The following is a 108721-nucleotide window of genomic DNA, read 5'->3' on the forward strand; positions in this document are numbered from 1 at the left end:
GCACACATTTTCACGTAAAGGAAAATTCTGAATATGAATTTCACAAAGCCTGATAGCATTCAGACTCTGTATATATCTGTAAGTGTGTTAACATTTCAGAGCAGCATATTGACAGTGCAGACAAAACTCCCTGTAAAATCTATCACATCGGGGTCCTTCAACTACCTGGGATTTAGTAATGCCCTAAAGTTCACAACAGTTACTTCAAAATGCACACACAAAGAAATCCTGTAGCAAACCCCTGATATCCAGGACTAAACCCAGCATTCATCAATAACTTGTGCATGACATTAAAAAGCCTACACGCTACAAAACCCATCTATATCCCACAAATTTGAGGACAACCTTCTGAAAACTCAAAACTGGGCTCAAAAACTTGTCAAATACCATGTGTTCCAAATCCCCTTTGGAGTTAGACTGATAAATCAAAGCCTGTGAGCTCTCACCCTGCAGTTCAGCAGGCTCCTTCGGACAAGGCCAGGCTCACCCCTCGCACAGCAGGAGCTGAACAGACCCACAGGAAGGATCCTCAAAGTTTAGAAAGAAATTAGTACGAAAGCCCACTCAACTTGAAGTAACCACTGGAGCGGAGAATGATTACTCAAGGCAAATGAACTCTCATATGAGTACTGGGGAAATTAAAATAATAGTGCTGGGGGAGTTGGGGTAAGTCTTAAATAATTATTAGAAATTTCCAAATATGCTGTATATATATTACTTAAGTTCTTGCAAGTTTTTATCTAGACTAAAAGTCTAATCTAAACGTTGTGTTCAGCCATGTCCAAGGACAGAATCTTTTGTTTAATCTTATACATAATGTTATAGTTAGCTTTGTCACTGGAATTTTTTCTTTAGAGGATATATAATATTAAGAATAAAAAGAAACACTACAGAAGCAATTTAGGTATAAAAAGAAAAATCATTAAAAAGCTTTTTTTTAAAAAAATTAAAATGCCTCAAAAGCAGTAATATATCTGCAGAAGAGAATTTTATCACCAAGCTAAAAAGACAATCCTGATTTTATTGGAAATGTCATGCAGTTTTTATGTACTGAGAGCTGACTTCAAAGAAGCCCTTGTCAGTGGAACAAACACACATTACTCCTCTGTGAAAACCTACAAGAACACAGATGGCAGTGAGACCATGATCTTAATTGATTTAAGGGTCAAGTTTATATCTTTAAAGATGCATTTTAGAACAGCAAAAAGCAAATCCTTCATGCAACCTTTAAGCATGCAATACTATACTTGGGTTTAGAGCATTTCTGATTAGCAGGTATTTATACCCAAAGGAGATGCACAGGAAAAAGGGAGCACACACAACACAGTATCATAAACGAGGAAAAGTTGATTGTAATTTGTTTCCTGGCACAAGAGTTATAATAAAGGATCAAGATGAGAAAAAACTATGTAGAGTTGTTCTCAAAAGAAACATGACCCATTTATCTCTGAAACAAAGAGACAATCTTTTTGAGAAGATTTGGGGCAAAATCTGTTGAGAAGACATCAAAATATTATGTTATCCCTAGGAATGTCATTATTGCAATTATACAGATGGGGTTTTAATGTACATGTTGATATGAGTGAAGTATTTTCACTGTTTAAAAACAAATAAAAACAACTACAACAGGGTGTCATTTGTACCCAGTCATTTTTCAAAGGCCAGAGTTACACCAATCACAGGCTTTTCCTCACTGGGTTTGTTCCTTGGCTCTTGCTACATATACTTTGATTAGAGAGTTTTTAATTACACTTTAGCCTGTTAGCACCATGGGGCCAATAAAACTAAGAGAAATAGAACTAAATTCTTTTCATTCAACACAACTGGTAACTAAACACCAATTAATTACACCCACACAAGCCTAATGAAGATAATGGGGTTGCAGAGAGTTCAGGGATGGTATGAAGTGGCTTGTGGTATCCTAACCTTAATCAGTTAACTACTTTGCAATAGGGAGGATCACAGGATAAGCCACCCTCTTTCTACATGCTTACAAATTACTATTACTGTTAATGGAAATTACATGGCCATACAGATAATTCATGTAACATTCACTTCATCAGGAAACAAAAATGATAAATACTCGAGGGGACTCCCTACTAGTATTTCCAACAGTTTATTGAAAACAAAAGTGCTGGGTTAATAAATGAGTATCATTCTGCTTTGTCTCATTGCTTCACTTAAGGAAAACCTGATGGATGTTTTCTTTTCCAGGGAGGGGGCATCCACAGTGTCTCTAGGAAAGTTGTGCCAAAGCCTCACAGTAAAGAATTTCTTCCTAATATTTAATCCGTATCTGTTTCAGTTGAAGGCAATTGCCCTTTCTTCTATTGCGACATACCCTTGTAAAAAGTCTCTTTCCATCATTCTTGTAGGGGGCCCTTTTAAGTACTGGCAGGGCTCTAAAATTCCCCTGGAGTCTTCTCTTCTCTAGGCTAAACAAAGCCAACACTCTCAGCCTGTCTTCAAAGCAGAGGTTCTCCAACCCTCTGTGGATCTCAGTTGCTCTCCTCTGAAGTCATTCTAACCGGACCACATCCTCCTTATGCTGGGGCCCCAGACAGGGATGTAGTGCTCCAGGTGGGATCTCAAACAATGGACTAGAGGGCCACAATCAGCTCCCTTGACCTGCTGCTCCTCACTTGGAAGGATCCCAAGAAAAAGAAGAAGAAGAAGAAGGAATAAGAATAATAAGATGAATTTAAAAAAAAAAAAAAAAAAAGTGTCCAACATCACAGGAGGGTTTAATTTGGGAAGGACCTCAAAGATCATCTAGTTCCAACAGATCCTCTTCTGCTCTCTTTCTCTCTCTCTGAGAACCCTTTATTATTTCTTTCTATCTCTCATACATTTCTAGTTAAATAAAACCCATGTTAAACAAAATCTATTATCTTATCATCATATGGTCTCATTTGCACCTTCATTCGGGCAGAGGCAGCTCTCCCTAATCCGATCATAACATGTTCTCTATCCAACCTGTGTTTGTCCTTGGGATTGACCCAACCCAGGTGCAGGACCCTGCACTTGCCTTTTGGAACTTCATGAGGCTGATACAGGTTCCACTACTCTAGCATGTCCAGGTCCATCTGGAGCATGTCCCTTCCCTCCAGCACATTGACTGCACCAGTCAGCTCAGGGTCATTGGCAAACTTGCTGAGGGTGCCTCAGTCCCACTGTCAATGTCACCCACAGAGATGGGTGACAGCGCCAGTCCCAGCACTGACCCCTGAGGATGCCTCACGTCACTGCTCTCCCCTTGGACATGGAGCCATTGACCACAAACCTTTCTGTCTGATCATCCAGCCAATTCCTTATCTACCAAGTGGTCCATGCATCAAATCATCTCTCCAGTTTAGAGAAAAGGATGTTGTGCTGGAAATGTCAAATGCTTTGCACAAGCAGAGGCAGATTTTTGCTGTAGGACACGAAAGAAAGACGAAAGGCTCCAAGTAATTTTCAGAAGGTAAAGAGTATAGAAGGCTTTATTGTCTAATTCTTACCACCTTTTATAAGGTGTTCCAATACAGACTTAACATGAGTGGTGACTAGGAACTATACCTCTAATCCTATTGGTGAGACTAGAGAAACAGCAAAACACCACCTGCAGAAGGATTATTTTGGGAAAGATAGTTGTTTTGCCAAAATTGTTTTGAGAAGAAGTCTTCTTGAGAACTTTCCCTTGGGATACAGTTAGCACTGCTAGCAGGCTAAAATACCTTCAGACATAGAAATGTCAGGCCCACAGCAGATGGCATCAGTTACTCTTCCCTCATGTACCAACAGTGTTACCACTTTGTTCTCTTGACTTTTCCTTTTGTGACTTGGGTGGTTTAGCTGCAGCACTTGCCAGTGAACGGAGGCACAACAGTCATTGAGTATATCAGCCTTCCTCATAATCCTAGGTAATCAGTTCTCCCACTTCCTTCCAGAGAAGTCTGACATTTCCCACAGTCTCCCTTTTATCTCCAACATGTTCCTTCATGATGCATTTTGTTCAGAGCCTGTGAAAGGGCAGAAGTTGGGAAACTGATATAGAGGCACTAAAACATATCAGAAGGCACAGCTCTCACATTGGGTGGTATTACCCAGCATATGATTATGCTCAGAGACCACCACACCAGCACCATTTACCTCCAGGAGCCTGTTCTTCCAGGAATATTTAATTAAACTGGAGCTTGCTGGGGCAAGCCTGTGCATGTGACAAATATCTGGCACTTGCTGCCACCCAGGTCTCTGACTGCACAAGCCCCTCCTGAAGCAGTTATGTGCCCAAAGGAGCAGCCACCCACCACATCAACTCCTCCTGAAGTAAGGAAATCTAACGAGGCATTCTCAACCCACTCTCCTCAAGGAACAGGTAGTGTCAGTTCAGAAACTTTTTCAGAGGAAACAGCTTTTTTAAAAAAAGGGTTTAAATCTCTGGAGAGGTACCATAGTATTTCTAAAGGATGTGAAAGGAAAAGAAAATGATTCCTTAGGGATTTTTCCTCATTATCACCCCACCTGGAGAATCGAGCACACAATGAGCAAAGGTCCACACATATTGATTTTAGAGCTGGGGAAGTGTGCAGCTAACAGCTTTTAAGTATCTCCATTTTCAGTTACTTCAACAAAATTACCAGTGAACAGTGTAAGAAAGTGAAAGTTTTTCTAGGAAATTGCGGTCTAAAAATGATCATTTAGGTCGCGAAATGTTTCTTTTCATTGAAAAGTGGAGGGCTTTCAAACGTAGGAGTTACTGTGGGCGTTTTGCAGCGTCGTCTTCACCAGACTCTTCCCAAACCACAGCCCGTCCCTCTTTCAGGACCATAATCTTACACAGTTTTGTTGCTTGGGGACTTTTAAAATCCAGGAGCGCTTGGTCGGTGCTGACTTGGAAGGCCACGAGCGGGCTCTGAGGGAAGCGCGGCACTGAGGAACCAAACCAAACCAAACCAAACCGAACCAAGCCGGGTGTGAAAAACGCCATTCACTTGTTTTTGAAATTCTAAAAGTTTAATAGTAAATAAGATGGTTATAAAAATAGAATTAGGGTAAAAAACCTGAACAATTAGAGTTAGGACAATACGAGACAATAAAAAACAAAGTTACAGACGTCTGGGTGCCTCCCCGAGCAAAAAGCTCCGAAAAAGAACCCCTGCTAACAAAGGACCATCTCTTAAAAGCAATAGCCTGTTGAATATTCATATATTTCATACATGATGCATAAACTCTATTCAAACAAAGAACCGTCTCTGGTTAGTATCACTTTTTTTTCCTTTAATCTCTGTGGCATTCTCAAGGCTGAGAGAGGCAGGAGGAGTTGGTCTCTTCTGATAAGGAAGTAGGAAATTCTTTTTTTTCTCCGAAAGGTTTACATTTTCCTGCGGTTGGCACACAAAACCTACACTTTAACTACAAAACTATATTTACTATACTATCAAAACATTAATACAACACTAACAATTAATACAACATAATACATATAGTAAATATCTTGCGTAGAGCCATATAATATGCATTTTTCACACCGGGCCAGACCGAACCACCTCCGCTCCCAGCCGGGGCTGTTCCCGGGCGGGCCTGAGGGAGCAGAGCCCCGGGACCGTGGGGCCCGGGCGGAGCACCCCGAGGTGCCGCTGTCCCGCGCTGGGGCTGGCGGGCAGCCGAGGAAGGGGCGGGCTCTCCCTGCCGCCTTGCCCGGCAGCGGCCCCGCGATGGAGGCGGCCGGGCGGCTGGGGAGGCTGCGGCGGGAGGCGGCCGAGTATTACCGGGGGCACCGGGTGCCGGAGCGGATGGAGGAGGCGCTGAACGCCCTGTTCCCGCTGCGCCCCGAGGATCTCTACGGGGAGCTGGTAGCGCGGGGCGGGGAAGCAGCCGGGAGGGCCCGGAGAGGCCTCTTCGGGCCCCGTGTCCCCGGAGATACCGTGTGGGTGCCCGCCGTGCCCGTGCCCCTCCCGGCCCTTGCCCTCAGCAGAGGGGTGCAGCGAGGAGGTCGGCGTCTCTGTGGTGACAGTTCAGCGGTTTGCCTCCTGGCCCGGGCAAGGATTTGCGATAGTTTTGTGTTTGTGGCCGGTGTCCACAGCAGCCGGGCTTCTTGTCCTCTGCTGGTTGCTTGTCTCGACACAAAGCAAAGCAGTGCACAGATGGACTGCTGTTTGTCCCTAACAAAACTGCTGCCCAGCAGTGATGACTGCCGGGCCGGCGGCGACAAGAGCCTGGGTGCTGCTCACACTGCAGCTGCTCATGAAAGGCAAATGGGCCCCACTGGAAGGGTCAAGAATCAGACCGATTTTATCTGTTCCCACTTGGGAAAATATTGTTGACAGTAGTCATAATGAATCCTCAATTAGTGGCCATACTGGAATTGCCAATACTCGAATAGTGAGCAGCTCTCGAAAACAAAAAAACACAAACCCAACCAACCAACCAACCAAACAAACAAACAAAAAACAAAAAACCAAACAAACAAAAAAACACACAAAAAAAAGATTTCTAGTATGGGCTTTGATGGGAGAGTGGCTGTGGAATTGAAACATTTCATTCCATCTTAGTTCACTGTTTCCCATCTCCCAAGTGTTTTGCCATCATTAGTGGAAGGGACTGGAACTGGTAAAACCTTTCCTTGCTTTGCTTGGTAGTTGGCATGTTCCTCTTCTTTGTAGCCCTAAGTGTTTCGTAGTTTTCCCATTTGGTAAGCTGTGGTTTTGGTGACTCTCCAATACTTGATTAAATAATGAAACTAGTAAGGAATATGTAGAATCCTCAGGTAAAAATGTAATCCTTTTTTTAAACCCACATTAGTGTTTATTAACTAAGAACAGAGACCAAAATGTGTTGAATTATGATAATTCATGAAGCCCATTAAAGACCTGTTGGAAGAAGAATGAAGACTCTGCCTACCAGAACTCATGGTTTCCACCTTTCTCACAGGGGTCAAAGCTTGCTGGAACATATAAATCATAGAATGGTAGAATATTCTGAGTTAGAAGAGACCCATAATGGATTTTTTCAGTGGTGAATTTGATTGTAAGATATTTCATGGAGTAAAAGCCTCGTTGCCTGGAAATTGACTTTTAATTAAGTTCTTTCTCTTTTATTTAAGGCTAACTACCTTTCTAAATTTTCAAGAGCACCAGTAATATGCAAATTAGTTGGAAGAAAAGTTCTTGATGGAGTTGGTCAGCCAACATTAGAAGTGGAAATATACTGTACAGTTAAAAACTACGAGAAGGTATGAGCTGCTTGTTCTTGTTTTATTTATTTTACTAGGACAATATCTGGGGAGGTAACTATTCTCCCATCCCAAGGAACATTTTATTTTCTATCTTTATTACAAGATATAAATCCCCGTGACTCAGCAGTTGAATGTTGTAACTTGGAAAAAAAAGGTATTGTGAAAAGTTAGACAGTGGCAGCAGCTATGAAAACTTTTCTAGGAATTAGACAATATTTTGTGAGTGGGATCTGATAGTGTATGTTTGTATAATTTTCTGTCTTAATGATCATGTAGGTTTTTCTTACACCCCATACCAACCTTATATGTTCATTTTCATTTCACCTTTTTCTTTAATTTTCAGATCTTTATGTTTCTCTTTGTGTGACACTTTCAGAAAAATACAGTACAGGTGAAAGACAGTAGAGATAGAGGCACTTCTTTCATGCTGAGCTAATTGGTTGATGTGGGTGACAGTAAAGTCAAACATACCCATTTAGCACCTGCAATGCAGAATTGATGGCTCATCTCTTCCCCAACCTGAAACATTCAAATTGCATCTTTGCAATTCTAGTTATTGTGGAGTAATTATTTCTACTTTCAGTAAGACTCTGCTTCACTTAATTCTTGAATTGCATCTAACCTCACAGATATTCACAGGATGTAAAGTTAATACTCTAGTGCAGGCAACTGTGGGAAGTTTGTAAATTATGTATTCCTCAAGTGAATTTTCTTCATATCATTTGTTCTTCATCAGTACAGAAAGGTTGGAATGATCTAAGCAAGACAAAAGTATCTGATCATGAGGGATGGCATTAAACATGAATGCTTATGAATCATGGTACAACAGGCTGCCAACAGCTGCAATAAAAGGTGTCCTAATGACTGTACGGTCCTTAAAATAACTCCATTCTATTCTGATAGCATAATATATGTATAAGGCAGATCTGTCAGAGGGGATTTGCCTGTGTAGTTATAATTTTAGGTCAAAAAACTTGAATGATGTCTGCAATTGCCAAAGTATAAGAGCCTAAAAAGAAGGTGCTGGATGAGAAAAGACAGGTGGAGCAAATAGATTTGGAGATATGTACCTGTAGATTTGGTAAGGACATACTTCTTAGTCTGTCAAATGACATTTCCAAGTTAGAAATTAAATAGTGTTTTAAACTGTTTACATTGTTTTGGTTTGGTTTTTGTTTGTTTTGTTTGTTTGTTTGTTTGTTTTCAGAGGATTTGTTCCACTGTAATGGCTTTTCATTCCCAAATACCTGAAAATGCTTTACCTGAAATAATTGAAGCTCTTGAGAAAGAAAGAAATGACTCTGTTCATACTGCTGTGAAATGGGTGAATGAATCACTGAACACAATGTTAAGGGACTTGGAGCCTACTGACCAGTGTCAAGCTGATAAGATGCTTGGGTAGGTCTTGCATATTATGAAAATTATTGCATTTGAATATTTGAAATAGTTACCATTAATTTATATTGTAACAAAATATGTAGAATATGCAAGGTTTTCTACATTTTGAAAATATTTTTAGGATATAATGTTGTCTCAGACCAATTTCACTACATTATTGCCTGCTTTTCATAATTATGAAACAAAAAGCATGCTCTTTTGGGTTGCAACTCTGCAGGCTGTGGCAAACAGACCTAATTGCCTTCCATGTGGACTACATTTGGGGAAACCTGGATAAAGTGAATAAGGACTCAGTTGGAAAGTGAGTCTAAATATGATTTTAATGCATTTTTTTATACTACTTTATATCTCCCACATACTCAGTTTGCCTGAATTGGCTTTCTGTGACCCGTGGGTGAAGATTTCAGTTCATGCATGTAATTGAAATTCAGCCACCTCTCTGAGTCTGCAGCCACACAATAACCAGTGTACAACTCACCTACTGTCTTAACCTAGGCCAGGCTGATGGATGTCATGAAGTCCTGACGGGACCTGTTACTACCCATGCAAAGGAAATAAATCCTTCATGCTCACACTGTCTGCTCAGAGCTGACTTTCAAACCATAGCAATTTACAAAGCGTGTGCTGAGGTTTGGGATGCTTGCTAGTGGTGCTTTTTGTTCAACCAGTGCTGCAGATGACTACCAAAAAAAAAAGATATTATAAATTTGTGGACTTCTCCAGCTTCACACAGCTTCTATGGCAGAGGCTCAAATACAAGCACTTAATCTATCTCCTAGCATGTTCTTTAGCCTGCATCCCGTCTGTCTAACAATATTTTGACCCGGTAATTTTTATGCCTCTTCCCTCAGTGAATACTTTGCAAACAAGGTAGAAGAAAAAAAGGGAATCGAAAAGCAAGAAGGAGGAGGGAAAGAGGAAGAAGAAGCAGCAAAAGTCATTCCTGCCCGTGCTCCGTGCCCTCCAGCCCCAACATCTAAGCCAAAAAAGGGGGGAAAAGGTTTTACTTTATTTAATTTTTATATTTTCTGCAATACAGATAATAATGATAAAGGTCCTAAAATATACCCTGTCTCATGTTCAGAGGGTTTGGTTACTCTCTCCTGACCTTTTTGATCATAGCAGCTTCTGCAGCAAAATGAAGGAGGGGAAAATACAGTTTCCTCATCATTCACATCCATTGGTTGAACAGAGTTTCTGCCTTTGTTTTACATGTGGTTTAGACAGGAGGTTATTATTCTTCAGTGAGGAATAAGAATGGAGGAGGATGCAAATGAAGAATAAAAATGAAAATGATAAGGAAAGAAAAGGAAATCACAGAACTGAGTGGTGAAAAGGAAATAGCATTAAGATAGAAGCTGAAAATAATTGAAAGAGGAAGGAAAGTTTCCTTCTAACAGTGAGAAAAGGAGGAAATACAGAGAAAATCAGAAGAGAAAGAAAGAAGAGGGTGAGATGGGAGTGAAGGGTAGTATAGGGTAAAAGGAAGTAAGCAAACGTATTACCAGACAAAGAAGGAAAAAATGGTGAGAGACTAGAAAAACAAGGTCAGGATACATGGCCAAAACGGAAGAACCCAAAGGAAAAAACCACCATGCATTGTTTCCATCTATACATTAAACTCAGACAAAAACTATGAGAAGGTATGAGCTGCTTCTTCTTGCTTTATTTATTTTACTAGGACAATAGTTGTTGTCTCAGTTGTTGTCATTTGTTGAAAGGGCAGAAAATTTTGGCAAATTATTATTTCTTAATAGTTTAGTTACAACTATCATATACTGTGATAGTTGCTTCATATGTTGGATGTGTGCACAGTAAATTCACCTTTGACCTGAAATTTAACTTCTGCAGTTGTCAGGTCCATCCAGATATCATTGTGGTTTATTTGATATGTTAGTCAAGCTTCTGCTGATACATCTTTTATGTGTTTTCACTAATTGTGACATTGACTGCAATATTATTGTTAGTCTCAGTGCCTGACTCTTTGCAGCCAATACCAAACAATCCCCAGTGGTTCTTGGGAATCAGATCATGTTCGTGTTCGTGTGAGCACTATAGGCAATGAATATGGTAGTGGGAACTGCTTGGTTTAAGGCATCTTGGACAAAGCTATTGTAAATTCTTATGGAAATTTAATAATGTAATGTAATATTTAAAAGACCTATTTCTCTTTGGGAATTCCAATTGTAATAGGCCCGATTTTTTTTCACTGTCATTATTAGAAGAAATCAAGTATTTGTTCTCCCGATCAGGTTATAATGTAATCTTCCATTTTTTAATGCAAAATCTGAGCATTTAAGAAGCACAATAAAGAAGACTGAAAACATGCTTTTGAAAGGAACCTGAAAAATTATATACTGTTATTGGATTCAAACACAGATAAATAAAAATACATATTTCAGTAGCTGAAAGATCTCCAAAAGAAACAGACTTCAAATGCATTTGAAACCAGAGTGAGGACAAATACTCTGCTTACATGTAAGGTCATTCCGTATAAAACAGCTGACAGAATTAAGTTTTTTAAAAGCAAATTACTGGTTTTTCGTACATTGAGTACACACTGAAATGACAATACTGTATTTACTCACATAACTCCCATCCACAAGCATATATTTAGAACCAAGAAAATATTTAGCTCCCACTTTCTGTGTTGTAGGAAGGAAGGTGGCAGTGGAAGTGAAACCCATCCCACCTGCAGAACCTGCTGTACCCGTGCTGTGTGGCAGCCTGGCCATCGGGGGAACGTCGCTTGCCATAGCAAAGGCCGGGGCCGCCGTCCGCCGTGTCCCGTTGTACTTACATGCTGCACTGCTGAAACACAATCAGGTACCCGTGGCTTTTCTCATTTCCTTTTGTTTGTCCCAATTACAGTTATTGCAGCCAGTTGTGACAGTGTTACTAAATTTGACTCATAGAATACACCCTTAACACCATTGCCTGTGTTCGCCGTTTTTGAACCCTGTACCATGACTAAAATATATCAGAAATTATTCTGATTTTTACATTTTTATTTTCACCTGGAACCCCCAATTGCAGGAGATGCCTAAAGAAATGACTCTACCACTCCCAATGGTTACTCTGTTGAACTGTGAAAAAAATTCATCTGCAAAACTGAAGTTAGTCAAAGAAGTTATGCTTATACCACCAGTTGAGTTATCATCCAAACAGGTACTGTTTCCTTTTTTTAATAAATGTATTCTACATCATACTAACAACTTATGTTCATAAGTATATAGGTCTTTTCAATATAGTCCTTACAAACTATATTTTTATTTTTTTGTTAGCTTAGAAGGCCAAAGTTTTAACAAATGTTAGGCATAATTCTAACACTAATAACATTAAATTAAGTAAAAAGATGGTTTAAAAGAAGAACCATGAAGACTTAAGATAAAATGGATTTTTGTATAGAGGAAAGAATCAGTGCGTTGAAGAAGATGTCAAGGAATTGTGTTACACAATAATAGATTTTGCATTGGTAGATTATAAATATTACCAGTTGTTTGATATAGCATACAAAACAACAAAACCCATAACAAATTCACAGGAAAGCATAAAATACTTGGGAAAAGTTGCTTTAAAATGAATTTGTGACACTAGAAGGGAATACAAAGAGCAAGAAGGATGGGTGAGACAGATGGGATCAGCCCTTCTCTTTTTGTTTAGCCATGTGTTGCATTAAAGAATGTATCTGCACAAGATGCCTCCATTAGGGCTGTGATTTCTACTTTGTGTGCTGGTGACCTGAACAAATAGCTGAGCTCGAGTCTCTTTCTTTTTGCTTTTCCTTTAACTTTTCTGGATTGTCCCCCAGAGCTGTTAACAAGGTCGCTAATTCTGCCCCATTCAAAGCCAGGATGCCTCCCAGGGCCCATGGGAGAGGAGGAAGTTGTTTGCTGCGGTGCAGAACACGGATCTGTTTGCAGTGTTGTTGCCAGCTGTGACTGACTTCTGCCCCCTTCAGTATTCCTCTACTGGCACAGTTTGAGAAAATCTGAAATGTCCTTTACCAAGTTCGCACTCAACATTCGCTAGCTCAGCTGAAAAGGAAAAAGAGCTTTGCATTAAAAGCAATGAATTCATTTAATTGGAGTGTTACCCAATGTTTTAAATCAAGACAGGTTTTTTGTTTGTGTGGGGTTTTTTTGGTTTGTTTGTTGGTTTGTTTGTTTGTTTTTGGTTTTGTTTTTCCTACTTCTTGGAAGTATTCTGAAGGTAAATGCACTCTGTCTTGTCAGAGTTTAGGAAGTCTTAGGCAGAGTTGCAGTTGGGAACAGGGATTATCACCTTCCCTCTTCTCAGATATAAATGCAGTCCCAGATATTTTTTTACTTGTTAAATATCTGAAGGGCTACTTTTAGGGAGGAAACTGCTTTCCTTGACATCCCATAATCGAATATTCCTGCGCTCATTCCACTGGTACTAACCCTTTATCGTTGGACACTTGACTGCATTTTGTGGATGGAGTGATTGTGCTAAGGAGTCTGTAATGGTATGAGCTTTTTTGAAGACTTTATTTTAAAATTTGCATTTAGAATAAGTGTTGTCTCTCTTCTGATTTAAGCTGCTAAAATGAATTAATACGACTTTCTTTTCAAGATTACTGTTGTTTAATTTCAGGGCATAGAAAGAATTCTGGATATTCAGAAAGAAGTGACGAGACTGTTGGAGTCTCCAGGCAAAATGGTACAATAGAAAATGTGTTCTTACATTGATATGTACTTAATTTGATCTTTTTACTGCCATTGTCCTTTTAAACATCCACGTGGAACACTTAGCCTGTTACAGGCTCGTGACACAGAATAGAGGATGTGTTTCTCTGACAGATGAATAAAACATTGGCCATTTGGTGTTACTAAATTAGAAAATTTAGAACAAAACATTGTTCTAAGCGTAAGGCTTTCTGTTTACCTGAAGAAATATACTGGGAGTGAATGATATATGATAAATATTCTGACCTTGCTACACCTGTCACACACAACCTGTTTTATTGCAGGCACTATTACTGTAGCAGTAAATCGGCCTCAGTGTGTGCATGTGCTTTTTGGAAAGCAATGTTGTTGTGTTTCTCCAAGTACAGAGTCTAGATTCTCTTTCTGAGATCCCTTATATTTTTGATGGGCTGGGTGAGAATGTCTTGGAAAAGAAATGATGGTGGGACAGATGTCCAAGTAGAAATAAATATTTTAAATGAGTAATCAGCACAAAATAAAAATATTAAACTATTAAACTATTGCATAGAGCTATTCCCTAAATGAAATATTTACAATCTCTTTTGACCAAAATTCAGTCAATCCTTTTCTCTTTTCTCTCTTTTCTCTCTTTTCTCTCTTTTCTCTCTTTTCTCTCTTTTCTCTCTTTTCTCTCTTTTCTCTCTTTTCTCTTTTCTCTCTTTCCTCTTTTCTCTCTTTTTCTTTTTCTTTTTCTGTTTATTTTTTTTTTTATTTTTCTTTTTATTTTTCTTTTTATTTTTATTTTTCTTTTTCTTTTTCTTTTTCTTTTTCTTTTTCTTTTTCTTTTTCTTTTTCTTTCTTTTTCTTTTTCTTTTTCTCTGTCATCTTTGTATTTTTCCATGGAATTGATTTTTATCTGCTTTCACTCCCAACAGCCTGGTACACAAACAGAAAGTAAGAAAGGAAAAGCACTAAAAGCTCTGGTAAGAAAAGAGATTTTAACTCTAAGCTTTCAACAAGGTATTAACAGCAGCAGGGAACTTAAAATGTTCTTATGAAAGGAAGCATCAATCTACATTGCCATTTTGGAAAGGTCAAGGCAAGACTTAAATATTCCAAATGCTCATATTTTACATAATAATTTAGATTCTTCTGACTATACCTTCCTTTCCTGGGGGACAGTAGAGGAAATAGGGGGAAATTCCTGGGATTTGGTAATTTTTCTCATATAGAAATCCCAGTAATTTATCCAAAGGAGCATTTTGCAGGCCTGTAGCAGCAGCAGAGAAGTTTTGATCTTGTAGACCATAAAACTGTTACCTGTAAGACTTGTGGATTGTGCTGTTCCCTAACCCTGGGAGCATAACTCCCCTCTTTATCCTGCTGCATTCAATGCCCAGGTCCAGTCTGAGGTTATAGATAATGGCAGATACAAACCAGTAGCTAAAGGGCAACATTCACAACATTGCACAGGACATTATTTTATATGGCTCAAATGATCTTTTTATCCCTTCAAAACCAGTAGTTTGTCAATAAGTTTTCCAAATAGTGGGATGGAAATGCCATGCAAGTTTTTGCTCTTCATTCTGAGATGATTTAAGTATCATGAGAATCGTTACTGTTGTGAAGTATAAAAAACAAAGGATGAACAAAAGCTTTCCTATGTTATTGTTGCTTAAACAACAAAAAACTTATCATCATTAAGATGCTGGCCAATGTTTTCCTGGTGGGTATTTTCCATATTAGTACCACAATATGTACTGCAATCATAAGGGAGAATATTTCTGTAAAAGATATACACAAGGAAACAGTGCATTAGGTTCTCTGGGAAAAAAATCCATTTATTTCAGTAGGAGGAAACTAAAGGAGACAGTAGTGAAACTGAATTTAAAACTGATAAAAGCACCATGTTAGTTTGAACTTTTTTGTGAGGGAAAGAAAGGAGAAATGACAAAGTAGGCAGTGAGGAAGAACTTATTTAGGTTAAGGGAGTAAAAAAAACTGGATAAAGAAAAAGATTTTTTATACAGATAAATTGCTTTTAGTAGAATGTAAGAAGGCACAGCATATGGACATCTTGTAAACCACATGAAACTGCAGATTTAACCCCTGTCTGAAGTGCAGGAACACTGCAGCATTTTTTTTTTACTGTCTGTTGCTGCATCTTTATAATGCAAAATTCCCAGACTTTATAGTTAAAAGTCAGTGTTTGGAAAACCTACAGAAAAACTGACAGCAGAAAGAAATAGGTGAACTATTTGCTCAGTACAACTCTGCTTGAGGCTGATGTCCAGCAGTACTGTCCCTGAAGCACACAGCTGCATGCAGCTGGGCTGGTGGTGTTTCCCCTCTATGAAATTTGACTTCTAGAAAGTCTTGGGAGATTCTTGAGGTTTCTTGAACACTCTCCAGAGTCAATATCAATGTTGTAGTTGAGGATTAATGAGCAAAAGCTATTTAAAAGTGGAGGGTATGTTTTTGTGGCAAAGGGTTGGTCCATAGCAGCAGAGCATTTATGGCAACCCAGTGGTTGTTAAAAGTGCCTTTAAAATGATTTTTTAAACCAGTGCTACCCATACAAGACTGAATTCTGTGTGACTAGACATATTTCCAAGGACTATTGCTCTCTACTCATTAGCACTTGATAATTCCTCTTTCCTTGAGAATTGTCCTTAAAGCTGCCAAGGAGATTTCTGAGAACAAATTTATAATATGTTGACCAAATGAAGACTGAAATGACAATGAAAAAAACCCCAGTAAATGTGTATAATATATATGTGTGTAAATAAAATGATTATTTTTGTTTTGCTTTCAGCCACCAGCCTTAAAAGGAATGTCGTGCTTAGGCTGCCTGACAACAGGATATGATAGTCTAGAACAACTGCTACTCCTAATGCAAACAGCTTGCAACAATATAGGTCTGGAGCTAGGAACAGACATGTACTTAGCAATAAATTGTGCTGCTCATGAATTAATGAATTATGTAAGTTATTTTTCAATTTTGATTTTCTTGGGTTTTAAAATAGATGTTAACATTATTTATTATTATGTTGCAAACTCACCTACAAGCTCCTAACTCCATTTTTTTAGGTAGCACTCAAGAAAACAGAAAGAATTATTTCTGCATTTATAAATTCTGGCTGAATCTGCTTGTTTTTCCATTATATTGAGCTACATCTCTTGTTTTCCTCAAACTATCCTAACACTCGCATGTATTTTTACTATGGTGTGTTTACATACACATTAGTGCCCATCTCATTGTGCATCAACATTAACTTTTTAATTTCAGTTTTTTAATGTTTTTATTTGACAAAATCTGTTTATCTCCCGAAAAAGTCTTACTGTTCTTGCCCCTTATTCCAAGATCAATCAGGTTTTTCTCTAAGCAGAAAAAGCAACTTCCAATTCGATTTAGCATGTCGTGAGCTTTTGTGTGTTTGGTTGTTCTGTACTGCCAAAGCTTCCATTATCAATATCTTTTGTGAAAGCAGTTGCTCTCCTGGCTGTGATATCTGTGTCCTATAGCAGAATGTGCAAAATCTAAACCAGCTTTCTGTTATTCAACTGTCAAATCCACTAAAGCAGTGGATATCCTGGCACATTTTCACAGTGTGCCCTTAAAAAAAAAAAAATCACCTTTTTTTTTTTTTTTTTTTTTTTAAGAGAAAAAAGATTTTTTCATACGAGATTCAATTAAAATGTCAAATATTGCTAACTCTATGTTATGGTTGTGTCAAACTGGCAGCATTGCTTAGAAAGTGCTGAAATAGATCTCTCTTCCTTTGGCAGTGGCATTGTTCAGAGACTTTGGCATGAGCCCACTGGAACCCACGGTGTCATTTTAGGCAGAGTTTTCTGTCACAAGGTGCTAACAACTCAGACGCAGAGTGATGCAGATGAGTGAATGCCTCCTGATTGAATCCCTCTGCTTTAACAGAGATGTGTACACTCTGCTTTTCAGGGTCCTGCTTTCCTTATCTTTTATGCTTTTTACTTTATTTTCTAGGATAAAGAAAAATATGAAATACTCACTGGAACATTCAAAAGTCCCGATGAAATGGTTGCCATGTATGTGGAAATGATTTGTAATTTTCCTTTTATTATTGCATTAATAGATCCCTTAAGAAAAGAGGTAAGATACCGCAGTGCAGTCCTTTAAAAACTGATGGTACTTTTCAGTGGCAAATCACTGACCCTTTTCTCATTTTTACAAAACTTGTAAAATACAAAGCTCCAGATTTTTGAGGTTTTAGGCACAAAAATATCACTAAAATACGCATCTAACAATTTCTTTGAATATATTTTATTGACAATGTGCAAAATTTTCAGTACTTTTGAGATAATTTCTGATGGAAAATCTTGGCATGAACAGAATATTGTCAGTACGCATACCTTAAAGAATTACAAGAATTTGCCTTTTTGCCTGATTCTACTTGCTGAACCACTGTTATTTTGATTACATTTTCCTCTTTATGTACACTATTCAAATTACAAAGTGAAATTGTATAATTCAAGTGCATTACAGAAATTGACGTGTAACACAATATTTTATTATATTAAGCTGGAGAAGCAAACATTTGAACATTGTTGTATATTCAGCCAAAAAATCACCAGAATATATTATTGCTGCAGTTCTTTGTGATGGATATTTATAACCAAAGTCCTGTCACTGGCAGCATTTTCCAAGGGGGAGTAAGACAGCCAGTATTTACCTCTGTGATCAAAGTTAGAGGAGTTAATTAGTGTGGCAAAACAACTACAACAATAAAGCACAATAATATTAAGCATGTTATCAAGCTATAGATGGATAAAAGAGATTGCATTTATATATAAGGTTAAATTTCCATGTGTTAAAAAAAAGAATAAAAAACCCTTAATTGCTGCAGAATGTACAATTGTAGGGTGAGATTCTGCTGTTGCACAACTTCATAAAAATTTGCTCTTGGTGTCAAATTTCATTTTATCTTCTTAAGTATAGATACAGGGAGTTAATTTTCATGAACAAAACACAAAGACTGTGATTGAAGGGAGAAGCAAAATGATGTTGGCTCTGTGAATCTGCCCAGTGCCTGAATGATTAATTCTAAAACCGATGAACTGCAAAATCCATCTGATTTTGTCCTTAACTGAAACTTTAAAACTTCATTTTTTGAATAACTGTGTTTAGTATTACCTCACTCTGGTTAACCTTGCCTCCCTGTGTTGTTTCAGTCTGACACTCTGAATTACCACGTTCCAAAACACCAGGGTATTCCCCACTCCTGCCAGGGCTGCAAACCTCCTGGAGAATTCTTAGGAAGGAAAATATTTTCAAGATGAGAATCAGCAGGAAAATTACAGCAGACAGTGAAGGGCAGTTGGGAACTGAGTACAGAGTTAAGGGAAAGGCCTCTCCTCCTCCTCCTCCTCCTCCTCCTCCTCCTCCTCCTCCTCCTCCTCCTTCTCCTCCTCCTCCTCCTCCTCCTCCTCCTCCTCCCAAATCTCCAAGGTTTACCCATGCCACATCTTTGCCCCTAATAATTAGATCCTTGAGGATTAGTTCTGGTACCAATTCAATAATTCATTGCCAGACATCAGAACAGTTCGGTGCTTAAATTTAAACATTCGTTCAGGTGTCAAAAACTTCATTTTGTCTTAAGCACAGGCTTGAAATCCACACAGGAATGGCCGCTGATGTTGATTGCAAGTAGCTAAGTACAAAAAACTGATCCACAGACCAAGAATAACCACTGGCAGAATTATGAAGTAGAGACTTTTTTAATGTGAGAACTTTGCATTCCGTGGACACAAAGCAAGCAAATTAATTCGTGGATTTCTTCTTTCGAATTCTTTACATATCCTTGTCCTTTATTTAGCCTGGACCATGTACCATGTGGACAATGCACTAAAATAAAGAAACAAAGACCCTGAAAAATGGAGCTTTGCTAGAAAAGAGAGCATTGTATTCTGCTGTTCTCTATGGGTCTTGCCATTGTGTCTATGTCTCCTGTTCATTATTTTATGTTCAAACAACTATGACACTTGAAATATTAACACAAAAAATAGTCCTTTGAATAATCGATAAAAAATTATTTTATGCTCCATCAAAATGAGATAAATTTCAGGAGGGAAATCAAAACAGCAGACCCCTACACTTAATTTAAATATTTTAACTATATTTTGTGCAAATAGTATTGATTAATTTCAGATTAAAATTTATGTTTTCTAGCAAAATCTTAAAACCCAAGGAAAATCCAAGTGGTATGTTTTTCTTAGGCAGTCAGATTTAAAAGGCAGTATAAAATATAGTATGTTTATATGAAGGGCATATTTAGGATTAAACCTGAATTATTATTTAATTTTTACCTCCTCAGTTAGAGTTTTCATTCAGCTTAGTTTTCTAAACTCCAGTTATTTGCTCAATTTGTTAATGCAGGACAGAGAACAGTGGAGCAGCATCTGTTGTGCCCTTGGTTCCAAATGCTACCTGATTGCTGAAGATGCTGCCACGCAGATTTCCAAACTCAAAACTGACCAAAACATAAACATAGCAATGTGCAGTGGTGTTGTCCTAAAATACATTAACCAAACCAAGGTGTCAGACCTCATAGAACTTACTGGAATTCTGGATGGTGAGTAGAGGGGGGGAGAGGCTGAAACCAAACCTTACAAGCCACACCTGTAAATAGTACATGTTTTTATTTAATTATTGACACTTCTAATTTATAAAGCACTTGTCAGAAGAAACTGAAATCCAAGTTTTGAATCACAAATCCCTGTCAAGGGGCTTAAAACAGCAGTCAAGGCTTCAGCTATTGTCAATACAACATGAATGTTTTGAATGTGGGTGCCCTTTGACACTGCAGCTAAGTGTCATGCAGTTAGATATCAGAATTAAAGAAAATAAAAGAGATGTGATCAATTCATCTCAATTTTGAATAATTTTAGCATTGATAATTTAAAAATTCAGACACGTACACACTGTTTAAAATTGCATTTAGATAGGTTATTGACTACATTTTATTGAGCCTTTGTGGTAAGTATTAAGAACCTGTGCAGCTTCATATGTAAGATTTCTCTATCACATTTTCTTTATTCATTTTTATACCCAAGGAATAGATGGACAAATTTAATATAGCTTAGTTCTTTTCTTGTTCCTTAAAAACACCCAGAATCACTGTATCAAAGTGAGTAAATAGCAACTAAAAGATTTCATTCAGTCAGAGTGGTAAATTCTTTTTTGAAAAGAAGAAAAATCATTACTGTAGTGAGGAACACATTTAAAATAAATAGCACAGCCTGATCAGACAGATCAGTGAGAGGCAGAGACCAGGATAGGGTTGAGATGTTCCCTTATCCATCTGAAAATAAAATGTAGCAAACTCATACCTTTACGTATTTATCAGGCAGGGTTTACTCCTGTTTGTATTTAAGCTTGGATAGCCCAAGGGTAAAAAAAAAAAAAAAAAAAAAAAAAGAATGAGAAGTCCAAACAATTTCTGTGTCAAATATATAAAATATACTCTAATGAAGGTGTTCCCTCCCGTTATATATAGGTCAAAGACATATTACCATATTAGGAAGTCCAGATGGAGAATCTTCAGATGAGAGCCTTGTGGATCTGGTAAGTATTGAAAGCTGTTCAATTGCAGAATTGCAAAAATACTGCTTTTAACATGTACTGTTTTTTAAGGAGAAAGCCTTTTTGTGCTTGAGAAAGAAACAACATTTTACAAAATGGGCTTTTCTAGAGGTTGTTTTGTTGTTTTTTTTTTTTTCCTACAGAGAGTGGTTATTCCTTTGAATTTAAAGAGAGCACACAGGAAATTTGCCAAAGCAGGGAGTATATTTGAAAGTGTGTATGATCCATTTGCTTGCATTAGTTTCTAAAAAACTGTGTTACTTAAAACATTCCTGCGTAGTAACAACATTTTCAGCAAATATTCTTAACGCTACTATATTTAATCTTTTGCAAATAAAAATTTCCTTTCATACGCCAGCGAAAATTACTGTTTGCATCCGGCAAATCTTTCGCTGGGAGGTTTTCATTTCCCCGTTTTTCTCTGCAGAGAGACGAGGGCGTTGAATCGCACTTGGGATGCGGTGTTTAATTTTTGGGCATGACTCCGCCGGCCCAAGGGGGCGGTTTTACCACGGGCCCTCTCTCGTTGCAGGCTGTGGGCCTGGGTGCCAGGTTCCTCAAGTTGGGAGGTCTGTCCCGCGGAGAAAGGGTGTCCAAATACAACCGGCTGCTGGCTATAGAGGAGGAACTGGCCGCGAATGGAGCGCTGCGTACGAGCTTCTTTCTTACTTTGTTTTCAGCCTGCCGTGAATACGGGCACAAAGATTGGAGGGAGAATGATTGAAACTGCGCCCCAGGAGGGAAGCGGAATCAAAAGGCTATAAATAAGGGCTGACAAAAAAAACCTAGGATAGCACTTGCCACAATGTATATTGTTGTCCTAATGGATTATCTGTTTACTGAATGTTAAAATAGACCCCTTCTTGAGGAGCAGCCTACATTAAGCTTTTTTCCCCCAGAATTAATTGGTTGTAGTCTTGAAGCCCATGGTGCAAAAGGAACGAAACAAAAAACCATGTATATAATGTGTCGAAAAGCTGCCAAAATGGAATTTTAGGCGAAATACCCCACCTCCCTTGAGGCCTGAAACATATATTGCTAGGAAAACTTCATTTCACAGCCCTCTTTTGTATGTTACATTTCCAGCAAAATGTGTTCGGAAAGCTACAATTGCGTGGGTAAGCCTTAAAAAAAACCCCAAGAAAACCCCAAGTTGATGATGCACATTCAGCCTTAGCCACTTGTATGCATCTGCCTGCCTGTTTCAGGATCGGCATCTTCTTTTTACACCGTACCAAGGCACTGTTAAATGCTTAACAGTTCATTAGAGCCACTTGCTCAGGTATCAATCAAGCCAGAATAAAGACATGTCTGAAGGCGAGGCAGAGAGACAAGGAGAGAAAGAAAGGAAGGAAGGAAGGGGTTAGCAGGAATTGTATTATGCCTATGAAAAGGAAACACAAAGCAGAATTAAGTCATTTTATCCTCTTGTTAGTAATAATTTCCAATATTCTACGCATAGGGTAGCAGCACTTGACATGCACAGTATAGAACAAAGTTTTTAGTTGAATTTTTTTTTAATTGAAAATATTTTGAGCTTTTTGAAATTTCCCCCTTGCTCATAAATAACTATTGTAAAAAAACAGAAACGTAGAAATTTGTTGTTGTTGTTGTTGTTAATAGTTTCACAGAAGGCACTTTTCAAAAATAAGACAGATAATTACAGAACTATGAATTTTAACTGCCTCAGCAGTATTAATATATTCCCTCCTCAAACAGTATAGTCTAAACAAAGGCTCTCGAGTCTGACAAATATTTAGACCTATATCTGATGAGATGAAACGGCAACAGTCCCCGACACCGTTAATCATTTGGCAGGAATGGGATCCAGTGCCTGAATCAACAGCAGGGCAATGGTGACAGCAGGTCTGAGCTGCATACCAAGCTCTTCATTTGGCTGGGCAGGAGCCGGGAACACCCAGGAGAGCCCATGCCGAGGGCACCGAGTGGCTCCTGGCTGCGAGGTGACACCGGGCCATGGGCAGTGCCCCGAGCGCCCGAGGAGCTGTGCCGGGCCCGGGCTCTCCTCTCCCGTGGGCAGCTCCAAGCAGCCCCGCTGGTCCTGCTCCACCACCACGGCTCCTCCTGCTCCAGCTGGGCTCCTGGAGTGACACCGGCCTGAGAGCTGAGACACTCGGCTGGGGTGGGCATCGTGTGTGGGGCAAAGCAGGGAGCTGGTGCTGAGGGCAGCAGGGAGAGAGGCACAGAGCTGGGAGAAACCAGAGAGTGGCTGATCCCCAGCTCTGTGATCCCCAGCTATTGATATTGTTGATCCCCAGCTACAGGATCAACACTGTGACAGGGGCTTCCGTGGGGTAGGGATGAGGCAGAGTCAGCTGGTGGAACTCCAGCAAGAGCAGCAGTGCAGGAGGAAAAAATAAGGCAGCAAGGTGAGATGATGAGTGAAGAAAGGAATGCAATAAATATCCCGGCTCAGGCTGTCGTGCACCATGTCCTGATCCTGTAATCCAAGTGTTCCTTCCTTTCTATGGAAGGACCAGATTTCTAAAGGTGCTCCAAGTCTTGTAAGCATCATGCGGCATTTCCAAAACATCTGCGTGCACCAGAGAACACTACAACAAACCCCATTAACAGCAAACATGAGCTGCTTTTTTTCCCTTCTATTTCAGGTGAAGCAAAACTTGAATTCGTTGATTTTGCTGAAGAATCACAGCCAGAACAACTTCCTGAGGTGCTCCCTGCCCCGGAGCAGGATTAGCTGCCTCCACAGCTCTCGGCCAGCCCTGCAAATTCACAGCCTGCCTGCGTAGCTCCCAGAGAACAGCACACTAACCTAGGCTGTCAACATTAACTTTGGGATAAATTCCTAAGAAAAAACATTTTACTAAGAAACTCATATATTAACTATTCCTAAATCCATTTATTTTCAAGCAGTTCAGCCAAATATCACCAAGAGATTTCAAATACTGGCTTCTCTTTCCCAGGGACCATGGCCTTCAGCTGAAACCAAATTAACTGAGCAGTGACTGTAGTCTGAAAATACCACGAAATTCTGTGATGTATTTACAAATTGACAGAACAAATACTGCTGTGTTAAGTCCAAAACTAAATGTTTGTTTTGAGAAAATCAGTCTCCCTCCATACAAAGAGCAAGCTGTTGACAAACAGTAAAAAAAAAGCCCAAACACAAACAGATCACCACATTTTACAAAAAAAGAAAGGCCTTGACTGTTCGGCTGCTCCATCCCCCCACATCCCCTCAATGCTGCCCGGAGATCCAGCCTGCAAAGGAGATTTTGCTCCAGTTGTAGCCCTCAAGACAAGTGCATCAGTGCAAATCCCAAATGTTGGGCAGAGAGCTGTGACTGGTGTCAGTAGGAAGCCTGCTCCAGTCAGCAGCAGCGAGTAACAAGTCAATTCCACAAGGTCTGGGAAACTTGTCAGGAGTCTTTTTAATAAGCAACAATGAAAAGTTAAAGAAATAATTTATGTTCGAGGTAACAAAACATTTAAGTAAAAGAAACGCTTCTTAAAAAACTTCTGGGTTTTGTCTAATTTGAAAATCTGAACATATAATACAGCAGCAATAATCTGAGGAAAAAAATACATATATGAAATTTTGCATTTTAAGTTCAGTGTAACAGACAACTAAGTGAAAAATTAACAGCCAGAACCAACTGCCCCCAAGAAATGAAAATACCATGAGAGACAAATTTCCGCAAGTTTATGAACTGTATGTAATTCAGTAATTAGATCAAGTCCAAGATTTTCGTAGCAAACATGCAAAAACCACCAAAATAGATGTGAAACCACCACACTCATTACTATCATTTTATTTTTAGGAAAAGCACCAGACAGTTGCATGCAGAGCCAAACCAACAAACTCGGAACATTCATCCTTCAATACTATCACTGTTTCAAATAATTAAATAAAAAAGAATCCAAGTGCATTCAAGTACGTGCCCACCCAATTTCAGTTACACCAATCTTTAGGTAAATCCCTGATTCCATTTGTTCATTATAAAAGAATAAGATACTGTGTTGAATTTAAAGAGACTATAATGGAATGTGAATTGGCAGTGGAGCAAATCAATGATGTTCCTATCTCACCGTTGTCATAGGAAATAAGGGCTGAGGGAAACTGGGATTTGTGTTATCAAATACAGACACCTGAAGTGTCACCTAATAAAGAAATTAATGCCACCAGTGTGTGCCAGGTTCAAAGCAAGGGCTCATTTGTTAGCACTGTGAGCTTTCAGCTGGGAGTTCTCAGAATGTTGATGATTCCAATAACTTGCAGTCCTAGAATGAATCCCAAAGGCAGCCCATACCCACCGGAGCCTAAGGCAAGTTATTTTTGTGCAGCAGTGAAAACAGACTCCGGCTGCAGCAGTTCCAAAAGCTGCTGTGTAACACTGAAACAAAACCCAGGAGCAAATCCTCCTTTGCAAAGCTTTCAACCCAAGTGAGAGCACCAGTCCCAGCCCACAAAGCCCTGACTCTGGCTATCACTGCCCAAAGTCTCGGTACCACAGTGAGATGCTGCACTGCCTCTGCATTTCAGTCTCTGTCCCCTGACAATGTGAGACAAAAGGATTGTGCTTGTGCTTTTCACTTCCTCCCTGTGTGGGGACAGCAGGCAGGGGACCAACAAGGTTTTGGTTTAAGTGGATATCAAAACAGTTTTAGAGAAATATGTCTGAACACATTTTTATTAATAGTTAGTAACACCCTCGCATACTGAAGCTGATGAGGGTGTAACCACTTACAGGGTCTAACCCAAACCTGTCCGGCTCAAGAGGGATGCAAGGGGCTTCTGGCAAGCTTTGGAACAGACCTTTAACAAGGCATCTTCTCAATAAAAGAAGAGCTAAAAAAAGCCTCTTCAAATCCATTTTTAAAGGTAACTAACACTATCTAAGAAATTAATAACCATACCCGCAAAATTAAAATGGGAAAGGGATTTTGAGTGACACACAGTTATTTAAACACTTCGGTGCATGTAACAAAAACTGCATACGAAAGACCATTTCAATCTGTATTGTTTCTGTCTGGAGTACAGACCGTGGCCCCTAGTAACACACCTAAGCAATTCACATGTCCAGATAATGATTCCCAAAAGGTACAGCCTTGCAGAGTAACAATTAACAGCTAGAACTATCTGTTTCTTTTATTTTCCCAACGTTAGTTTCTTTATGCAGTGGCTTGCTTGTTTCCTCTTTCACTTTGTTCTGGTTCAGGGCGTTTTCAGACATTTGATCCCCACTGGTGGACACAGGATCTAAAACTACCACAGATTCTGTCTGTTTCTCGCTGCTAGAAGCTTTTCTTGTCAATTCTGTGTGACTAGTTGATCTAGAGAAAAAAAGAATAAATACATAAATACAAATGACAATTTGACATATTCAGAACAGCATAAAAACACAGAAAAGCATTTCTGTTAGTAGCACTTATGACCAAGACAGGTCTGCTAAGCTAATAAATAGATTTATGGATTTAACAGCTGTTACGTACAGATAGCAGTGCACAAAATGCAACAGTCACATTCCCCCTCCTGGATGATTTGCTAAGCCAAGCATGGAAGATGAAAAATGAACTCACAAGGCACTGAAAAACAGCTTCTCCACACCTCTAGCCCAGAGCCACCTGCTCGGGGGCTGCACTGCCTGACTGAGGCACAGCACAACCAGGAGTTCCCTTGGCTGCTGCTGGTCTCACTGGGAGCAAGCGCTAATCATTTCTGGAAATTCACCTCCTGCCTTTGCTGAACTCTCAAGGGCATTTGACCCACGCTCCATGCTGCAGAAATGGGGTTACACCACCATTGTTTGCAGTGCAGGGATTCGTGTGGATAAAAAGCCTCCGAGTGAGGAGGAAGGAAAGGTCAGAGACACCCGGGTTGTCAAAGCTGGCATCAGCCTCTGAATACTAAAAGCACTTGTCTGTATTCAGAAGCTTTGTAGTGGCATTGAAAACATGCAGGCAAATCCTCAGATTAGCTGGACTGCACCAGCAGAGAACATGGCAAACACTGGGAATGCTCGGCGTGAACAAGTGGCAGATTGGGGTGTTCCCACTGCCAGCTTAATCCTGCTGAGTGGGTAGATAGAGAGCCTAAGAGCACCACAGGCTTGTGCCTCCTGCACCCTGCATTCCAGAGCCTGAGCCTTCCAGAGCCTGAGCCTACAGAGCCTGAGCCTTCCAGAGCCTGAGCCTTCCAGAGCCTGTGACCCCAGAACCTGAGCCTTCCAGAGCCTGAGCCTTCCAGAGCCTGAGCCTACAGAGCCTGTGACCCCAGAACCTGAGCCTTCCAGGGCCTGAGCCTACAGAGCCTGTGCCTTCCAGAGCCTGTGACCCCAGAGCCTGAGCCCCCAGAACCTGAATCCTTCCAGAGCCTGATCCTTCCAGAGCCTGTCAGCCCAGTGCCTGTGGGCTCAGAGCCGGGCAGGCTCAGGGATGGCAGCCACATTGTACTGACCCATCCTCAGGCAGGGCTTTGCATACCACTATGGATGCACAGTCCACACCCACAGAGCCCAGACTGGGCAGGTGCTGAAATCCCTCTAGCTGGAAGGTCCTACATGCACTGTAGCCTTGTCCTTCCCCACCCCCACACATCCTTTTCCTTTTTTTTTCTCTAAATGTTCATGCTTATTTATAAGGAACAGTCTTCCACACTGGTAAAGTAACACCCTTGAGAGGAAAAGGTAGAGTCAAATGGAGGCCAGAGGAAGAAATTCAGCTACGGGATCCATCTGCCATGAACTGCCCTTTATTGTGACAGTCTTTGTCCTAAAGAAAAGAAGAAAGAGGTAACCCCACTCAACAATGAGAACACTGGGCGGGGACTGCACCAGCTCCCACCTGATGGGGAGAGAATAAACGAACAGGTTAAAAACAAAAAGATAATCACAGAAACAAAAGTGGCTGCACTTTCCATTTCAGAAAGAATTCACTCAGCTTGCTGCTGCAGCGCTGGATAGAGCAAATGAAATTCCACGTTCAAGCTTTAATTACAAGAATTGTCTCTAACATTAGAATTTTGGTATAAGTTAATTAATGCAGAAATTGGCGCTAATAGATACAGTTTCAGACTCATTTGATTATCATCAGAAGCTAGTGATTTCAAAAGGAAAATAATGCTTATTTTATGCAAAAGTTGTCAATCATTCCAGAGAAATACAAGATGGGGTATTCTGAATGTTACAGCAAATTAAACTTTTTAAAGCAGTGCAACTAGAAGAGGGTTATTTTAAAAAGTGCTACTTTTGAAAAGCTGATTGCCCAACACTATAAAGATGGTCAAAGCCATAAATGCCAAGTTCATTTTTATTTCACTTTGGAGGTAACTATCTTTCAAATCCCAACAGCTGGACTATTTAATAACAATCTGGTGAATCAAAGTATAATTCTTCACTGGGCTCACAGTGGGGAGTCTGCATTAGTGTATGGCAGCATTCCAGCAACTGATGCACAGCCAAACGCACTGAAGTCTGTTTCATTTATAACAAAAATGGATAAAATGGCAATCATATTTACCACCTTCAAAGGACAGAAAAATGAAAGATGTCGATATAAAGTAGTTTAATGGAGAAAACCGGTGATTAAATCAGTGTTTGCAGCATAAAAATAAGAATTACTATCCGACTTTGTTGTACCAGTATTGCCTTCTTCAAATCCTTCACACTGGTGCAGCACCAGCCTGACAATGCTGCTGTTACAGCTGAGGCATTGTTAAAAATTATTAACCCTATTTATCACTTATTCACAGCTTACTTTCAACAGTTTGTCAAGAGCAGAATGTTTCAGTGTGAAGAACAAACGTAATTTTGGTGCTCCTTTTCAAAAAAACAGTGTCTACTCATACAAATATAGCTGGGAAAAGCAATGAGTAAAGATAGTTTGCCACAGTTCTGAAAAACTCAATTTTGTCCAGCCAAGGTATTTGCATTTAATTCTATGCAAAGCTCTTCCCTCACTGAGATTGTTAATGCTGTTATCAATGTTCTTGTTATTTCTCCAACTGTATATTTAAACCAGAAATTGAGACCCTAGTTCTATTGTACTCATTCACACACAGTTGTTCAAAAGTCTGCATGCATTTCTTTTATGATGAAACACATCAAATCTGCACTGTGAAATATGGATTGAGATGATAAATGCATTTGAGATTAACTCTTTGGGATATGCAATGTTCCATGCTTCGTTACGTAAGAGTATCAGAAGCAATCTCTTCTGTTTATATAGTTACAGAATCTACAGAAGGTGTAAATACTAAAGGGTTACTAAAGTCTGTGAAGTAGCACTGCTGTGACCTTTGCATAAAATTTACAGTAGGAGTACAAAAGGACAAACTAAGGATCAGGTTGTCAACTGAGACTTGGATTTTCTTTGTTTCCTCTGGCAATATTAGAACCTTGGCATTATTTAACCTGGGTCGGTGTTCTATTCACGAAATCATTGTAAAATCATTGTGATATGTATTCATTAGAAAACAGAATTTTATGTCAGCATTCATTGAGAATAGAAGTAAAAACTGTAGATGTGTCTATTCTTTCAGAATTGTTTACAAGGTAGGAGAATAAACCAGAGAAGACCACAGGCTAATACTGGGCAACAGTAAAAATACACCAAATTCCAAGGTTTGAAAGTCTGAGATGAACAAAGAATTCCACCACAGTACTACGAGCATCTGTCCAACAGTGATTACAGGGAATATAAACAGGGACACTGGTGAATAAGCCCTCTGTCCCCTACTGATAGTACCAGTGCTACCTGCAACACCAGACATCTGTGAAGGAAGTGCAGGAAACCTTCTCCGTTTCAGAAGCCCCTGCTAAACCCAGCTGAGTACAAAGGTGGTCAGCACAGCAGCCCACAGAACAGAACTGCAGACAATCTTTAGCATGGCGATTGTTCCCATTTTCAGGTGCTTCTTCTGAAAAAGCTCAAAAAGGTCAGAAAATTTACTTAAATGAAGGATCTTGGAGAGCTTCTGCCTGCACTGAGAGGGCACACAAAGAGTACAAGCTAAGAAAAATGTCTCAGTAGCTTTTAAAAGTTAAAACTGAGGAGACCTCCAACTTCCAGAACATCCCATTGTTGTCTTCATCTCTTGTTTAAACTAAATTGCCCATGTTCAAGCTGCAGTGGAAAACCTTTGCAGCTCATTCCAGCTGAGGCTGAGCTGCTCCCTGCAGAGCTGGTAGTTGATTTGGGGTACTAAGATTACAGCGGGGAGAGGGAGGACAAATCCTTTAATTGTACAAAATCATCAGATTAAGACTAACCCTCTCTGTAGTGCACTCTGTCAGCAGAGAACTCTGCAACCCAGGAACACAATGTTTACCAAGTGCTGAAAAAAACCTCACCAAACAACCAAAAACCTGGCGGCAGAGCCAGACACACCTCTCCCTTCTGTGCCTACACACTGCAGGGGGTCACGGGAACTTTCTTTGCTCCCAAGGAAAATAAATTGTCACCTTTCTTACAGTTGTCCCTGAATTACACTCATGCTGGGTTAAACACTGGGGAAGAGATGTGCAGAGGAAGTTACCTGCACACTGAGGTAAGGCCTCAGTTTCTCTACAGGACACACATTCCTGATGTCTCCCCCCTGAGCACCACCTCAGCAAAATTTCACATATTTCAAACCATCTCCTTAACTGCTTCAGACACAAGAACCTCTTGCACTGATGGAACACCTCACCCAGGGGTTCTAAACTCAGGTTTTCTATAGCAAGTTATACATTTTATACATTAAAACTGAGATGAAGAAAAAAGAATAAAGCCTGCCCTGTAAGAGGGATAGCCTGGCAATTATGAGACATGCAGTCACCCCCAGTGACGTGAAAGGTTTGCTCAGCTGCTGCAAACGGGTTAAGAAGTCACACCTTGGTTAGATTTCAAGGAATTGCAAATGATGAGGGAGCTGCATCCTTTAACCTCAGGCGGGAGAAAGGAGAAGAGGATTTCTCATGCAGGGTATGCAGTCAGTCCAGGAGAGATGTTTGTGCAGTCAGCTCCCTTAGGGAATGGAGTGGTGCACCAGGAGCAGTGGCGGGGGAAGCAGCCCCAGCTGCAGCGCACAAGGGTCAGGGTGATTCCCTGAACCAGCTCCCTTGTGGCCCCCCAGGACACCCAAAAAGCCTGGACCACAGGCCCTGGTTTAGCTTCACTCACACAATGGATCCAGGATGCACTAAGGGCACCCCAGAACACAAATCAAAGCAGAGCAAACACAGACAATACTGAGATTTGCTTCAGAAGTGCTCTGCTGATCAAACGAAGCTGCTTCCAGGGAAGCCCAGAGAACTGCCTAACTGCAGAGCTGAGTTGTCAGACCTGCTGGCCAGATGAACTCCCCTCTGCTGCCTGCTTCCAAGGAGCCCTGTTTCCAACAGCGCTTTCACACCTCCGAGTCTGGAGGCTGCCTCTACCAACCTCTGCTGCAAACAGGACCCAGGAGAGAAAAGAAAAGCAATTGCTCTGTAAGGTGGTGTGGGGCCTGCAGGTTATCCCTGCTCCTCCTGCCAGCCTGGCCACACAAGAGAAGGAGAGCCCCAGCACCTTCTCTCTCGCTGGAAATGCATCCCTAAGGATGAGTGTTCCCAGTTAAGCAGGTTTACACCAGTGACTGCATGCACGGAAGCCCTGCAGCACTAAGGACTCTGGCCCACCACATTTGTTTTAATGCTTTAAACAGATAAATTAACGTGAAATGTGTCTTTCAGGATGTCACTGAATAGGCAAGCTGAGAAATAAATTGAGCTCCACATATGCTTTTATAACACGTAACAACTGTGACTGTCAACACAAGATCCTTTTCACTGTCAATTCACCACGCATTCTGCGAGACCTTGGGGCCTGCAATTATTTCATTTCCTTTCTTGTAAATGCAATTTCCACTTAGTTCAGTGGAATAAAAGTACACAAAAGGTGGCAGGAGTTGCTTGTATTTTCTGGTTTGTTCAAAATCGTAGAAATCCACAAACTACAAACACAGTTTTCAGGAACAACCTCACCTTTCTGTCAGGGTAGGCGTTCAAGAAAATGCAGTGGCATTATTCATGTCAAAACAACTGTTGAAAATATCTTCATCTCTCGGATTAAATTAAAATGAAGATCATTTTTCTTCTAAGGATACTCAAATGAAATAAAAGGGGAAAATACATATGGTTGAAAATGGCATTCTGCTTTTAATTCTCTGTGGGAATTAAATACAACAGTAGAGCACAAAAGGAAATTGGGCTTTTTATCCACTCAAATGATGAAAGTACCTTCATGAGAGTGAAGTATCAGTTCATAAAAATAGATGCAAACTGAATATTCAGCTCATTTGTCATGACTTCCTCCTCTGAACAAAGCAATGGAGATTTGCTAGAATTGGTACTGGTGGTATTTTCTAATTGACAGAACAGGAAATCAGAAGTTTAATTAGCCATAACTACAATATTTTTCCAATCTGATCTGTCTCATCTCTTTCCTTTTCTTGAAATGACAAACAACCTGGCAAGGCAACCAAAGGGAGTGCACAGCCTAATTCCAAAAGGAGCCTGGTATTGTTGGAGAACAAACCAATCCTCCAGGAACCTGAAATAAATATTGCTGAAGTAGGTTTAATAACTCTGATGCTGGTTTCAGGTGTTCAGTTTGCTGTGATGAAAGATTCTGCTGCCCATCTGTGTAAATGCAGAGCTATTTTTTTTTTTTTTTTTAACTTGAGATTTCAAGGTAATTCAAAATCTTTACCAACAAATTTTTAAGAATAAGAGTCAGGACTTATTTTGGTTCAACAGAAACTGCCCTGCACACCAGCATGTAGACAGAGATGACTCACATGATTGTAATTTTTAAAGTACTTGCCAGAACTACTTTTAATCAAGAGTTAACAATATAACTACCATCCCTCTTCAGGTTACGGAAAAAACCCTCAGCCTTATTATTCTTCAAATCTCTCGAGGATTTTTTTTTTTTTTGACAGGGAAGATGGGACTTTTTTTTGAAGAATGTTCACAGGTTTTAGAGGGAAAGAACTTTATTACAGAGAGTTTAATTTCTCATTTCACATGAGACTGCAAATTATTTGGGGAGTCAACGGTAAACAGCTGCAGACCGTACATTTACCTTGTTAACCAAAACTGGCATTAAATCACTTTCCAAACACACCAGCTAAACACACCTTGTACTACAATATATCTAGAAATCCAAATTCTACTTACTGTAATGTAGGCTTGGAGCCTGTAGCACCCTTATGCTGGCTGGGGACAGGACCTGAGTTGGGTACTTTGGAAGTGAATTCTGTCTCCACATCTTTCTTGTTCACTGCTGCCTGTGGGGCACTGGCTCCCGAACCCAGCACGGGCAGAGACTTTGATTCTGATGTGGCCAACATTCCAGTGGGACCTAAAATCCAAAGAAAGTTTAGTTTTTGTTATCCAGATTGGTCTAGAAACAACACGAAAGCAGAGCAGAACTCAAGCTAACTGCAGAAATCAAAATGGAATTTTAATGAACAGCATCCAGGGCAAGAGAATATCAAAATACTGCATTTGCAGCTTCTGCTCTCCCCACCAAGATTTTCCTTTCTTGTAGCACAGGCAGCACTTGCTGTGTTGATCCTCCTGCATTCTGGGGTGGTGGTAAATCCTGCTGCCCACATGGCCCTACACAGGCACAGCTCTGGTGCTCTCCCAGCCTTGATTGCACAAAAACTGTTCTCAACAGTAATGAGGAGTCAGTGAATTGTCTGCAAAGTCCAAGATAAAACTCTACAGCGACATTCAAACCAGCCACTCCTGCATCAGCTATGGCACGGACTTACACTTGCACAAACTGTGTTTGCAGCCAAGCAGAACATCAACAGTTTCTTACAGATAATGACAGTAAAGCACAGTGTAAAAACTACAGACCTCTGGTCTGCACAGGAGGTTAATTCAAATCACCAGCCATAAACCTCATTTCTCTGGCTAGCATTATTTTCAGGAGTTTTTTCACAGAAGGTTGAAGCAGTAACTCCAGCAATAACATCTGAGCTCCAGGCTGGAAAGAGGAAATGACACACAGTCATTTTCTGACTGTGTGTGCAGAAAATTCTGACAGAAGCATCCCTTGGTAAAAATGGGATGAAAAGCAACAGGTGAGACAGGGAAGGGAGACACTGGAGAAGGTGAAGTTCTCCACAATGGCTGCAATGGCAGTGGTCTGAAAGAGAATGCAAAGCCTCAAGAGTCACTTAATGCAGGGGGATGAAGAGGACTCCTGTGAAATCCAGCACTTACTGCCACTGTCCTGGTCAGTGGTCACTTTCCGGCGTCGCAGGACTCGTTCCAGCTCTGTTTCACCACTGTCTGTCTCAAGGGACTTCAAGCTTCGGGAACTGGTGGATTTATTGAGTGTTTCCTACAGCAAGAAAAAGGCAGGAGAAACTCTCTGAGGACAGATTATGCCTTGCCAAGCAGCTCATGTGCACCAGTTCAGAATCTTTTACGCTGCAGCTCTGAGCTGCATTGCTGAGCTCTTCCATCGGCACAACAGAAGCATCTGGGATCTGCTCAGCATCCCACCCTTACTGGGACTAATGATATAGGGATAAACCACACCTACTACACACTAGGGAGTTGATATCAGGCTTAAGAGAGAAGCCCTGGCCCTGCCACTAATGAACAAATTCTGATATTTGCGGGAAACTGCCAACTTTCTCCATCTTAACGTCTGAAGGATCTTAAGAAACTTTTACTGCTCCAGTGGGTTTTATATTTTAGCATGGTCCTGTGTTGCTGCATCCTGGTGTATACTTGTATCTGCAGAAGTCAGAATTTATCAGCTACAACTGCAGCACATTATATCCTGTAATATAGCTGATCTGCCATAAACCTGACCCCCTGTCTATATAACTCAAGGCTGCTCTTTCACACAGAGTTAGATCTCAAGCTGAACACACAGAACAGAAATAAATGCTGTTACTGCCTTATGCCTAGGCTAGCATGTGGTATCAGCGAAGCTGCAAGTCCAGGAGCACTTCTCTTAAAGTGGGAGGAAGAGAGGCTTTAAGCAAAGCCTGAAACCTCACAAACTCACCTACAGGAATTTAAACACATATTTAGTGCATACTGCACACATTTCCCAACTCACAACGATCAGTTGCTGGATCAGAACCTACTTGATTGTAAAATTTGCCCCAAATGTTTATAATGCAACTAGAAATTTGGTACCCATATACTATTTCATTCTCCCTCCGAGCCTTCTAAAACATGTCAGACTCATATAGCACTTTTCCAGACCATAAATAATGTTCTACTGACATCTTTTGTTTATATGTACATAACTTTTGAGCAGAAATAGCAAAGGACAAAAGGAAATAGCAAGTTGCAAGAGCTGTGCTATTTTCAGGAGCCCTGCAAAGAAGCTCTTAATTCTTCACTCCTGCCTAGAAGTTAAAAAATTTTCTTTCAAAACTATCTGAAATTTAACTGAGCAGGTTATTCATTAGTAGTATGCTCCAGACCTGTACAAATATGTATGTACAAAAGCAACTTAAAAAACGGAGTCACTTAAACTCTGGAATTTGCACAACATAAATGTGTTTTGTTTGTAACAATTGTATGGAGGCCTACACAAAATGCATAATTAGCATAGTAGCAACAAATGTTTACTCCATCACATTCCACCCCTATGTTTGTTGTCTGACTGTGCATAATCACTGCTCTCAAGAACAGACTGGAGTTGCATTTTATACAGTTTGCCTTGCACTGCAAATACCCTGGAAGGCTCAAAAGCAACGAGCCCGACACAGAAGTGCAGTGCCTGCAGGTTCCTCTCTGCTCCCTCTGAAGTGCACAGTCAAGTCTCATCCACTGATGCCAGTGACACAGTGCTGCAGAAATAGAACAGCTATTAGAGAACGAAGGGACCCTGGGCAGGACAGCTCTGCCCAACCCTCACTGGTCCAAACAGCACACCACATCCCACTGTTTCCTGTAATTACGGAATTCTGCTTAAAGCACAGTCTCAGTGCTGAGTTTTATTCCTTTCCTATTTACTGCCGCATTTAATTATGTGTCCTTCTAATGAGGGCTCAGCATCAGGGTCTGGTGACTCTCTAGACCATTCCTTCCCTTCTTCCCCTGCTTTCACATGCCTGGAGAAGAGCAATTTTTAACACATCACTGGTGCCCCACTGGTGATTTTAAATCTCAGCAGAGGCTGTGGCTACACTCTGCTGTACCGTCTTGCATCCCCCAAAACACCAGTGAACTGTTTTTGTAAGGGCTGTTTATTCCCAGAGAATGATTAGCTTCACCTTTTGTAGAGTGGAAGTGAAGCATTTTGCTTCAATACCGGCAGAATTTCACCTGACACGCCAAAGTGGCACTTCAAAAGCTTCAGGGTTACAGAAGTCAGGGAGCAAGAACTACAGCTCCTTCTGACTGATACAATTTTAGCTCTTGTGCAAAAGAAACCAGTTAAAAACAAGCAATGCAACACTTGAGTAGAAGACACAACAGGAGCAAACTGAGCACACTGCTCTCACCTGGACCAAACATGCCTAATGTTTTTATTTTGTGATAAGGGGTTATGTGGACACCTGTTCAGAATCCATTTTTTCTACATATAAATGCAGACAGACCAGAGCTATTGCTTTATTTAAACTTCACCTATGCTAACAAGAAATCTGGTGCCACAGGAAAGACACCAGTTGATGAGGACAACTCTACATCTACTCTATGTGCAGTCCAGGGGCTTTACTTTGGACTAGATAGAGATACCCAGCTGCCTCTCCATTCCTAAGCATCCCCACTGTGAGTATTTGGAAAGTTTCCAAGGAATCTACTGCAAACACAGACCATAAAATCCCCTCTAGTGGCAGGAGCACACAAACCCAGAGCAGAGTGCCAAAACAAATTCTCCTAGCAAGACCAAAATCCTTAAGTCAAAGTAAAAGATGGAACTGGGGAATTTGCTCCCAAACTGCTCTATGGCTTCAAAATAAAATGCAGAAGTTTCACAGTTTGCACAGAAGGCCCTGTCAGCTCAATGGGAAGAAAATGAAATATAATATGAAAGCTCCCTTACCAGAATCCCTTTTAGTTCTTTCATTGCACTTTCAGAGGGCTTTGGTGTTTCTGGCTGTAAACAAACACAACAAATGTTAAAAGGCACACGAAATGGGCCAGGACAGACTCTGCACCTGCAGACAGACCTCACACAGGGGCTGCCATGCCCACTCCTCTGTCCCCTCCTCCCGTGGGCACAGGGCTAACATTCCATCTATTTCCTTATTCAGATGAAGAGAAGAGCCTCAGCTCTCAGCATTGTGAATCACAGACTATACAGAGACATTTTGCCTTTGTGAAGGAGGTAAGCAATGTTCTACACCAGCCACATTCAGGTATTAGGTGTAAGTGTTGCATAAAAGAAAAAAAAAGTGCAAATGCAGTCTACTTGTTGATCATCCCCTTTAACCCCTTCAGGTATTCTCCGTGTGCTTTTTGTTTCTTAGCAGCTGTTTGCTTACAAGCTTCTTTTCTGTGTCAAAGAAACTGGCCTTTATTTACTTACTGCTGCCTTCATTTTCTTTGTTCTTCAGGTATATGCTGCTCTAATTCATTTTATCCAAAATCAAGCTAAGTAAACGAGGTGAGGAAAATGTATTCTTCTGAATATTTAACAGAAAAGGTTATTTTCAGTGTAAATTACTGCACTTAGCTAAAATTATTGGTCTGCTGCTTATTCCAAACCTTTGTTTTAGGCCTGCTTGACTGGTTGACCGGTCTCAGATGAACTCCCTTTTTAATCCTGTCCATCATTTCTTCCACAGCTTGCCTCTTCAGATCTGTGACTTCTTCACCTGCTAAAAAAGCCAAAGAGCAGATCACATTTCAGACAGGAACTGCAGAGAAATGGTACAAAGCACAAACCATGTTCTCATTCTGGATACAGGGATCTTTGCTATCAGCTCTGCTGCCCCAAGCTCCTCCAGGATAAAATGCCAATCTACGCTGAGGATCCTGACTTTGTAAATGCCCAACTGCAGAAGTTTGGACAGGAGCAGGGCCCACAACCTGAAAAAAGCAAAGCTCCTGAAGAGTTTGGGAACTGCAAAAGCTCAGTGCTCTAAGCTGAAGCACCAGGGATTGAAAGGACACAGCTCTGCTTCCACTGTGGCTCAGCAGAAATTTCCACAGCTCCACTGACACAAGAGATGCTGACAATGCCCGATGCCAGTGACTCGCAGCCATGGCTCCCAAGGACCTGGCTGGAACAACACACCAACACCTCAGCCCAAACTAAACCCTCCCCTTCAATAAACGCTGCTTCAAGATAGAGGGAAAAACTGAAATGCCATGAAAGGAAATAGCTGCTTTTTCAAGAGATTTGATGTCAGGACTGCAAAATATTCAGATGACATGGGAAGCTCTGTGATGAACCTAAACAATGCCTGTTAACTTACCAGCATTCTGGATAACAAAAGAAAACACCCTTAACATACCCGAAAGGGGAGGGCGGGGGAAGAGCACTTAAAGCAAATACTTTGAGAAACAGGGTTGATCCCATTCAAAGCTGCAACCTTGTACCTTATGTAACAGGAATTTTAAAAAGACTTCTGCTCTCTCACTTGTCAGGGTACTATTGATGATTCATAGAAATGTGGTTTCTGTATTCTAAGCCGATTTAATGTCAGGCTTTAATTTCACAAACAGGCTGTTTCAAATATAAAAGCTTAATTGGTGGTATGGGAGAGAAACCACTCATTCTAAGTCCTTTAAAAAGGGTCAAAACAAGCCTCAAGTTTGATATAATAACTAGATCAAGAAAGAACATTCTCCCTTTTTTATTTTTATTTTAAGAACAGCTCAACTATTAAGAGGAAAAGCAGTTTATATGTAATTGAAGAAAGGTCAGAACTGTGAGTTTACTAATAAATAATGAAAGAATGGGGAGTAGAGAACTTGGAGTGAATTTCATAGTATTTCCTGCAATCACTGTTTGCGACAGTCTCAACAAAAAGGTGTAATCAAAACATCTAGGATGCTTCAAGGTAAGGAACCCTGACAAATCAAGGCACCATAACTGGACTTCTACTGAAAGACAAGATTGACTCTTAATCAGAGATCTTGGTACAAGGTCATCTCTCTAACTATTCTACCCAGACCAACAACCTTGTTCCTCTCAGACTGGTAACCAGTTCCCAGAAATTCCCCCAGGGACCTGCCCAAGTCACTCCATCCCTCAGCTCCTCACCTGAAAATGGGAGGAGTAATACTTTCTTTCCCCCACTTCCTGCCCGTTGGTTCCATGCAACAATCCAGCCTGGCTAACATACCATTAGCCTGCTAACAGCAGGGGGGGTTTTAACAGTTATATCCTATAATTTCAGCCAGGTTCCCCTCTTTGTTTAAGTGGCAGCAAATGAATTAAGCAATTCACTACAAACAAACTCCTGCTGTTTCAGGAGGAAGAGGGAAACAGCAAGAAAACCCTTGGTTATTTAACTGGCAATGCCTGTCTAACTAGCTCTGACTCTTCAGGAACTCACAGTCATTTGTAAATCTGTACTTAACTCCTGTTCTCAACCTACTAAGTTTCCAGCTTCCATTAACAACAATAAAATGCAATTTCAGCTGTTACTTTGCATGCAGAGCCACCTTAGTGGAAGACTGTTTTGTTTTAGGTTCTCAGTGTTATTAAAGGATTAGAATTACAGTCAACTCTGAGTGGTAATTTCACAAGATATGAATTGAGGGATGAAAACTGAAGTATTTAACAAACAAGCTCAGTGGAGAGGCTCTGGACAGAAGAAATTGCCGTGTGGAAGTTCAGAAATTTCCCTGTATCATGCTGAATACAACCTGCCTCTGTTTAATTAATGCTTGTAGGTTTGGTCTTCTGCCTCCTCCAGGTAACTGTGGAAGCACAAAGCCCTGCACATGCTGCAGCTCAAGCAGGAAGGTTAAAACTTTTCTCCAGTCACAGCAACTGCTAGGTCTTCCCTTGAGGTTTTTCACCTGCAGCCTCAAAGACTGTTCATACTCAAATCCTTTTGGAAAAACTAAATTGAATGCTGATGACCAGTTCAGTTGTGGAGGCAGAGATGGCTATGAGGGCCACACAAATTTACTTGGGATCTTGAGGAAGTTTGCAGTAGAATACAACAGAATATTTCTGTTGGGAAGGCCCTGCAGTGACCATCTGGTCTGACAGCCTGACCACTCCAGGGCTGGCCAAAAGTTAGAGCATGTTCTTAAGGGCCTCAAAAACTTACAAGCTTGGGGCATCAACCATCGCTCTGGGAAGCCTGTTCTAATGTCTGACCATTCTCACCATAAATAAATTCTTCCTTATGTCCAGTCTAAGCATCCCTTGATGCAGTTTTAAACACTCCCACATGTTCTGTCACTGAGCTCAGCACCTCCCTCTCCCTGTCCCTTCCTTAGGAGCTGTAGGCAGCAATAAAGTCACTCCTCAGCCTCCTTTCCTTTGACCCAGACCAGCCCAGAGTGCTCAGCCACCCCTCACAGGAATACCAAAGCTACAGCACCCGAGACACCACCTCCCCTCTCGGTGCACATTTCCTGGGCTGCAATCCCATTTCTGGACTGCAAGGCAGAGGAATGTGCTGGGACACGGACAGCTGTGGTTAATGCTGACAAGCAAAAGCATCTGCACCATCTTTATCCCCAGCTCCTCTCCACGAGCTTGCCCTGCAGCACAGTGGATAACCCACACGGCTTGGGAAGGGATGAGCCGTACCTGACTCCTGCTGAGGCGGTTTCTCCTTCTTGCTCACGTTGGTGTTGGAGTGAGATCTCTTGCGAATCATTGACATGAGAGACCTTGGGGGGAAATGAAACTGCACGTTGTCACTCTGTCCTGGGTCACCCACTGTCAGAATGAGCCTGAACGTGGCACACCACCAGCTTGCTCACACCTGATTATACAGCCACTTACAAAAGACTCATTTAATGGTTCTCGAATGCAGATGCACTGAATTACCCCCCACAATGCCTCCCATCAAAATGCACCAGAGAAATTTATTTCTTTTTAACAGACATTAGGCACAAATCAAAACACTCCGGATTTGAATATTAAAAGCCAGTGTCTCATTGTGACACATGACAAACAGAAGCTGTTCCGGCATAATAAACAGAAAGAAGAGACGTAGATATTGAAGTATTGTTCTCCAGAGGGCACTTAAGTATGGTGATCAGTATCTCCTCACCATTTCCAAGTTTGTAATCTTCTTACAGTGTCAAATAATTATCCCCTCACTATATTCACAACATAGAAGTCCACACCAGCAAATGATTCAAGACTTCAAGAACAAGTACAAGCTCCTGTGCACATCTGATGTGTCAGTGAGATCAGTCACTGCCTACTGAACATTACTCCTTACACAGCAGAGACATCCCTGCCTAAAAGGTCAAAACTCTGTCCTAGAAAAATGCAGCATCCAGTGCCTATGTCCTAAAGCAACTTCTATCCATGTACATGTCACAGTGCATGGGGAAATGGTCTGACTTTGCTACTACAGGGCTTAAAATTAATAGTTTCACCTATTCCAAACAGTAAAGGGCACAAATTTAAACAAAAAATCCCACAACACCCCTACATCATTAATTCATGCTATCCACCAGCGAGAAAGGAGCAAGCAGGCCAAATGAGTTGATGGGCAAAAAAGAAGCAAAAGGTCAAACACAATCTTTCTGAACATGTTTAGTTTCTAAAAATAGTACAAAATGCACGAAGGGATGAATTCTGCCCAATAACTACATCTGTTTAACACAGGACTTAAGAAGACTCCTGGATGTCATTTTTATTACAGAAGGTTGCAAACTGTCATCAAAGTCCATTTATTTTTAAAACCAAGCAGACAACAAGAAGATTATCTGAGATTTTAAAATGAACTAAGCACCCTTTAGTGTTTAGTTAATTCATTTGGGTCTAATGCCTGATATATCAACATAGACTGGTCATCTTCTTTTATAGTTCTTTGCAGAAACCGAGCCAAATTTTGGTAATTTTGCCCAAAACTGCTTGATGACTGTGTGGCTGGGTAGTGATTTTCTTTTTTTTTTTTTTTTTCTTTTCTCCTCTTTAAATTATGAAAGTAATTGTGAGAACTCAATGGGGCCTGCATTTTCATCATCAGTATCTGACATGAAGGGACACACAATAATCTAACATATCCTTTGGTTCAAAGGAGTTTTCTTGGCAATAGAAAGCATTTCACAAGTCTATAATTACAGCTATCAGGTGAATAGAAAAAAAAAAATAATCTCCTAAATTTAGAGGAGACAGGTATCCCTCCTCCTCCAAAGTCGCAGTCTAGACAATTTGTTAGGCTTGGCAAGGCAGACACCGCTCAGAATTGGCCAGGGCGTTAAATCTGGGGGCAGGCGGAGCACGGAGCGTGTCCTGCTGCTCAGGAGCCCCAGACAGGTGCAGAAAGCCTTTTTTCCTTTAAAAACACTCTTCCTGCTTGCATGGCAGCTGAGGTAAGGAATTCTGCTTCTGCAGAGCGGCTCCGCTTGCCCCGGCTGCGAGCACTCACCGTATGGGGTTGGGAGGAGGAGGAGGAGGCAGAGGCGGGGGCGGAGGCGGCGGAGGAGGTGGGGCAGGATTTTCAGACTGCTGGATTCGCTTCTGGAGCTCATCAACTGCACAGGAGCAATGAAACAAACCACCGTGAGTTCTTGGGCTCTCTCATCTTCTCTGAGAACCGACTTCGGTGGTTTAAGGGAAAAAACTCTACTAATTAAGCAAAGAATAAACAAGACTAAACCACACCACTGCCAGAAGTCCATTTTTTGACATTTTCTACCAAGAACAATGCACAGGATTCCCATTAAAACAGCTACCTCTAACCTGAGTTACTACTGAAACTGAAACCCCCCCTCACATAGGATTCTTCAGATAAAATGATGGAGCAGGGAAAACTTGATCCCATTTCTGCAACGGTCTATCTGAGGTTGTATTTGAGAATGAACTAACAAGAGATGAAAGAAATTGACAATTCCAACCTCCAGACTTATCTCTGTCTTGCTGATGGTGTGGGCTTTCCCCATAAAAATGGTCAAAATTGGGTTGTGGCAGAATGGATTTTTTTCTCTCTTGTTTGCATGTCAGACCTAAAATGTGGAAATTACTTTTCTGCACTTGAAATGCTGTCAAATATAATTAACTGAGGAAGGGCAGAAACAGAGGGAAAAAAAAAAGTCTTGAATTTCTTTTAGTTGGGAAAAGTCTTAACAATTGTTCCGTGTACAGTAGGCTATGGCAGAAGTAAGAATATGATTTCCAAAGTGGATATGGTTCTTTGTTTTTGCAATGATGGATTCAAATTAGAATTACAGTATTTTAAACTTCCTTTTACACTTTAAAAGGTTAAAAAAAAAAGTTAAAAATCAACTGAGTGACTTTAAAGTCCAGGTATCATCTTTTGTGTCTTTCACACAGACACTCATTCCCATATATTTATCCATCTGTAAGACTCAGGGCAACCTAACAACAGGATTTTTGCTCCTTACAGAAGTTTTACAAGGTTATCCCTTCACACACCTTTTGGATGCAGTTGTTCTGCAGCTGAAGGCAGCTGCTGTACTTTGTCTAGTGAAGCAAAGGTCTGGATCACAGCTACACAAAAGCTTCTGGAATCTCAAATGCAGCTGTGCACCAACCACCCCCCCACACACTTTATCCCTAAAATGAAAGCTATTACACTATTTTACCTGAATGCTTTAGGTCTCTAGCTTTTTCTTCTGCGTGCTGACACTTCAGCTCCATTTCTTTTTTATCTTCTTCCAAAAGTTCTAGTTGTTGTTTAAGGCGACTAATCTCCTTATGCAGTGACTGATTCTCTAGCTGCTCTTCTAATTCTTTAATCTGCAGTTGGCAAAGAAGAGCATTCATGACAATAAAAGGCATTTTCTGTCCCTCCCACTGGCAAATAACCCACCAGGCACAGTTATGCCTGAAAACATCATGTTATAGTATAGGAGTGAAGCACAAGTCCCAGAAAAAGGAAAATTTTTGAATGAGAGCTGGAAAGATTCTTCTGAGAGATGCCAGAATTTTCTGTTATGACCCCCAACTTGCTTTATCTCTACTTTAAAATGTGTCTTTAGCTCCAAAGTGCTTAAGCTTTACGTTGTTCCCTTTTCTTTTTATAGAGTTTTTATCATATAATTAGAATTTCATTTCAGAACATTTCCTCATTTGAAGCACAAGAACATTGACATTTTTGTTCTCTTACTGCTTCCACTGACAGGCTCATTATTTAAACTCCCTTGTTTCAACTCATGCAGATGCCAGTGGGGGAATTATGGAATATCTGATTCACAGGCAGCATTCAGATGCAGAGTGGCAGTAACTTCACAGCTCCCTAAATACATACATTTTGCCCTACACTTCAAAGTAGCCAAAGATGCAGAGGTTTTCTATGAAATGGCAATTATTATTCCAAAATATTCATTCAGAGCATTTGAGATTGTATAGTCTTAATATTGCTGCACTGATGAAAGGACAGGAATTGTTCACCTATCCCTGGTATTACTCTACTAACAGAGTTTTAGGAACAGGCCTCAGGGCTAAAGCAAAGCTCATTTTCAGGCTTTCCTGGGAAGCAATGGTGATTTCTCCCAGTGAAGAGATTGATCTCATCCAGTTTCAGAGAATACATTTGTTTATATCCTACATCCTCTCACACTCTGCAGATTCACCTTACACTTCCCTGCTCCAGTATGTCTGGCTTCCCCCATCCATTTGTACAGCAAGACCCAGACCTGTGGGTGCACAGCCTACCTCTCACCTCCTGCTCTTTCCTCATTCCCCCAAGACACCTTTTGTATTACTCAATGTCCAAAATATTCTCTTGTCATCTCTTCACCCGACTCACTGCTCGTAGCTGCACTTTACTGGCACCCAGAATAAAACACTTGCCTAAACCAGGGACTTCAGGCTCAGGAGCCTTTGAGTTCTGTACTCATATCTGAACAGTGACACAGAAGAAGGGAATCACAACCTCCTCTGAAATTTAGTTCTTAAACTCGAAGCTCTTACCAGGGGATATGATCTCAAGTAATTCTGAATGTAATTAACACACAGCACTCCTTAAATTCAGGAGGTTTTCACAGACTTTCGGATGAGATGAAAAGAAATTCCTTTTTACCTTTTGCTGGTGTTGAAGCCTCTCTTCCTCTAACGTGTGGGTTAGCTTAGCATTGTCATCCAAAGCCTTCAAAAGCTGTTGATCAGGAGCAGAACTTTGCAGAAGCAACTGGCTCTGCCTTTTCATCTTGTTTTGTTCAATAAACATCTGCCAAAACAAGCCCACCCCCAACAAAAACAACAGTCAGGCAGGCACAGTCTAATGCTAAAACAGCAATTGGAAAGAAAATGAGATATTGACATCATGTTAATGTGGTAGGAATAATGAGGAAGAAGCTGAGAAGGAAGGGGAAAGGAAGGGGAAAGGAAGGGGAAAGGAAGGGGAAAGGAAGGGGAAAGGAAGGGGAAAGGAAGGGGAAAGGAAGGGGAAAGGAAGGGGAAAGGAAGGGGAAAGGAAGGGGAAAGGAAGGGGAAAGGAAGGGGAAAGGAAGGGGAAAGGAAGGGGAAAGGAAGTTTGAGAGCAAAATTCACAAGAGCTAAGCTCACACTGAAAGGAACCAGGTGTTTGCTCAGAACCACCCACTGCTACACCTCCATTACCCACATGTTGGCAGCATTCAGAATGTAAACACATCCCTCAATTCTGTTTCCTGGAGATGGGAACAATCTGAGCCCCATTCTGGGAGCTCTGGAAACACTAAAAGAACTCTAGGTGGAAGATAAAATATCTATGAATTCACAGGCTATCTTCTCAAACACACCTGCAAGCCTTGGCATAAAGCCACTTACTCGAGGGTTAGCTGGATATGTGAATGATGGAAATTCATTTCTTCAGCAAAACGAATTTCAGTCCATGTCTGTGTAATCAGTGTAGGCACTTGCCCTGGGAGAAGGCTTTTAGGACAATTTCAGCCTTTTAGTTCTGATTCTTGTGTTCCTTCCTCTTCCCAAGTTATATTTTTGATGTGGCAAATGCAGGGGGCGGGCAAAAATCAAAATGTCTAGAGACCTGACATTGATAAAAAAATCACACACTCTTCACTTAAGAGGTGCAGAAGTTGTCAGCATATGCAGTTTCCTTAAGAGATCTCTTCCTCCCAGACTGTTTAGGAAGTAGGAAAAAAAAAAGAAAAAAAAAAGATTGCTTCCCAACAAAAAACTTCCTGGTGAATTTATTCTGCACTTTGACATCTCTTTCAGGTGGAGGTTTTCCCCGAGGCAACACAAGCTTCCACTCGACAAACTCAGCTGTGCCTGTTCTTAGAGCAGAAACAGGGACTGGGTCATGCTGGGGTTTCATGTGAGTGTGCACAGGTCAGCAGAGCCACTTCTGGCAGCAGAACAGAGAACAGCCTGAGAATGCAGGTACTCCCTCAGACTGCAAAAACACTGTTGCAGAGCTCAGCAAAAGCAAGGAGATATTTTAAAAGCGTTGGAAATACAAAAGTGCCATGACATCTTTTCAGATTCCCATCCTGTTTACTCACAAACCAGAATTACAGATATTACATACGGTTTCTTCCCCTCTGGTGCCACTGCAATGCTCTGTGATTTCTCTCTTTTAATAGATATTAAGTAGGAGCTGATGCTTGTGGCAAGCATTCTTTGCACAGACACTTCAGCTGAGCCTTCCCAGCAAGCAGCTCCCAGAGCGAGAAAACCACTGACCGTGCTGAACTTTTCCCTCCCCTCGCAGCCTGTCTGACCCTGCATGCCAGGAGGAGTCAACTGATGCAGCCCTAACACCAATAAAACCTGCACTGAACACTCCACTGGGCAGAGCTGGGCCATGGGGGCAGGCAGCAAAGGACTGGAAGCATTTGATGGAGAGGAAATGATGAACGGAGGCGCTGCTGCTGCACTCTGTTATAAAGCAAACAGGAACAAAGCGCTGATGGTGCAAAGTCAAATGTGCACTGGACATCTGCTCTCTGTCCAAATCCTGCCAATCAAACCAGTTTATGCTCATGTTACTTTATACTACTGGCAAATACAATTCAAGGGCAAGAGAATTTCAGAATCAAAGCTACCCACAACAATCCATAAAGGTTTGGCTCTGTATTGCAACTCATTCATTTAACACTTCATGTTCTTAAAAGAAACAGCATTTTTGAACATTGTACTTGAGAAAGGCCTCTAAGACACTGCAAAACTCAGTACTGTCTTGAAGTTTTCTGTGTTCCTGTTAAGTCACTTACAGAAGTTATTTAACCCTGACTGAAAACAACCTCTCTCCAGAAGCCAACTTTAGCAGTTTACCCACTGTGAACTTTCAAAGCAAAGTGAAAACCTGGCTTTATTTATTTATTTATTTATTTTGGAATCTGAAAAATAGTTTAAGGTGATCCATTCAAGTTTCTGTCACAAAATCCAACCAGAGTTGTTCCAGCCTGAGGGAGCAGAAAGCTGCCAAAACCAGAAGAAATCAAGTAGAGCAACTTGATTTCTTCAACTTGAGCAGATACTTCACCAAGTGTAGAAAATTCATATTCACTTTGTTTCATGTTCTTCTGCAACAAAATGATAAAAATCCTTTTCAAGACCTGAACAAAAACCTTTTCATTCAGAAGGTTTCTCATCGAGTCCTGCATTTTCAATTAACTTTATAAATTGCTTTTGTGATATTGCAAATATGTTCCTGCTCACAAATATCAAAGTGTCTTCAACATCACAGAAAGAAATTTGGATTATAAGGTAATGCTGCAATCAGACACGTGGGAACCAAATCTCAGAAGTTACTTACACAATTTCTCTAAGTACCAACATATTCCAAGTGGAAGGGACAAAACCAGACAGGACAGTTGTGTCAAGCAAGCTGGTGGTACTGATTCCAAGTTTTTGAGAGGCTGCACTGTTTGACATAGGACAAAAAAGATTCTTGCAAATTAATTCTAACTTAAAGTTTAAAAAATCAATTCCTGCTTCAGCAGGGCGGAAACCTGACCGTCTGCACAACCCTGAATAGTAATTAAAGTGACTGCTGAAAGGGCAAAACAGCTACTAACAAAATTATTTGGACTAGGTGGAATTTAACCAATTGATGGATTAGTTCCGACTTTGCCACCTGCTAGACAATTATCTGCAGAGCATCCCAATCAACGCTGGGAACACAGGTCGATAGTGCAGGAATCTACTGAAAACCACGCCTGCAGCTGAAGGCAGATCACAAAGAAAAACAATTTGCTTACACCTATCAGTCTGATTTTTAGAATCACCCATTGTTGTGCAGGCCAGCTAGGGATCTTCCTCTCCCCGAGTTTACAAAGAGAAGCTGCAAAGTACAGGAAATCTGGGAGCTGGCCACTTTCCATCAGCAGACTTTTCACAAGAACTGGGGAGGTGGAAAGAAGGGGGTGAAAATAACAGAAGTTTTTCCCTTGACCTCAGTGAGGCCATACCTCATTCTCAGCCCCTTGCTCTAGACCCTTACCCGACAGAGCGTTCACTGCAGCTGTTTTTTGTTTACAGCAGGGCTGAAAAAGGAATTCTTCCTCATTAAAAAAGTTAGAAAGCAATTCCGTTAGTGTCAAATCCCTGGGAACACCAACCCTCGTTCAAGTAAGGTTCAGGATAGAACTGGAGGCTTTCCAACCAACTTTTCTCCCAGGAGCAAAACAATGACAAAGGAAATTCTTTAATGTCCATGTGTGGCTACACTTCCACCTACCATACATCCTTTGGGTGCTTGCTGTGAGCAATAATCCCTTTGTCTTAGTTAAAGTTTGAAGGGAGAAAAATGTCCCAGTACAGCAGGTGTTGCTCTAATAAGGTTATCAATGGCTGCATAAAGTAAAATAAAAATCAGTGGCACACTGTCCATTTTAAATAGAGTAACAAAAGGAAAGTACAAGGCAGAGTCAAACTTGGGAAGTGTCAAACAGAAGAGAAGATCACTCAGTTGTTTTTTCAATGCTCAGCAGCACTGCCCCATCCCTCCTCACAACCTAGTGAGGAATCAGAGAGTGACAGAAGGGTAACCCATTCGCATCTGTCACACTTTACAGGAGCTGATGCCTTCTGCATGATGTACACCCCAAAGCCTTACAGTTTGTGTTCAGACCTCAAATAAGTCCCAAGAGAGGTAGGATCAAGGCATTTGTATCCCCCCAAAAGAACAGGCTGTTTGAAAGATTTTAGGTGATGGGGAGGACAGAGTGATCATGTCTAATTATGACTTACAGGGCACGAAGTGGCTCTAAAGTTAGAATACATTCCAGGTATGGCTGTTGTTCAGTGGCTACTCAGGAAAAAAAATATATAAACTATATATATATAATATACTTTATATATATATAATATAGATATAAAAACTCCTTTCGTGGAGTCAAAGTCTAATCTAGTTGTCTTAGCAGTATGACCATGACAGTGAGTATGTATGAGCAGTGTGACCATGGCAAAGGACATATGCATAGTATGGACAGCCAAGAGTCACTCATAGATGATTCGTAACACCTCTGACCAATAAAGATACAAAGCCAATTGATTTTAGTTACTTGGATAATTGCCAGACAGCTCCTGAATGGACTGTTTCTAAAGAGCTACAAGCTGCAGCATTAGAAGTTTTGTGGCTCCAAAGAAGAGGTCAGAATGGGAGAACTGGAGTAGATGAGTTAAGCCTATTTTCTGCCCATCATTTGATTCTCACCGCAGAGGTACTTGGAGCATGTACTTCTGAGTGTGAGCAGACTGCATTCCCATCAACAATTCCTTAAAAACAGAGCAGTATTTATTTTACCAGCCTGTTCTGTACAAAAGGGTTTCTCAAACTACAGCACTTGTTCTTATGTAGCAAAACTGCACAAAATACAGGGGAAAAAATAATCTCTGTTGTTATTTATTTCTTAATTTCCAGCAGTTTTCTTTTTGTCATGGTAGAAGCATAGCAATACATTCTGTAATGCTCCCAGCCTTAGAGCATTTAGACACCATCTAAGAGATTCAGAAGTAGAACATACACCACACAAAAAAGGAAGAAACATCTTCATTTTTTCCCCCCATAGACTAATTGCCTGAACAAAAAGAGAGGGGAGGGAAAGAGAAAGAGACCAAAGAGTTTCCTAGAGCATACATCTGTTATCATTCCCCAAGCCTCTTCCTGGGAAAAAGCTTGATGAAACACATTAGCATTACATCATGCTTCAAAAGTGCTAACATCCAAGCTCAGGAGAATTCTAGTACTAACTACTTACTTCTCTTTAATTATTAAATCCAGTTCAGTCAGCTGGACTGCAAATTAATTATCTTCAGATACCAGTTGCAGTTGAACTATCCTCAGCAAAGCACAGTGTTGGCACTTGCAAGCACAGAGTTGCCCCTCCAATGCAGGTTCTGCACTCACAGATGTAGTATGTTACCGAGAAAGTCCTCACAAATTAACCCAAAAGGTCACAAATGCATCTGAGGAAGAGGTCTTTGGGAGCTCAAGTCATCAAGATAACCAAGCCCATTGCATGCAACCTCATGAGTAGTGCAGACACCTGCTAGGAGTGACAATGATTTTCTCCAAGTTGACAGCCACGTTTTATTTTTTAATAGGAGTAAGAGTAAGTAAAGTCACATGTGCACTGGCCCAGGTATGGGATGCAGGTATTTTGAGGAAAAACAAGTTAAATACACATTTTGTTGCACAACAGTTACTTAAAAGCACAAACAGCTGGAGGATGGTGTAAGCATTGAGGAGGGAAAGTCAATGAAAAGATGGACAATGCATATTAGAGATTCACTGAATTGTTTTAGTCCATCTAGATCGTAATTCTTTTGAATGCAGCCTTCCAACTTCTTAACTGCAAACTGTTTTACAGGTTACCACAAACACTTGGGAAAACTTTTGTTTCTTTTTCCAGTGGTGCATTTTGAGCAAAAGCCTGCACGAGCCTCAAAAGTGAAAGGAACCCCAACAAACTGCTCAGCAGTTTGACACTTCATTTCTATTTGTCCAAGATACAGAGGGCAAGAAAAAAGTCAGCTCAATGTCACCTTTGAGAGCACACCCCTCCTTCTCCATGAGGTTTCCAGAGCACTTCAGGAGCAGGGATTATCTCTCCACCAGCATACACTAATAATAAACTGTTCACTTGTGGTGGTTTTGGCTGGAAGAGTTGATTTTCTTCATAGTAGCTGGTATGGGGCTGTGTTTTGGATTTGTGCTGAAAACAGCATTGATAATAGGTATTTTTTCATTATTGCTGGGTAGTGGTTGCATGGAGCCAAGCCTTTTTCCGCTCCTCACCCCATCCCACAGTGAGTGTTCCGGGGGGACACAGGCAGGACAGCTGAGCCCAATGCCCACAGGGATAGCCCAGACCTTGTGGCATCATGCTCTGCATGTAAAGCTGCAGGAAGAAGGCAGCAGAGGGGGACACTCAGAGGGATGGTGTTTGTCTTCCCAAGTGGCTGCTACACCTAATGGAGCTCGGCTTTCCTGGAGAAGGCTGAGCATCTGTCTGCCCATGGGAAGCAGTGCATGAATTTCTTGCTTTGCTTTGCTTTTGGCTGCAGCTTTACTTTACTTAAGAAACCGTCTTTATCACAAACCATGAGTTATCTCAGCTTTAAGTTCCAATTTTCTCCCCCATCCTACTGGGGGAAGGTGAGCAAGTGGCTGTGTGGGGCTGAGTTGCCAAGCTGGGCTTAAACCCCAACGTCACTTTACAAAATATTGTTGCAAGGCAGTTTGTTTAATAGATGTATGTTTAATAAACCACTCATGCAAGATTACTTTGTTAAACTCATGAGATTTTTACATTGCTAAGAGTTTCAATTTGCTTCTCACACTGTGTTCTTCCACTTTTGGCTTGCTTTGGCTGCATGTATTGTATTTTGCTCATCTTTGTGGGAGAGTGCTTTTCAGGGTTACCTCTGTATTATTGCAATGGCCTTCAAGATACACTCTGCCTTCCTTTGTTTTCTTATAAACTGCTCCACAAACAGCTGAGAGATCTTAAAGTGTCTCTTAAAACCTGACACTAGAATTCTGGTTAAGCTTGCCAAGACTCCTGTGTTAACAACCCTGTTTTATTCAGGTAGGTACAGATTTTTCCATGCCTCCGCCCCTTACACACTCTATTTATTTAGTTCTTTTATGCAGATTCCTGTACCTTTCACAATGGATTGTGACTCACTTCAAAACCTCTCTCCTTTTCCTTCCCCCTCTCCACACCACGGCTGACAATATTTACTCCGTTTCTTTAGAACCTCTAAAGAGCATGAATTCTAATGTTTGAAGTTGGATCGCTTTTGATTAATTAAATATATATTATGGTGGTGCCAGCAGCATGACTATAATTAAAGCTGTATTGGGTTTGGTTTTTTTTTTTATTTTAATCAAAAGCTCTGATTTTCAAGTGTTCCCTCACTCCTATATATGCCTGCTCCATGTCTCTCCTCTCCCCCATCTGCGCTCGCTTCTGCACACGCGCTCACCTGCCCGTAATCTCTCACACCTGCACTCCCAAACGCTCCTGTTCTGCGGAGAATCCTCCTCACCTGTCAGAAGGGCAGGAGGCCAAGGATATCCCTTTGAAAAGCAGCCCCCAGCAGGGATTTCCCTGGTCCCTCCCAGGGCAGCTGTAATGCAGACAGAAGATGAAGCCATGCCATGGAGAAAGGGAGAGGGTTGAGTCCGAACCACACCATGAAGGCAAGCTGAAGGAACTGCAGCCCCTTGGACAGACAATGTACCCACCACCAAAGAGGGGCAGTAGTTCTGTATTTTACTGAGCTAAAGCACACATGGCTGTTTGAGACATCACAAACACAAGACACTACAATGTGCCGTTTTTCAGCTGCAGTGACAGCCACATTGCTTGGAGCCTTCTTCCTTTCTCCAAGTGCTCCAAACAAATCAAGAACAAAGCACTGAACATGCAGTTCTGCCCTTTACTCAAAGCTCCTCCTTCTCCTGACGCTGCACATCTTATCACAACGAACTACTGGGGCTTTCACAAAATCCAGCAGACATTTTGAGGTTTAAAAGAAACATTTTATAGGGACAAAGAAAACAGGTGGCAAAGGAAAGCAAGCAGAAAATCCCTGAACATCCTTAGCATAATCCAAACACGGCTACTGTAAGCACATCCTGGAAAACTTAGCTCTCCAAGCACAGCTGTGACCTTGTGACACAATCCCTGTGAGAGGAAGCTCACACAGCCTCACTCAAGCAGAAAGCTGCTGTGGAGGCAGTTGTGGGCCAGAGCCTGTCTAATGCCTCAGGTCACTCAGGGGGCACCATCAGTGTGAAACCAGGCCAATGAAAATGGGTTTTTGAAGTAATTTTAAATATTTGTTCCCCAAACATGAATCAGCAATGCCTTTGTTGTCACATCGCCATGTATTTTAAAAACTGTTCCGAAAATCTTTCTGAACAGCACAATACCACAGGAAGACAAGCAGGTACAGAAAGGGAAGAATAATGAAGGCCTGAAATTCACTGTGGTAGTGATTCCATTCTGGATAAGAGAACTTTATGGAATGAAAACCTTCAAGTGAACAGCTACACTGACAGTCTGCACCAACAGGGGCCCATATTCTGGAAGAGGCAACAACTAAATAATGACAAAACCCAAGAAATACTTGTTTGCAAATAATCAGCATTTCTTTGGCATTGTACTTATGTCGCCTGTCAGCTCATGCTCATTAGTCAATTACAAAAAGTACTTTCAATACAATCTTTCAAAATGCGTCCCTCAATTAATGCTGTAGTTTTGCAACACCTTTTTTAGGAGCTCACATATTTTTCAGGAAAAAGCACAGTCCTTCAAATTATATCACTAGAAAGACAGCTAATCCCTCCAGGTTCCAACCACATCTTCCACACTGGGATGTTGTAGCAAACTAAGCCCATGATAAATTTAAAGCCTTGCCTTGAAAAGGGACATAGGTAAGACTGCAGGAGTAGTTCCAAAGTGTTTTATAAATGCTTTTTGAAACAGTAAACTCATTTTCATGGATGTTATACAGATGTTACCGAAGTAGTATCTGGGGCAGGACAAGAGCTGGGAACTGAAATCCAAGTCATCTAGGCTTTTAAGGTTTTGCCCACTTGCAATGTGTTATTTTTTTCCTTGACTACTCACCTCCTGTGCAAATGACTCTGCTTTCTTCCGCAGGTTCTTTTCCAGCTCAAAGTTTTCATGAAGCTCTTCATATTCCTCTACTGCCAGCACAGACACTGTTTATAAGAGTAAAACAAGATCAGAAGGGAAAGTGGAACGGATCAAAAGAAGAAGTACTGTTTGATTTACGCAGAGAAGCTGCTATTCGCTAGTACCATGAATCCTTAACTGACAGCATGACCTAGTTTCACATTTCCATATACAGTTCCATTCTTTGCAATATTTGTCCTAAACCTCACCACATACATGCACAATTACTAATCTTCTGAATAGAGTAATACTCCTCCTCTTCAGACTCAAAATCTCCAGTAACAGGCATCAAGTACCACAGACCACATTTTGCCTCTCTTTGCCCCAAAAGAGCTTTGCTTAATCTATCCAAGATTATTCTTGAGGAATCTGTATTTGTTTACCTGGTTTGGAGATGAGCATAACAGAATTTAAATGTAGGTACAGCAAGTGGTTATTTAGACAGTGGGCTACACATCCCAGGATACCTGACTCTCACAGCGATGCCAACTTAAAAAAGCAAATAAACAAAAACCAACTGCACACACAAAACATACCCAACAAAACCCCACATACTTAGAAAGACTGAAGATAAATTCATCAACTCTGACTGAAATGCACTGAGTGCACAGTTCCAACACAGTGCCACATAAACACAGGAGGTATTGAATACTTGGGTAGCTCGTTTCATGCATTAAAAAAACCCTTCCTTTAATTTAACTCTTCCTTCCAGGAGAACAGGGAAATGTGAAACTAGGGGTTGTTCTTTCGATAATGCTTAGAAAAAAAGAAAAAAATTCAGAAAATGTTCATCTGCCATACTATCCCATCAAAAGCTTCAATCTAGTCTGTTTAATCATTGTTCTGAAGTCTGGTGTTTTAAGGGCCTTCAAGTACTGCCTGCCTTAGATTTAAGAAATGCAGACACATGGAAGGGGTAAGAGATGGACACCTGGAGAAAGCTTACAGGATATGCCCTACTATATCTCAGCCAGACCCATTGTCTTCCACTTCAGGAAAATGGGAAATACACAGTGAGGCTTTTTGCCAAACAATTTTTAACTTCTTAAGGCTTAGTAAGTAACAAGAAAAAAAGGCAGAGTAATCCAAGGCACTAAAAACACTTCCGTCTCATCTAAACTTCTTTAGGACCAACTATTACTCATGTAAAAGCACTCACCTTCATTAAGCAAAAGTTTTCCTTTTCTGAGCCATAACTCTTTCTAGACTTTCCCTGACCTGGTTTTACCTCTCTTCTCTTTCCAGTGAAGGAAAATTTATAATTTTCTTCCATAACTCGGAAATCTTATTTCTCACATTCTGGTACTTCTGACTTTTTCTCATCATCCCCTAAACATAAAACAATTTGCGCCCAAGACTTAAGACATTCAAAATTAGAAGCTGCATTTAGTTGCTTCCAGCTAAAAGGAAGACTGGTGTAATGATTTAGGAATGCAGATTAAGGTTCAAACCCCATCTCTGAAGGACTGTGCCCATGCCCTAGGTTATCACGTGTGCCACACAGGAAAAGGTTTCCCTATTCTCACCTACCACCTGCTATTCACATTGTCACATTTTCCTGGAGTACAGAGTCTGGAACAGTCCATGAGCTGCTGCAGTGCCTGCAGCAGTAAGGTTGAGTGTCAGATCTGAACCACAGGCACTGTTCTGTAACCCACTCTGTGTGCTGAAATAGAAAAACTCTGCAGCTTCTGCAAAGGACATAGCAAACCCTTAGAGAACCTGCTGAGACTACACACCTCTGTTACATTTATCCAACAGTTTCTGTTGCTTATTAACTTCGGTTGTCAAAACAGCCTTTTCTTCTTTCAGTTTATTTACCTAGGAAAGTATAAAGAACACATCAAAAGCAAGAGCATTTTAGTTAATGGCATGAGGCATACAGCACATACATAATGCAAGCAGTATTTTGCTGCCAGTAGCTCTGTTTCCTAGGTTTGGCTTGATGTTGGGGTTTCCAGTGGGATGGAAAGCATTTTTACTCCACCTTACAGATGTTATAACAGATGTCACAGAAGGGTTATGAACTAATCTTCCCATGGCACGTTCCAGTCACAGCTGCAAATATATGATCTTTGGAACCTTTCACGATCAGGTGCCATAGCACCTGGTTGAAAAGTTACTTGACTGTTTGCATTTTAATACAGTCAGGCTCCTGGTTTGTTTTGTTTTTATCCTGGGCTCTGTTTATTGTCCAAGTGCTGTCAGCTGTGTCTTTGTGAATGCAAGTGTTGCATAGGCAGGAAGAGTCACTAAGTCCTGATCTGCATCAGTACATGGCTTATCCAGTTTTCAAGCAGGAATGAAACTCTGCTGGCTAGAAAAGCCAATTTGCTGGTCTAATTATCATGATACAGCACTGCCAATGGCTGAACTTAAGGATATACTCAATGAAGTAGCACCAGTGATTAAACTACGTGTCCTACAAAAGTATTTCTTGCACATCTATGAGTTTAAGGAAATCAAAAAACAGAACCCTGCAGGCTGTAGATAAGTTGTAATAGGGGCATTAAAACAGATCAAAAAGGTAAGGGGAAGTCATGTGCCAGCTACAGGGGCAGACTGGACTGTGACATAGAGGGTCCCTTGCAGGGACATGCCCTACGTGATCCATCACTGGCAGGACTTGAGATTAGACAGTATTCAATTAACTTCACACTGAGCGTTTTTAGCAAAATAAGCTACAAAAGTACCGACTCCACGCTAACATGATCTCGCCTTCCATGGTACAATACATACTTCTTCAATTACTTCTGCAAGTTTGCACCTCAGGTTTTCCAGTTCAATGGCCAAGGTCTTCTTTTCCTCATGAACAGATACGATTTGATCTCGCAGCTCTAGAGTTTGAGCAAGGAAATGAAGAATATATCTTATTCGAAAAACAACAACAAAGGAAATGTCATTGCAATGCAAGCACAGCTGAGTATGAAACACCTGAACTACAGATCAAGCATCAGATGTAATCAAGGAACATGCTCAATAATTTATGAGCTTTGCATAAGTGTCAAGTAACAGATCTATAACTGGGCCACAGTTTCAGATTTACTCTGTTGAGGTAAGCTCCTTGTTCAGTCCTGCTGCCTTTATTTGCATTTTGAATGATTCATTTCCTGCTATAACAGGGCAAATCCTGCCTCCACAGAGGGTCCTCAGTCCTGCTCTTGAGACTGTCACATCACAGACACTCTGGTATGGAGGCAGCAGAAAGCAATTTTTAAGAAGCATCCTTTAAAACAAATTAAAGCACTTCAATTCTTTTTGGATTGTGAGTTCATATCACAAGGGAAATAAACAAAACAACAGGCAGTTAATACTTGGGAGGTTTTCACAGAAGAAATTGTCCTGAACAGCTGCCAATTTATAGTCTTTGTAACATTATGTGAACAGAGTCAGAATATAACCTTTACTGATGGAAGAGCTAATGCTTGTAATTTTCCCCTCAGAATTTTTGTTCCTCAATTATTAAAATATGAAATAAATTAAATTCACAATGGAATAAAACATTTGATTATAATCACTTCTTAACAGGAGATCAGTTTGCATACATAATGTATCAAGGTTTAGGTTAACATAAAATCACCACAAAAATCAAAATTTATTGATATATATTAGCTTTCAGTAAGTGCTCTCATTCCCCACCTGCTTCCAGTATTTCACAGCACTGCTGTTCATTGAACACCAGCCACAAGTTGAGAAAATTGTGGCTAATCAATCGCAGATGATGAGGACATGCTGGATGTCATTCTGTTTGGTCTCACGTCTTGAAAATGTTCATTCTACACCAGCATCCCCCCTCCCAGTTCTGGAGCCTCAGATTTATTATCCTCTAAATTAAAAGTATACAATTTCTAAAGTAAATAAGAAGACCTGTTCTCCCAGAAGATTCTTGATACACATTGTCCATTTTACAGATTTGTGCTCTCTAGAGAAATTAATGGGGGGAAAGTCTCACTTACGGGATTTGGATTAATTCTGGTTTCACAATACATATATCAATCTCACTATGCAGAGAAGAAAGCATATCCACATACCACAGAGAGCCTCAGGTTTTACTGCCTTATTTGTGTATCCTTACAGAAAAGTGGTGGGAGGGAAGAAATCATTCCAAGAAACAGCCAATACTTTCTTGAATGGTGAGAAGGCTAAAGGACTTAGAAGATCCCCAAAATACCACTTAACATGCTTTTATGAATTGTTCATCAAGACAGAAAGCAGATACATCAAAACCTTTCTTCAATATTTCTCTAATTTGACCCTGCCACCCTCCCAACAATGCTCCCATCTGATCTGCAGTCTTGTTTCCCATTCAGATGGGTTGCATGATGTGCATCACACCATTTTCTGCCTTTTCCAACATCTAGAGGATGGAAAACTGCTTATAGAAGGGTACTATGACACTTTATTTCTTTGGGGGGATTGTTTCACAGGCATTTTTACAACACACATCATTTGTCCCCAGTGATACTTCATACCACTTCATTGCAGCTCCTGCATTCAGGAAGACAATTAACAAGGTCATACTGAAAGTTCAAAAAAGTTGTACTTTAGCATCATTTGCTGATCCAAGTTACAATAAAAAAAAAAAAAGTGAAAGGCTTTTTTTAAAGAAGCTGAACAATTAATCTCTCTTGTCACAAAATCCAGAATGTGGGCATTCCCCATTTTTGGATACTGTGACACAACAATACAGAAAATCATGATGACTTCATCACAGGGATGAGAAATAAGGCTGATTTTGGACAATGGAAATGTTAACTGCTTTTGAAAAAAGAACCAGAAATTTCGGGGGGGGGGGGCGCGGGGGAGGGAAAAAGAAGCACAGATTTGTCTTCTCAATGTATTTCCATGTTCTCCAGCTTTGCTGTCTTACCCAGTACAACAGTTCCTCTTCAGGCTGCTTGTTTGGTAATAGATCTGCAACATGAATGAAGTTTCTGCATACAAAGGTACAGAATGGAAACAGAAATGGAGAGTTCTGCCTGACAAGCTCTGAAATAATGACACTGCAGTTGAAGGTAACCTTGTCATTCTGCTTAACTTTTATTTTGTTAACGGGTTTTAGGAAGTGTTTCTTTTACTGATTCAGTAGCATTGAACTCTCTTAGCTGGGTAGATCTCATTTTCCTATTGCATTTAACTTCCCCTGCAGGTTGTATATCCCCCACCATTTATGTTACATGCCACCATCTCACCACGTTCTCAGTCATTCCTGGGAATCCTCTGATTCTCACCACTCCCAGAGGCAGGACTTGGAACAAGACGATTCTCTGCTGCAAACCAGCACACTACTGTTCTTCAGACAACTTCTGCCTTGCGTGGTGATGTAGGATCAGCAACAATGCTCACCTTTTATTTGCTGCTGACAGTGCACAGAACTGCATGATCCAGAGGTAGCTTCTGTGTCTGTGGATGATTCATCCTCATCAATGTTAATCTCTTCAGTGATAATTTCTGGGCCCAGTTTGGCCATGCAAAGCATACTAATTCTTTTCAAGGTTTTATTTTCTTTGTTCAGCTGAAAGGTGAGAAGTACAAACAGTAAGAAGCTAGTTGATCTGTCTTTAAGCTGCTGGGCCAGAAAAAAAAAGTTGACTGTTTTTTTGTCCTTTATCATTAAAAGATAAAAAAAAGAAGACAAAAGTAACATTAGATTAAGTTCCATTCAACATTAGAATGGTCTGATAATGGGGTGTTTGTCCATTTCTTCCTCTGAAAGCCTTGAATTCAACATGATGCTTTATCCAGGCCCTTTTTTTATGTTTAATAAATACTGCGTAGGTTTAAATTAATCAACTATCAAGCTGACTTAATGCTACACATGCTTTGTGAGAGCTGCTTCAGCTCCTCATCTTCAAATATGTACCAGGAGTCCCAATTGAATGACCTGAAGAAGAGTTTGTGCCCCTGAAAGCTCATCTGGCTTTCCAAGTTGGATCAATTGGTCAAATAAAAATTCTTACCTTATCCTATGCCCTATTTTGCTTATAAATTACTACCATATTCCTAGTCACAACTCAAAGAATCATCTCAAAATTCTTTTGAGTTATTACTGCAGTCAATATACATAAGATGAGAGCCATCTCATGAACCAACTCTTTATGAATCAGACCAAGTCAGAAACCACGTTAGGCTGGATGCTTAAACACATGACTGGTTGGCTTCTACAAGGCATCTCTGTGTTGATCAAGAAAAACTGAACAGGAGTCACTGCCAATGTTGAATTCTCATCATTTCTTTCACTGTCCTGCATCCAGACACCCCACAGCAGCAGTTCTCTGCAGGTGCAGCACAGGCCCAGGTGTGTTCAGGTAAATGTCAGGCTGACTGCCCACCCACCAGCCAAGTATTCCCTGTGCTCAGGTTTAAGAATGGGATTCGATTTTCTGCTAATGACACACCACATGCCAAAGTCAACACAGACTTCAGAAGTCCAACATGTATCTTCAAAGAAAACATACACAGGTTCATCTGACCCTGAATTTTTACCTAAACAATCATCTCTGAACCCCCTTATCCTTAGCTCTTCAACTATGGGAGATGTATTCAAGGATTTCTTATCTCATTCCCAAAGAATGAAAGTGAGGAAGTGGGGAGAGTGGTGTGAGGAGCCATGGTGCAGTCAGCTCACAAACAGCCCCACGGAGCAAAGCGAGTCTTTGAACTGCCCTTGTACGTGCATTACAGGGAAAGTGCTGAGAAGAAGACAAGTTGCATAAATGTGTTCATTTTCTTACTTATATGCTGATTGTCTATCTTATGAATTCTAATATAGTGTCATTATGCAAACAATTAAGTAAATACCTCCAGAAAGTACATTGCTAATGCATCTAAATTAAAGTGATTTCTTGCTGGTGTGATTTTTACCGTATCTAAGGATGTACTTTGGGCAGGGAATGGGGAGGGAGGGAAAAAAAAGAAAGAGGAAAAAAAAAAAAAAAAGGCAGTCAGCATTGCTAATGAAATTTGGTTCAAAATTGCTGTAATCCATTTTCTGATGAAGTGGCTCAGATGCATTTTACACAACCAAAAATATATAAGAGAGATAAAAACATTCTTTAATAATAATGCACTTCTGATGAGATGGAATATAGAAAATTACACACTTGCTAAATTCATCAGACTAGACGCAATCAACAGAGCAGTGGAGGTCACCTTTCCCCTGCCCTTGCTTTGCTTTCATAAACAATCACCTGAAATGTAATGCAGTGGTTGACTTTTTCCATTTGATTTAGACACTGAAATGCTCATTATTGTTTTCACACAGAGGAGTTCTAAGACTTATTTTCCATTTAACCTAAATGCATATGAAAACCAAAGATCAGGATGCTGGTCCATGAAAATAGAAACTACATTAAAATGGGGATTTTTTTTTTTTCTTTAAAGGCAGGAATGATATTTTGCATCTCACATCTGGCTATTAGTTTTTTGCCACTTCCAAACTATTTCACAGCTCCACAAGATTATACAGAAACATATAAGGGTCATGCATACAGTCCCAAGTTTTAAATAAATACATAGATAAACAGGTGAATAAACAGATCAGAAAAAATAGCATCACCATAATTCTTCTCACCTTAGAAGCCAAAGCCTCAGCACTTTCACGGCATGTCTTCTCAATTTCAAGATGGTTCTGAATACAGTTCACTTCCTCAATAACCATGTGAGAAACTAAGGGAAGAATTCAAAAATTAGTCAGTATTTTCCTGAGATTGACACATGCCTCCCATGATCAGAAATAGCCTATCTTCTGCTAACTTTCCTTGTAAGCATTTCAAACACAGGGAAGTACATACTTAGATAGTCTCCATAGATAGGAACTGTTCTGAGCATTGAATATTTGGGCTGTTCCTTTAAGCAATTCTCTCAAAACATGTTTGCAGCATTAGAAGGGCAACTGTAGAAATGAGCATAAACTTATGGAAGCAGCCTTGACCATTCTCATTCATCATCTTTATTTCACTAACACTTGAGGAATCACAACGGCACTTTTAGGATAATCTCTTAAGATTGCCATCATGACATTTTCAGAAGACTGGAACCTCTGTATTTTCAAACAGCAAGTTTAACTCAGATGTATTACAAAGCTTCTTTTCACTTTTCCTGTCTGTTTCTTATTTGAAGTCTCTCTGTGCCTGAGCAGACCCTAAAATGAGCCTCGTGGTCTCACATACCTTCACTTTTCACAACACAGATTCCAACACACTCCCAAAATCTTCCCTGAGACCAGGGCCAAGACAGGGCTGCACCTGGAATGCACAGCTGTGCATTTGATGCCACAGCTGGATGAGCAAGAGACGCATCTGTCCTCTGCACTTAGAGAACCCCTATTACAACTGTGGGTACACATCATGCTGTCAAAGACAGGCAAAGGAGCGACCAAAAAGTTCTGGAACAAATCTTGTGTTGTAACAGATGTGAATCAGAAAGAATTTAAAAGTACAGATACATTTTGGCTTGCAATTCCACTCAGCTTCCAGCAGTACACATGTACTTTAGAAGTGTTCAAAGTCTAAGAGACAGGTATAAGGTTGCACAGGAGAGCGAAGCAGAAAACGCAAGAATAGCTCTCCATTTCTCAGGCTCATTGATGCAATTCCCCCTTGGCTCCTGGCACCCTCATCCAATCTTTAACAGCAGCCTGGACCCTAATTCTGCAAGTCATGCACGGCACAGATTCCTTCCCAGCCCAGTGCCAGGATTTCAGTGCACAGAAAGGAACTAGAGGCTGAACAACACTTTGGAGCAGTAACAAGGCTGGAAAATACAGTGTAAATACAGAGGATTTTTTTTTTTTTTCTAGTACTTCCTTTCCTTTTCATCAAGATAAGCTTTTAAACCTAGAGATTTTATACCACTGGGGAGAAAATCCCCCTTGCCCTCTTCCAAGAGTTCTGAGCCCTCTGATATACAGAGGACATCTTAATGACTACCAAACAGGACTTCAGGATAGGAAAAAGAAGGCCATTAACAAATGTTTTTCATGCAGCTTTATACTTAATATCAACTGAAGTTTTCATTATTAAAGTTTGTTGTTACCAGAGGAAACTAGCAACACATTGGTTTGCTGAGTAGCTGCATGAAAGATGGAAAATCTAAAAAAAGAAAAGGCAGGGCAGTGTACTGGTAACTCTTGGTCTAAAAACTATATTTACATGAAGTCTTCTACCAGCGGAGCAACCAGACCTCATTCTTTGATTGTCTTTTTATTTCCATTTCTCCTGACTACAGAGAAATTATCTGCTCCAAATGTGCTGTACCAGCTGCTACATTTAATTTGAGAGAGGAAAAGTTTCAGGTAGTAGATCTCCCCATCTCTTCTGGTTTCACTCTACTGAGCCCTGGGAGCTTTGAGCAGTGAGATGTTTTGGGCTGGATGAGGGAGCAGTGGAGATACAGAGCTGCTCCCGTTTCACAGACAGGAATCTAAGGGGCTCAAGCAAGGCTAAAGTTAGGAAACAAGGATCGGGCTCTCATGGCAGAACTAGGGATTACTCTTGGTTCATTTAAACTTAATTAACCTGCAATTACGATTAACTCAGGGGAAAAAAGTCTTTCCAAATTAAATACAAAAAATATATTATTTCCTAAGTCTGTCCAAAGTTCTTATTATGTTAATATTAATATTCATAAAGAAGCACTAAGTGGCCTGAAACATCTCTAACCTTGACAGTTTTTTTTCAGGGGTAATAATAATCCGCAGCAAATGCAGGCCAACCAAAAACCACTTAACTAATTAGTAGTTGCAGTCACCGAGAAAACATGAATCAACACTGTTATTACAAGTGGCACATTTGAGTGGCATCTAATTATGACTTGATGAGCACGATACTTGCATTATCAACATTACTACTGCATCCCATCAGGGACTAAAAGCCGCTGATGGCATTGACTGCGAGAAACTCCCCCTCAATGGTACTGCAGCACCCAACAATCTCCTTGGCAGGGGCACCCTCACTAAATGACATGTTAAGCGTAATTACTGGTAGACATTGTAAATAAACAGGATTGGAAGTGAAAATTGTACCAAGTGCATAAGACACAATCTGACACATTGGAAGTGGCAGCCTTAATTGAGAGTTTCTTTGACTGCTCAAGATCATTTCAACTGCATTTCTCGGAGGACAGTGATTATAACTGTGGAGACAGACGGCATAATGGTATCAGCACTGCTGACAGAGCAGTGAATTAAATTGTATCTGCTGTTGTGTGAAAGCCTTGATGAGAGGTACAGATCCTTAGTGGTCTTATCATTATAACACAATGGTCATGTTGTCATCAACCTTGCTGGCTCCAATTGAAAAGAAATGATTGTGTGTTGAAGCTTTCCCCCCCACCACCACCTTCTATCTCTTGTGCTCAATAGAACCAATTTTCAGAGAGCTATGAAATCACGCAATAGGGCCTAAAATGCAGCTGCTTGGCATACAAACGGGGCCCCATTAAACTGGAATCACACACAATATGTGTTTATGCCAGGAGAACAAATAGAAGCTGAGTACAGGCCAAGTTTATTCACAGACACAAAGCCAATGTAGCTCTTCATCAATATAATTGCCTTTTATATTGTCGTTTAAATAATGGGCTCTATTATTGCTTTAAAATCCTAATATTCCTGGCATTTTATCACTATGTTTACAAGGTATGTCCTTTAAAAACGTGAAAGGAAGATAAAAGAAACCTATAAAATCTTACAACATCAAATATTACCTCAAATTTTGAGCCTTAACTACTTGACATTTTCTGCCACACTCAAGTATTCCTCATATCATAACAAAAACAAAACAGGCAGCCGTTTTTCCAGAGGAATTATACTTCTTAGAGAACGTTCTTGCTTCACAGAACAGCTACCTAAGATCATTCAAGGCAGTAGACAATTCCTGTTGATTCTTCAGATTATTTTCCATAATTGTATCACATGAACTATTATAAAACAGAAGTGAGCAAATTCCTCTATTAACACAGTTGCACAAAAGTACAGACCATGTGATTTCCTTCTCCTGCATTAACTTCATCCACATTTCTGATGCTTCACCGTGCAGTTCACTGTGCTGGCACAAACCAGACATAACAGACCACAATCCCATTGTAATTGTCTCTTCCAAGGAGCTATTCCACTAGGATACTTCCACTCCCATTAGATGTGCTTTGTTGCTTCCAGACACCATACGGTTTCAACAGAACCATTACCATAAAAGTGTAAAACTGAATACTGACGTTCTCACAGCCCAGACGAGATAGTACTTCCTCTAAAAATTACCACATGAGAACAGCTCATCCTAAAAACCTTTCCTGGTGTGTCTATGCTTAAAGTAGTTATTACTCCTTCATGAGAAAAAAATCGCCATTATTATTATTATTATTATTATTATTAGGAATCTCAGCAACAGCATCAAATCCTACTCACTTCCAGCATGCATCATTCCAATAGTCACTTGCAGAATCCAGGTGAGATAGAGCCACATTTGCACCACTGTGTTTTCACCACTTTGCACCTTGAGAATGACTACCCATGCCAGAGTACAAATGCTGTAACAGCATTTATTCTGACTCTGGGCAAAGTCTCACTGGATTATGTCCTTAAACTCATCTTTCAAGGAGAAACAACAAGTGGACCTGAATCTCAGCACTCTCAACACTGCTGTAGAGCGTGCAGAACTATGTTCATAATTGTCTACATCAAGAAAATCCTGCTGACGTTATCAGCTTACTTTTCTGAAACTCCTCCAGCTTTTTGACAGCCTCATCTCGTTCTTGCTTGATTTTGTCACACTGTAGGAGAAGAGAAAATTGAAATGAAACACTGATCCCAGTTATTTAATTAGCAGTCAGTCACAACATGCAAAATCAACCAAGATCAATTGCCAGCGCAATAATATACAGAAGCCTATCAAAGCATTTCTTTTTTCCTTTCAGCTATGTAAGATCGATGGAAATTATGCATAAAAAATTCATTACTCAGAGTATTTCCTAGCAAACTGGCACGCTGTACTCGATTTAGGTTCTGATTCAGAGCTACTCTGAAAATATTTTAAAGAGACATTATCCAAAACTGATACAAAAACAGTTATCCATGTCAAACCAAGAGCAGAAGCAATACTTTGCATGTCAAAAATAGGCTTTAAGTCTAGTTTCTTTAACACAAATAGACTCAGAAAAGCGGCCTACATTTCTATACCCACCATGTGCAAGGAAAACCTCAAAGCCAGTCATCAGGGACATGCTGTTTAATTTCATTACATCATGAGCAAAGTTTCAGCTTTGTAGAGAGAAAGACACTCATTTTCATGCTTTAAGGAGTTCCCATCACCCCAGTTTTATTAATTTTGTGGCTATTGCTAACACTACACAGCCCTGCAATCACTGATCTTATGATGGAACCGTTTCCTCAAAAAGAAAGAATAAAACAGATGTTAAATAAAGTTCTCTAAGAAAACCCATTCTGTAAGTAAATGAAAGAACTCAAAGAAATGAGTTAAATTCACAAGCGACACAGTCAGTGATTAACCACAGTATGAAAAACACATGACCCAGGGGGAAGCATGACTGGCACACAAGGTGCCTTACACACACATCCTTCCTCACATGTGGCTGGGTGTGCTCACAGCAATGAATCAACCTAAGACCATGAATTAAATTCTGGAAGAGATCTGTGTGACTGAGCTCCTTACAGCGCAGCTCCAATTACAAGGATGCTGGCCACTGGAACAGAACTGGGTAAAAAAAAGAAAAAAAAAAAAAAAAAAATCCAACCCTGAAATGATTTTGCTCGATTTTCAGTTTTTCCACATGAGGAGTCACTTTGAGTTAGCTGGGAAAGGAGCCTGCTGTTAAGCAACAAGAAGGAGGAGAGTCTGATTCAAAGGCAGCCAAATTCACGAGAACTCTTCTATCAGCTACAGAGGACCTTGGATGAGACCCAAACAAGGATCTGCTCTTGGGCAAAGCGAGAATTCCCCTGGTGTTGGCTCAGGGGCAGCTGATGGCTACCTGTGGGAGCAAAAGGAGCTGCACTCAACAAGCAACCTCTCTTCTCATGGCGCTGGGATGATGTGGCTTCAAGGGACATGGGCTGAGTAGAAGATAGGTCAGTCACCAGCTGCTGTAAGGAATGTGAAACAAGGCAGAGCTGCAGAAGGAGCAAAGACTTGATGAACAGGCAGCGCTGGATGAGGACTCACCATTTCCTGGAGCCCTGTTAAAAAAGAACCTGTTCAGAGAATCTTGCAGGGGAGAGGTGGGGAAGGAAAATCTGTGCATGAATCTTGCTGCTCGCTGCCCTCCCTCCGTTTCCTCAGCAAAAAGTTGTATTACCTTTGTGGCAGAAGAGCAGTCTAAAAGCAGAAGGCGGTGAAAGATGCAGAAAGTGTTTCTGGCTGTTCTGCAGAGCACAGTTCTGCCGCAAAAGGGGAACTGGTGTGAGCTGCTGCCTCCTCAGATTTCCTGAGAAAGACACTGGAGCCACACTGACATACTTCACCCACGGATTTTTCTGCACACTGCAAGCTTTCAGCCCACTGCACATTAAGTGAGCAAACGCCTTTAGTGCTCAGTTTAAAAACCAGGAACATTAGCATTTTAAGGATCTCATCTGTTGCCTGCGGAAGTCAACGACTTTCCTACTGATGGAAACCTTGATGTAGAGGACACAGCACACTCCCTTATCCCAAAGATGGGAAAAAATCCTTTTAAAATCCTCCAGGCAGCACGCTGTAAGGCAAAGCAGCTTTCCCTGTGCAGTGAAAGGAGAAGTTAAATGACCCATTCCACTTCACCTCGAGTGCTATTTGCAGAGAGAGCTCCATTTGGACCACAGCAAACTGACTATTCTCCTCATAACTGCGACATTTCTCTGCACAATCAGGGTCTCTAGGCTTGGGTCTCTGCAGAGCAATTCCTGCTCCCAGTTGCAGTTTTCTCAATACCTTCCTTTTGCTGCTACCGTGCTTCAGAATGAAAGAGGAGGAAGAAAAGGAGAGCGGGAGATTGCTGCCCTTGCTGAAATGATCAATGGAAAGCACTTTGCCTTCTGTCTTGCAATCAGAGCCATGCAAGCAGAGCTGTTACAGGTCCTTCCAAAAAATACCCTAGTTTATCTTCTAAGAATTAGAAAAAGTTGAGATTTTCTTTACGTACTTAAACTGTTTCAAATTTGAAATTTACACAAAAATAAAAAGCCTACAAACTATGTTTCATAATAAAAAATACTATCACCCTTTAATATAAATCAACTTTATCTTTAGGACTGAAAAGTTTAAAAATCAAAATTTAGACGTATGAGCTGCTCATAAAATGCTCCACAGAAGTCTTAAAAGTTCATAACCGTTCCACTTTTCAAAAAAGCAATTTGAGGTATACACAATAGAATCATTAATGGACAAAAGTATCACTATTCCTAAATACTAAATAGCATAACATTACTATAAAATCTACTGTTCACTTTCCACATTCAAGCACATGTAAGTGCTGAGGAGAAACAGGTTCCATGTGTTTACTAAATTTCCCCTTTTCAGTGTTAAGGGATAGCTTCAAACTAAAGAGTACCCTTGAATAAAAATTAAAAAGTTTGTAGCTCCTGGATTGCCAGTCAGTTTTCTGGTTTTAATTTAATTAAGAGTTCCAGCTTCTCTGCAAAGTAAAATAAGCATTTATTCTATTTAATATATCTAGTATTAGTAATCTAATATTTATACCATCATTATCTCACTTGTAAAAACCTTAACAATGTAAACAGACAATATTGCAGTCCGGAACTGGCTACAGGAGTCAGTAATCATCTCCTAGAAGTAAAAATACATTGTGTCTGTATTTTTGGAAATCAACAGTCCGGTTGCCAAAATTAATTTTATGAATAACTCCATATATTTTTCATCTTTGCAGGTGCAAGTTCAGAAGATTTGTCGATCCCACTCCTTTCAGATTTTAGCCTTCTAGGTACCCAATACACAAAGCAATACTTCAATTTCTTGTCTATTCTCTACTAACAGGCCTCTTTTTTGCCAACTATTTTGCACATAAGCTCCTACAGACTTCAGTAAAAGGTCTTCAAAGGGCAAAAACAACAGGGAGATTGTTCAGTCCAGATATTAAGATGCAAGAAGTTCACGTAGTAGTCATATAGTCAATTAAACCATTGCTAAGCAACACAAGACACAATTCTTTCCCATCTACACAGATTGTGAAATGTATACAGATTTAATGCTTGTTCTAAAATTGTGAGTTTGGTGCAGTGCTCAAAAGTATCCAATGACATTTGCAATACCCTACTTAGAGAAACAATGAGCATGTCATCAAGGCAGAATCCCTTCCCCATTCCCACTCGGTGACAAAACATATAATCCACTCCATCCATGTGCCTTAACAGAGCAAACACCATGAATGATGTATCAGAGACACAGTATTACACCTACTGTTTCGGATGGCTGTCTTGCCTTGTTTTTTTTTCCCTACTGGCAGCATGACAAAACACTGCCAAAACCAGTGTTCAGAGTCATTTCTGTCTGTTTAGCAAGTAGTCAAATATTTATTCATGATCTGACTCTGAATATGTCAGAACTGCATATTAAGTTACCCACATTTGTGAGCAGCTGACCATTAGTTATCCATTTTTAGGGGGCTAGTAGGAATGTTTTGTTGGCTACACCAATTAAAAAACCATGACATAAGAAACGTAATCTACCAATACAATTTTGGCTCCATTGCTTCTAAAAGCATTTAAAAACACTAACAAAAAAATGTCTGGGCAAACGTTGTCAGAGACTCCACCAGTGGTCTCCAAATTGGCAGCTTTGCAAGGCAATGAGGAAGAAACACTGTGGATCAAAAATCTTGGATTCTGCTCCTGAATTTTCATGGTTATTAGCATCCCCTTAAACCAGCAGTGCTTTGAACAAAGTAACCCACATAAAAGTCCATTTAATTCCTAATTTTAAGAAAAGATATGGAACAAAGAGCATAAATTTTCAAAAATTAAAATTGTCTTAAGTTAGCTGCTCATTATCCACTAAGTTCCATGTGTCTAATGGAAACTAGGACAATTTCTGCATGCACAGCTCATCTTTCACAGCCATACAAGTGACTGAGAAAAGTATTCCACCAAGTGTACCAAAAGCACATACACACAGACTGCTATTTAATTCCTCTGTGGCTCTTTCCACACACAGTCTATGTCACCCACCAAAAAAAAATAACTTCTCCTTCTTCTGTTGATGCAATGATGTGACCACAATTGATACAGAAGAAGCCATTTGCTGACATTCACAGTGACAGAAACTGGAACAGAAGTCACCCACAACTTTCCAGACCCACAGGAAGAGAAAGTCTGCACTACATTTCTCCAGTAGCAAGTTTGATCCTGCAAAGCACAAACTAAGACACAAAGCAAGAGATGCTAAGGACATTAAAGGATTACTCCACCCTGCCATAAAACAAGGAATAGTTTCTTCCTGTATTGGCACTGGAAGCAAATATAACCATGAACTCTGTATCAGTAGATTTATTTTTTTTTTTATGTGTGTGTGGAAGAAAGGCACTTAGAGCCTCACGTTGAACCACTTGAGTCCAAGCACTTGAACAATGAACCATGACTGCTTACACAAGCACACCAATTTGCAGGATGGAGTTTTGGAAGGGAGAAAACTTGCATAACAACTGAAAATCCAGGCCTGAGCACGTGTTTAACTGATTTGCTCAGCTGGGAGTGTAATCTCCATGTGCTCAGGCTTGGAGGATTTTCGGGTGTTATGCAAGTATTCTGAAAAAGTTCAAAGCAGCCTCCAGATGAAACACACAGAAGTAGCTAGAGATATGTAGCTGTAGGAAAGAAGTCTTGTGAGAGAGAGGAGCAAGGAGGCAAGAAGAGCAGAACAGAAGAAACAACTTCAGAGTATCTCACTCCACCTCAATTTCAGAAATAAAATTTCTCATTGAAATTCCCTTTGAAGAAAAAAAATTTAAACAAAAATGTAGCTGAGGGAAGTCTCCCCATTCCTCCCTTCCCAAGCTAAACAAAACTTTGATGGAGAAACACCAAAAGCTGATATGGCTTGGGTTCAGGGCAAAGCTGAGAGCCTGTTTTTCATGGGGTGTACACATGTCCTGGCATGGCACTCCCCACATGTGACAGAAGCCAGCATGGGACCAACTAAAGGAAGAGAGCAGTGCAGGGCAGGATGCTGAAATCACTGCTTTGGAGACCGCAAGAGAAACCTGCCCAGGTGTTAAACATGTTTCTACAGCCTCCTGTTCCGCTGCCAGAGAGAGCATTCTGGGCTGGATGGAATCTTGGTCTAACTCAGTTTTACTCTCATTTTCTTCCGAGCATTTCTTCCAAACAGCAAAGACAGAGGACAGATTTCCTGGGATATCTGAGACGTTGGTGAAGGACAGCAGAACAGGAATGCAGCAACAACCAAAGTGAAAAGGACAAGGAGGTCAGAGAATAGGAGGGAAAGAAGCACAATATGCTGACCTCAGTAGAAATACATATAATCTTTGCTGAATCATAAGTGAACGTAAGTTTCAAACTTTCTTTAACAATAAGAAAAGAGTTAAGGACAAAGTCTTCTCAATACCCTTGAATTGAAACATTTGTAACTAAAAGTGACCCTACCAAAATTATTTCAGAAGAAGCTGAATTAAACCTACATGTCTTGGCAGCTGACAGCGATTTGAAAACTAACAGGTCTGTTACATCTTCAGCTCACTCATACTGAAAAAGGGAGAATTTTGCTTATAATACAGTGTAGCACTGACTGACTCCCTTGCATTCCTCCCTACCTTCAGAAATCATATTCTTACATTCTGAATGTTCAGAAGCTGAAGGAAGTTGTTCTCTTTTTTTCTTTTCAGTAATTAAGTCCCCTGTGCAAATGAAGTCATAATAAAACAAGACTTAGATCAAAGACAAACAATTCTATCTGATCATGAGACTTGGCCTATGCTCCCACTATAATCACAGGCAAACCTGGCAAAGCAGCAATCACTTAAAATGTATTTACAGGTACTTTTCTAGAGTGGGGCAGCCAGAATAGTTGTGAGAGCTGCACTCATTGCTCTTTAAAACATATAGGTACAAGTAACACTTAAGTAAAAGTCAACTTAAAAAACGCAGTCAACAATCCGCCACAGTGCACAAGGTATTCTGGTATTTAGCATTTTAGTAATAAGTGAATAATTGATATATACAAACCTCTTCCTTCGTTTTCTTATTTTCTGCTCTAAGCTCTTCATATTCGCCAATAGCTATACAAGGAAAAAAGAACGAAAAAAGTTAATAGAGCAGTACCTCTTTCCAAATAAGCTCTCCATTTGATTAAATTGAAAACTCTTCTGTTTGTCAACATAGACTTCTTAAATAACATGGGTCATAAACTTCATTAATAGCCTATTAATATCCTATGAACTGGACAGCCTTCTAGAACTGAAGCAATTAGGAAGTATCTGAAAAGGATGGTAGCTCCCAAAACAATCAATTTTTGATCAATGTAGAGTAAAACAACCTTATTGATTGAGTTCAAAAATTACAAGGTGAACAAACTGGCTTGCAGTGACCATTTTAAACCCACACTGGCTCAGGTTACAGATCAATCCTAGAAAGAATGGTTGGTGCGATATATGGGTACCTGCAGAGTAGCTGATCTGTGCACCAGAAAAACCAGGGTCTCCCATCCATCCCTTTACTTTGTCTCCACTTCTCCTTATGCACCCAAAATTCTTACCCACTACCCATGCCCAAGAAGCAGGAAAAAAAAAATAAACAAAAACCCAACAGGTAGATGGACAAACAAGAAACAACACTGGTGAAACAACGTATTTGTTACACAGGAGCACAAAGGCTATGCCTCTTGGTCACTGCTCCACTGCCAAGCTATTCCCTGCTCCCTTCAGGAAAATAAGGGAAGAGACTTCTGCCATCCACATGCAAGAAAAGGAATGAAAACTGTACCAACAGATACAATTTGAGTTTCTTCTTACTTGATAACCGATCGTGTTTGCTCACCTTTAAGGCAAAGTCATTCTTGCCATTTGATACTTCACAAATGTCTGAAAAATGTAAATACAGATTTGCCCCACCCTCGACAGAGCTCTCTTCACATGCTCCATGAGCAGAGAACTCTGAATCATTAGCCCTGAAGGAGAAAATAACAGAATATTCTGGGCTATGGCTCTTAACCCACACAAAATGTTTTCTCAGCCAACCCTGCTCTTTCTTATAGCAAAAGAGTAAAATCCCAAAGTAGACAACATGAGTGAACACAGCTTATCCCCTCACAACAATGACCTCACTTATTCACCAGCTACTCACTCCACAGCTCAACTGGCCAGAAGGGACTCTCCTATAAACACATTAACGCCCTTTATCAGTATTAAATTTAGTAGGTAACTTTGTATGCAGAAGCTCCTTTAATTACAACTCAGTCTTTTAATTTTCAGTTGTGAATCTTTGTCTCCTGAACCTGAATTTGCTAACAAAATGCGAGTATTATCTAAATTAGATGTTTAATATATTTGGTACTTACTATGGCTGAAAAGCAAGTATTACTAAAACAAGGCTGTAAGGGTAAAAGTATAAAATGACTATAATTCACAATGAACAACAGGAAAGATACCTTCATTTTCACAGAGTGAGGTGATGACTTTTCCTACTCTTTTTATTAAAAAATTAATCAACTCCTTTCCTGCATATTAAAAATCACAAATCAAAGAAAAAAGCCCTGAACTTTAAAAATGCTACGTGCATATACTTTAGCATTTATACTGCAAACCAGAGTGGTTTCAAGTCAATTGAGAGCCATTCCATGCCAAATCACTAAGTAATGCCACCTCAGGATTTCAAATCTACTTATTTACCCAACAAAAAAGTAGAGCTGTCAAAGGAAGCAAGTGTCACTCCCCTGTTTTTGCTTCCATGCCATGGACCAGGCATGTCTTCACTGGCACAGGCAAGACAAAGAGCTGGCGGTGCAGGAAGTCCTCTGCTCCGGATGAAACATGCTACCCTAATTAAGTCACATTTTTGTTGGTAGAAGTAAACTAACACCTGGCTTTTTGGATATATCATTAGAGGCAGAATTGCCCCTGTCAGTACCAGAAGCTTTAATGGAATTGCTGCCACCACTGCTCTTCCCAGTGTACATGGAATAGGAAGAAGTGGGCCAGGAACGTGGTGAAAACTCTCAAACAATGGCCTCCTACACGACGAGCATGCACAGGACTCTGAAGTGTTGTCAAAGGATGAAAAAAAGCCAAAAGGGATCAATTTTTCTATTGTTCACCATTTTAGGGTCAAAGATCCCTTCTGCTAAATCCTACTAATTGGTATTTCAACAGGATGCAGGAAGGCACCAGCAGCACCAGCCAGGTACAAACTATTTTCAAATAGTGCCTGGGTAGCATTTTTAACACTTCCTTCTGTTAAGGGGAATGTTTGGGACAGCATTACACTCATCACTTCACAATGACTCCAGATCTTGACTCACAATACACAAATCAATTACCAGGCCTAAAATTTACATGGGCAAGGCAAGCTTTTGGTCAGACATCAGTTGCATGTGTTGAAACCTACACAGCTCAATTACCTAACAGTTGTTAAAAAAATAAACAAATAAAAATCACCTGTGTAAATACAAGAAGATTAGTGTTAGGTACAAATACCGTACAAACTCAGCTCCTGCATGTGTGTTTCCATATGCCTTGATTTTACTCAAATCTATGAAAGTGTGTACAAGTAAATTTAATTGAACCCTGAATTTGCACCTTGCAATCTTAGCGCTTCCTTGAAAAAACAGGGCAGGAAAACTAAACACACCACTGCTTGATAAAGACCAACCACTAAGTTCACACCAAAAGATTTGCCTTCACAAGTTTCTGAAAAAAAATCTAGGGTTCAACACCAGAAACTGAAGTGAGAAAAACATTTGAACTCTAATACATTCAAGCAGGATGGGTTCTGCTGGGGAATGATGGCTGCTCCCTATGAAGATATACACAGAGGTACATGGGGAAAAAATAAATTATAGAGCAGGTGACTACAGAGGGGAAGACAGCAGCCAACAAGGTTCCTAAAAAATTCCTCTGGCCATAAAAATTACCCGTCTGCCATAAAGTAGAATAAATTTGCCAGACTACATTAGGAGCTTGTCAACAGTATATATTTAAAAGGTACTGCTCTGAGATACTGCTGTCAGATTGGCAGTCTAGTCTGTTCCTAAGAAGATACATATAAGATGTTCCCTTATTCAAAGGTGCTGACATTATAAGAAAAAGTTTTAAGAGATAAATAGAGCATAATTTTTTAAAAAATAGAGGTATACAGAACCATAGTGCTTGGGACTAGAGACTAGAAATCACCACACTTCATCAAATCCAGCCAACAAACACAGAGCAAAGTTAGACCTTTTGAAAATTAAGAAAAAAAAAAAAAATCCAGGCAATATAAATACCTTTAGTATATGTGCAGTTAACAGCAGTTGTTAAGCACTGTAATTCAGTAAAGTGACCAGAAACGTGGCTATGACAGAGGCAGTGCTGAAGTGTAATTTTACCTAGCTCATAACTCCAGACACTTTGATCACTGACTCCTGATTCCAACTGAAAAAAAAAAAAAGGGACTATTGCAGAAGATTACTCTGTCTTTAAGGGCAAGGTACCAGCAGTGCCAATAAAACCAAAGACAAACAAGGCAATCTTCCAGGCAGGTAATCAACTACCATTATGATTCAGCTGTTAGTCAAGTTTGCTACCATTCCTCAGGTTCTATAACCAATAACTAATAACACAAATAAAGTTTTGCCAAACTGCTTTCTTTGTTTGTTTTAAGTCATTCCCATAGGAATATAAAGGTCAGTTGAATAGAAGTTTGCATCACTGGAAACATCACTTAAAGTACAGCTAGGCAGTAGTAATATTTACAGTGAAACTGCTTTATCAAATCGTGACATTTCAGAAAGCTGTTTGAGGATTAAAACTCAAACAGCACTTTTAAGTCCAAAATATTATCAACACAGAGATCTTGTTTCTTCATGACGCTGACCTTAAACTTGGTAATGGAGCAAGCTGAAGAATGATCAGTATCAGGTATCTGAGTCCAACACACAGGACTTGGAAAATTCAGCATGGGTGAAAGATAAGAGTATCTTGCACACAGACGGCTTCAGTGTCCTTGTTGCTGCTCAGAGCTCTGCCAAGCAAATTTGTCCAAGCTCCAGAGAGCTTCACAGCCACCACTGAGAACTGAGTGGGCAGCTACAAAACACCTGCCTCAGGTTCAATCTCCTGACCTTGGTTATCAGAAGCATAAGCAGCGGTTGAAATGTGACAGCAGACAGCCACAGACACTGCTGCCTGCCTTCCCTGCTACCTACTGCACCACAGTTCATTGACCTGGTGCCAGGCAAGTCTCCCAAGACTACAAAAGCACATCCTGAACAAGAAACCAAGGCAATGGCTACTGAATTGACGTCTTCTGAAACCTCTCCAAATCCATGCGCGTTCTTCGGAAATCTGACTACACATCAAAATGTTACATGAACCTGAGGCCATGCACCACTCTGAAAAAAATAAAGATAAGCCAAGCCTGTGTACCCATTACCCCAAATATTCAGATCCAGCAGAAGCTTTTTCCAAAATAATACTGTTATCTACATTTGGAAGCAATAAACAAGAAAACTAAGAGACTCTGTTTAACAGACCATCCTAAAATGACTTGCAGGAAGGTGGTAGTGTCTAAAACAGTCATGTTTTATTATCAGTAAGAATGGAGGGGATACTATCTATTCCAAAGGACAGTATATAAAGAGTAAGCAATTTTACTTATCTACAGTAACAATATATTTTATTTTACTATTAGAATAATTTTATTTATCTCATTACCTTTTCACCGCTTGAGTTTTTCACTTTAGGCACCAGACTCACCAGTTAACACAACTACTGATTTAACTATGTGTGCTACAATATTCTTTGCATAGTTATAGATGTAAAACAGAAGAGTATTTTATTTTTTTTTACATAAAAATTGAAGCCTACATAAAACAGCTTTCTCATCAGCCACATAATCACAGAAGCATATGGTAGCCTAACAACAATAACGCACTAAAACTCCTGTGATTAAGGATGAACATCCACCAAGAACAGAGCCTTACAGGACTGGGTCTGCCAAGCACAGCTTCTATTTCAACAGCTCAGGTGGATCTGGGACAGCCAGTCCTCAAGTTACAGTATCTTTCCCTTGAACTAATTCCTCTAGTCCTGTAAAATTTCCTTACACATTAAAGGATACCCAGCCCACTGAAGGAGAAGACTTTCAGAGAGCACAACTGAAGCCTTGCTCTAAACAACTTCAACAGGCTCAGTTTTCTCTAAAGAATAACACAAACTTGTATTTTTTGCAGCTGATTATTGTCTTTTTAACAAATGCTCTCTTGGAGGCAACAGAACTGGAGGGAAGCACTCAATCAGCAAGAGAACCAGATTTTGAGCCTTATTTTTTGGTCTCAGATTATCAAAACACACAGCTCTAAGATTATAATTTTACACATAGTGAATCCTTCCAAGGCAGAATCTATCGAATTCCCAAAGCTGAGTGTACAGGAAAAACCCAAAAAGTGACAAAGTAGGTCATAAATAATCCAGTAATATCCAAATGAAACTTAAGTTATGAAAGCTTCTGCTATACAGCAAAAGTGATGGAGAACATTTATGGTCAGAATGAATGACAGAAACACGGGCACTGATCACACCTCAGTAATTTCACTCGTTTACACAACTTTGTCCAACAGGTCCTTTCCAAATTGCCCCTCCCTGGATTGCGGGAGACCAGGAGAGCTCGGCTGTGGGAATGACCAGATGTGAATTCCAGTGTGGCTCCTTCGCACCTCCTGCACATGAAGCTGTGGCACAGGAGGCAACACCGACCCTTGGTGTTCACAACTCAAACACGTCTTCAAACGTTTGAACGTGCCTACCTGACCAACTAAGGCTGCAACTTCGCTGGATCAACCTGGCTCAGGGACAGACTGGCCACAGGGGAGCCAAAAAATGGCTCATGAACACCCAAACTCTTTCTCATAATCCTTCTTGCAGAAGATTAAATATTACAGTGTTCTAGTTTCTGAGTCAAGACTATGCACTCATGAAACTGACCACGCTGAAATTCTGGCCTTTTCTATTAAAACACCGAAAGTGACACACACGGCAGCAAACCAGCCCAGGATGGAGCTACTGAAGTGCTACAGAAACCGACAGCGCAGCAGGACGAACCCTGAGCTATCAGCGAGAAGCTTGCTCGCTGCTGGGGACTGGGATGGCAGGTGTTTGATGGGTCGGGTTAGGATCGCATCCCGCAGCACGGAGCGGGAGATGGAACGCGTTGGCAGGTTAGGCACAGCCTGGCTCAGCCCCACGCGAGGCTAAGCTGCTCGGAGGGTCAGCGAGGCGGACAGGACGCCTGGAGCTGTCGGGTCCTGCGGGCTCCGAGGTGCCAGCTCCCCGCTAGGACAGCACGGAAGGGGCAGCGCCGGGCGGAGGCATCCACGGCCCATGTGCCGAGGCACCAGCGCCTCCGCCACCGCCATGGGCCCCCGCGACGGCCGCGCTCGCAGAGCCGCTCAATCAGCCGGGCTGGAAAAGCACTCTGAGATCATCGAGTCCAACCCATCTTCAGCCAGAGCGGGCACCTGCCGCGGCGGGCGCCCACGCGGGGAAGAGCCGACACGTTCCACTCCCTTGCTTTATTTCATGAAGGCTTTTATTATTTCCTTCTGCACGGGCAGAGCAAGGGGCCTGGGAGCGGGGCCGGGGGACGCCCAGGCCGCGCCCGCCCCGCCGCGCCCCGTCCCCCCGCCGGGCGCGGAGCCCTCGCCCCGCGGCGGCCGCGCTCCCGCCGGCCGAGCCCGGGCCCGCGGCGGAGCGGGGGGAGCCGCTTTCTCCAGCGCCGGAGGCGGCGCCGCCCGCTCCTACCTTGGTCCTTCAGGCTGGCCAGGAGCTCCAGCTGCTTCTCCTCGTCGGAGCTGTTCATCCTGCCCCGCCGCCGCCGCCGCGGGCCGGCGGCTGCCCCGCTGCGCTCCGCCCCGGCGAGCGCGGCTTCACCTGGCAGCGGGCGGGCGGCGGCGGCCGCAGCCCCGGGGCGCGGCGGGCGCGGCGAGCGGCCCGGCCCGCTCCGCTCTGCACATGCCCAGACTCCCGCGGCGCCCCAGTGAGCATGTGCGGGTGCGGGCACGGCGGCCCCGGCCCGCGGGCAGCTCCGCCGGGCGGGACGCGGAGGAGCGGGGGGTCCCGGCCCGCACCGCCCGGCTGCGAAGGGAATCGCAGATCAGTTCGGCTGGAATAGAGTTCTGAGGTCATCGAGCTCAACCTGTGACCCAACGCATCCGTGTCAACCAAGTGCCGCGTTCAGACTTTTCCTTGAACACCTCCACTCATGGTGACTCCACCACATCCCTGGGCGGACCATTCCAATGTCTAATGAGTCTTTCTGTGAAGAAGTTCTTCCTGATGTCCAGTCTAAATCTCCCCTGCCCTAAGACTGTGCCCCCTTGTTCTGTGGCTGGTTTCGTGGGAGCCCCAAGAACCTGACCCCCATCTGGCTCCAACCTCTTTTCAGGGAACTGCAGAGTGACGTCTCCCCGGAGCATCCTCCAGGCTGAACGCCCCCAGCTCCCTCAACTTCTCCTCATAGGACATGTACTCCAGACCCTCCACCGGCTTTGTTGCCATTCTCTGGACTTGCTCCAGCACCTCAGTGTCTTTCCTGATTTGAGGGACCCAAAACTGGACACAGCATTTAGGTGTGGCCTCAGCAGTGCCGAGTACAGGGGAAGAATCCCTTCCCTGGTCCTGCTGCGACACTATTCCTGGTACAGGCCAGGATGTCTTCTTGGCTGCTGACCAGCACCCTCAGGTCCATTTCCCAGGCTGCTTCCCAGCCACTCTTCCCCAGCGTGTTCTGCTGCAGGGGTTGGTGTGGCCAAAGTGCAGGACTCTGCCCTTGGCCCTGTTGAACCTCCTACTGTTGTTCTTACATCGACCCAGCCTGTCCAGGTCCTGCTGCAGACGCCAGGCAGGGTCTCCCACAGCACCAGTGCCCCATGAGCTGGGATGAAGCCCTCCTGCTCCACTCCCCACACATCTGCAGTTTGTTGCTGCATTTTTAGTACACCCTTTTGCACAGCTTGCATAGCACAGCTTTCCACTGAGGATCCCTTGCCCAGAGGAGTGGTGGGGACATAAAATGGCTGTTTGAGTGCCTTGGTACGAAGAAGGCTAAAAGGTTTAAAGAAAAAATCTGGAATGTTGCATTACTGTTTGTGAAGATCCGAGGGAAACAACTACATGCCAGTGTTCAGCACTTTAAGGAAACTTTGGAACAACGTTAGGGCAGAGGGCTTTGACAGAGACCTGCTGTGTTCACCTCGGAAGAACACACTTCTCTCTGCTATTCTCTGATGATCCCTTTCTGAAAAAGAAGGGGATCCAGTGATAATCTCTGTATTAAAATGGTTACCTTACCCAGCTTACCCCAAGGCTAACAGTAAGTGCAGTGCAGAGTTTGTTTCAGTTTATACATTTTGCTGAGCTCCAGCAGCGGTCAGCTGAGCAGCAGCTATCTGCAGACTGGCACGGGCAAAAGTACAGCTCATGCACCTCCCTCCCTCTCCCCCTCCTTCTTTGGCAAACACCCATCAATCCCGTGGCAGGCAGGTCAGAACACACAGATGTGGCAACCTTAGTTAAATACCAGACAGTGAAAGGAAAAAGACCCTACCACAAACAGTTGCTCAGTCCTCCTGCCTCCTTCCTCTTCCCATACAGTATCCTCTAGCTTCCCTATTTTTACCTAGTAAACCTTTAAAACATGAAGAGACTCTATACTGGTGCTTTACAGCACTTTCTGTCCTACAGGTAGTTAGTGACACGTGTAACATCCTGGAAAGAAGCCATAAGGACTATGTGAGCTGTGCTGATGTCTCAGAGGCGTGGTATGCCCCATGTAAGGTAAAGGAGGCAAGTTCATAAGCTAGTCAGCACAAAATACCTTTAACTGTACCAAATGCAAAGTTATGAATTCGTGCTCCTAGTTGTATGCAAAGAATGGGAAATGACCTTGGAAAACGACGGCTCTGTAGAGAAAGTGGGAGGCAAAGTGCAAGTAATTATGTTAGTGCTGTCACTAAGGTACTGCAGCAAAAGAATGGGGGAATGCTGACAGCAGGGTAAGAGGTTTCTTCTGTGACACTGACAAGATCAAAATAAATTTTCTGTGTCCAGTTCTTCAAAAAATGGTACAAAAAATTTACAGAGAAAGCACAAGAGAAAAAAAATGGCCTAAGGTTCGAGGAAAGTGCTTTGCAATGAGAGACCTCAAACCCTTGATCTTTTTAATTGAGCAAAAAGGAAACAAATTATTTGGTTATGTCAATTTCAATACTTGAGGGCTTTTCAGCCTAGTGGAAAAGGGTCAACCAGAATCTGTGTCTGTAACCAGAAGCTGAACACGAAAGCTACAAATAAAACCACATATCAACAAATGCCTCCATTTGAAGGAACACAGAGGTCCTATTTAGGTCCTTGGAGTTCTGGGATGACCTTGGTTTTGAATAGCCCCCACTTGAAGTCAGAGCAGTTTTGCCAATGTTTTACTTTTTAGTGTCCTCTCTTGAGCTGCCTTGTTGGCTTCCCTTCAGCCACAGGTCTCATTCCAAGTCCCTCTTCCCACTGCTGATATCATCCCCTTTCATTTCCAAACCAATTTCCTTTATACAGTGTAATAGCAGGATTTGCAAAAGAGTCATTGTAGGGTTGCTTATCCCTGCACGGTGCCAAGGCACCGGACATTTTCATCCTCCAACAATGTTCTGTCTGTTGTATGCATCCAGAACGGGGCATAAAATCCCTTTGATATCTGCAAAGACAGCAAGTCAATTCTTCCATTATTTTATTTATTTACTCAAGTTAAAGTAATACGTCCACATCAAAAGAATTCACTTCCATAATTTCTATATTAAAGCTTCATCATTTTTACTTTTGCTTTTATTCACTTACATTTACATCTAGTTACAATACCGTGAAAAGTCAACATTTAAAACAAGGATCTCCTTGTTTCAGACCATGTGGGTTGCAAGAATAGGATGGCTGTCACTGCAATAGTATTTATTATTATTATTATTATAGTAGTAGTGATACTAATAATAATATATTAATCAATTGTTGCTAATATTTTTCTAAGTTAGGAGATAGCTGAAAAGTTAACTCTATTACTAATAATTGATGTCCTTTGGGAAACCAAAATTCAGATGGATTCATCATAGCTCTAGATTCCACCAACTTATAGCTGCCATGGATGAGAATCTGTCTGGTGTTCTCAATTACACTGTAGCCATCAATCATATAAAGTAGGCTAATTATAAGGAAAAAAATAAAAGTAAAAATTACTGGAAGTTTTAACTTTGTCTTACTATGGGATAGATCTTAGTGAGATGTTGGACATGTCCTGTTATTCTGACTAGTGCTTGAACCTGATGCAAATGATCCGTTCCCAACATGTGTGTGTAACTCAGGCTGTTATACCTGCTTGCATGTCATATTTTCAATTTTTTTTATAGGTTACCTCTTGGGTGGGACTTTGATGAGTAGTCAAATGATGGACTCGGCAAGTTGAAAATATCATAGAATGACAAACTGGAGCAGGTTGCAGTGATTAATCACATAACTCCTAAATTCATAGGATCTAGTGTGAAGACCTAGGAATTCATGGTGTAGTAGATTTTTTAAATTTTGAATAATAAAATTTGAAACAGTTATCATGTGTAGGAACAATTTTGTCCTGGGACCACCTAGAGACAGTAAAGTGTGAACTTTATCTATAAATCTTTAAGATTTTTATTTTCTCGTAAGTTAGCTTACGAGAAAAAAGCTTGGTATCCTATCAAATAGGTACAACGGTCAGCAATTTCATGTGGTTGTTTATCTATCTATCTACCTATCTATCTGAAATATGCATGTTCCCATTCCTCATTTCGGGATAAAATTTACTCGGGACTTTTAACAGATTTACCTGTGCCACATAAATAAACCCCCAACATCTCCAACAACAAAGAGCAAGGAAGGGAGCAGTGGTCCCCTCCGGCTGGGGGAGAAAGGCGTTCCCTTGAAATCCATCAGTCCCTGCAAAGCCTGAATTGACTCCAGAGGATTCATCACCCTCCTGTTGAGGAGAGCTACCTGGTGGAAGGAGCCGTGACTGCAGGCTGAGCGTGCCCCCAGGGCACGGCTACAGCCATATGTTTACTGCTTTCAGACAGATTTTATGAGGAGTGGGGGGACAAGATAAAATAAGCTACATAATCACTGCACATATAAACAACTATCAATAAACTGGCAGGGAAAAAAAAAAAAAAAAAAGAAATGGCAATAGCTTTTTGAGCATCTAATTAACACGATGAATAAGACTAAGCAGCTTGTCTTGCTGAGGTAATGTATATTTTTCCATCAAACCAATCAGTGCTGAATAATGACCGGCATAATATATCAGGGTAAATATAAGCACTTCTTGTCTCCCTAGGACAGGAACTAACTAATCAACACACATTCAGACTGGAGTATAAGTGTGATTAAAGATAAAAAACCCTCAGATAATACAGATTCATTTGAAAAACTTGAACCATTTGATTAGAGACACTGGCATGATCTTTGCTAGTCATCTCCATCTAGGATGGCAAACATGTCTCTCTGCGCAGCAAAAAGGCACAAATTGATTGGGGGAGAAATCAGAGAAAGATGCAGTAATTATCGTGGTGTTTTTAAATGCTCTAATTGACGATCCTGGATATTAAATTTGCCACTGTAAAATATAACTAGGCGAATTAAATCTACTCATCCTTCCTAGCAGTTCAATGTACTTCATGGATGCTCACTTCATATAATTTGGCTGAAATGCGTGTCTCCTCTATCTTCATGCACAGACAGGTGGTGGATTTCGCCCACTGAGGTGTGAACATCTGCCAGCACCTGCATGGACACATATTTAGAGATAACAAATAGCTCACTAGTGAGATCTCCCATGCTTCCAGCTTGTCAGAGACAAATACCACGCTTTTGGAGAGTTACAAATTGAGTCACTTTCCAGACCCCTTTCCTTAAGTGGGAGACCCTGTTTCACCAGTATCACTGGGGAGGCTGTTGTTGCAGTGGCTTTTATGTGCTCCTCTGGGGTTCTCTGCTTTGTTCTGCAGCAGTTTGGATAACTGGGCTGCCAGAGCAAAGAAGAAAAGAGGTCATATAGGAATCCTTAAACAACTAGGTGTTATGTGATGGTAAATGACAATAGCAAAAAAAGTGGGTTTTTTTGTTCTTTCCCTAGGAGGAAAGGATGATCTATTTAAAAAAAGAAAAAAAAATGAACAAACAAAAAACAAACCCCACCTTAGCCATGTAGGATCAAATATCTCTGTGCTCATAATTTCATGGTGAAAAATGGACATAATCTGATTTTTGTGTGGACAGATGTTTATGATGGGAGAAATCTTAGGGAACCACCACACTGCAAGCTGATGAAGTGTCACTGAGGACAAAAACTTATTCCTTGGTAAGTTATTCCTGGAACCTGCACTGCTATTTCATACCTTGTTCTTTAATAAACAACTAACATCATGTCAAACTAAAGAACAAAATCAGTTAGTTAGGAACTTAAATACATTACTATACAAACAGTCAAGGTCTTTGGTACTGATCATAAGCATCTTAATAGACCATTCATTATGCATAGCTTTTGAATTCAATGCCACTGTTATTTTGCCTACATCTTTATTATGCTGCTCTGCAAAGTTGCCGTCGTAATTAATTTCTACAGAAAGGGCAAGTCAATTCACTTTTATTAAGCAATTTCGCAGCTTATGAAAAATAACCCATTGCCCTGCTTCCTCAACACACTTTCCATCTAGTACTTATGTGCAACTGGAGCCACTTTGTCTGTCTCTCTCTCCCTCTCAGTTGAACTTTGCATACAGCTCAACAGCGGTTGATGCTTTTGTTCCTGTTGCAGACTTGTCCCTTTTCTGGTGCTTGCACTACCTCCATTTTTCCACATAATTAGGGTCAGATGCTAGTTCCCTGAATTAAAAGGCATTTGGGCTCTCCTTCCAACAAGCCTTTCTCCTCCCTTCTTGCAAAACAAAGCTGTCACATGCATTCTTTAGCTGGTGTTGGATTACATTACACCACTTGACCACACTTACTACACTAAGATAATTATGCCAGGTATTTTGCTGATAAAAATCACCATGGCGTTATTGTGTGCTGTGGAGTTCTATCAGTTCATGTCAGCAGAAAAATTGGGTTCTTTGTAAGAATTTAGGGACAAACCTCAAGGCTGCCATAAAGATTCTCACCAGCTTCATCAGCATTTCTGGAAGTCCTTCAACAAAGCAGATGTAAAGGGACCAAGGATAAGCAAATTTATTTCCATAAAAATATCACACAAGCTTTCTGTTACTTGCCCAACTGTACATCATCAGGTAGCAGAGAAATACATCCTTTGTAACACTTGATTTTGATTTGAACACTTTTATTTGCAGTGCCACAATCCAGCTCTTACAGCTCAAACAAACACTGATCCTGGCTGCGCTACAAACAGATAAAGAAATTGTGTAATGAATCTTGAAACAGTAAGTCTGAGAAGCTTATAAAGGGCTGCTCAGGAAGGATAAAAAAACTGCCCTCAGTGGAGTTTTACTGCTACTAAACTTGGCTCAAAATGTTAAATTTTAAGAGAACTCCCTGCTCCTGGAACCCATGCAACAACTCATTTGTGTGAGGCCGAGCCATGGGTCAGCTGGAGCTGGGGTTTGCTTTGTGGCTTCTCAGCATTAAATGACCTTCTGAAAAGCTGCAAGTTCCCACTGGAGTTTGAAACCAAGAATCACAGACAGTGAAAAAGGAATACAGTGTACCCACAAGGGATGGCTCCCACTGAGTCTTTTGGTCAACAGGACACTCCAGTGTGTCTTCGCTATCGAAGCAGGTCATACAAATACACATCCTGAGGGTGACATTGAGGGTGAAAAGCCTGCTTGTCATGCTGGTTCCCAATAACCATCTTGAATTTAAAATTATTCTCGATTCACCCCATTTTAGCAAAACAATTTCCTTGGATGAGAGTGTATACTATTTCTATCACCAGAAGTAGTATATATGATATTCTCACTCTGCCAGTGCTTCTGATTGGTATCATTTTTCTACATTAAGGTTTTTTAATTAAAATAGATGATAAATTAGGCATTAGCCACATCTCTGGGTCTGATCAGTCAGTTATGTGCTGGCTTAATGTCATTACTTTTAACTGACTTCCTTCACATTCCAAGTATCAAACATATCATTACTCATATATAATGAAAATACAATAAATATACAATAAGTATAATAAAATACCCTAAAACTATGTGAAAATACTGCTTTTATGCAAAAAAAAAAAAAAAAAAAAAAAGGAGGGAGTGTCAGAGAAGAAAGTAATTTCCTACATTGTACAAAACTAGTGCAATGAAACAGTCTAATAAATCAGAGTGTTCTCACAAGGTGAGTTGTTTTGTCAGTTGAGTGCTTGAAATGCTATCTAATGTCTCTGTGGAAATGGCTGAAAGAAACAACAGATGTCTCAGATTTTTGCCTTTCATGTCTTATTAAAATCAAGAGAAGATGGAAAAGCAAACAAAGGGTTACTCATCATTTTTCTCTCCCTGGAAGAAGTTCCTCTGAACACCGCCTACAAGAAGAGGCAGTGATAACTGAAAGACAAAAAGCAATTTAGATAATGATGAACATTTATAAAAGAAAAGATTCATTAAGAACACTATTCCCAAGGATAAAAGGTGGAAAGGAGACAAGAAATTCTGCAAGCAGCTCATGTGAATAACGTGGCAGTGCCACGGCAGCCTTCAGCAGAGCCATCTTGTGTTGTTCCCTGCCACTCCTATTCAGCCGAGGAACCCTGGATGAGAGGCTTGTGATCTGATTTGTGCTGGATATTTTTGACTCCACTTCCTCATTCAGGCTTGCAGCTCTGGCCTCTGAGCCACATCCCTGGGGCTCTGCAGGGACTGAGAAGCTCTTACCTAAGTAAGGCTCAAGTGATTTGGAGCGGCTCGCTGGATGTTTACATCAGGCTCTTCCATTGTCTTCACCTGAGATATCTCCAACTCCTACTTTCATCAGCTCCCCAACCCTGCCTTACATGTGAAGCAGCAATGTTTGCCATTGTTGATTACCTGCTAAACTACAAGAAATATTAAAATCTGCTTCACATTGCTATGGTAGCCACTTACACTTTGCACTGGAAGCCAAAGTAAACATCCAATCCCTTATTCTATTATTTCCTCCTTCTGTTGCTGCAGGAAGATGAGTATGTAATTTACATTGGCTATACCAAGCGTCTCCTGAGAAAATGAAAATCTTATCAGGCTGTCTTAGAGAAAATTCATATGCAAAATGTGACCCAAGCAGTGTCTCTGAGGCGGTGTTTCGGCACAGCCTGGGGAGCACACGTCCAACACCACGCCCTGCGTGTGTCACACTGCCCACCAGGATGGCTGGAGGTCCCGACAGTCCCTGAGGACACCTCTCCTGCCACACCCACACCTCCACAGGCAAAGTTCTGAATCAGTCCAGGCTGTGAACGGCAGCACTTGATGAAGCTTTAGAGAAAAGGTGCCAGAGAAGAGATCAGACTGTTCTGCAGGAAAAGCCACTTATAGGAGATGCGCAGAAATCCAGCTGAGATGCTTAAAAAGATAAAATAATATTCCTGCTTTTGCACTCCTGAGCCAAAATACTGTTGAGCAGTTCACACAGAATAGGTTGGCTTTCATCTTAAACATTTTCCACTTCAAATAAAGGAAACTGAAGAGATGGTGTTTCTTTCCTTCGTTATTTTCATTTAAGGCCTGAATCCCAAGGTGTTGATACCAATGGGATGTGCTGATGCTAAGTGCCACTGAGAACTGACAAAACCCAGATTTTAAACCATTCAGTGAATGATCTCATACATAATGCCAAAGGCTTCAGGTGCTGGATAGGTCGGGCTGGTGGGTGGTGTATGGGAACTTGTTTTTAGAGAAGGCTGTCCTCAATTAGAGAACCATAGAACAATTAAAAAAAAAACCCCAAACCCACCTGTAATTAACTAATTTTGGACACTCCCAGTGAAGATTCAAGACCTTTTATTTATATACAGATGCATGATAATTGAAACACTTCTGTACCTACTGTAAATGTAGACTAACTGTAAAGTTGTGTCACATACATGCCTTTATAAGGTTTACTTTTGTTTATAGAATTGCCAAATACATAATGATGTGGACTGAAGCATTCAGTGGCAAGTTTCTGAGTAAAACCAAATTTGGGGTTTGTTACAGTGTTACACTGCCACTAATTTTTGGTTCCTTAAGGAAAAAAAAAAAAAAAAAGTCAAACCTAAACCAAAACAAATGATTGCTGCTTGGTTGGGATGCTGTAGCACCTCACCACCTTGTGGCAGCTCTAAAAACCCAGCCAGGGATCCCCGTGGTGGCCAGGAGATTTCTTAGCCCCACAGTTTGGTTTTGCCAAGGCAGAACACTGGGAGAGATGGGGCAGAGGCATCCTGGAAAGCACAGCCCCTGCACTGCCTGAGTCAGAGCAAGCCGGAGATGGGCTCTGGAAAATTCATCCAAATGATCACCCATGTGGAGGGGAAGCTGAAGACGATCCTTACCTGCCTCCTGTCCCTCCCCTCGCTAGGTTTTAATATGCTATAAATAAGGAAATACCTCTAGGTGATGTTATAAGACAAACCCCTAACAACTACCCTTTTGAAGATGACCTGTCAGGTGCTCCACTTTCCAAAGAAAAGATTTGGGCATGTGCGCCCTGAACAAAGGTTCTAATCTTGACAATTCTTTGCTGGAGCAGGAATTTACAGCTGCAGGTGCAGGATGAAGGAAGGGAAAAGGGAATGCTGTGAAGGGGGCACTAACCCCTCTATTAGGTCAGGCTGCTGTCTGACGCATTCCTGTCTCAGGACAGGATTACAGCTGCAAGTCCAAGCAGCTGCATCCCCTCCAGAGAGGGGAAGATACAGAGTCATTTCACTCTCTGCTGTTACTGAAATCGAGTCTCCCATGCCTATGGTGAGACAAGAAATTCATCCCTGCAGTTTATGCAACACCACCAGCTCCAAGATGTTTCCAGACTAGCTGTTGAAATAGGAAGAGAATGGCTTTGTAGCAAAAATGTCACACCAACACTCTTCGCCCCTGGCTCTGGTTCCTTGCCCTAAATGAAGTTACCTACAGCCACAGCTGCATTTGAAGAAACCACCCTCCCTTCCACCAAACACATGCACAGGCCTCCAAGGCACACCAGGGGCATCAGAAGAGACAGAACCGGGCAGTCTGTATTGAACAGCAGATTTCTTTGGAACAAACGCTTGGCAAAAAATTGCTTTTACATTTTTGCTTCCTACGGTGCCTCAGAATGGTGTCTGTTTGACCAGCATGTGCTTATTAATCTGTAAGGAAGGCATTCTGGGGTGGTTAGTGAAAAACACAGGCAATTGTGTTTTGCGTGGGAGACACTCCAGCTTGCCAAGCTTGCCTAAACAACCTGTTGTGCCCTGTCATTTATGAATAACTATTTCACTTCTATAAGGGAACCAGCTCTATTTTATGGAAGTAAGGGTGCTCCTCTGACCAAGTCTATGGGTAGAAAGGGTCTGAAAATGAAGGCAGCTTTCAGAAGTGAGAGTTGCTGCCCATCTGGGGAGAGCTGGTGCTGCAGGTCTATGAGATCTCCAGTCCTGGCTCTGGTGCAAGTGTCAGAGTCAGTAATCAGTCTCAGGCCCATCCAGATCTGATAAAGTGCTTGGCAAGCACCATTGGGGATTTAGTCTCCGTTCTTTCTGCTGAAGAACAACAGACTGCAGTCAAAAAAACACTCTAAATTGTCCCACTCACAAGTCATTCATACAATTTACCAGTGCTGATAGATGTTAATGCCTTTCTGTCTCTTTCTAGAAGCTAGATTTATTTTATCAACAAATAAATCTTGACACAGCCTGAGCTGACAACCTAAAGATGAGCAGTTTCAATTTCCATTTCCTCTCTTATGCACTCTCACCAGAGCACGTTCCTGTGTATCCAGGGCTACTGAAAGCCAGCCACCCTTTCAGTAAATGTAAATTTTCTAACTCTGCCGTTTCTAATGCTCTACTGTCTTTGTCTATGACCTCTTAGTATCTCAGTAATACTTTTGAAGTATATCTTAGCCTTGAGTTCCAGGTTAAAAACCAACTGGATTTTGTCAAACAACAGAAAATCATCCTTCCATCAGGAGCTCAGGAGGAGCTATCTTCAAAATACCAATTGCTTTCCAGTTCTCTGATGTGTGGGAGGAAGCCAACTGCCTCAGTAAAGCTGCAGCAAGTTCGAGGTGTGTGCAAATGGTGAAGTAATGCAAGTTGGGCAGAAATGTATGAAAAAGGGAGTAGCAGGGGAAATACCAAACAAAGACTAGGTCAAATCCCCGTAGGAATGAGAGCTCCATGAGGTGGGCAGTATTTAGCATAAGAAATCAACCCTCTGGTGTGTACTTTGTCTCCCCCTGCCTTTCTACCCCCTTCATTTCTTCATTTCAGCTGCTCAGCCAGTGGAAAACATTGCACTGGTCTGGTATTTTCCAGGTCCCTTCAGGTTCCAGTCTCCCTCTGCTCATAAAGCCCACCACCCACTCTTTGGAGCTGTGGGATTGCATACCTGGAATTGCTCAGGGTTGTATTCAGCCTGTCTGTACCACAATGGCACCTGACCAACTCTAGCTATAAGAACTCTTGCAGACTCTCTACCAGCTAAACCTCTCCACCATAATTCCCCCCCACTAAAAGAAAATAGTCAGCTCCAGTGGGTAATGCAGAGACTGGAATAAAGGAAGCAATACCAGTGCTGTCATTAGACTGCCTCTGTTGCTGTTTTTTCTGTTTCCTTTTGCCTGTCAGCAGACCTTGAGCTCATGACTCTGGCCCTTTTGTCCTTGCTTTGGCACATTCAACATGTGGGATTCATCACCCTCATAAGGGTAGCATCTGCTTTTAACTATGCAGGAATTCTATAAAGCATTGTTATCATTGGTCCAAGAGAGGAAAGCTATCAGCACAAATATCACAAATGAACTGAAAGAAGATTTTCATGATATATAGGTCTGAAATATTTCTGACAGGTCAGCTGAAAGATGCATTAAGGCAGAATGTAACACTCATCAATCTTAAGAAATGCGTTTCTTTCCTTGACTTCTACCCATTGGAGCAAATCCTGAGCCTGTAAGTCAGCTTGTTGACATACTGGGGCAGAAATGACTGAAAAACACTTGTAAAAAAATATTGCAAAAGCTCTGTAATAAACCTCTGTATCTTTGCTCAACATTACTGATGTATATTGCAGTCATTCTTCACTGGTTTCCTCAGCGTCCTGGGCAGCCAGGAACCACACTCATTTTAGGTTATTCATACTTAAAGTGCATCTCTATTGACATAAACTTGGAGAACTATATCCAAGGAACAAAAATCAGGTCTTACCTCCCATGAAATGAAATCAAGAGAGATGAGTGCAGTAAAGGACAGTGACAGAGAGCCTGCTGTTGGAATACTGGTGCTATAACCAGCTCGATTGCCTTCCCACTTCGTTTTGAAGTGGGTCAGGAGAGAATCTAACGCTGTGTTTTCAAGTGGTTAGTTGACACCTTGCAGGAGCCACCAAGCAGTCAAACACGGCCAGCAGCAGTGGAGGAGTTGTTCAGAGCTCCTGGCCATTGTGTGGATCAGGGAGGTTTGGGCTCTCAGCCCCTGAGCTGCGGGGCTGCCTGAAGAGGCTGGAGCAAAGCAGCCCCAGGAGAGGCTTTTGGGCTGGTGGAGTCTTGCTGGACTGGAGTCAGCTTTGTGGTCTGAATGATTAAATAAAGAGCATCTTTATGTCTGTAGACCAGCAGGGATGTTTGAGTGGGAGATCTTCCTACCTGGGGACAGGGAATGACCCAAAAATGCTTTAACTAGGACAACTGTTTCTTAGCAACTCCGAGTTCGGAGCAGGAGCCACCTCTTAGCAGGTGTCTCTAGGTGTGCAGGGACACAGCAGTGCTTCATCCTCCCTTTGCTCATATACAGACCACAGTGAGCTTCTCAATACTTCAGCTGCCCTAAATGCCAGTCATCCCGTGCAGCTGAGTTTACTGTTATGGAATTATGGAGTTATGAAATTGTTGAATTATGGAATTATGGAGGTATGGAACCCTGGACACTTACAAATATGAAGACTGCATTGACTAATGCCTCAGCCAATATTGCATGAATATAGTTTAAAGTTAACTGCATTACTGTTTCATCCTGAAGGATGGCCTAACCCGTCCCAGGGATAAATGTAAATTCTGCATAAACTCACTTAGCTGCCAAATACAAACTGGAATATGATGGCTTTATTCTTATATGAATAAAATGCCAACTATCTCCCATGATGGTAAACAGGAACAATATTTAAAGGACCTAAAGTACATGATGAGCAGTCTCAACCATTTTACAAAGGCAAATGTAATAATAGAGGAAGAGAGGGGTCTTATAAAAATATTATAATGAAAATGGCATTCAGAAATCCATTAGCAAGTGGCTGTGCTTCATCACAGCACCAGGAAAGTATTTCAAATGTAAGCAAGGATCTTTGCTTTTAAAATCCTTAATGAAGATGTAAAGTACTAAAAGCCACTGGGAAATCTTAAAAAATGAAAGCAAGACCGTGCAGCAAAGCTAACACCTTGGTTCATAATGGATTACAAGTTGATACTGTTATTCTTGCATACATTACTGCAGAGTACCGTTATCTGAGTGAATGAAACTGCAAAACTCACCTACTTTTTTTTCCTTGGCCTCCTTATTTCTACTAAGATTTACTTCATTTATTGATCTCCCTGATGGGTGCCATAGCAATGGATGAAACAGGGTCATTTATTGAAACTTCCTTTTATTGAGTTAAACAAAATGCATTCAGGGGAAAACTGGATGGAAAAATAAAATAGGCGCTGAAAACAGGTAAGGGGAGTAGTTGTGGAGGATTTGGTTTTGAAACATAACTTAAGTTTGTTCTTTTGGTAGGAAATTTGGTGTAATCTGTACATTGCAAAGATCCCAATGGTTTTTAAGGAGAACATTAGGATTTTTTAGGTGCAGAAGCTGCTTGTTGCTGTATCCTGCAGCAGCATCTAGAGATCAGAGCCTCCCAAAGCAGAGGGTGAAGACACTGCTAAAGACTTCTTCAAAATGTCCTGAACTAAAAGGGACCTTTTTCCTGTAGATGTACATTTCAGACAAAACCTGTGATTCTTTTCTTTTTTTATGACCACATTTTTTTCCAAGTGCTCACCCCTGTCATTTTGTTGTCAGGTATGGCTAAAGCAGCCTGTGTTGTACAGCCGCTGAATGTCTCTGAGGAATGCAAGGGCAGTTCATAAGGGCATAATTTCACTTCAAACAAGTAATTCAGTAGTACATTTCTTACTCTGCCACATCAAGGAAGAGAAAATGCCCTGGAAGTTGCAAAGCCCTGGAGCTTATCCTTTGCCAGTAAATTAATTGAAGAAAACCAAGCTGATACCTCATATTTGTTAATGTAAACCACAATTAAAAGGATCCTGGCGTCTGAGGTAGGTGGTATCTGAGAAAAGGATAATTGAAATATCTTCAGCAGCAAGAAAAGATGTTGTGCCTGGGCTAGTAACGCTGGGCAGCTCTCCTCAGTGAGCTGGTGCCCACTGCTGTGCTTTAAGCAGTGCATTTGTGCCGCAGGCGCTGCTTAACCCGTGTTTGCTGTGCCACACAGGGGGCCCTGGGGATGCCCCATGGCTGGTCAGCAAGGCACATCCCTCCACATGGGCCGGTACTGCTGGTGTGTGACACCTTCCAGCTCTCATCGCTGTAGTTCCAACTACAACAGACTTAGCAATTGAATGGGGGTCCTGTGTTCCCTTACAGGTGCAGGGGCACGGCCTCAGCTCCTCTGGACACTCTGTGTTTGCTTACAGGCACGCTCACCCTGCAGCATGTTACGCTGTCAGGTATGTAGAGAAAAGCATCGTGCAGCCAACAGCTGAAACACAACTGCTTGGCTAGGGCTGAACTCCAGCACCTTTATAAAGAGTGATAAACCCCAAATCCCTGAATATAATCAGCTGTAGTACCGTCCCCAAGGTCTCACCTTTCATCAGAAGCCAAACACACCCTGGACTCACTGGTCACTTTCTGCTACAGGCGGCATCTGCTCCTGGTTTGCACTTTGTGAGTAGCTCTGGGAGTAGCACAGCCTCCTTGCATCTGCTTTGCAGCGCAGGAAAGGTTCATGCTCAGCCCTAGACTGAAGGAACGTGGCTCTGAGCTCTCAATTATCTTAAATACAACCAAGTACACTTTTTTAAAAAAAAAGATTCTGTAAGAACAGACAGCTGCATAAAGGATGAATGATTCACTTCCTTGCCTGATGGAAAAGAGAAGTCAATGTCTTAAGTGCAATAAAGTTGATGAATTGTAGGCTTTAAGAGGTGAATCTTGCATCGGAATAAAGAGAATGTGGCAGGCAACCAGCGTTGTGAAACTACTGCTTATGCACTTCACAGCTTAACAAATAACGATATATAGAGATTGATTTTATAATAAAACATAATGATTTCATGCACAGTAGCTATCATAAAGCTATGTGTTGTTTATTTGTTCTGTTGAAACCAGCAGTAACTGGTTATTTTTCTCCCTGTTCAAGAGGGAAATTGGCAGAATCTTACCTTGAAGTCAGTGATAATTTCTAATGACTGGCCATTCAGAAGGTGTTATAAAGGTTGAATCTATGCTGATAAACAAAGAAAGTCCAGGAATAAATCCCTGTCCCCAGGGTCAACAGGCTCAGCCTGGTTTATTACCTTGCTGCTCAGGTCTAGGTGGTCTTGATGGGCCTTATTTGCACTACATTTGGTATTTCTTAGGTACATTGTGACTTGAGACAGAAATAATTGCAGTTTTAGGGCTTCTCTTTAATTTTCAAAATACATGAAATAATATAAGGGCTGCGTTGCATCTCTCTGGTTTGGTGATTGTGGGGTTTAATTTGGTTTGGTTTGTTGTTTTTATTTTAATCAGTGTAAACCAGCCCATGTGTTGGGCAGTGGGATTGAGACATGGGCATCACCCAGCCCCCTGCTCTCTCCTGCCCTGAGATTTTAGGCACTCAGTATTACTTTGCTGACATAGGTTTTTCAAGGGGCTGTTCCTGATGATTTGGGGCTGGAGCTGAGAAGGAAGTTTCTCCTTTCAAAATCAAGGTGGGGGCTGAGGCACGGCAGATTGGGAGAGCAAAGCAAAGATCATTCTGAGCACCAGAGTCTGGCCGTGCATCTTTTGGATCCTTCACAGGGCTTCATGGGCATTTATCACAGTGCCATGTTCAGGCCTGGTAAAGCAGCTTCTTGTTTCTCCTGTGTCATGGGTATCAGACCCTCTTCTCTTCCGAGCTGGGTTATGCAAAGTCCCAGTATGTGGTTCAAGTTGTGCAGCTCTCTGAGGACAGTGGCTGTGTGGTGGGACAAAGACAAGGGAGGCATGAAAAGAAAACAAACATCCAAAGAATTAAATGGCTTGTGCAGACTGATACAGAGGGCATGTGTGTGCAGGTGTGTGCAGCACCTCTGTGGGAACATGCACATTGCTGCTTTTGGTGCTTTGAGTTATACCTGTCAAACCCCAGGCCTGAACCTCCTTCCTTCTTTGGACAATCTGTTTCCTTTTTTCTTTTAATTTTGCAAAAAAACCCTACTAGTCCTGGACACTGGCAGAGAGGACTCACTGTTCCAAAGCATTTTTATTTGTATGATTTGCTCTATTTCATATCAAGCTGCCTACTCTTGTGGGCACTGGTAGAATCAGAGCTGTGTCTGTGCAGATTCTTCTGTAGTATCAGGAAATTGGGATTTCTGTGTAAGAACTCCATGCCAAAAGGCTTCTTTAGCTGGTACCAGTGGAGATATTCTGCCTTGTAGCTACCGAATCTTTGGTCTGATGTTACTGGGTCAGCAAGGAGTTCCACGTTGCCTCCTCAATGGACACATTTTATCCTCATTATTTTTTCTGCAAGAAAATAAAGCTTTGAAACTGTTCAAATGTTGTTGGCCTTGCCTTATTGCATGTAATTTTGAAGCATTTGTTCCAGGCACACTACAATTTTTTGCCATTTAGTGATTACCTTTAAATTCCACGAAGCCTTTTCTCATATGCCCTTGTGCGGTGCTTTGGGAGATTGTCTGATGTGAAAGGCACTATTACACATTGAACTGATTATTGTTGTTTGTTGCTGTTAACACAGACAAGAAACCCTCCTGGCAGGGAAACAACTTCTTTGCTAATAAGTATTCATAATTTGTATCTCAGCAAAAGATGTAAACATATATTATCATTAAATAGGCTGTAATTTTAATTGCCTATAAATGTTATTAATTCTGATTGTGATTATTCAATAGGTAATAAAGATAAAGGCTGTCAAAATTAATTAAGTACATATTCATTAAATTCAAGGTAGCTTCAGTTTCTTTATTGCACAAATACAATTAACACTTAATCTGAATCTCAGTAAGTTACATAATCATGTGACTCAAAATAAAGGGAGGATACAACCTTGGCCTTTTACTTTTTACATGGGAAAACATTAATGATGCTGACATTGGAGACAATTAGACAGTGTCGGCCAATTGTTTTTAGTCAGCTTTCTCTCACATCTGTGGTGTCTACAAGCAAGAAGGGCCATTGTTTCTGCAGGCCTCCGTCGCGCTTTGGCTCTTTGTGCTAACCGTCAATCTCTTGCTGAATATCAAAGCTGTGAGGAAATTAGAACAGACCAGCTCTACTGCACCACACTAAAGCTTAGCAGGGTGCATCCACTATGCTACTAATTAGGCAGTGGCCAACAAAATAACCTGTCAATGTGTGCTTGCCATTTCCCACACACCTGCATTTCATACACTAATAAGCGTACAGCCGTGCAGAGAAAGGAATAACTGCTGAAGTGTGAAAAATGAACAAAATATAACAATGTTTCTCTCCCCACCTATACTACTGCCAATTACCATTTAACATTAGGTAGAATCAACATGTCGGAGGAAATACAATACAGTATCTGAAACTAAAGAGGGGGTAGGAAGGAGCAAAGCCACACATAGCGAGTGTATTAATGTTTGCTGCGGAACGTCGCTCTAAGTGGAATCTCTCTTTATTTGCATTAACCGGGAGGTTGAAAACGATCATGATTAGGGTTTTTCTATTCACGTCAGCCCAGAGAGAAATCCATATTTTTGTTGCTTGCCAAAAAGATGTGAATAAAAACAGTGGCAAATGACTACTCCAGTGCTGCTCTAGCAGACCACATCCTCCATGTGCACCAGTGCCGCCAAGCCAGCACGGGCTGACTGAAGTTCTCATCTCCCTTTGATTTACTTTCAGCCAGTCAGTTGCAAGCCTCTCTAAAGCTTCTGTGCACCATCCTCCCACCTTACAATTCCTTCATTTGAAATCATATCAATCAGGATGTCAGTACCCGCTTGCCCGGTGAACTTATTCCATTTGTGCTGTTATTTCCTGTCATGAATCTTTCCCCTACCGTACACACTGTTAGAAAACTCCTAGAAATTACTTTTCTACCCGAGTGATAAAAGTACACAGAAGTGTCCTGTTATTACTGTTATGAAAGTGGGAGGAGGAATGCCTATGCAGTGATTAGAAATATTGTGTTTGAAAGGGGCTCGTCCTCAAAACACAGAAATCGGTTTTATTACAAGTGTTACGGCATCGCTGCAAGTTCACACAACTCCCACTTACAAGCCCTTGTAAATTGCTAGGTTTTGTACCATAGTAATTCTCACACCGTATATTTCTTTCCCTTTTCCTTTGCTTTAATGCCTGATCAGATTGCAGGAGTGATGATTTAGAAGTGATATGCACTGAAAACAAAACAGAGCAGAAGTAAAGATATTAAGTCAGGTGCAAAGCACCCAGGGCCAAGCTGCTAAGGCCATTACCTTTGCCAAGGGTCTGACTCAGCTGAATTCAGCATTTCAGACTTGGAGCTCTTTATTTTTTTTCCATCTTTGAAGAAACCCAATAAATGCAAATTTACTCATATGAAACGCTGTGATTCTCTGTAGAGATCCCTCCCCCACCATCCTGATGTGTATACTTAAATTCTCGCTTTTTTCCCTTCCATGGACTCGAGCTTTGGTGGATCAGGTGAACGAAGGGCAGAATTCCCTTCAAAAACATATTTATGGAAATATATCACTCCTGAGTAGCCATCCTACCAGGCGTCTTCAATATAAAGCTGAATTTAAAACATGAAATGAAAACCAGAAGGGCCAACGCTATGTGCGGATGAAGCTGTTTTCCTCTACAAGAAAAATCACTTCATCTCAATATGTAGGAGAAATGACTATATTGTTATGTTATCCTTGATGGAAATCACACAATAAAGGCCAATATTCAAATGGTATTTGTTAGATACTTTTGAACACCACTCTGCCTTTCATTAGACTTTATCCAGGAGCAGCATTTTCAATTATAAATAAAAACTTTCTCCGCCTCTTCCCACTTGAGCTCAAGTACAGAAGGCCCCTATTTAAAATGCAGCTCCCGAGCAGGCCACCAGGCCGCCTGTTCAGCTGCCAGTGGCTTTTGTGTACAAAGATGTTAATTGGTCCTAATCCCCTCCTAGAAGCTGTTTTGGTAGCCTGACCTGGCACCCCAAAGGACACCTTGGTGTGAAAAACTAAAGGGCCCATTGAAAAGAGAGTGAAAAGCAGCACTGAGCATTCCAACACATTTTAATTTCAGGAATTAAAAAAAAAAAAAGAAAAAAAAAAAGAAAAAAAAAAAAAAGGCGAGGGGAGGGGAGGGTGTATCCAGAGGGGTTATGGCAGAGCGGGGGATGGCACACATCATCTTGCTGGTTCTGAATTGGTCATACAAAGCTTTAGTAACCATGAAGTAAGCTCTACAAACACCCTTTAAGCACACACACACATCCAAAAAGGAAAAAAAAAAAAAAAAAAAAAAAGCCAAGACCTTATATTTCAGCTTCAGGTTTGGATCTTTCTTCCATTTTGTTGTTTCCAATGCACAAACGCTGTTTGGGAGAGCTGGAGGAACCCAAATGCAACCCAAGGGTCTGACATCCCTTTTTCTGTCCTCCTTGGGAGGAGCTGGGTAAATCCAGATCAAAGTTCGTTTCCCTAAGGATTCTGCTGGCCCATTATGTGGCACAAATAAGCACCCAGGACCCGAGGTAGAGAGGACATTTTGTATTAGGTCCTTACAGAGCAACCAGGGTGGAGGCAGGGGTGGAGGGGAGGATGGGGAGGACGAGAAAAGGGGGGGAAAAAAAGGCAGCTATTATGGCAAACTTATAATCAAATGTACACAAGAAATGTTAGATATAAACACTCCCCCTTAGGAAGTCATAGAATGCTATCTGTCCAGCATGCCATTGTGCAAAATGTACATTTACGGCTTGGGTGGTAAATTATGCTAATAGAATGCGCAAACCTCAGCCGTGAGGTTTTGAATTTTTTGACACAGTTCACAGATCAACTTCATAGGTCAAAGGAGTTTGCCTCCCACAGCCTGATAAAGTAGGGAGATGTACAGTCTGTGTGTATTATTATAATCTTGCTGAATGCAAGTCTTTGAGTAGGACATATTTGGTTTATTTCCATCTTGAATTTGCTCCTAATGATTATTTTTCATTAGACACTGCTCTCGGCAAGGACAAAACACTTAGGAGATTCTTTTCATGGAAGTGTTTCAAGGTGTTGAATGCAAAAACCCAGCAATAAAAGCTTCCATAGCACACCAACGTAAGCAGAAAGGAAGCTACAGTAGCAATTCTTTCACCAAAGAACTACTCTGATGTACTTTTTCATGAGCTTTTGCAGTACAAGGGGGAGGAAAAAAGGGGCATATAAAATGTTAGATTCCTTAATCAGCAGAGATTTTCTACTCAGAGAACAGGGGCCCATGGTTAGAGTTGGAAGGTAAGACAAAGGCACAATTCTTGCACAATTACTGTAAAACAAACAAACCAACCCCCCAAACACAAAGCGCCAAAGAAATGTGGAGTATCCATTCGGAGAGAACGGCAAAAAGTGCTGCATTCTCCTGCCGATCTCCTGAAGCACTTCTGGGCATCTAAAGTTCGCAAATTGCACTGTTAGCACTTTCCAGGCTCACTTAAAGATATATTTTAATGCCAAATTTAGAAAGGGTGACTCAGAATTTAATCTTGTTCAGTTATCTCAAGGTGCCTTTTTGATCTGAATGCCTGATTCACTGCTCTCATCTTGATAAAATTACTCTGTCTCTGGCATGGCATCTTCTGGATCAGCTGCTTAAAAATGTTGTGGTAAGGTACATCTCAGAAATAAGGTGGGACCACAAAAGCACCTTAAAAATGGATGAAAATGAAGATGATAAAGAAAAACAAAACAAAACAAAAACAAAAACAAAAAAAACCCCACCACCCTGGAAGCTGAAAAGTTAAATGGAAATGTTAAATCTTCAATGCAGAGTAAAAAGGCTGATAACATTCCTTTTCCCAGAATGTATTTGTCCTCTTAAAGTATGCAGACATATTTTAATAATTTTGGATGTCTCATGGGTTTATTTCAGTTTCTAACAGCTTCTTTGCAATGAAAGCAAAGGCAGGAGAGAACTCAAAGGGATGCAGGGAGACAGGGTTTGGGTGAGTTTTTCCATGTGCAGCCCCCAAGATGTGCTGGGGAGCTGCTCAGCAAGCGCAGAGTGTCTGCATGTTGAAGAGGTGGCATGTTGGAGGAGTTTTAATAAAAAATATCAGAATCAGTTCTGTAGACCTCGACCTCAGTGTGTGTGTCATCTGCAGGTGAATCATGCTCTGTCTCATGAACTGATTTTTTCACATGATTAAGGTGAGCTGAGCTTGTTCCAGGGTCATCCACGTAAGTCCTCTTTATAGAACAGCCCTGAAGTTGCCTGAACTGAGGCAGCAGAAGAGACTGAACAACCTAACCTGAAAAATCCTTCTGCAAACCCCACTGTGTCTCCTCCAGCTCTGCAATCTTCTCTGGCGCTGCGCAGGGTCAGAGCAGAAGACAAACCTTACCTGAAAGCAAGGGCTGTCCCTGGAAACCACAGCAGGTCATTAGAAATGTAAAAAACTCATATTTATTTTCAAGGGGTTTGAAAAGCAAGTGCTCCAGAGCACCAAATGGTTCTTGTTTTTCACTGGACTGCTCAGAGAAAGGTTTCACATGAAGCTTTGCTTATGAGCTGCTGGTGTGTGTGGATCTGTATTATCCCTGCTGTATTCCTGGACTTAAAAAAAAAACAAACAAGAAACCAAACCAAACCAAACCAAACCAAACCAAAAAAAACCAAAAAACACCAAAAAAAAAAAAAACCAAAAAAAAAAAACAGGGAGAGAAGCGGCCTCTTAAAACCACTCCTTCCTCTTTTGGGAGGTGAGTGTATGGTGAACATGTCAAACTTTTTTTTCTCCCCATTCCAATCATTTCCCTCCACTCCCCTTCACATTTACAGCTCTAGTGGTATTTCAATCTAGTTAATGTTGTAATCCAGTGTTGTAAATGTCACAGGGGTTAATCTCCACCAAGCTTTTAAGAAAATAAATCAGCATTTTGACTGATTTGATACTTTTAAAAAGTTTCCACCCACTCTTCCTTTCTTTTCCTGATGTGACAGGAGGGGTATTAAACTCTGGGTGAGCCTATAAGAAACTGGGATATTTTCTGTTATCGCTGCCAGGTGGCAGGGAACCACAAGAGTATACAACTCCTTTTTGAAGGAGATGAGTAAAATAGAAGGATTCCTAAATGAGGGTCTGATCCTGATGGGCACCCATCTGTCCCCCTTGAATTCTGTAGCAACTGGAAAAAAAAAAAAAAAAAAAAAAAAAAAAAAAAAAAAAAAAAAAAAAAAAAAGATTAAGCAAAGAATTTGAACAAAAGGGAAAAAATTAAAAAGGAGTCAGAGTATGCAGTGGGATTCCTTGCCCTTGTTGGTGCACCCACAAAACTTTGAGCTGTCTGCTGCATAACTTCCAGGAATTTCTAACGTTGCAGCTTTTGCTTTTGAATTTACATCCGAGGCTTTTGAGGGGGGTTGGTGGAAATCACAGCCACGCTCACGCCTGCTCACATCGGCACTCGAAGGATGTTACTCACTCTGAACACCTCTCTGGCATCGAGGCTGGCTGGAGGCACCGGCAGAACAGAGCTGGGGAGGGCAGCACTTTTCCAGGGGGCCAAAAAATGTCCTTGTTCCTCTTTTTGTGAATGTCAGCAAGCAGCGAAGGCGGGCGGCCGGGAAGGAGGGGCCGTGCTGTGCCTGGTGCCAGCTGCTGTGCTGGGGGAAGAAAGGCACCCCAGGACCAGCAGGCAGAGAATCAGCAAGCACAGAGCATCCAGGGTCCTCCCCAGCCCCAGGCAGGTACACCGGGACCCCCAGTGCCCCCAGCCCTGGTGAGGAGCCTTGGGCCGGCTTTGGAGAGCCATGGCCTCCATCAGAACGGAGGCAGCAGGACTGCAAAGCTAACCTCATCTCCTCAGAAGGATGCAGAATATTCCTGCCATGGTTTTGTTGTCAAAAACGCCTAGAAAGATGAGGCAATTACATATTACAGGTGTTCTCTGCACGCTCTGGGTATATCAACAAGATTAACTTGTACTGTCCTGCTCCAAAGGGAAAACGCTGGTATCTGTGTTTTAGAAATGAGGAGGTTTAATACAAAAGCTGGCACATGGCTTTCAGAGATAATCTGTCACGTAATCAGGAACAGAACATAAACATAATGTTTAAAATCTCAGAGGGGTGCTGTGGGGCTTGGCCCCATCCAGGGCTAAGAAACCTCCTAAAGGAGGTCTTACTAAACTCCAGAATGTTTAACCTCTCACATGGATTACATCATCCCTCGGCTCAGATTCAGATGATAACAGCAGTTTTGTGAATCAATTAATTCCTTCTCCAAAAATCTCTATTCACTTTACCTCTTCCTGCCAAAGTCTGGCAGTATCACAATATGTAGTTTTTCTAAAACTCCTTAACAATGAAATACCAAAAATCCCCACCCTTGTTCTCTCTAAATAACCTACATGCCTAGAAAACAGTGAGCACCCAGTGAATACACGATTTAAGGAAAATTAATCTGCATCTGTCCCCAAAAGCACAGCAAAGGTAGCGGATGTGCATTGGCTTCCTGTATTTGCATTTCCTTCACACAATGAGTGGATCTAGTTACATTTGTTTCACCTTTCAGCTATTTCTCCAATTTTCCTTTCTGAATGGAGGAATTTATCCCTTTTTTTTCTCCCAGAGTCAATGCTGGGGAGGGAAGCAAGGAAGTTATCAAAGGGGGGAGGGTGGGGAGAACAGCCTAGCCAGAGCTAAGGCTGTAATTACCTTAGAAACATAAAGGTCTATTCTCTCATTGCTGAAAAAGGGGAATTACACACATAACTTCCATTAACATTAATGGGGCTCACCTACATAAATCCCTGGCACATCAATGGCAGAATAGATCCTGTGTAACTATAGGTACTGTTTACTCAAAGGAAGTGTGTACCAAAGCATGCTGCCTAAATCAGGATAGAGTGGGTGAAAGCTCTACCTTACTCATTTCATTGTCATTTGCTCTTGAAGGGCAATTATCAAGAAATTATTAGGTAGTGGCATCTTAATATCATGCTCTCCTGCCTTTTTACTTCTTCCCTGACAAAGGCAAAAGCTGACAGAATGTAAAATATTTTCATAATGGATTTTTTCTGAGTTGTTTTTCTGGTACTCCCCCTTTTCTACAAGTAGAGACACACATCACTTGTGTTTATCCCTCTCTGCTCCGTCTCTGTGTGTGATGATGAAGGCTGGGCCAGTTTATAGCCAGTAACACCAAATAAAAGGACTTTATCTCTCTTTCTTTTTGTGGATATAGGAAAGAAAGTATTTGCCTTTCTTTTTTTTCAAGCTGATCTGCTGTTCAGAATGGCTATTGCATGAATGTCACTCCAGACAGTGCATGTAGCAAGGGATTAGTGTTCACCATTACTGTTAAACACAGGGCAACAACATCTCATTGAGTCACTGCAATCATAAGGAAGAAAACGGGGAGCTCCAGCTACCCGCAATGCTCTGAATTGCTCCAGATTTTGGAGTGGTGGGACAAGAATAAAGAATATTTAGAGCAATCCTTGAATGGCAAATCACCATCTGACACTTTATGGGCTACAAAAGTTAAGCTCCAGTAATTGTGCAGGCTTACCTTGGCAGGCTGTCTCCAGGCACTGCCAGCACCAGCACGGTGACAGGGGGTTAAGTGCAGTCCAGGCAGTCTTGTTACTGAACACAATGTCCCATTCCCTGTATTCCTAGAACACAGGTCTCAAAGTACTGAATGGTTAGCTCTTATTTAAATCTCACACAATTTGCTGTTGGTTTAGGGAGGGGTTTTTGGTGTTGTTTTTTTTTGGTTTGTTTTGTTTTGTTGTGGGGTTTTTTTTTTGGGGGGGGGGGTGGTTTTTTTGTTTTTTGGTTTTTTTTATTCAGAAAGTGTAAAATTCATCCACAAAAAATCAATGTTCTTTGAATGAGGGCAGACATTATCCTCACAGAGGAATAGGACCCCAGACCTGCCCTACCAGTGAGCTGCCTGGTCTGATCCTCTCCTCTCCTTCCTTGCTTGCTCTTCCCTGGTTTATAGGAGGCTCTCTGACTGCTCAGGGGCTGTCAGATTTGGGAGGGAGTGCCTTTCTCTACTGTTCCAAGGGGAATTTCTCTCTTTAAGGGGCTCTTTAGCCAGCTTGCGGTGCTCTGCATCCCCTGCATTGCCAAGAAAAAAATCTAGAATGAAAGCAAAATATTGTGTAGCAGAATGTAACTGAGAAAAATGTAGATGGTGTTTAATCAGAACCCCCAGCTTAAAGTTTGGAAGCACTGTCTCAAAGTCATCCTTTGGTCTGGGAGTTATCAGTGTCTATTCTAAATGCCAGGATAAAAGGAGGAACAGAAGATAAAATCCAGACCTATTCAGGTCTGATGTATATACCAGGAACATAAAATGGGAAGATTTGATTTGTGAAGAAACACAGCTAATGTGAGTGGCATGAGTCCACTCAATATATCATATTCAGAGAGGGAAATCGTTTGTGATGGTCTTGCAGCTCTTCTAGGCATCTGCAGAGATCATATCAAATTTATTTTAAATGTGAAATTTCTGGTTCTCTATGTCAAATTCAATTATGTCCCTGGCTTTGAAGAGGGCAGAGTTTCACTCCCTATAAACACAGAAGGATAGAAGTTCTCATTGTTGGCTTCTTTGGAGCAGCTCCCTTTTAATGAGACATATTACTCTGGCTGTGAGGGGAGGCCAGGTTCTGCAGACCTCATTTCTATGAAGTGTGGGTGAGCCAATATGAGTTTTGCTTCAGTAGGGGCTGCAGATGTGATAACATCTGTGTTTTGATAACCCAGCCCCCAAGAGAAGCAGCTTTAAAAGCAGCAAAGGTATGCAGAGCAGGAGCAGCCAGGCAGGAGCAGGGAATAACTTTGGAAAACTTATGAAAACAAGAGAGAGATTTTAAAACCAAAAAGCTACTTTAGTAATAAACAGGTGGCCTGTAAAGCTCTTAAAATTTACCTGCTCAGCACAGTATGCGACTCGTTGAAGTATAATGTATTGACTCTTCTTGGAAGAATTAACTTCCCTTTTGTATTTACCTGCCAATTTTCATGCTGAACCTTTGCCTATCCTGGAAGTTCCTCATATGAGCGCCTGTAGCCAGATTTTACCAACCTGTGTATGATCAGTCAGGAAGAGCACACTAGGCATGCTGTTTTCATCTTCTCATGTCATAATGGGCCCTGGGTACAAAATAAACTAGAGTAACTAACTCAGCATCATCTAAATGTACTTCCTCATAAAAGAGCAGCAGTGCCCTGGACCACTTGGCCTTCCTGACCTGCTGCCATCTATCAAATCCTACTGATAGAAATAAACCTTGAATAAAACTGCTAATACATCTCTTCTCTGAGAATAGCTCCTGACACCATTGGTTCCAGCTTGGGGCTTTTGATTCCTCCTCAAAATGAATGTTTGCACCCTGTACATGCGACTCACTTCTTAATCTTTCTTCCAAGAGAGTGTAACCACCTTGATTTGGGGGTTTAACTTGTGCAGGCAAAGAAATGCTGCCACATTTCAGCAATATTTGTCAGTCAACGAAGCCTGTGATGCCAGTTGCTGATCTCAGCCATAATTATTGAACAATTTTTTTTTTCTTTGGAAACACACAATTATCGAATTTGTTGTAGACATACTGTATGCACTAACTTAATTTTAACTGTATAATCTTATAATGGACATCAATGAATAGAGGATTAGTCAAAACCTATTAATAAAGAGATAAAAAAGGCCCTCAGATATTTTCTTTCAAAAGGCACAGTAAGCTTCAAGTTCTGCTTCTAGAGCCAAGCCCAAGTACCCAGCTTGCACAGTGGGCAGCACAACAGGGGTAAGAGGGAGAAATCACTCCTTTTAAATTGTGGATTAGAGGCAAATCTACCTTGCAAGTCTGAGTTTAGTTTTCATTTAGTAGTAAATGCCTGGCTTCAGCCTCTTTCTCCTTTGAGATCCCTGAGAACCCCTCGAAGCATGATAGTCTTCACCGTGTCCCAAGCCCATGGGTGTTTCTGTTTGCTTTTGCATGAAAATCTGGGCTCTTGAAGGTTGCAAGGACTGTGATGGTGTGGGGCTGAGCTTGGGCTAGCAAAGCACACCACCAGCAAAGGGAGCAGCAGGGCAACCTCCATCCCACACTGCTTCAGCTCTGAGCTTACATAGCTAAGTGCAGCAGAGCAAGGTTACCCCAGTGTGCAAAATATCCAAATGTGATCTGTTCTAAAGCAGATCAGACAGAGCAAAGGATGCTCTTTTCTGCATGTGTGAACACACACCTATGTGCTTCAACGTTAGGAGGAATAAAAGCTTCAGGTGGTTCACATGGTGGTAACTTCTTGCAGTTGGCCCGAGTCCATGCATCTGAAGTTGATAGAAACTTCTTGCTGCCAGCAGTGGAGGCTGGAGTGAAGTTTAGGTGAGCTGTATTTAAAAATTTATTTCAACACGCGTTGGAAAATTACTTGGAAAATGTGGACTAGGAACAGAGGAGTAACTAGAGGAAGAGGTTAGCTGAACATCATCTCCGTGCCGCTGGGAGTATTTTAGCTACCTGGCTTTTAGAAATTTGGTAAGGAGAGAGTGACACATCCTGAGAACTATCCAGTTCAGTAGATCATTGTAATTCCTTTTAGTGCCTGGAGAGCAGACTATCCCAAGACTGTTCCTGTACAGTTTGTAATTTTCTTCTCAGAACCCAGAGAGGTAATGGACAATGTCACCAAAAAGAAAAACAATACTACCATTCCCCCCAGAAAACCCCCAAACCGTGAGATGGCTGGGACATAATAATACCCTGATAGCCCTATGCCTGTATTGTCTGAGGCTTTCTCAGCTGAAAAAGATCAAGGACATTTTCCAGGACACTCCAATCCACTTTTTAGCACCATTTTCAGTTTCAAAGCTCTGTCAAAGTATTGCTCTCCTGAAAAAGGTACGAGCACACCAAGATTGTGCTATTACTGTTGTTGCTTTCGTGTCACAACAGCTCCTAGGTGAGACTGGATACAGGAATGTTAAAAACAGCCTGCATGATGTTAGAGCAGATGGACTGTGCTGTTCCCCAGAGTCCAGTGGCAATGTAGCACCAGGAAGTGCTGGCTGGACCTTAAGAACTCTTGGCAGAGCTGGGGGGCAATATCTGTCACTTTATTCTGCACACTTAACTCCTATTAGTATTAATGGAGCAGCACATAAACAGTTGAGAGCAGATCATGGCCTGTAGCTATTTATATATTTCTGCCTCATGTCTTGCATTTTATGGCATTGTTCAGGGATGTCACCCATAAACTTGCAGTCACTGTGTTTCCATTTTGACATATATAGGAGTGTGTATGTGAAATTTATAATGGCAAAAAAGGAGGCGTGCGTTTTGAATTGAAGTGTATCTTTCAACAGGGGGAGTGAATTTCCTTACGTAAATGCTCCTGCTGCACAACCCCCCACTCCAAGCCTTCGTGTGGCCCCCAAGGGCTGCTTTTTGTAGGCTGCTGGTGCCCTCACCATCTTGTGCAGGACTTGTTTATTTGTATTTCAGTGGCACTTAGAGCTTCCCGAGGAGTGAGGTCCATTGTGTTATGTGCTGGGCACACAGCTGAATTGGAGCGAGCACAGCTTTCTCTGTGAGTGCTCTAGAGAGAGAATAGATCATTAAGGTCACTTGTTTTCCTTACAGAGGCCAAGGCAGGATTGATTCCTACATTATATTCTATCCGTGTATGTATTTTTCCTTCCCAGTTTCAAACAGCCAAGATGCCAAGATATTCCTCACTTCCCTTAAGAGCATCTTCTGCCACCCAGACATC

General features: G+C 41.3%; 2 protein-coding genes across 3 annotated transcripts; one reads left to right on the forward strand and one right to left on the reverse strand.

Moving 5' to 3' along the window:
* Positions 1-5696: 5696 nt before the first annotated feature.
* Positions 5697-24431, forward strand: ENO4 (enolase 4). Its single transcript, XM_040071882.2, has 15 exons — positions 5697-5834; positions 7085-7213; positions 8424-8614; positions 8832-8915; positions 9466-9614; positions 11271-11440; positions 11651-11782; positions 13232-13297; positions 14220-14267; positions 16100-16267; positions 17291-17416; positions 19700-19895; positions 20820-20887; positions 21438-21555; positions 23536-24431. The coding sequence occupies exons 1-15, from the start codon at positions 5697-5699 to the stop codon at positions 23622-23624; spliced, it is 1872 nt and encodes a 623-aa protein (XP_039927816.1). The 3' UTR covers positions 23625-24431.
* Positions 24432-25445: 1014 nt separating this feature from the next.
* On the reverse strand, positions 25446-79179 carry SHTN1 (shootin 1). Of its 2 annotated transcripts, none has more exons than XM_040071881.2 (17): positions 79072-79179; positions 72305-72357; positions 65826-65886; positions 61691-61785; positions 59464-59632; positions 56857-56954; positions 55857-55938; positions 54049-54143; positions 45036-45182; positions 43597-43750; positions 42420-42525; positions 40619-40701; positions 37606-37715; positions 36941-36994; positions 34147-34267; positions 33088-33271; positions 25446-26221 (listed from the first exon to the last, which is right to left on the reverse strand). In XM_040071881.2, the coding sequence occupies exons 1-17, from the start codon at positions 79127-79129 to the stop codon at positions 26011-26013; spliced, it is 1881 nt and encodes a 626-aa protein (XP_039927815.1). In that variant the 5' UTR covers positions 79130-79179; the 3' UTR covers positions 25446-26010. The 2 variants fall into 2 exon arrangements, with proteins under 2 accessions (XP_039927815.1, XP_039927814.1); XM_040071880.2 differs by having other exon boundaries at positions 37606-37718.
* Positions 79180-108721: the final 29542 nt, after the last annotated feature.

The sequence above is a fragment of the Hirundo rustica genome, chromosome 8, assembly GCF_015227805.2.
Source record: "Hirundo rustica isolate bHirRus1 chromosome 8, bHirRus1.pri.v3, whole genome shotgun sequence".
NCBI lineage: Eukaryota > Metazoa > Chordata > Aves > Passeriformes > Hirundinidae > Hirundo > Hirundo rustica.

Excerpts from the sequence above, each read along its gene's own strand:
- ENO4 (XM_040071882.2), top strand. The coding sequence starts at position 5,697 with ATGGAGGCGGCCGGGCGGCTGGGGAGGCTGCGGCGGGAGGCGGCCGAG. Across the intron at positions 8,916-9,465 it reads AATAAGGACTCAGTTGGAAA|TGAATACTTTGCAAACAAGG; the intron begins GTGAGTCTAAAT and ends CTCTTCCCTCAG. Across the intron at positions 16,268-17,290 it reads CTCATGAATTAATGAATTAT|GATAAAGAAAAATATGAAAT; the intron begins GTAAGTTATTTT and ends TTTATTTTCTAG.
- SHTN1 (XM_040071880.2), bottom strand. The coding sequence starts at position 79,129 with ATGAACAGCTCCGACGAGGAGAAGCAGCTGGAGCTCCTGGCCAGCCTG. Across the intron at positions 55,939-56,856 it reads TTGCAGAAGTAATTGAAGAA|GTAAATAAACTGAAAGAAGA; the intron begins GTATGTATTGTA and ends ATACTTTCCTAG. Across the intron at positions 36,995-37,605 it reads CAAGCAGGCCTAAAACAAAG|CCAGAAACACCAAAGCCCTC; the intron begins GTTTGGAATAAG and ends GTTTGTTTACAG.